Here is a 144179-nt window from a genome sequence, read left to right as displayed (position 1 = left end):
TTCAAATACGCTAACCGCATGCTCTGTATCATAAGTCGTAATTTTTCCAGTGCGACTGTTCATGTTTAGTCACAACTTCATAAAACATTGGTACATCCTAAGCTTGAATATGCCTGCTCCATTTAGGATACTAGTCCAGCTAATGTAACGAATCTTCTTGAATCACTTCAGAACAAAGGCCACCGGTTTCATTTTATCAAGTTATGCACGTCACGCAAGCGTATTATGAATAAAACTTACGCTCGGCTTGCCAGACCTCGCAGTACGTCGCATGTTCACGCGCTCATGCCTCGTTCAGATGATTTAATATACTAATCCCTTTCTTAAAGATGAGTTGTTCCGTCACCCATCTTACATTTCACGTCGCATCGATCATCAGATGAAGGTAGCGGTGCCGCCATGCAACTCCAACGCTTACTTTCAATCATTGATACCACGCACTGCCAACGACTGGAACCGCCTTCCCGCCTCCGTCTCTGCCATCTGTGACACAACTAATTTCAAGAAGAATGCCAACGACGACATATATACTCGCGGCTCCTCTCTGCAATTCCCTCGGATATTAGGAGTATGTAAATAAATAAATAAATAAATAAATAAATAAACCCGTATGGGTTTCCTTTGTAGCAATTGCTACGATTCGGCGGATGTCTGAGTTTACCTTTATTAATTACTTTTCTCTATCGTGCGGGTTTCCGCAGAACTATTACGTCATGTATGACATAGTGCCAGTTACATATTGCAAAAGGCAGCAATGGTCAAAAGAAAGCATATATACAACTGCCCGAATGTTTCCTTTGTTTTTTACTCACACCTTCGAGGATGGGCAAGTACTCTGCTGGAAATGGTGGCGTATATCTAATGTTTCAAACTTAATTTATTTCTTAAATTTCATGACTGACTAGAAAATGCTACCAACCAACTCAATGAACGAGCTTCCTTTAGGCAGCACGAATGACACCTTTCTATAATGTTGTACAGCACGTAATTTGCTGCGCAAATGCCTACAAGGCGCCCGCAATGAAAATGGCAACCGCTATCGCATGGAGAGTTTGTTACATTCCAGAAGAATTGCGCAGTAACATACCTTAAACGCCAAAAGTGTCAATAATAGTGCGCAAAGTTCTATACATGCTTCATCTGAAACACGGGAATGTAGGCTCTGAATAAGTTATATTCGCTTTTGCTCAAAGCAACACTTAAATGCAATGTTACAAGCTGTATTTGTTACCTAAGTTGCGCACTGGCTACATTCATGTCTCCCCTAAATATGAGTACGGCACAGCAAAATCACGTATGTTTGCCACAATAACAGGTGAACAAATGTTTACGTCGACGCAGACCGGGGATTCGAAAACAGCTTTACATTTCTGTAATGAGTTTGTAGAGGAAATTTTTCTACTGGGTAAAGTCTGACATAGGATTAACAGGCCGGTAGATAAACTACAGTCTAAAGAAACATTTCGATAATTTGAATAATAATCATGGCATGTGGCTCACGTTGCACTTCAAAGTTCGTTCGTGAGAGCACGGTTTCCTTCAGCCGATTTAAAACACTGCGCAGGACTGGGAACCTGACAGTCCGTAGCTTTCTATATCAAACAGAAAAGGCAAGCAAGTGCAAGCGAAACTTTACTTGCTCTTTCTTTCCGTGCAATTGCTTTTCTTTTGGAGAGGATTTGTCCAGAAACGTTAATAATTCCACGCAATTCTTAATCCCCATGCACTATGCGTTGTAGTTGTCCGATCACGATTTCACACACATTGAAGACCTGGTTATTGTTATTGTATTTCCCTCCTGCTGGCACGTCACTTTCTCGCGCCTTAAAAACAGTGTATAGCTGGCAGTCTGTCTTTTTTAAGGTCTTTTTTATTCGGCTGCACTTTCTGCATTAGTTCAGGGACTGCAGCGCTTTTGTACTCGTTTTTCTAGTGCAGCACGCGCTATCTGCACTTTCCTATTTTTGTGTAGAGTGTAGACTCAGAGTTCTCGGTAGGATGTACTTTCTCGGTAGGAGATGTAGCCAAAGCTCAGCAACATGCCGGCATACAAGCCGAGCTTTGAGGGAGACGACAGCCGCCAGTTTGCGTATTTGTTGCAACGGCATTCGGCGAAATGTTTTTGCTATCCGCAACGCCGACAGGTCGTTTACAACGCCAAAAAAGAAAGAAGAAAAAACATCCATACGTTTACCAAGTGGCAGGTAAATGAAACTATTTAGGTGCTTAAATAATCATCTGACGAACTTTTCTCAGACGCCTTTCATCTTACTCGCCCAAGCGCCGCGCGACCGACCAGTTCTGTACTGACCGACCAGAAAACCAAGAAGGGTCTGCAAGAACCTAGTAACCCGCAGTGGTGGCTGTACAACGTGACAAACGTACCACATTCGGCCGCAAAATGCAGACTGTGCTAAGTACGTCCTTTGTAATAAGGGTAAGTCATATCCTTGAACATCCTGAATGTTTCGCCTTACAGCTCCAAGAATTGAGAGCCACACAGAGTTTGATATGCCATCACAGGTGTAATCAAGGCCTAAAATACGAAGACAATCGGTCTTTTGAAGACAGACAAGGGGACTTGGGGTGTGCCTGTGGTGAAGCAATGAACAAATAATGACATTTTGAAAAATTAGCGCAGCACTTGAAATATTTCCGTACTTAGTGAAAATTCGAAGGCTACGGGATAAGCTATCTTCCTCCATGAGATACAATGCGATGTCATCGACGGAAGCTGTCACCTTCACAGCACCGCTACCAGGCAATGGGAAAGTGCACATGTAAGGGTCTCTCAGGCCCGAGCGCAGACATAACTCAAGGCTGAGCACGAAGAGTACTGGATATAGAGGGCTCCCTTGACGAACACCACGAGTAACGGGAAATGGCGCACTTTCGCGGCCATCAAGAAATAATGTACTTCGGATAGTTGAATAGGCATTCCTATATAAGTTGAACAAAATTTTACGAAAAGCGGAGCGAGGTTAGTACATTAATATGCAGCTACGGTCAAGGCGATCGAATGACTTTGCTTCATCTAGTGAAACTAAGAGACCACGTGCTTACGTCGACAGCCATATGTCATTAGGTCGCACGTAATGAACGAGAGACCCTCTACCAGGGACCGAGCATGCCTGATGGTGTCCTACGAAGAAAGGCATCACGCTTCCCAAACATCGAGTGACAATAGCTGAGAATGTTTTGTAGTCAACGTTGAGAAGCGTCATTGGCCTCCATTCCTCTGAACGAAGTGATGTGCAACTGGCCTTTGCGCCACCACGAACGAGAGACTAACGCCCGTGTTCAGAGATTTGTCAACTTGAAGCTCATGCTTGACTTCACATAAATGACGCCAGGAGCGAACCCGCCCATCATGTTCATTGCGTTTCTTTGGTAAGTTCCCGACATGTGTCTCTTAAATCAAGTCAAGCATGGCTTTCAAGTTAAGGTGCATTTCTGAATACGGGGTAAGTAGACTGAGCATGCTTGATGGTGTCGTATTAAGGAAGGCATCAGGCTTCCCTAACGTCGATGGACAAGAGTAAAGAAGGTTAGGAAGTCAATGGGGACAAGCGCGATTGGCCTCTATTCCTCTCGATGAACTTCTCTACGTGGGACCGCTGATGGAGGCAAGACATACAAGCGCTGTTGCTACATGCTATCTTAAAAAGCCTACGCCCTCGCTATGGTTAGTCTGCAAGCGCCATCTGCAGGTTTAACTCCCATTAATGGCAGCTTTAACAATAATATATGTTTGCGAAACTCATTGTAGTTAGTTCGTGTCTTTTAAGCTAACATATCCCCATTCAGGGGAACTCTCCTGAAAGGCACACTAAAGGGAAATATTAAGTCGACGTGGACTGTTTAAATACCATACCAGAAATCTCGCAACACGTTTCGTGCAAAGAAAATACTTAATTTACGGGAATACTGCATCTCAAAGGTCCAGGAAAATACCATTTTTTCGTAATTCAAGTTTTCTGCCACCCAACTGGAGGACAGGTGACGTTGTATACACCACCACCGGTATACGCCATGCGGTTGTCGGCGAGCAACACGGCGCCCGGCAGACGGTGATAGCGAGCTAAAGTGATTCTCGAGCACTAATCTATCACTTTAGCTTTACTTTATATTAGTCTTTAGTGTCCCTTTAATCAATGCTCTTGAAATACTTGATGCTAATAAATGCTGAAAGAACGTGCGACTCATTCTCTGTAGAATAGGATTTATGAAGAGCCACCCCTGGTTACTATCCAAGACTCAGCTTAGCATGCTTTGGAAAGTTTCTATATTTTTTTATTTTTTCTTTTAGAGTCAAGGAAAGGGAAATACGCACTGTTCCCTAATATACCCTAAAGGTAGCACGATCTTTTGTTCAAGTAGCCAGCATGCAGACGCGGCCGCGTTTGAACAAATGCGGGTTCCCGCAAAGCCGGACTTTGTTTAGGTGCACTTAGAAGCAAATAAAATGGCAGGCTGGCACGCTGACTTTTTATCAGTAATCGTTTCCTATGCGACGCGCTCAGCACGCCAAGCGTATTAAACTCTGGCTCACCTAGCGTTATTTCACCTTTTCGTACATGCTGTCGCTGCCATGGTCTATTCGTTAGAGCGTCGGGTTTCTGTGGTGGGGGCCATAGTTCTGAAACCCATAATTTGCCGTTTTTATTTGTATGTATAATTCATTTTTATGGAAACTATTGGCACCTGTCGTGTTGTACTAAATGGGCCGCTGCACACCACGATACAGCTTGTGCTGAGCCTTTTTTGGCTTCTGTGGCGATAGTGCTTCCTGCTCCCCGCCAAAGCGTTTCTTGCTGTGGTCTACGCTTGCACGATTAGGCAAGCAGCAAGATGATCGCCTTCGCACAACATCGGTACATTGGCTCACCGGTTCACCGCAACGTGCATCGACAGACATGGGTTGTGCAGGAAAAAAATGGGTTCCTGCTGCATTCTAGCGACATTTGTACACAATAGCGGCGGTGGACGCTACAGTACTGCTCGACTGACCCTTATTTTGCTGCTTTTATGGTTACTTTATAGCTTCCTACTCATCGCAAGCGGAACCAGGTCATCCGCTGCTGGCTGCTATACTGTGCCGTTATGTCATGTCGAGTGCGTCGAAAAATGAGCATTCTTCATGTCATGAGTAACTGACGCAAGACGCGGTTTCTTCTTACATGTATTGGTTTTAAAAACGCCTTTCATACTGGCAAGTGCTCTGGTGTGTGGGCTTCCCTTTTTCACAGTAAGGGCGAGTCTCTCAGGACCACTTGGAGATGTGCCGAATGTGACTCCGCAAAAGAAGAAAGAAAAACGGGGAGCGGGTGGTATGCCACTATAGACCAATCATAAATCGACTGAAGATTGAATGATTTTAATGAAACAGTCACAGCACTGCTTCCTCTCGTTCGAAAAGGTTGATGCGCTCCCCAGGCTCATGAAGATTGTGGCAGCAATTGACAGTTCAATCCAATACCTCTTAAACCAAATCGATTTAGCGTAAGTTGCCTGGACAGGCAGAATTATGATCTGGAAGCCTTAAATACGCGTGTTGAAAGCATACAGTCAATCGCATCACCTAGTTCAACATGATTTAAACTCGACCTTAGTGAAATTGAGCACATTGAGGTGCACGACCTGGACCACGAAACAAATGAAGACCTGTTCGTAAAGATGAACGGCATGCGGTGAAACTCAGGCTCCCGGTCCTTTCTGAATGGGACCTTGACCGCAGCTATGCCAGCTGGTATACCCCCTCCCCCCCACCCCGCGCAAATGGATGGATGTATGTGTGTTTATATCGTCCCCTTTGGAACGGGGTGGTGGGTTCCGCCACCAAGCTCGAGATCTTGCTATTATACTGCTTAATGTCCTACCTACATTAGAAAAAAATGAAAAGAAAAAGAACGCTATGATTTCTCATTACGAAATTTTCTGACCCCCTATTGTGAACTTTGTTTTTGTAGGCCTCCGTTTACTGTCGTTTTCCTACTTTTCTTCCTGCAATATTCTAATCGCCACTTACTAATCTCTATTGCGGACATGTTTACTTTGCCACTGTCCTCGCTGAACCCAAGGGCTTCAAGGAGACCATTGGTGCCTAAATCCACTTCTGGGAGAATAGTTACAATTCTAATAAAACGTGCTCTATCTTTTCCCAAGCTTTAGCGCAGCAAGCACGTGCTTCTTCTTCCTTGTTATATCTCGCTTTATAGGTGCGTGTTCTAAGGCGTCCTGCCCTCGCTTCAAAGAACAACGTGATTCCCTTTGACTTATCAAAAATTGTTTCTTTCCTAATTCTGTTTTTTCCTCTTAAGTAGTTAATCATGGCAGGCTTCTTTTCCATTGCCGCCACCCATGAGATAATTTCAGCCTCTCTGACATTCCGGGCGAACGAATGTTTGAAATGCTAGCCTGCTATAGGTGACTATCTGTCATCCTTCCCGTTTTAAATGGGATGCAAAAAAACATCATCATCATCAACAGCAGCAACGTACCGTGCGATGGGACTAAGTATGTGACATGTGTGCCACGTGGTCTGGATACCTGCGTTCACTCTTCGGTACACGTTATGGTGCGTCCTCGCAAGGTACGAACCACTGCTGAAGAAGCGAATCCTAGAGCTACGCGCGCGGCGGCAACCAGGCGACATCGGGCTCAGCAAAGCACTGTGCAGACAGCAGCACAAGCCGCAGCTCGCAGTCGACACCGGGCGGACAGTTCAGATCGTTCTCGTGAAAACGACGCGAAGGTACTTCGCCGCGTAGACCTTGTAGTGCGTGGTGCTGCATATGGACCTCCTTGGAGCTGCTCCTTCAGCTTATGCTGTGGCTGTGCTGCGTGCGCCGCGCAGGCCGGTGACCTTCTTTTTTTTTTCATTGTTCATTCGCGCCTAGAGTATTGTTTCTTAGTATGGAGCGTTACTTACGAGACCAATATGAATGGCCTTCATATATTGCAAAAGAAAGCCATTAATTGCCTTTATCCACAACATATCTATGTACGACCACACATCAGTGTACTTTAGGCTGGACAACATCCTGGGTGTGCAGTCCATCTCTGAACAAAGGTTGTCTGAAATTATATTAGTAACCTGCAAAGTTGATGATGAAATATTTCTATTATTACACAGTAACGCTGAAGGAAGGAAGGAAAAAGTGGAGAAGGAAGGCAGGGAGGTTAACCAGTTTTGCCTAACCGGTTTGCTACCCTGCACATGGGAGCGCGATGGGGGGGATGAAAGATGGGGAGAAGAGATAGAGGGCACATAACACGACACACACATCGTTGGTTACAGTCTGTCACTCTTGTGCGGTACGTGACATCACTGTCACAGCCGCTTGTCCAAGCCCGTATCCTTCATAAACCGAAGTAGTCCCTTCGTCGCCTTCAGCTGCGATGTCTTCAGTCGGCGATATGTGAAAATGGTTGCAACTGACGATGGTCTATTGTCAAGGTGCGCTAGAACGGACGCCATGGACTGTCTCTGAACATTATATTCAGGACAGTCGCACAGAATGTGTTCCAGCGTCTCCTCGCAAAGACAGGCATTGCAGAGAGCGTTGTCGGCCATTCCAATGCGAAACGAGTAAGATTTCGTGAAGGCCACCCCTAGCCATAAGCGATAAAGCAGGGTGGCCTCACTTCGGCGGAGTCCTGTTGGCATACAGAGATGCATCAAGGAGGGCAGGTCGTGTTGATGATTGCTGCGGTTGGTCTGGCTGCTTGGTGTGCACCATAGAGAGAGCGTGATCTCCCGTGCAAGCACTTGAAGTCTGCTGGCTGCGTCGGACCGTGAAAGTGGTATGGCCTCTTCCTGTGTGTCTTCAAGAGCTGTCCGAGCGGCTTTATCGGCGTCTTCATTTCCGATGACGCCGCAGTGACTTGGCAGCCACTGAAACGTCACGTGATGTCCTTTCTCATGTGATGTATGGAGTAGGCATCTAATATCGAATACGAGCTGTTCGAATGGCCCGCGACGCAGAGCTGATAGTACAGATTGTAAGGCTGCCTTTGAGTCGCTGAAAATTGACCATCGTCGAGGTGGTTCCCGATTGACAAAACAAAGTGCAGCTCGAAGAGCAGCTAGTTCCGCAGATGTAGATGTCGTTGGGTGGTCAGTCCTAAAACTGATGGCAATACCTCTTTCTGGGACGACTACAGCACAGGACGAACACTGGATGTTTGTGGAACCGTCAGTATAGATATGTGCACTGTCTGCGTACCTCTCGTGCAGAAGAAGCAGAGACAGTTGTTTCAGCACAGGCGACGACAGCTCAGACTTTTTCCCGATTCCTGGCACGTTGAGTTGGACTGTGGCGCTGACAAGGCACCAAGGGGGCATCGATGGTTTAGATGCAGCGGTGAAGCCCGAGGGAAGTTTGTCGTTGTACTTGACAATAGTTTTTGAGAATGATGCTTGGTGCCTGTCTGAAGGTAGTGTTGCAAGGTGGTGATAGGGGGCCCGTGCCAAATGTCTGATATGCGTTCTCAGGGTTTCCACCGTGATGTGAGTCTGCATTGGATGGTCCCGAGCAATCGCGATAGTTGCCTCAGTTGACGTGCATCTCGGCAAACCAAGACAAACTCTGAGTGCTTGAGCTTGCGCTGCTTGCAGAACACGAATATTTGTCTTGCAGGTGTTGTTCAGTACAGGTAGACTGTATCTTAAAAAACCGAGAACGAGAGCTTTGTAGAGTCTCAGCATTGCATCTACTGACATCCGCCACGTCTTTCCTGTCAGGTATTTAAACAACTGGGAGGTTGCTGTTAGGCGTCGTTTCATGTAAGCCACGTGCGGGCTCCAACAGAGGTCTCGGTCGATAATTACGCCAAGAAATCTGTAGGTTCTGACATAAGAAATGGTCCTCCCATTGATTGAGATGACATAAGGCGTCATTGGTTTGCGAGTAAACGCCACTAGGGCGCATTTTTCTGGCGATATGCTGAGACCTTGTTCACACAAGTAGCTCGCTGTCAAAGTAGCCGCTCTCTGAAGCCGTGCACGTATCTGAGGACGTGTGACTGCCGAAGTCCAGAGACAGATGTCGTCTGCGTATACTGAAATTTTGGTGGTAGTTGGCAAGTGTTCAGCAAGCCCAATAAGGGCGAGGTTGAATAGCGTCGGGCCGAGAGCACCGCCTTGAGGAACGCCCTTGCTGGTATAGCGTCGCGTAGTTGGGCCATCGTCAGTTAATACATAGAATGATCTTCCAGATAGGTAACTTGCAATCCATAAAAATACTCGGCCACCTAGGCCAACCGTCACAAGAGCGTCGAGAATAGCCTCATGTAATACGTTATCGTATGCCCCTTTCACATCTAAGAATAAAGCTGCTGATAAACGTTTACGGGACCTTTCGTGCTGGACATATCAAACGAGATCAACTACATTGCCGATGGAAGAGCGGTCACGTCGGAAACTAGCCATGGAACTCGGATAAATCTTGTAGTGTTCAAGGTACCATTCCAGGCGGCCAAGGATCATCCGTTCCATTATCTTTCCTACACAGCTGGCCAACGCTATCGGGCGGTAAGAGGTGAGCTCTAGCGGGGATTTGCCCTGCTTCAAGATTGGCACCAGGCGGCTCACTTTCCATTCGTCAGGAACATTTCCCTCCTGCCATGAGGTGTTGTAGAGACTCAATAGTGCTATCCGTGCGGATTCTCCGAGATAGCACAAGGCTTGGTATGATATACCATCTGGACCCGGAGATGATGAGCGCCTGCAGAGAGCTAGTGCCGCCTCGAGCTCCTCCATTGTAAAAGGAAGGTCCATGCGGCAATCTCGGGAATGGGGGACATCATCTCGGGCTGGAGGATCTGGACGTGTCGCTTGGTCTGCCATTCGCGCACAAAAGTCTTCTGCGACATCGATGTCTTGCCGCCCTTGGAAAAGCGCGAGTGCCTTGAATGGAAAACGCTGTTCCGGAAGGCAACGCAGACCTTGCACCGTTTTCCAAATGTGAGACAGCGGCTTGCGGGGGTCGAGTGTTTGGCAAAACGTTGCCCAACGTTCCGACGCTAATCTATCCATTCGACGCTGAATCTTCTTTTGTATCCTCCTGGCTGCCCTAAGGTCATGGATTGATCTTGTACGCCGATATCGACGTTCCGCCCGGCGAGGAAGTGCGCGAAGTCGCTCTAATTCTATGTCGAAGTCGTTTCGCGTGTGAGAGATCGTCAGTATGCGAGTGGCGTTCCGCATCGTATTTTTAACTGTTTGTTCTAACCCAGAGGGTAGGCCCTTGCTGCAGGCATCTTCCATATCAGATTTGAAGTTGGCCCATTGAATCGTCCGAATGGTATTCCGTGGGCCAGATCTAGACGACAAGCCTTTGATGTTCAGATAGGTGGGAATGTGATCACTCCCATGTGTCTCAATATCTGGAAACCACTTCACATATCTGGCGAGAGAGTTGGAGACAAAAGCAAGGTCGAGGCAGCTGCCGTATGTCACGCCTCGAAGAAAGGTGGGGCTACCATCGTTCAAGAGAGTAAGGCCATAGTTGTAGGCGATGCTTGATAATCTTCGTCCTCTTGCATTTGTCTTTGTACTTCCCTATGCTGGATGGTGTGCATTGAAATCTCCTATGATGACCCATGGGGCGGGGCAAACACTCAAGATATCCGCTAATCTTTTAGTGTCGAAATTGTTGGAAGGCGATATATACACGCCTATGAGAGTAAACAAGAGTTTGTTCTTTTTAACTGTGACGCATATATACTGATTGTCGTCGTGGGGCGCAATCGGTTGCAAAACATAGGTGAGTTCCCGACGAACAAAAATGATAATTTTGCTGCATGCACTATTTGTTGATGACATGAAACATTCGTACCCTAACAGCCTGATTGGTTTCAACAAGTTGGGCTCACAAATGACGATGAGTGGAAACACATTGGTGTACACATACTGACGGAAATCTGAAAGTCGTGATTTTAGCCCTCTGGCGTTCCACTGCATGACGGACGCTGCCTTGACTTCTTTTCGGAAGGATGGGGTATGGGTAGCCATCTTTCTAGTTGAGGGATTCAAGCACTGGGCTTAAGGCGTCCAGCACTTTAAGTGCGCTTCGAGCAGACGGTGTCCCCATCTCAACTAAAATCGTTCGGATGGCCTCCATGAGGGAACGTAGCACCGAGATGACTTGATCTGTTTTAGGTGAATCATCAATGGCCGGAGAAGGCTCCGGTGGCGCCGTGACCTTCTGAGGTTCCTTAGCAAGGGAGCGGCTCGGTAGCGTAGGCCATTCCTCTAAAGAAAGAGTCTTATCTGATGCCCTCGTGGAAGTGGTGGGCCCTTTCGCGTCGCGACTAGGTGGTACCGTAGTGGAGCGGGTACTATCGCTTCGCTCATGCGCCTTCTTTGCAGACGTACGACGGTGCCGACGTCGACGCCGACGCCGGACTACTTCGGCTGCCTCCCTGTGGGCCGAATTGTCTCTGGCCATTTGCTTCAGAACCGCGCGCTCCCTCTTGATGCGGGGACAGTCTTTCGACGAGGCTGCGTGAGGGCCGCTACAGTTGGCGCACTTCAGAACTGTGGCACCGCAGGTCACTTCTGCATGAGGTTCAGCGCAACGGGGACACAGAAGCGAGTTGGGACACACGCCCCAGTAACGCTGAAAGATGTTACAACGCAAGGCACGTTAACTTCAGACCAGTTATAGCCAGAACTAACCATGGAATGCATTTGATGGGCTGGCAAATCCCACACTTACTAAATCTCCAACCTATGTTGCTCACCATAATGGAATTGTGATCTTGTTTTTAGGAAGCACTCGAGACACCTTTTTCATGACCTCCTCTCATAATATTCCTTTTGATATTTTTGAGTAATTTTGTACCGTTAGAGTTGTGCGTCCTAAAAGTTAACATTCGTCTTGTATATGCATCAATAAATATATTACACAACCCTCACCATGATTGCATGTATCGTTTATACCATCTCTTTTGGTACCAATTTGTATCATGTCCTTGTTGTCATAAACTGAAACTGCATTTTGTTATGGCGCTAGCAATTATATAGATATTTCGGGCACATATCAGCCGTTACCGTCGCCGCGCGCTTCCATGTACAGTCCAAGCGCGGTAATATCTTCGCCGCAAGCCGTGTGCTGTTCGTGCGAGTGAAAGCTTGCGAGGCTGAGCCGGTGATTGCGGCTCAACTCGCGCACGCAAGCCAGGTAAGCTGAGGGGAATTGCGCCATCTTCTGTCATGCGCAAGGATCCGGGGGGAGGTTAGGCATGGGGTGGAGGGGTATTGCGTTATACGGCAATACCGCCTGTTATACTCCCGCCCTTGCAGCTATATCTAAGTCCGGCCGCGCGCTGTCTTCGCGGCTTAGTTCGCGTTGATGCGAGACGTAGCACGAAAGACAATTCGCTCGCTGCTGCTGCCGCGCATGCTCTGTCAAGAGTTTTCACAGCGTGCTTCCACGGTCAATTTAGTTAGTGTACCTATGCTTACAAGTTTATACGGCCGACATAAATAATATCCCTAGTTCGTACAACTAGTTATCCACTAATTTGCTATCGCAATGGTTACTTCGCCTTTGAGGCGAAACTGCGACTTTTTTGCACTTTGAATCACCTCAAATTTCGCTGATACCCTTGTGAAACTCATTGTTTAACACACTAACTCTACGCCCGTCCTATAAATGTATTTATGTTATTACAAATCCAATTTATGTGTGCTGTAGTCGGTGTTCTACAATGGTGTTATTGTACAAGTTCAAATCTCCTCTGCATTTGTAAACGTGCCACATGGTGCTAGGGGCCTAGTCAAGGGAATCATGCCGTCACAATTCGCCTCAGCACCACAACAATCATGTATACATGTATTGACAACTAAACCCATTGTCATTGTCAAGTTGGCCATAAACGATAGGAAACTGACAAAATGCAATGAAATGAAGAAAAAAAAATATCGCGATTTTTTTCGATGGAACTATATCCTTGCTATGGTACTTTTAAATGTCGGTCTTAAATGAATAAAAGAAATTGTATTTTTATAATTTGATGCTGTACGTTTTTGCAGACTTACGAATATAACAAAAAACTAAGGAACAAAAATGCAACGAGGATATCTACTCCGACGTCAATGCACGGTCGATATGTACTTCCCATTCTGCTATGTTGCGTTTGCCTTCCTGCGGACAGGAAGCGCCATGTGTCGCAATACTCGACACTGGCGCTTATTTCGCAATACTTCTTGCCGCTCTTAAGGCGTTCTTACTGCAACGAAGTAAAATGTGACAAGATTGCAGCGTTAAAGCAAATGCTTGTGGGAAATGTGGCTGTCTAGATGTCAAGAATGCGGTGACATGAAAAGGAATTTCGGGTTCAGTGGCTTTCGTGTCAAATTCGTGGACCTTCTTTTTTGATTCTCTATCTTTTGTGCGACCTTCGCCGGAAATCAACGTATGTGTTCGTATTGAATAAGGGGCGAAGACTTGTTGTTGCATTCGCCAGGTTCGGAAACATATAGCGTTGGCGTCGCCTAATGAAAATTGATTGTAGTGGCCATGAAAATTGGGCTGATAACGTGCGTGCTGACTTACCGAAGAAGCGATTCGCCACTTTACTGTTGAAGTCGACGCACCTTCAAGTCATGCTGCGTTTTGTTGCGAAACTCCCTCAATGTATTGAGAACCGTTCAATTGTCAACACAAGCCATCGCAGCTTATATTTCAGTACCGGTAAGACGCCAGGACAGGATACAAGAACTCCAACCTAAAGCGCTGGCAGTGTGTTGGGAATCGGAGCGAAATATTTTAATCAGAAGTAGTACCAAGAAGCGTCAAGTAGCATAGAAGAACTTTTGGCTTAAGGACGCACGTCCTAACCGAAATTTATTATCCATTTTCACTTCTGCTACTCCATTCCTCAGTGGAGAGAAAATACTTGCCTTGAAGCCAACTATGTCCCCAGCATTACTGCGGTGGTTATTTTGCATGCCACGTAGATCAATTTGCCGTCAAGTACTGTTTTTATGGAACTAACGCTGGGACTGGCGGCTAAGTACATATAAAAGTGCTAGATGGGCTAACCTTTAGTGAGCAACGTTGTGTGTGATGTTTACGGATAGGCGCAATAAGATTTGTGCCACCGCTCTCGTTGCTCTCCTGCAAGTCTTGTAATGTGATGTCGTTAGGTCATTGAGGACTAAAAGCTGTTTTTGTCCAGTCTTTCAAAAGAGAGCGCCATGCTCACAGACGTAAGTACTCCCGAAAGAAGAATACAGTTTTTAGTATTGTTTACGTGTTGGCCTTCATGAAGGTTTGCAAAGCAAATTCACGCAGGAACTCCTCTAGCAGTTTATTTATTTATTTATTTATTTATTTATTTATTTATTTATTTATTTATTTACATACTTACTTACTAAACATCTCAATGTCATTGCGTAGTTTCAGAGAGGGGTGTTACAAGTTCAAAATGGCAGTTTTTAATGATGCACGCTCAGGGTTGCTGGCGATGGAAGCGGGGAAGTGATTCCATTCGTATGATGTCTTCGGCACGTAGGAGTGGAAGTATACATTGGTCTGGCAGAGCGGCGCGGCACTCGAACTTTGAAGTTATGGTCGACGCAGGATGAAAAGTAACAAGGTGGTGAGAACAATGTGCGTTTCAGTTCAGGGGCACTATAACGTAAAACTATTCCAATATGTTTTTATTCCAGTCTCCTGACGTCAAATTTGCGTAACCACCGACGCAAGCACCGGGCGGTCACCCGCAGGGTTGTCTGAACAGACCAATCAAACTCTCTCTTCGTTCATAGGAGGTCACTTTTGTTTGCTTGAAAAACGAATAACACTGCCCACACTGAGCCACTTGTCGTATCTAATTGGCTGACAAGAGGCGAGGAGAACCCTCAACTGGAGAGAGATTCGATGGGGCAGAGCCAGTGCACTGAAAATCGATAACCGAATGAAGAGGGTTGTGCGGGCGTCTGCGACTGGTCCGCTTCTCCTTACTTAGCTTACGGTGGCTGGTCGAAAATCGCGGCGGCATGCAACGGAAGCTTAAGAATGACGCTAAAACGGATCCTCAGCAAAGAAGAGTTGGCCGAATGAGGGCGTAAACGTGCCGAAAGTACTCGAAAACGTTACACGGCCACGCAAGAAGTTTTGTTATACGCAAAAAAATCCATGTTCTCCGGCAGGTACCTGTAGCCAGCGCTTGAGCGATCGGCGGCAGCCATCTTTTATTCCTTTCGGAACGGGGCAGCCTGCGGCTACTCAGAAGAAAATTCAGTTTTGTTCGGCATGTTAATGCATCTTTAATGCGTACACGTCACTTTGACGCGGTGAGTTTTCGCGGTTTTGTGACGTCGCGTGACAGGCAGGTGAAGTGGGTGCATTCCGAAAGCTTTTTGAAAAGGCGGCAAATCAGAAATAGCTGTTTTTATTTTTTCAGTCAAATCATGCATAGTCAGTGTGTACGCATCATATCAGATGGGCAGGTATCGCGGTTTTCTGATAGGTCTGATAGCAGAAATGGAATAGAAATTTTTGGAGTAGTTTTACGTTATAGCGCCCCAGGACTCGTAAAGGAAGATTTTAAGAAATAGACGGAATCGGGCATGCTGACTTCTGCTAGAAAGGTTAGAAAGTTGTACAGAATTGTTTAAGCATGAAATGATTTAGGCTGCTGTTCTCAGCGACCTGCAAGTGACCTAATAGCCAGAGCCGTCATCCGGGCACTGAAACGATAACATGCGTGCAAGTTCCAAAAACGAAATGAGATGCCCCCGCCCCCCCCTCGTTGTACAGGACCGCATTGCATGCTCTAGCTACTCTTGAACAACTTACCAAAAATATTTCTTCCGAGTTCTTCCCAATATTTGTTCACAATATGACTCAAGCTGTTGCATTTATAGTACGCTCAATTTTTGTGTGTTATTTCCAATACCAACGTTTCAAAAGGCAGGTACGGGGCAGGGCACAGTAAACTTTATTTTGATCCTTCGGCACGGAGACAGAATTGATTGTACTCTTTTCAAAGCCAGTGGTCCGTGAGGCAGGCGGCGCTCCCGGCGCGCCGGCAGCGCCGGTAGCGCCGGGTAGCGTACGGCGCACCGAAGACGGTTGTTTGACCGAGACGAGACTTGCAATCAGATTGTGTCAGTGACAGAAAAGTATTGCGCCCATATGCGGGGCGGTGTTATGTGGTGGGACGTGCCATTGGGAACGTGCACTACACCCATTTTAAAATTTTGGCTAGTATATTCTCCAACAAATCTGCTTTGCCGTTTGCCATTTCATGCTTACATCTACACTCGATTACGGGAGAGCCAGTAATTGTATTAAAGTAATACGGGCGGTGCGGCAATAATTGACAACATGAACCGAGTTGAACGAGTTTGGATGGTTTAAAAGTGTAGAAGAGTGAGGATCCCCGGTTGAAGAAGAATGCTCGGGTTTAGACCTGCCTAAAATTTCATAAAGAAGTTTCAAGGAAACAGGAGCCAAAGCAGAGTTACGAAGTAAAAAACAAGACTGCCATTCGCATTGTTAATCAGGCAGTTCATATTAGTATTACAAGATAAATTCTTATCTATGTGGACACCTAGGTATTGGCAAGTATTGACAGGTGACAATTGAAGATCAGTAAGTGCAGTATGTGTAAGCATTGTGCCACTTGCTCATCTCCACGCAGCTCGGTGTCATTATCAATATTACGAAATTTGATCCGCCCAGTGTAAACCTTTTTGAACCCTTATCAGTTGTTATCACACTTATCGTCCTAGATCCGACGCTTATAAACCCATATCAATGGTTATAAACCTTATTAGACTCGATCCGACCCTTATCAACTCCAACTGGTACTTATTAACCTTATCAGAATTGCTTCAACCTTTATAAATTCTGATAAGCTCTTTAGCACCTTCTCCATGCGGACCGAACCATTATGAACCGTGATAACTCCTTATCAACCTCATCAACTCAGCGACTGCTTGTCATCATGTGTCGCGTGACGTGACGCGCATGACCCCTGAGTGATCGGTGACGTTTAGGTAGGTGAAGGAATGCCACCAACAGAAGGTGCATCCCGCGACAACCGAAACGCTTCCGAGATGTGGCGTGTTTGGCATTAAAGTTCCGTAAAATCATTATTTCCCTGATGTATACAATGCTCCAAGTGGCTCTACATTCGGTCATAAATATGGATTTTATTCCACCTTCACCAAATCTTTCAGGAAAGCTTTCAAAGAAAGTGTTCTTCGTTGACATTTGTTTTGTACCACCGGCACAACATATTCACGTGGTTCAGATATATTCACCTACTGCAAGCGCGGGTGTTTAGCCTAGCGGGTGTGGGATTCTCAACCGTGCTCTTGGGACAAACGAACGACAGCACAGTTGTGCAAACAATCAAAAGGGCATTTATTGCACTTTTCATAGACTAGTGCCTATTAGCCGAGTTGCTATCGACAAAACATGCCGATGGGCACGCGACGAATCGCGGAACGACCGGATAACGAGCGAATATGCTTGCCCCATGCTGGATCCCAACGCCTGGTTGTTCGCGCGCACGCTTACGCGAACTTGCCGAACCCGAACCAAAGAGGAAGCGCCTTCTCCTTTCTGCGACCAAGTAAACCCGCCGTGAGGCGGCGTTATCAGTGCATCACTCGCGCCATCTCTCGTACTGCGGTTCAACCAGACCGACCGCCGCGGGCCCCAGGTCACGCGGCTAAGCCGGATTCCAGGAGACGGGAGTTATGCGGGAAAACAACCTATCAAGGGACGCGTGAGAGTCGCGCATCCCCACATCCCCCCAACCTTAAATCACTACATATTCTGGCGAAACATGTCACACGGTCTAACATCAACGTGTGCTTCGCGAACAAAGTAGTACATGCAACAGTAGCCGCGCCGAGGAAATGTCCACACGCTGTCCATAACATGCGAGCCTACATTGCCCGTGGGTACACCGCTAGTCGACTGGTCACCGCAGCAGCTCTGCAGACTCGATGGCACGTTTCCAGGCCAGGATTCCGGAAACGGCTACACAGTTGTCGGCACGAGGAAGCGTCGCTCATGCCCTGCTGGCGAGAGCCGCAGTAGCTGCCGGTGACCGCCGGTTCTTTTCTCCGCCGCCGAGGGTTGCGAGCGGGATACAGGCGGCCGCTGAAGTCGCTGCGCCGAACTGGCCACAGCATCACCATCGCCCGGGGTGGCTCGATCGTAGTCCGGGGCAGCAGCGCAGACGATGTGCAGTTGACAGCAAACCAGGGGTGACTCCAATCACGCTGCGTACACTCAACACACTCGGCAAACACTAAAGTAGTGCAAGGGAGAGGAATTCTGCATGCGCGTCGCCCACGTGGTACGATGTTCAGCTCGGCTAGCAAAAGGTCGGGCAGCTACTCAGATGCTAAGTTCACGTGAATGAAGCTCGCTTCCTTGAGTCGAACGAGTAATTTCAATTTGTGCGAGCCTAACTAGAATGAGGGAAGCAAAGTGCAACCCCTCAACGCCATGATACACCAGGTTGTGTCCCTCCACGTGCGCCAGGCAGCTTCGTAAAGCCTTAGGCCTAAAGCGTCGCTACCCTGGCAACAACCGGCATCCAAAAAGCAACACCCAAAATGGGCGCAAAACAGGCAGCCGCGAGAAGACGTCAGCTGTTAGGTGGTCCTACCCCGCTTGGTGCACAGCATCCGAGTTGACGGCGCCCACCGTCTCAGACGGTGTCGGAACGCCCGGTGCCAGGCCGCAATACCAGTCAGCCCGTAGTAGCACCCGAACCAAAGAGGAAGCGCCTTTTCTTTCCGCGCCCAAGTAACCCCGCCGTGAGGCGGTGTTAGCAGAGCAACATTCGCGCCATCTCTCGTACTGCGCTTAGAAGTAAGATGACAGCGCAGAAGTAAGAAGACAGCGCTAACTGTCTATACCACTTCTAAGTATCAATCGATCAATCAATAAGTTAGATATGACACCTTATTAACAAGATGTGCGTAAATAATCCTTGGCCCGATAGCTAGCCCACAACTAAGCGGGGCAAGACAATGCCCATGTAGTGGTAAATCTTAGGGAGAAGGGAATTGAAAGAAATACAAACCCCTCGTCTTACTTTACCTTTCTTGTTCTTCCTGCAGCTCTTCGTTCAGCTTTTCTATCTTGTTGCCCGGTTCTTTATGCAGCGATGCACGCGAAAGAACTATAGTAAGCAGATCCGAGCACGCGGAGGCAAACGCATGCCAGAGTGCGAGCTTCCCGCGGAAGCGTTTTGAATGGGCACGCAAGGGCGTTGGCACCATTCCAGCTTGTCCTCGACCCGCATAGATAGACCCTTCCGTAGCGCCAAACGCATACCCGGATGATCTGATGTACGCAGATCACGCTTCCTTTTGTTTCAGAATTCCATCCTCCACTTTGCACCACGCCTTATGTTGCTTCTACATGCACTTTGACTGTCGGCCTTGGACGAGATGTGCCATTTAAAGATTAGGGGGACAATGTCACGGGCCACTTTCTTTTCGCTCGTCATCAGGGTTGACAAGGCCTCAAAGGACAGCTTTAGGAATAAAACAAACTGACAAAAGATACTCTAGCCTTCAAAGACTCCGCCTGCTCTTTGTTATTCAGTCCGGCAGCAACATCTGGCCCATCTCCAGCCAGGTCTTTGTGCAAAATTCCTACATTCCTTCGTATTTACCTAACCCCAACGCAATAGAACCGCAAAATTACGATGAAAACGATGGCACAGGAGGCGCATCGCTGACGATAGCACAAAGACGATGACAGCATAATTATTCATAATGACCATGACTGCAGTGACATGGCAATGACCACAAGATGCCGACAGTCACTTGGTCAATTCTCTCTTCACAGTAGTGCACGCGTATGTTTGTATTCTCTGTATGTCAAGTCCCGTTCACACTTTTGCTGTTCTTGTACTCTTGCAACCTTGTCTTTATTTTACTCGCGTTGTCTTATTTCATTCTAAAATTATTCACACTGCTTTGTAATGCGTCCTTTTGTAAAGCCATTGCTCTTTTTCTTCCTTTGTTGGTTTTGTTGGCTAATATTCTAATATTTTGGACTAATCATATATGATGGTACCGCGACAGCGGATTAATGGCAAAGTAAAATGTTCAATGTGATAACGCTATTAAACATTGACAAACAGCGCATGCATCAAGTCTCTACTACAAATGCCGCATCGTATTGGGACCGGACCAACGGAGTTTCACAGGAAAGCCTGTTTTGATCTCGTAACTGCAGTTAAAGAAAACTGTTTTGCAGTGCTCAATAAAAGGCGCCGTTTCACCCGGAAGGCGAAGCATCGAGGGCGACAGCATAGCAATATACAGCTATACAAAATAAGGATAGTAGCTTTATCAGCCGTATTTCCATGTAAACATTCACTTACTAACTCAATTAACAAGCATGATGTCAGGGCGCACAGGCAAACACGAACACAAAACACACGTTGAGCGTGGACACTCGCTTTCAAAACGCTCGCATGAGGAAACACAGCATCAGCAGCAGGCGAAGGGACCTTCGTGCTGTCTATCGCTTCAACGCAAACTGAGCGGCGAGAACGCAGCACGCTCGAAGGTATGAGCGATCGAAGCGCCTAGACTCTGCCCTAACGCAAATCGCTTTCAAGATATTGTCACGTGTAACGTGACAGCGCTTGTACAGCAACAGCAGTCAAGAGCCTTTGGAACAAGCTTTATTAGGGCGAACTTGTGCCGGGTCAGGAAACTAGCGTGGTGGTGTAGCCGATAGTCACCGCAAACGATTGGCGCGGGAAAGACACCCGTGCTGATACTGAGGCGAATATTTACACCTGTACACGCCCACTCAAAAGCATTCGACATCAGCGCACTAATGCCATGTGGCGAACAGCAAACTGATACAGGAGAGCAACACGCTGGTCAAGCATGGAAACGAAACGCGATAACAACTTGGGGGGGGGGGGGGGCAACAACGACAAGTAACAATGCACGACAAAATAGCGCACACTGCCGGCGCCCCCCTCTGGCCCCTCCCCCGGAACTTAGCGCGGGACAGAAGGCGCGCTTCCTTCCCGCTTTTCCCCATTACGCGCGCGAGATTGAGTCACGATTGTCGGTTCCCCTCGCACGCCTTTACTCGCACATACAGAATCCGGCGCGCGGTGACGGTGTTATCGCCCTTAGACTTTAAAGAGAACACCATGACGACGGCGACGCCGATAATGCGCTAGCAGTGTCCATATAATTGCTATCGCAACAATACAACTCTTTTAAAGTCGTATTATATGTGACTCTTTCTGCTCAGAGTTGCACCAAAACTCATAAGGTAATTCCTCACCACGAATATACTAGTCAACGTCTTGGATAGCGCCGTTCGTAGACATGGGCCCCACAAGGCTAACGGAGACACCTTCAATCTCCAGGCGCAGGGTAAACTTTATTCAACGGAGAAACGTTTTTTTTTCCAGTGCAACAATTTTTGTCGTTCTCGGGTTAACTAGTTGCCGTTAGATGGAAATCTTTTCATTAATTGGTTTATGTTTAAAGCGCTGTCCAATGGAGGTGATTGGTCACCACAGTCTTTATGCGTGCCGATATGTGGCAGATCTGTAATTATAAATTGTCTTCACACATCGATTACGCAAATCTTTATATTTTCTGTATTAGCCTCTTACATTACCTCACCGAATCAGAAGATGGCATAACCATTCTTAGGTGTTCTCCTGAGAAATTCTCGAACTTTGTCAACCAATAATGTCCCCCTGAGGGCCAGTGCACATGGACACTCCAAGCGACGCGGGATAAGTAGGATCGATTTGCATGTAATGTGGGGTGTAGCGTTATGTGTTGCACACATGAGAAATTCTCACTATTCCTTGATGGCCCCATCCATCAAAGGTTATAAGAGTGGGGAAAATAACGGTATATTTACGCAAATCGGACTTCGAGGAAAGAAATGCATAAGAAACGACCAACCCAAAGAAGATCTGCAGTGAATGCCTGAATGCAGAACCGCAGAGACGTGTCATGAGATTCTTGTAACTGTTGCACGCAGACACAAAAGCTTTGTTTTCGTGTAACGCATTGAATCGATGGTGCCGTGACCTGAGTACACGAAATGATCGATGAAGGAACTACGGGCTATGTTTAGACGTATAAAACAGACTGTTGGCTCCTTGGAACAGCAACCGAAAGTAGAGATGCCCGCATATATCTTTTCGTCTTGTTTGACCCTCATTTCTTCAGTACTCCTTTATTTTCTACACAAATTGCACATCTGTTTTATAATGCTGCTGATCACACGTGTCCTTCTCAAAACTGTAGGATGGAAAAAGATTATCTGCTTCAACAGGGAGAAGTGTTGATTCTGCAAATGATTAGTAAGGGTCCTTTTATTTCTACTTTGAAGCTTTCAGGAATTCAGTTGTCTTCTACAGTTTATACAATGCCATATCGACAGTAACAATTGTTAAGTATATTGCTGTTTATATTTCGAGCACACTCAGTTGGGAATATGCTAATGCCAAAACTGTACGAAAGAAAAGAGCGTATTGTGCCTTTACCTCGAAACTTTAACCCATGCCTTCAATCCACTCAAAGTTATTGTGTACACATACGTAAGGCCAATACATTAGTAGGCTTGCGTAACATGAGGTGCTTAGCAGTAAAACCTTATAGACACTATAGAGCATGTCCAGAATAGAGAGTGAATTTTATCACTGCGAACTATCGCAGGAGTACAAGCGTCACAAAAACTAAAAAAAAGAAGACAATAACAAGGAATAAAACAATCAAATTCTTGCCGCGCTTGGCGTCATCCTGGACGGCTGCCTTGCTTAAAAAAATTTGCGAGATTCATGTATTGCATACGAATTTTGTCCGCTTTAGATGTGCTATTAGATGCAATTTACGCAATTATATTACCATTTTTCGTTTCTGAGTTAGAGTTGTAAACTTCATAGTTTCCTTTTTTGAAAATTTCCGATTTTTGCCAATCTTTAACGAAACATTATGGACCTAAATCAAAAAAATTCCAAACCAACAGTTGCTAGCTTTTAAGTTTTTCTTTTAAAGGCAACAAACTTCCTCAAATTTGGCGCAGTGGTTGCCGAGAAAAACGAATTCTCCTTTTACATGTATTTAGATAGGAGCACCCGAGCTAAAACTTCCTCTTAAGCTTGGCCTTTAAGAGTGGAACGCGATAGCATTCAGATATCCCTGACTGCTTCTCACGCTACTCGGAAACTGGAGCGTATGTAACCGTAATGTTTATAGGGAAACGCTGCCCGCGAACGCTATACACGAAGGCGGGCTTAGTGGTAGAAACGCGGCCTCTTGCGTGGGCCACGATGCGACGAATGCGAGTGCCAGCTGGAGGTATTGCAAGGAACACCCGTGCGGCAGCGCGCTCAAATGGTGGACGCCGCAGCTGGTCTGCGAATGGTAGAAACACTGGAAAAGGAGTTTCTTTGAGTGTTCGCGTAACAGAATTATGTTTTCTCGTATAGTCAAATTACAATCCGAGAGCTATCATAGCCGTAGATATTGTGTAAGGCCCAGTTTACGATTTTTCCACGTATTTTAGCTTAAAAAATTCATTTATTTCAGTGAATTCCTTGTGTCACATGGAGGGCCTGGGTATGGGTGGTTCGAAAATCTTTTTTCCACAACGACGCTTTCTGCGTCCCTGCGATTTTCTGTGCCACGGGCTCCTTAACGATCTCGCGGTAGAACAAATTCACGCAGGAACTCCTCTGGTAGTTGTCCACGTGTGCGTAAGAATTGTGCCCCTTGCTCATCTCCACGCAGTCCAGTCTCATTATCAATGCTACGGAACATGGTTCGACCAGTGCAAACCCTTATCAACCCTCATCGGTGGTTCGCTGTGTTCGATAGCGAACATGATCAGGATAGTTTAATTAAGCTAAAGTTCATCATGGCACTCGAACCCATGGCCATTGATGTTATATTAAGGTGAATTTAATTAGCGAAAATTAAGAAAGTGGTAATTAAGATAGGCGAACCCTCGACCTTTGGTGGGAGTCGAACCCACTATCTTTGGTGTTAATTAAGTTGAATTAGGGTTAATTTAGCTAAGCTGTTATAAAACAGCCACATTTGCTAAGTCAGTTATGCAACGATTTATTGATGGTTCTGGTGCTCGTTTGCTGCTTCTTTATTGAAACGTACGCTGTTCTGCGTGTCTTATGGGTGATTTCAGTAAATGTATGCACTGTTCGTTTCACTTTTTCACTTTGATGAGTGTGTAGACCCTGCCTTAAGTGGGTATAAGCCATTACATTTTTGGCTGCTTACGGGGGGTGTGACCAATTGTATAAGGGGGTACGATATCAGCCATTCATTCTCTTACCTGACGGGAAATTTCTCATTGGGTAGGCAAAGAAATACTTACGCTCACTCACAAATTACTCAGGACGACTGTCCACAATAATGCAATTAGTATTCAAGCAATCTAATGATGGACCGTGTTGTAGAAGTGACGTTTGTTTAAAATCTGTGTGGAATGGATTGCCTCAGGACACCGTTCCGCGAAATGCCAGAATGTCCATGTCCTGAGAACTGGGTTTACGTGAAGGTAGAGGTATTCAATGCGTCACCAGACACCGTGTTGTTAGTGAGGTTGAGCGCCTTGGGAGCATCAGCTGCAGGAAGTAGCGTCTGTCTTACGACAGTATCAGTATTTCTATTAGAAGAGGATCGTCTACAGTGACGGCTGACACGACGCCGTCGCACTTTGGCGGCGACGTCGCTGTGAGTTGAGTTGTCTCTCACCATTTGTTTTAGGACTTTCAGCTCTGCCTTGTGTCTCGGGCAGTCTTTTGACGATGCATCGCGCGGACCAGAGCAATTGGCACACTTGAAGTGAGTCGTACGGCAAGCATCAGCGCTGTGCTGCTCAGAACGTCTTGGGCACAGGGTCGAATTATTGCGTATGCCGCTGACACGCCCGATCTTCAACTAATTACGGCACTGAAGTGGTCTTGCAATGAACGGTCACACTGCATGACGAAAAAATCAAACTTTCACGTGGGACGGCAAGCTACCTCCCTTGAAAGTTATCCTCACAAGCGTGATTCTCTTAGGCGACGGATGTTAATAATAGTTGCATCTGCTGTGGGGGGCTTGACCAAAATAGGCAGATAGTTGTCATTGATTGTCACCCTGCGTCAACTGGTCAAAAAAACTTGTAATTAGCGTGTTCGTATTTGTTTCTTTCAACATATTTTTTTCACATTCTTACAACTCACGACTCACAGTTATATGAGCGTAAATAGACTAGTACGCCTCCTTTTGACTTGTCAATTATGAATTCATTATTTCTTACCTTGTTACAATATGTAATCGGGAGACCACTCATGGCAATTACAGAAAACCTTCTGCTTTCACGGATAGTGATTTATACTCGTATCGAACAAGCTTGATTAAGTGATCCTTATTTTGCTTGTTAGCTCATCGGACTTGTTTACAAAATGTGAACATGCGTTTATTGGCTCTTGGATGCGTCCTGGAGCACTTGTCTTTAACGTGGAATAAGAGTCGAGGATTTCTCTAAGTTCGCGCTCTAGCTGGCCGTGATGCCATGGCGCTGTGGGATGGGGCGCCGTTAAGTCGGCCATTATCGCAATGCAATCCGACTGCGTAATTTGAGGAGTACAGGCAAGACAAAAAAGCACTGTGTAGCAGCAGTAGCGCTCCCAAAGTTATCTTCAGGTCGAGCTTAAGCTTGAGCGCACTATTTACGCAAGCGCCCCAAGCTTTGTGAGCCAAGGACGTGCGTGCTGTTTTGTGAGCAAAGGACAAGGCAATGCACAAAAGATACGTAAAGAACCCTTATAATAGTGATATATTTTTCTTTAAAGTTGCAGTAACAGAGTCCTCATTGTTGACTTTTGGGAGAAAAGCCGGAAGCGGGGCCTGCAGTGTCGGTGGAAAGGAAATGGTTAAATGATCTCCTAAGTAAACAATCTTTTTCGGTGCTGTTTTGTCTTCATTCCATAAAAAAAATCACTGACGTCTTTTTCTAATGTGCTGTTTTCCCAGCGAGGGAAAGCTTTTGGAGAGATTTGAAAATGTTGGAGTGAGAACTTTAGTATAACGCGCAACACTTCCTTCAAGATAAGCAAATGCAGCACTTCAGCAAACAACAAGAGAAGATGCATAATTGTTTTTGTGGGCGAAATATTTGAGTGGAAGAATTCAATCGTGTATCTATCTATCTGACTGCATAGATATATGAATAAAACTGCGGGTACATAACTTTAGTGCTAATGTACATTAGGCCGGTGGAACTTGTAGTTCCCGGGGGACATAAAGTAAGCTGATCAACAATGGTGATTGGCAAAATGACGAGGTGGACGTATCGACAGAAAACTGAACAAAATTGAGGCAATAAATCCTTACATGTAATAGCATGCCTTGCTTTCTTTATTAAAGTGTGATTATTTTAATGGTCTTGGGTGTTTTCAGTTTAAGAATGTGGAGGCTGCTTCACTGTGGAAGTTCACGAGTGATTCATACTGAATGTAAGCATTGTCATTTCACACTGTTTACATTTTCATTGTAGAAAACAAGACGATTCACAAGACGATGCTGCTTTTTTCTCGGTTTCATGCTAAGCAATTAAGTACAGGCACTTTAATGCGCAAAGCTGCACGAAAAGGTAGCTCAGCACTGGGGATGCTTATAGTTTTTTCAAGTGTGCTTGTTTTCATTTCTATTGTCCAACTTCTCCTGCTGCGTTGATTGCTGAGAGTTGATTACCGGAGTCACTAAGCAAGAGATAACCGAATGGGATTGCATAGAAGTAACAAGCCCATAGGTAGTGAACGCGGTCGAGCATAATTGGTTTTTAAGTAAGCTTTAAGAAAACTCTCATGTTAGCTAAAGCATTTTGACGTAAAAACATGGGGGTGCGTTCCACAGTATATAATTGCGAGACCATGTGTCGAGATTCTTCACTGCGGATAGCGAGAATCATACGCACAATATAAGGAACCGCACTGTAGACACCAGAACATCCCAACACTCGAATAATCTCCATAGACATGTAGTAAAGCCAAGCTGAGGGTAGGGGAAATCAACTGCTTTTTAAAGAAAAGCTGCCTCTGCCTCTTCTCCTGACTTTCTGGGTGCTGCTGGTGCTATTTTGTTCTAGCTCGCACGCACCGCTGAGTTTCTTGCAACAACCCCACATGGCGCTCACCCACGCGCATCCCGGCCATCGCCGTCGCGGTGGCGTTTCGCAGTTTGTGCGTATGGCATGTGCTGTGCTTGCTTTCCTATGGGATCAAAATGCAAGTTCTGAGCTGTGGAGGTTGCATGATGAGCTGTGATAGTGTAAACTTTACCATCGTCCATGAAGTGAGCGCTTGGAGCTCGCATCTCTGCCGGTAGCCGTGGTGGTGAAGCACGCTGCGCTACCACGTCGGTATGCCAAACGCCCGAACGCTCCCTTTAGCAGCCGAACGCACACGAGCAGTCTCCTTGCTGACTAACCGTTGTTCAGGAAATCTTCTTCTGTGCACTTCCGCCACTCTGCGATGTGCCATGCGACGCATTGATTATGTTCACCCCTGTCAGAGATTAGGAACCATGACGCACAACAACGCCTCAAGCAAACACGTCTACCTGTGTGTTGTGTGTACTACCCAGAGAAGCATCCGTAATGCAGGCAAGGTAACTCTCGTGCTTGACTTAACGCAGAAAAAATTATGGATTCGCCGCCAACATTACCGCCAATATTCGTCAACCATAAGAGACAGCACACAAAGATTCGCTTACATCGATTCCCACTGTGCGTTTGATCCGCATATCTTTCTTTAAAATTAAAATCGCGAAATAACAAACACAGAAGAAATTAAAGTGGAAGAAAATACAACTTTTCCCCGGTACGAGTTGAACTCCCGCATGACATGTACCATGCCCATAAAATTAAGCTACTTTCATGGGTAAGCGGTCTACATGTGTCCACGTATTCTGCGTACAGTGAAAATTGCCTGGGGAAGGTCAGCTCGTGCCATTCCGGCCATGGCGAAGGGTGCCGAAGAATCTGCGGCACATCGCCTCTGTTCTCGTGATTATTCCGTCTTTTGTTATAAGAAGACCTGATATATGTGCTTTCAAATGCATGGAATTACTTTTTAGCAAACTTGTGGCACAGTTTCCGGCTTCATTTACACAATTGGAGGCATTAGGTAAGTTCTAATTTTAACTAAAGCAGGGAAACCATGGAACTAATTCTCAAACCACAGTTATGGCGAAAATAATCTTCATGCTAACTCGCATCGCGTGGGGCCTGTACCGTGTCATTAGAGATCAGCAATTAAGTTTCATGTGATTAGAACCAAAGTGTAAACACCTGCCACGCCTTGATATCGGATTTCCAGTGTGATTATCACGCTCCTAAAATAACACGGCATTAATAAATTGACTCTACATATCCCATGCATTAGGCCGCAATTTGAAATTGATGCCTTTTGTCGACTCGTCACGTACGGCCGTTGTTCCGCCGGCAGCTTCTGGTTTAAGTTACACGATGGACGTGTCGGTTCAGGCGAACCAATTTTCTCTCACGTGGGAGCCGGGCTAACGGCGTTCTGTTACTCGGCGTACGTTCTCCTTCTTATATCGCGCTGTCGTTAATGCAAGTGCGCCAGAAGCGCTATGAAAGGGCCTGCAGTCCACGAACGAGCGAGCTTGTGCTGCTGTCCCCTACGCTGATGTGGTAACGAGCGAAAGCGTATATTTCAAAGGTTACATGATGGGCCTCGCACGCACGTGCACCTGCCGTTGAACAGTCGCAGCAAATGCAACACGGAATGATTAGCGACTTTTTCACAGGCATGGCAAGGTTACATGGGTAACACACAATAGTCGAACGCCCCTTACGATCTGATTTCATGTGTCCTAAGTATAGGGCCACTAACATACGAATGAAGCAATATTTGCGCAAGTATCCGCAATGCAGACATTTACAATAATTAAATGCACTGTGAGAACCCCAGTTGATAAAATTTATTTTACAGCCCCGCACTAGAACGTCTATCTTGGTATAAATCCAGGGAAAACACTGGGAATGCGGGAGATGGAAATTCAAGACGATGACAAAACGAAAACAAGGTGAAAGCCGGAGCCAAACTTTCGACAAGTGGACTTGTCTTTTTCAAGGCTTGAAGAAAACAAGTCCACTTGTCGAAACGTTGGCTCTTGCTTTCACCTTGTTCTCGTTTTGCTCATCTCTTGGTATAAGTGTTGCTTTGGGAAGTGGAACACCATGGACCAATCAGTCATCAATACCGCGCATTCGTTTCTCAAGAGCTAAAAATAAATTAGAACATAAAACCAGACAAGACGATTATTTTTTCATTTCTGTACTTTCGGCGTCACAGAACAAGATACACTATTGGCAATGTACAGTGGCCTGCATTTTATTTGCATCAAGTTTACACAGAGCTCTTACAGCATTTTTTGTTTGTATTAAGTTTCAAACAAAGTTGATTTCTCTCTTTTTGCATCAGATAAGGAATCACTTAATATGGTTGTTTGCCTGGTTCTCTCGCACATTTAATTGAACCCAGGCAGTGAAACTATTTCAGGGGCCCTATAACGTAAAACTATTCCAATGTGTTTTTGTTCCAATCTCCTGACGTCAAATTTGCGTAACCGCTGACGCAAGCATCGGGCGGTGACCCGCGGAGTTGTCTAAACAGACCAATAAAACGCTCTCCTCTTTATAGGAGGTCACTTTTGTTTGCTTCAAAAACGAATAACTGCCTACACTGAGCGGCTTGACTTATCTATTGGCGGCCAAAGGGCGAGAAGTGCGCACAAGGGGGAGGGATTCGATGGGGCCGAGCCAATGCACTGAAAACCGATAACCGGATGAAGACTTTGGTGACGGTGTCTGGGATTGGCCCGCTTTCTCTTAGCTTGCAGTGGGTCGTCGACAATCACGGCGGCCTGCAACGGAAGGTTAAACATGCCGCTAAAATAGATCCTCAGCAAAGATGAGTTGGCAGAACGAGGTCGTAAACGTGCCGAAAGTGCTCGAAAACTCTAGACGTCCCTGCAAAAAGTGTTCTTAAACCCATGCTCTCCATAGAGATAGAGAAAGAAAGGACTGGAAAGGCAGGGAGGTCAACCAGAAGAGTATCCGGTTTGCTACCCTACACTGGGGGTGGGGGAAAGGGGAATAGAAAAAGGAGAAAGGGAAAGAGTGAGCACTGAGTACGTGTGGGCGGGACACTATGCACAGGGACACTACAAACCGTCTCTTAAACCGGTGTTCCTCAAGTATTGCAGTAATGCACGATTCGCTTTTCGTGCCAGTGACGGGTGGGGCCACGGTCCGAGTATCTTTGACTCGGTGAAAGGTCGTAAGTCTAGTCGGTGCAAAGTTTCCCGCAGAGGGAGGCGTTGTACATCGTAGCGGGGACAGGTACACAATAGGTGCTCGATGGTCTCCTCGCACCCACAGGAATCGCACATCGGGCTCTCGGCCATTCCCAAACGAAATTAATATGAGTTTGTGAACGCTACTCCCAGCCACAAGCGGTACAGCAAGGTTGCTTCACCACGGGAAAGGCTAGATGGCACTTGTAGCCGTAGCGTAGGGTCCAGTTTATATAATCGGCAGTTGAAGGCACCTGAACTCCAGAGATCTTGCGACTTTTTGCGTGCATGTAGGCGAAGTTCCCTGGCAGCGTCCGACCTCGCCAAAGGTATTGAACGCGTCTGGGTATCTTCGTGGGCAGACCGGGCAGCCTTGTCTGCTAGGTTGTTGCCGACAATGCCACAGTGAGCAGGAATCCATTGAAATGTAATGGTGTGCCCTCTTTCCAGAGCATGGTGGTGCACTTCCCTGATGTTAGATATCATCTGCTCGTATATTCTGTGACGTAATGCAGACTTGATGCTGTGAAGGGCTGCCTTAGAGTCACAAAATACGACCCATTTCTCTGTTGGCTCTTCGATGACGTACATCATAGCGGCATGGAGAGCTGCAAGTTCTGCCGATGTCGATGTAGTCGTGAGCGACAATTTGAATTTAACTGTAACGTTCTTGGCTGGAACGACGAATGCGGCAGTTGAGCTGGCACGTGAGGTCGAACCATCGGTATATATATGTATGTGGTCATGATACGTCTGGTGTAGTAATAGGAGCGTAAGTTGCTTCAGAGCCGGCGATGGATGATTGGACTTTTTTGTAATTCCAGGAATATCAAAATTCACTTGAGGCTGTCGTAGGCACCACAGGGGAGATGAAGGCTTTGTCGCCGGTGTAAAAGATGACGGTATGCACTCTTGATGAGCGCTAATCACTCGTGAAAAGGTCGCTTGAGGTCTTTCGGCTGGTAGGGAGGTTAAATGATGGTCGGGGATCCTTGACAGATGGCGAATGTGCGCTCTGAGAGAGTCGAACACTACGTGTGTCTGTATCATATGGTCCCCAGCGATGGCAATTGTTGCTGCTGTTGACGTGCACCGAGGTAGCCCTAAACACGTGCGTAGGGCTTGACCTTGTATGCTCTCCAAGGCGCGAAAGCTCGTCTTGCATGCATTTGACAACACTGGTAGGCTGTAACGTAGGAGTCCGAGAAACAGTACTCTCTAAAGCTGCATCATAGAACGGACTGGTGTACCCCAGTTTTTGCGGCAGAGAAATTTAAAGACCTGAGCTATGGCAACCAATTTCTTCTTTAGATAGATGCAGTGAGGGCTCCACGAGAGGTTGCGGTCAATGATTACACCCAGAAAGCGATGTGTCTTAGAATAGGATACCGCTTGACCATTGATTGAAACAGGATACGATGACATTTGTTTGCGCGTAAAGCCAACCAATGCGCACTTTTCAGTAGACACGCTGAGGCCTTGTTCTCGTAGATAAGACGCCGTCATGGTTGCCGCCCGCTGAAGCCTGGCTCGTACCTGAGGTCGAGTCACCGCAGAAGCCCAGATGCAAATGTCGTCGGCGTATATTGAGACGTGAACTGACCGCGGTAGGTACTCCGCTAGTCCTACCAAGACGAGGTTGAACAGAATGGGGCTCAACACTCCACCTTGCGGCACACCACGCCTGATGTAATGTTCCGAAGTTGGGCCGTCTTCAGTCTGTAAGAAAAAGCACCTCTCAGTTAAATAGTCCCGAATCCATTGATACATCCGGCCACCAACTCCAACAGCCTCAAGCGAGTTCAGTATGGCCTCATGGGCGACGTTGTCGTATGCTCCTTTAATATCTAGAAAAAGTGCCACTGATAGGAGCTTGAGGCTTTTTTGATTTTGGACCCAGGTTACGATGTCAATGACGTTGTCGATGGACGAGCGACTTCGACGAAAGCCCGTCATGGCGTCCGGATAAATGTTGAATCGCTCTAGGTACCATTCCAAGCGAGCAAGAATCATTCTTTCCATCACTTTACCGACGCAGCTCGAAAGTGCAATCGGACGGTATGATGAGAGCTCAAGCGGAGACTTTCCAGGTTTCAGAATGGGGATCAAGCGGCTTGATTTCCATTGTCTAGGAACGGCGCCGTTCTGCCAAGACTCATTGTAGTAGCTGAGCAGCTCATCACGTGCGTCATGTCCAAGGTGGCATAGGGCAGCATACGTGATGCCATCAGGTCCTGGTGACGACGAACGCCTGCAGGTCGCCAACGCAGCATCGAGCTCTTCGAGTGAAAAGAGCACGTTCATTTCTGGTACACGTGCCTCAGGGATGTCATTCAATGCTGCGTCAGTAATGGTGGCCGCGCACCCAGCAACCCGTGCACAGAACTCTTCAGCCACTTGAAGTTCCGAGCGGAGTTGGTATAGGGCCAGAGCAGCAAAGGGCTTCCTTTGATGCGGAGATGAGCGAAGTCCCCTAACAGTTCTCCATATGTGCGAGAGCGATTTTCGGGGATCAAGCGACTGACAGAAAGTTTTCCATCGCTTGTCATCCAGTTTATCTATTCGACGCTGTACTTTCTTCTGTATGCGTCGTGAAGCCCTCAGATCCAAGACGGACTTCGTGCGCCGATACCTCCTCTTCGCCCGTCGGCGTTCCGCACGAAGCCTCTCCAGTTCCATATCCAAGTCTGTTCGCCTTGCTGACCTTGTGAGCGAGCAGATGGATGTTTTCAATGTCTCAGCGATTGCATCTTGGATAGTGTGTGAAAGGCCTTCTCGACATGCGTCATCCATATCCTTCTTCAACTTTGTCCAATCAACTGTACGCAAGACAGTAGAAGTGCGTTGCTCAACTCCTCTGATCTTTATGTATGTTGGAATATGGTCACTTCCATGTGTTTCAATGTCCGTAAACCAGTGGACGCTCGAGGCAAAGCGCCGTGACACCAAAGTTAAGTCCAAGCAGCTACTATAGGTGGTGCCCCGCAAAAACGTAGGGCTGCCGTCATTCACACAGCACAAATCGTGGTCGGCAGCAAAGGAGGCGAGACTCCTGCCTTTGGAATCAATTTTAGTGCTTCCCCATAGCTGGTGATGCGCGTTGAAGTCACCTGTGATAACCCAGGGGCCATTGTTCATGAGTAATATTTTCTTGAGTCATTCGCCGTCAAAGTGACACGCTGGGGATATGTAGGCTCCAATTAGTGTGAATGACACATCTTTCTTTTGGATATTCAGGCAGACATATTGGTTGTCGTCGTGAGGCTCTATCGCGTTAGCGACATATGTAAAGTCCGTGCGGATGTAGATCATTACTTTCGTGCTCGCACCGCATGTGGGCGAGACGAAAGATTCGTAACCGGACAGTCTGAGTGGAGTTGATGTATTTGGTTCGCAAATGACCAGTATGGGAAAGCGATTTGTAAAAATGAATTGGCGAAAGTCTGCAATGCGGGTCCTTAGACCCCTAGCATTCCACTGAAAGATCGACGCACTTTTAACTTCAGTGCGGAAAGAGACTATTGGTCGAGCCATGATGCTTAAACGATGCTAGCAAGCACTGGATTTAGTGCATCCAGTATTTGCAGAGCACTTCGAGCTGCTGGGGTTTGCAGCTTGTTCAGTATGATGCGCATTGTATTAATTAGCGATTGCAGCATACCAGCCACCTGCTTGTCTTGGTCGCACAAATCACTGACAGTAGACTTCGGGGGTTGTCCAGCAAAATTTTGCTGTGATTCTGTCGGTGGATGCTGTCGTTTCGGTAGAGCCGGCCAAGATTCTGCAGGTGTGGTCTTCTCAGTTGCGTTGTTCTTCGCGGTCCTTTCGACAGTGTCTGGCCCGGGCGGCAGAGGAAGAGGAGGTGTTGTAGGAAGTGGCATGCGCGTCGCAGAGACAACAGCCTTCCTTGAGGGGCGCCGGCGACGGGAACGTCGCTTCCTGACTTTTTCGGCGGCTTCGCGATGAGATGAATGATCTCTTGCCATCTCTTTCAAGATAGCCATTTCCTGCTTAATATGCGGGCATTTCCTCGAGGAAGCTTCGTGTGACCCTCCGCAGTTTGAACATTTCATTACAGTCGCGCCACATTTATCTGCAGCGCGGGGCTCGGCGCAACGGGGGCATGCTGCCTGATTTTCGCAGACGCTGCTCACGTGTCCCAGTCTCATGCATTTGCGGCACTGAAGAGGTTTCGCAATGAAAGGCCGCACTGCATGTCTGAAGTGTCCCACGTTAACATGCGAGGGTATATATTTACCCTTGAATGCAATCTTCACGCAGCGTGAACTGCCTAGCCGCTTGACATCAACAATGACCTCATCATTGGCTGGCTTGATAAGAATCGGCAAGTCGTTATTAATGATGGTGACGTCTACGTCGTAGATAACGCCACAGACTACGTCAGATCCCAGAGGGATGTAAGAGCGCACCTGAATGCCATCGATGTCCGTTACGCTGCGTAGAGTGTTCAGAGCAGCCGCATGTTGGACATCAACCGCCAGTAGATTTTTCCGAGTGTTGACTCGAATGTCCGATATTTCATTTGGCACCAGGGCTTCCAGTGACATCGACACAGATTGCCTGTTGAGTAGCTTCATGTTGACGGTGGGAAGCAAGGGCACGAATATGATGGTATTGGCGTCCGGCCTCTGCGTGTGTCTTACTGTTTGCGTGCTTGATGATGAGGACGTCCTGGTGTTTCTTCTCTTCGCTCTGCGGCTCTGCACCAGCTGGAAGTCGTCATCGGAAGTGTCCTCACTGCTGAGAGAGTAGACATGGGTGTCCTCGCTGTCGCTGTCGCTCTGCTGACCGTTCCGCTTCCTGGAGGCAGCCGCCGCTGACGCCGCCGTCGCCGGCAGACGTGCGGGGTCGTCCACTTCCATCACGACCGAGCAGGGAGCGAGGATCAGCGGATGAACTTAGATTTTCACAGAAATATACTGGAGTAAGGAAGAACAGCTCTGTGTCAAAAACACTTCGTCGTCGTCCCATGCTCTCCATGCTCTCAAATAAACCCGTACTCTCCAGCAGATGTAAGTAGCCAGTGCTTGAGCGATCAGCCGCAGCCATCTTTTATTCCTTTCGGAACGGGACAGCCTGCGGCTATTCAGAAGAAAACTCAGTTTTGTTCGGCATATTAATGCATCTTTAACGCGTACACGTCACTTTTATGCGACGTGTTTTTGCGGGTTTGTGATGTCGCGTGACAGGCAGGTGAAGTGGGTGCAGCACGAAAACTTTTCACCAATAGCCGAGGGCTCATGGCGAAAAAGCGTCGAATGACAAATAACTAATTTTCTTTTTTTTGGTCAAATCCTACATAATCAGTGTATACACGTCATATCAGATGGGGAGCTATCGCCGTTTTCGTGACTTCACGTGACAGACAGGTGAAGTGGGGATGGTCCAAAAGGTTTTTGACCAATCGCGAAGGGCTGATTGCAAAATTGGAATGGAAATTTTTGGAATAGTTTTACGCTATAGTGCCCCAGGTACCTGCAGCAACTTCCATCTTCGATGGTGATGTGCGAATACGGCTGTGGGTTTTCATTGCTTCTCATGTAAAGCAGGTAAAAATATGCGACCTTGTAGACAAATGAACAGAGCAGTAGTGGCTGCAAAGACTTGTTGTAAAGGTGCTAGAGTGCATGAATGAATGAATGAGTGAATGAATGAATGAATGAATGAATGAATGAATGAATGAATGAATGAATGAATGAATGAATGAATGAAGCATGCATTTAGTTAGGATGGTTTTTTCGCGTAAGTGGGGAAGACACCGGAACTTGCCATAAAACGCTTCTCACTGAATTGAATGTCCCTCACTGATGAAACGATTCCTACTGGACACGAGGCTGTATACAATAAAACGACATTATTCCTCATAATGCGGATCACCCAGGGATGTCTTAACCACAGGCAACCTTATCGAAAGCGTTGCGAAAAAAGATGCTGAGAAAAAACAAACAACAATTGACTCGTCAATATATTCTTTCCAGTTCGAACCTCAGTCAATGCTGCCTCGTGAGTAAGTGCCATATTTAAAAGGCAACAAGAGCGACGCAGCTAGCCAACGTTCTCAGGCGTGTTTCAGGATGTGTGCAAGTATTCAATGCATTTGCTGCCTGTTTTGGTGAAGAACCGGTATTCCGATTAGAACTTTTAATAAAGCAACAGTGGTTAGGACAAGTACTAGATGACAGCTGCATTTACAAATATTTAGTATTGATGCTTCTCAACACCGTTTTTCTGGAATAGAACTAAAACGGAGCAATGGTGTTTGCCTGTCCCCTTCACTAATGACACTGGCGTACTGCGGACAGAGAAAAAAGAGCTATTGATTGTCCGGCATGGGGCAAGCCAAATATGGCTTATTTGACGCGCATTTTAATGGTCCTGGTTAGTGACGCTGAAGAGGAATACAACATCACTAACTAAATTGGTGGGACGCAAACAATGCGTTCTCATGCAAAAGCAAAGGCAGGTGCCGACTATACGAGCTACAGCCGCGACAATCTACAAACTTGGGTGTTTCGTAGAATACTCGTTTATTTCTCCAACTATATCTTAACAACATCATTGAAAGTAGCTGGCCGTGAACAGGAATGTCGTGAATGAGGCACAGTGGTGTTAAGCATGAAAGTGCGTTGGGAGTGGGGGGGGGGGGGGGGGGCAGTGGCTATGAGGCACGTATTTATGAGTCATTTATGGCGCGACCCTCATTCGACGGCGGAGTCTTCATTACCACCGCACGAGGTCCACGCAGAAATGACAGAGAACACGCACTATCCTTGCTCCACCCTCGACGGTAACCCGACGATGACGCGCTCTTGCCTTCACGGTCTGTTAACTGTGCCGTGCAAAGCGAATGTGCCACTGCGGAGCGAAGCACACGCGGAAATTACGCCCGTAACACGTTTCCCGTGCTTGTCAGCTACCATGCTATAAGAAACGAAGCAACTAAGCTAGCCGTTAGAGGCACTCGCTCAGAGTACGTAGCGCGAAGAAGATGGTGTAGATAATTTATATGATTCAGTGGCGCCGACTTCGCCAAGATGCGCCGAAGACGTCCTGTCATCGCGAAGACTGTCATCGCGCGTTGCACACGGTGCGCACTTAGCGGCTTCTCTGGGACTCAAGGGCACTTTGAGCGGCAATATATTTGTGTAATGAGGTGTGTAGAGTCAGTATTACTTTAGTGATAAAAATGTGATGCCAATTTTCAATATTTTTTATGCTCAGAAAGCTGGCGTTGTCTCTTGGCTGACCCGTGTTGAACGTTTATGCCACGTGCGATTAAAATAGCCAGAAAGATACTTTGGACTCCATTGCGCGTGCTTCACAAGTTGAAACGTTCGCATTTTCGCGGGTCTCCGTGGCCAAGTATCGCACGAAATCGCTGACGCAATTGCCTAGCACTTGATGGTCAATATGGTTTAGCGCGAAGCAGTGAGTAACTGGTTTTGTCTGCGGATTGGCCGTGACGTGGGGATCGGAATATCCGGGTTGTATTGTGCATAAGAGGTCTACAAATGTTTTTCTCAAGAGGAGATCTTGTTCACTGAGCCGCGTGGCAATTGGTTTCAGGGCTGGACCTATGGTCCTGAAATGACAAGCGTTGGGCTGTTTAAAAAAAAATGATTACCTGCTGTTTACATTCGCGATGACAAATCTTGCGCTAGAATAAAGTGGATTTTGCCGAGTAAAGAAGGAGGCTAGATGAGACGACCTCAAAATGCTGCCTTAAAATTAGCATATGGCTCCAGAAGGAAGGAGCACAGGAACACAATTAGCACACAAGTGACTTCTTAAGTCTCGTCTTGGCTGCTTTGCGTCTATAGACTTTAGGTGCTAGTCAAAAAGATATAACAGTGATCACTCCGTTTACTCCGAGCTCACTTCTACCCCACAGCTGCGTAGCATGGAATCACAACTTCCCACGGCGCAACGGCGGCGTAGCCGACGCTGCATCTTGTCTGAGCCATGAGCAAGAAACACCATGCGTCCAGAAGTTGCACACTGCAGATATTTCTTAAGTGTTTCTGGAGGCACTAGCTTACATCATGTCACCACTCTGTGACGGTTGACCGTGTCACACGAAATACCACAGCTGCATACAGAGCATGGAAAGTGGTCAACCCAGCGAGCACAGCTCGCTCTTAACCGACCGAGTGTCGACCATTACACTGTCACGGGAGCAAAGGTGCACGCAAAAACACACAATGAAAATTACAGGGTTTATCGTTTTGAATATTCACGGGTTATGCAAACAACTTTGTGGGAGACCACAGATAATTTTTTACGACTTGGACTTTGTTAACGTGACCCAAATTGTGATAGACGAGCGCTTTTACATTCACTGCCCACGGGAATGGATCCGCCGTGGTCGCGAACAGAATCCGCAACGTCGTGATCAGCAGCGCACCTCATCCACTGAGCCAATATGAGAAATTTAGACAAGCATGAACCGCCGTTCAGGTTTGACGAACAGTTCTCAAAGGCACCCGAGCTAGGATTTTTTGAAGCCAGCGGTCATATAGCATGTTCGCCTATAGGACATCGGTAGCTTTGATAAGAGAACCTAAGCCATATGCTTAGGGCCAGGGCTTATAAGTGCACGGCATCTAGGACAAATGTTATTGTCCTTTGTACTCATGCCGAGAAAAGTTTACAAGTAGTAGTCCACCGATACCGCTAAATTGGAAGGGCCGCACAAGTAACCTCTGAATGTGCTTGCTTTCGCTAAAAACAGTAGGCCGTCGCATTCTGATGCTTTTTGTCTGCAAATATAAGGACAGGTTAACAAAAACTGTAAAACAGCGCCGTTCTCTGCGGCTACCTATTTATGTAAACCTACGACAAGAATACCAAAGAGTACGACTCTGTGTAGACTCCAGAACAATAAACAAATATATTTCCGCCAAACTGAGAAAGACAAAGGTAAAGAAACTATTGAGAGCTCCTGAATTTGGAAGTGAGGAACGTCTTATTTACTTTATGTTACAAGTTCGCAAGTTCTGTCAATAGAAAGGTTCTCTCAGAACAGGTGATCACCTCGGGAAGGGACTGGTCCACGTAACCCCCTGGCTCTTCAAGCAGCACCGCGCGTCGCTGGTATTTAGAAGATGTCTCGCATTAGCACCACATGTCACACATTATATACATGCCGCTGCTGGGCGGCAGATGTATGTCGTCGTGTGTCGTTCACGGTGCTTCGGGGCCTTTTTGCACTGGGAGCAACTTCAAAGACCAACCTCAGTAGGTGGGCGTGCCCATGGTCATGAGAGGCCCCGTTCGAATCATATAGATTCAGTAACAACCAAACACCTCGCCTATAGCGCAATTCCAGCGATGCAATAAGTACTTTGGGGCAGTCCTTGCCGGCCTCCCACAATAACGGCATATGCTCTTCTACAAGCAGCCGATCTGAGTACAGGGGCCCTCTCTAGTCATCGGAAAAAGGGTGATGGGCTGCCGGCATCACCTAGATTTCTGTGCAGTGTCTCCCGTACATGGGGCAAATGATGTGTAATTCAATGCGCAATAATCATTTTCTTACGCGGCGCAATTAAACCCCGTGTTTATTTGCGGAGCCAGAATCTGCTACTGGAGGATCCATGCTGATTTGTCACATGCTCTTCACGCTTTTTACGGCAATGTAAGCCATTTGCAGATTTGGCCAGCACCTGTGCTGTAGAAAATAAATGCTAGAGAACGGCCACATTCGGACGTATACAAGCTGTGGAGAGACCTGGCCTGACGGGAATATTGCACGCTAACGAGAAGAAAGACGCAATATTAGGCTTTAGCTCTGTTTGCTGCGCAAGTCACACTTGCCACGCTATAAACGGACACCCGTAAAGAGTGCCAATCAGCCAGCCCTTCAAACAAATATCGTTTCTTCTCTCTTGAATGATGCATCTGCATAGACCCGTAATAAGAGCTAATGAGGGCGCTATCTGCCGGCCTTTATAACCATTTGGGCTGGAATGAAGGGGACATGCCTGCATGCGCAGGGCTGGTAATGAAAGGAACATAGGTAATTGTCACTCTCTTTCTCTTTCTCCTTTCATCTGATTATTTGATCTTCTTGATTATTTTGTGTTAGCCAAGAGGACTTAGTTAACGAAGCCATTATGTTGGACTCCACACGAACCTTTGATTAGGATTAAATACGAATTGGAGGGTCTTTGTAACAGCGTTGTTGTCGAGTTTCTGGCATTGAATTTAGCGGAAAAGAAATGACGCTCAAGGAGAGGCCATTACTTCAGAAGGGTTGTGGTGATGCTTAAAAGAAAACTTCAAAGCTAAAAACATAGAAAAATATTTCGTGTTCTGCTACAAGCGCGCATTTATTACATCAAGTACAATACTCATTATAAACACTGGCTTCACGGAATCCCTCATTTATAGTCCAAAACCAACCGCCGATCACAAACTTCTATGATAGCAGCAGTAGAAACAGTGAAGTCGCACTTATGTAATCAAACATGTTAAAATGTGCGATGCTGGTGTCTGTCCTTGGAATGGACACCGCTTAATCGCAGCCGTACAGTGGGGCCGAGATGCAATTCCTCTCGTACCATCCGGTCAATACAGACGCCCCCTGAAGTTCCACTGAAACGAGGGACCCATTCGATTAGTATATGAGACTTGCCCAGCTAGCTACCGTACTTTAGTATATGTGAACCAAAACTATCGATCTTGCGGACTGCTCTATGTATGTCTTCTACGGCGCCACTAGTGGCAGAGATGTCGTAGCAGGTTCGTACCACTTCATAACTGTCAGAGTATGTGTGGTAGGTTTGTCCAGAAGACATGTCGGTAGGTGCAATATAAGCGATGTCTACGCCAGCGAGATGAATAGGACATAGCTCAGCCGTATTATAACTGCACTTTCTAGCCCACGCTGGCACTCGGGATGCATTTGTGCAAGGTATATTATAGCCATAGTCGGCTTCCGTCGAGTAAATGGCTGTGTCACAGTAAATCATAGTATGGTCAGTAGCATTAGTGCTCGCAGTGCGATTCAGGTATAGCTCGGCTTGCGTTTTTCAGCACTCCGGTTTATTTTCACGGCAGTTACATGGAACTGGCGCATAGGGAATGACACTGGGGCAGTTTCGCGGTGGCGTGCGCACCGGCAAGGGAGCAATATCCTCGCTAGGGTAGCCCAGAAGGCGATGAATGACGCGCCCCACAGTGGTGCCCTCGTGCCGCAAGCGCTCAGCTATAAAGCCTGCTCTTCTTCGCTGTCAAAGTGACGGGAGGCGAGCAAATTGTCGAAGTTATTACAGCCGTGTGTGCACCGTAAGCCCAGTAATGAGCCACATGGATTCGTTCTGGTGGCATTCGACGAGGACGCGGTCGCGTTTGGGAAGTGAGCAGAACTGATAGTCTTGCAACACTGCCAACTAGAAGTGCATTGACAAGTGTGCGAACAGTCCGCTTTTCGCAGGCCGAGCTCTTATGGGCAATGCGGTGGATTAGACGAGGAGTTTGCTGCCATTGCCGGTGGATTCGGCTTAGCCATAATTATGGGCTCCCGGAATTATCAATTTTGAGTCCAAGAAATTTGATCATGTATTCTCTAGCGATGGACTGCTCTCCAAATCTAATGGTTAGGATTGCTTCCTCTCACGCAGATGATGAACCTACGATCATATAATGTGTCTCATTCGGCGCCGGCATGAGGCAAGTGCGGGTGATGTAAGAGTAAGTGGCGTCGTGTCCTTGTTATATTGATATTCTTAATATTCGGCAGAGCCACCGCTAGTCCATATGGTGATATCATCAGCATAGATAGTATACTGAATACCTTCAATGTTGCTCATATTGACAGAGAGGTCCGCTTTGACTAAGTTAAATCAGAAGGGAGACAGTGCAGGGCTTTGGGGAACCCCAAGCTTGTTATTTCTAGCCTGTGTGGTATGTACGCCTAGATTAATGGTGTAGGAGTGGTTGGAGAGGAAGACCTTGATATAGTTTATTAGGTTCGGCCAGTGGAGTTTCAGGCGTTCCAGCTCGATGACGCAAGACATAAGACAGACGCGAAACCAGCAGCGTTAGTCAGCGCCCAGTGATATATTAGATAACGTTAGCGCGCCGTTTATTGCCCGTTCCGCTCCGGCCAGTGCGAACACACAGCAGCTCAGCCGGAACGATGGTGCGCTGATAGCTTGCAGGCGTACAAAACATTCATGCCGCAACCAGGGAAGTACAACGTCCTCGCTCCGCCACCGCGGCAATTGAGCGTTGCGTTGAAGGTGCATCCACTTTCTCGTTTCTGCAGCAAAATCCACCACGTGCCTTTGGAGACTCTCTGAACACGGTGAAAGAATATGAGAGGAGAATGAACACTGTGTCGTCACCGTAGAGAGAGTACATCGACAACTAGATTACAGAAATTAATGAGTTCTAATGGCACAAGGTCCACTTCTGGCCAAAGAGCGTCAAATGCATGGTGTAATGAGGTGTTAAATTAACAAAGAATGTAACATGACTGTAAAGTTGCCTAAAATAAGTATTTGTAAGCTGGTTAAAGTATACGTGTAATAACTCAATGGCAATGACTAGTGATGTCTGCTATGATTATAAAATATTTGCAATTGAAAGATGATTAAGCCAGGCGCGTAGGAGACAGTAGCACTGGTACCCCAACCGAGCCCTTGGACGCAAAGGCATGGAGCCACGTACGTGATCTTCAAGTATGCTTTCATTGCAGCTACTACCTTCAAGGTAAAGGTAGTGCTACAAATAAGCTGGCCAAACAATTTCTATGGCGTTGGTTTTTGTCCCTTGGTATTTCCTGAACCATCTCTGTAATTTCTTGCTAACTAGGCTAAAATATAATTTAAATTCTCTACCGTCTATTTGTACAAAAACAAGCCATGAGATTGTGTAACTTAGGAGATAATATTCAAGGTAAGTATACCTGGTAGCGAAGTTTCCATAGAAGCCCATACATTCGAAATTTTGCGGTTCATCGGCGGCCGTGCCTCATGATCAGGTCGTGGTATTGGCACGTAAAGCTCCATGATCTTTTTTTTTTTTTTCATCGGCGGCTCATGGGGCTAAGCGCTATCTGTAAGACGAGGGAACACTTCCGCCAGAAAAAGATAATGTAACGCTGTGTCGTCACCGTAGAGAGAGTGACAACTGGATTACAGAAATTAATGAGTTCTAATGGCACAAGGTCCACTTCTGGCCAAAGAGCGTCAAATGCATGGTGTAATGAGGTGTTAAATTAACAAAGAATGTAACATGACTGTAAAGTTGCCTAAAAAAAAGTATTTGTAAGCTGGTGAAAGTATATGTGTAATAACTCAATGGCAATGACTAGTGATGTCTGCTATGATTATAAAATATTTGCAATTGAAAGATGATTAAGCCAGGCGCGTAGGAGACAGTAGCACTGGTACCCCAACCGAGCCCTTGGACGCAAAGGCATGGAGCCACGTACGTGGCTCCATGCCTTTGCACGTACGGTGCTTCGTCAAGAAGCGATCGTTCTATTTTTTGAGCGTGTTCACGAACACTTTTCTTGCAATAGTGTAACGGGAACCATCAAAGATGAGGTGCTCGATCGTCTCAGAGCCACAGTTATAGCAAGCAGGGCTGTTGACCATTCCAACGAAGAAGGAATGGTCGTGCCTGAACACCACGCCGTGCCAAAGGCGGTACATGAATGTTGCTTCCACTCGTGGTATATCTGGTGGAAGATAGACTTGCATACGTGCGTCTAATCAGCAAAGACATGCGTTGGTAAATTCCCTAGTGTCCTACAGCGTCAGTGTAAGCTTGCGCGGGAGGGAACGGAGCGTTGTGCGTACATATGTACTCGACAGTCTTATCATACATCGTGGACACCATCGTAGGCAAATCGGACAGCGTCCCCCGTACTGTCGTTTCCAGTAATTCCGCAGTAAACCGGTTCCCACTTGCAGCTGATGTCGTGCCGGGGAAATTACCTGTGATTATTAATGAAATAAAGAAACGATAAATTAATGATAATGAAAGTAGATGAAAAGCAACTTGTCGCAGGTGGGGAACGATCCCACAACCTTCGCATTACGCGAAGAGGATGGGGAAACGGCCCAGCGGTAGCTCAATTGGTAGAGCATCGCGCGCGTAATGCGAAGGTTGTGGGATCGTTCCCCATTTGCGGCAAAGTGTTTTTTCATCTGTGTGTCTCACACAGCATGATTATATTTCGTTTTCGCCCGCCTGCGGACGTTAACAGCTTCGTCTCCGCAATAAAGATTATTCACTCACTCACCCGTAGTGGTGGCTTAGTGGCTTTGGTGTCGCGCTGCTGAACCTGCGGTTACGGAAACAAATACGGGCCGCCGCGGCTGCAGATCGGTGGGGGCGACATGTAAAAAAGCTACCCGTGTACCATGCATTGGCCGCACCTCAAAGGACCCCAGGTGGTCAAAATTAACTAGCAGTCAACCATTACGGCGCGCCTCATAATCGTGTCGTAGTTTTGGCACGTAACAACGCAGAATTCTTTTTTTCCCCTTACGTTTTGTGTACATTTGCCCCGGGCCAATTCGGCACATTACGCGTTTCTTAAAGCCTCTTCGTCATAGCTTGCGTTACTCATAGCTCGTTACAAGGGCGCATGCGTTGTTTTCCAGTGATTTTAATGATTTTTTTCGCCTCTCTCTTGCTTGTTCCTATAGTCACCGTACTGCCAACGACGGACACGCCCTGGCCTATAAGTATACACCTATTACTGACGAGTGCTTATGCTCTGGGTGCTACAGGCACGTCGAGCAATGCGAAAGATCACATATAGTTGCCTACGCGAGCATTTTGTTACAGCATCAGTGGAAGCATACTCTTGTTGCTGGCGGAAACAGTACGTGCATTACCTAAGCGAACGCCCCCAGGATGTTTCCGCGGCGCTGACGGGAGATAAATGATATTGTTTCATTAACAAACTCTGCGTTCCGCTTTCGTCTTTCAACTGTTTTTTCTGCGGCCGCCAGTCAAGGCAAAGAAAATTATTATGTTTATAGAGTGTCAAGGCTGCAACTTGCGACAACTGTGCGTTACACATGCCGTTGTAATGCTGCTTCGGCAATGCCGCGTTGCAAATTGATGTCCTGTACGTATGTGTAAGACTTTGTAAACAATAACTGTTGCGAACATAAAAAAAATCAATCATAATGCTGTGATGATTGAGAAATTTTTAAATTTCGAGCGAGCTTAGCTGGCAGTGTTCGAACATTTTTCAAATATTTTTGTTACTTCTAATCAATTTAGTTAATAGGATTTGAAATACAGAAGTCTCTTTAGCAAACACGTTACACTTTATTGTAGATGCGCCAGGAGCTTTTTGAAGACTAATTTCTAAAGCTTAATCACTGACTTCGATATTTTTAGAGAGCTAGTAATCACCACATGTTCACAGCTCAAGCAGAACATCAGACAAGCGTTTCGTTTTTCTTTCGTACCCATGAATGTTAATAAACTATGACGTCTTATAAAGATGTCTTGCTAAGACGCATTTCTAGTGCCGACCAAAGTTTCATTCAATGAATGCGAAGACTGCGGGCAACTGCACTTCAGACTTCAGACGCGGTGTTTACGCTTTCCTTCTGTCCTTGTCTGCTGGCGCTAAATGCTATCCAGCTTCCGACTTCACGCGCTAAGTGAATTGAATATGCGTCGAGCGCCAGCAGCGTAAGAGTGAGGCTCTTTTTTTGTGTGTGGGATGATAATTCTTACCGAAGGGGAGCAGCTGAACTGGTAGGCGTTTTATTGGAGTCCTTCACGAAGCCGCTATAAATCTCAGCCAGATGGAATCTGTAGGCATGTCTCTCTCACGCTAATTCGGAACTCGACGGTTTCATTTCCGCATCTACGCGCCGGGCGGGCAGGCCTGGAAGCGCAAAAAAAAAAAAAGAAAATGTCACTCGGAGTGAACACGACAGTCGCCTTGTTGTTCACATTCCGCAGTCAATTCACTTTATTGCCCAACAGTGAGCTGGCCTCGGCTTACGAAAGTGCGGAGGGAGGCCGCAAATGAGGAACTGCCATTTTCGCGTGTAAAGAGCGCCGTAGGGCTCGCAACTCCGCATAGCATCGAGCAGCGTGCGCAGCAATTTCCCTGATGCGAGTATCTGTGTCGCCCTTCGCGGTGGGTGTTTACGCGCTCACTGAACGCCATGCGCACCGCTAGATAAAGTGTCCCGTCGATGCGATGGAAGCCTTGTAGCCACAGGAAATAACGCAACAAGCAATGGTTGTTACATATCGCCGAAGTGATAGAAGAGTTAGAACCGAAGTAGGTCATGTCCCCAGGCCCCGCTATCCGCATGGCTTTTTGATCCTCGTATCATGCCTGCGAACGCGCGAAATCACAGCTGTAAAACGGGCGCAGTTGATGGAGTCTAGTGGATGAATGCTTGAGTTGCAGTACATCAGACGTTGCCTGTGACAAAAGCAGTCCGCGACATTGTACTTCGGCGTGTGAAGGTAAGAAGTGAGCAACGCGAAGCAATGGAACGCCGGCTCGTGGATTATACTGTTCATTAGTCACTGTTGCATATCGGCATGAGGCGGGCCACCATGCTTGTATGTAGTATTATATTCTGTTAATTCTTTAAATGATTCAGTAATTTCATGCACCGGTACATTTACAAAGAAGGCTACTCACCTGAAACTCTCTGATAGCGACGCACACAAAGGCACCCCGCATTTATTCAACAATGCATATAACGCCAGCAAAGGTGGCAGTCACTTGGTTAGAAGACAGGATAATGCTAGAATTAACTGTATTTTTATTAAGGAGCCTTTTCCATCTCTCTCGCTAGACATTCACTCTTTCATTTTTTGCAAAAGATTTTACATACATATGCAATAGCTTTTTTCGGGTTCCGTAAAACATGTTGCACCCAGTGTGCGAAGCGGGAGCTCTTACCGCCCAATCTTTCGGCAACACTTACTGACGATTGCAATTTTCCGGGATCACTGAATAGTAGCTCAAAGCATTCTCCTAACCTAAACCGATGTACCATGAGAGGGCATTCATGCTCATCGCTGGTGTTTGTGAGATGATGTGGCTATGCTAAAAAAAAAAAAAAGGCAAGACAAGGAATCGTAAGGAGACGTTCACATTTTGCTGATGAGTCCTGGGAGTGCCACGAAAGCGGTGGTAGGGGCATTCTTTACTTTGTGCTTTAATCGTTGTCACGCACGTGAATAATGGCCGGAGCTGGTACGTTGCAGCATGGAACAAGAAAAAAAAACAGCCACCCATTTCTGCCAAAGCATATTCGATGTGAACAATTGTTGTCAATTGTGGTGGAGCGAAACAATTATTGCATGAGAACGCTTATATGCATTTGTGCTAGCCATGGTGGGTGCTACGATTCGTCGCAATGCACGCCCGCTGGAGAGCAGGCACGGCCCACTTTCCCAGGCCATCGCGCACAGCGAAGGTACGTGCTTGCTTGGCGAAACAAGCACCAGAGTGCATGGGTGAGGCGGTTGCCTTAGTGTGTGAACATCACGCCCTGGAGACCGCTGAATAACAGCAACACAGTTCACAACTCACGGCTCAATCAGGCTAAGCGCAGTGTTGCATCACTGCGGTTCTCTGACAGCCGCTTGGATAATGTACCTGCGGATCAGTGACGTAGCCGGAAATATTGTTCGAACGGGGGGGGGGAGGGGAGGGGGGAGGTTCAGACGGTCTCACGTTGCAGCTCGGACTCCTCCTTACAGAATTTGTCGTCGAGGGTTCAAATGCATGAATATTAACTGCATTGCCATTGCCGAAGATGCTGTAAACGAATTATTCAACGCTGCGCACTGTCACGATAGGTAAATATGTATCTTTTCACAAAAGAATATATTCGTATGTCGCAAAAATTGTATCAGAATTACCAGATATAAGTGCTTCCATGGATTTTGTCTTTTTAATAAAGGAAATATCACACGAGTTGTAGAACTTTATCACTTGGAGAGCAGAGAAGTAATGCATGCCGCTGATAAAAAAAAACAAAAAGAAAAACGTTAAGGCCATGAAATGAACAAGTTGAGGACAAATATTTCAATAAAGCTTTGTCATTCAAGAACCTTGTTTACATTTTTGTACATATGCAGCGGCCAGGCAAAAATCTAATTGACGCTGTCCTTCGTTCCAGTGTGTTACGCAGGAACCGCTGTCACCGCAGTCGTGTATTGGGAGTAACTGGACCGAAATTAAAGTCGCATAAGAGAGCACATATAGAAAGCAGGAGTTCTGCAAAGTATACATTAGAAATGCGAAGATACAAGGAAATATACACATGTGAAGATAAAGCTTGATAAAGGGCAAAAATGTGTCACTGGAAACAAAGTTCACTGCATGTAAACACAAGATCTTTACATATGCGTATAAGTCTCCAATAAATCCACGTACCTAAGTAAAGGTCACCGTATAAGAATAAGAATTATCTCTCTGTAGATAGCAGTTGAATGCTGAGCATAATTTTAAATGCTCTATTCCTGGTTGTTGCGCTACCGGGTGCATTGCTTTTATGGCACGTAACCTTGAGGTACAATTTATATATGCCTACAGTAATTGGTTCATTTCACAGTGCTTGCCTCAAAGTTCGTCAGTCTTAGCTTTCCATGAACGCTGATTAAGAAGAATTCGTTCTAGTTTCAGGACCTTAAAATCCTGTTTCTGTTGCAATTAAATAGGTTTGGGTTTCTTCCACAGTGGGTCAAAAATGTTCCGCAGCATGTTACACTCCTGTAACACGTGAAGGCAAAAGCCTGCTGCACACTTGCCAAAGCTGTAAGTTGTACGTTTGAAGGGATCAGACTTCTTGCAAGACATAGCGAGCAGCAGTGTGAACTACACTTGTCACTTGTAGCGCTGTAGGTCTACCTCCTCAACGACACGTTCGAACACTTAATGCGCTCCATAAAGGTGCAGCACGCTTGTCGCCGATAAGTTTTAGAAATGTTTTACACAAGCCGAGCACAATTACGTTGCATCCTCTTAGCAGGGGAAAGCAACACTCGCGGTCTAATGCGTTGCTGCCGCCGCTTCGCGCGTCACACCTCGTTTCTCGCTTGGTGAGCGTCCTCGGCCGTAGCGCACTTTGGCCTACCGCGAAATCCAGTAGGCCCCGGGCGAGCGCCCTCCATCGCCGGCTCTCTCGCTTCCCAGTCGACTGTTCTACAACCGCCGCCGCCGCCGCGAAAGGGTGTGGTGGCTGGCGGAGAGAGAAACGAGCGCGGCACACATTCTCCGCTCCACCCACCTCTCGCTGGGAGAAGGTAACGCGCCGTTCGTTCCCCTCTGCACCCGCCGCTACCAGACCTGTGCACCACTCGGCAAGAAGCGTCGTCTCCCGTAAAGAGACTTGTCCTTTTTGATATGACACTTAGTTCATATCCTACCAGGGTTCTTACCACTAGCAGTAACCACGCAGAATGCCTAAACAAAAAAATAGTGGGGTTTTATACAGATGTAATATCATGCGAGGCATCAGTGAAATCTCTCAGGTATTAAGAAAAACTTGAACATAATGTGCGCGCGATGAATTTCCGCTAAAGTGGTACATTTATTAGAGTTTTAAATGCAGTAGTATGCGACGCTGCGTTTAACGGAACAGTTCGCAACTAAGAAAAAATTTTTGTTGTTTACTTTGTGAGTAAATCTAAAGTCGTCGTCATGCCGTCGTCGTTAGTGCCACCTTTCTTTGCTAAAGTTTGGAAAATTTTAGACAGGACTGCAGTATGATATCGCACAGAGCTTCACAAAGCTTTTCCAGCATTGAAGAACTTGAGCGCTGCCGGAATCACTGAAATCAGCTGACGTTTCGCTTCACTTTGTATTGATTCCCTCGCATCAACTGCGTAAGTAATTGTCGACGCTACATCTCTTAGCTGTAGTTAGTAGCGTGCTTACATCATACGCAAGGCACGGTCATGTCACGTACTTGCAAGTAGACTTAATGCAAGATGTTCTGAATAGTTTAACAAAGTATCCTTTGAATCTTGTTCTTTAAGACGGTCTGAACCTGAGCTAGGTGTTGTGCCTTCACGGCGAAATGCGTGCGCGAAAACCGGCAAAAGACCAGAAAAAAACGCGTGCTCGTCCTGTCTTGTCTTTCTGGCGCCGTTTTTCTCGAGCTGTTTTGTAGCCATTATTCTTGTTCCTCGTTTACCACAGCTACAAACGGGAAGCAGCACACCATACTTCTCCCTACCTTGATTACCGAGATTATCGCTTCGTTACCGGGCGAATGCTTGCCCATGCAGCAGTTCTATATCATCATTTTCAACTTTGGTTGCGTTCATGCGTGTTGACCTCCGCAAATTACGACAATGTAGTTCTCTCGAAGGCTACTTTAGTGGTCTCGATTATGCGGTTAACCAGTCACCGATCACAGTGGCGCTGTCTCAGAGCCCTCGAAGCGTGCGTGTCGCAGTGTTGCCAGTTGCTATTTTTAACGAGACCCTCAACGGCGCCCCCCGCCCCCCGAAAAATAAAAGTAAAGCGCCTAAGTGACGTTACGTGGAGCTGGCCTTGGCCCTGCCTTTCGCGCCACGCAGTAATTTCTCGTTTAAATTTACTCCATGATTTAAAACAACAGGATCATCCCTAATAGACAGTTTTAGTACTGCGTACGTTGCGTACGCGACGACGTTGCGTACGTAAGATCGCTACGTTCTGCAAAGTGCGCATGTGCAGAATGCAACACGAATGGTTCGAGATGCGTGCGCGGGCGCTGCGTACGCATCTCGATTTTTTCTCGATATAAGTCGTGTATTGCATCCGTAATAAATGTAGCGTCTTTTAAAAGCCTAAATATAGCCCGACGTAGCGTGAACGTGCGAACACGTTAGACCACGTTGGCGAGAACAACGGCTTGTATAGTTGAACCGATGGCTCAAGGCATTGGCGGACGGGGCCAACGCGCTATGACGCCTCCTGAGACTAAGGACGCTCACACCGCTTACGCACGTAGGCATTTCCCAGTACTAAAAGCCCGTACGTGGCACGCGCTGCTACGTTCCGCAAAGCGCTTGCGTGCCGCTTACGCATCGTCATGGTGCAGTACTAAAACTGTCTAATATAAACCAGGGTTTTGTAAAGGTTGGCTGGAACTATTCAAAGTATAAAGGCAGTTTTTATAATATACAAAGTTTTTTGCGACCTGGGTCTCATATACATTTACCAAGCAGAGTTTTGTGGCTAAAGTTCGGGCACTAATTTCAAAACCACTGTCGGGGTCTGCTTCCGCCAACAAGCAAACATGAGTTTAAAAAGCTGGAAGATTTTAGGTTTTTATTCAAAAATTGTACTGCCAGAAATCTAGACGATTACTTTTTATTACGGTAACAAAGCCCAAAGGAAAATAAAATATTAGATAACTATTTGTAAAAGTCGTGTTGTATTACATGGCATAACGGACACACCACCAAAGCGGAATAACCTGCTCCCTCGTTCCCATAACTCATGGAAATGTTCATATTTCCTTTTGATAGAGTTAAATAGATTATTCCTTAGTATTTGATCGACATTAATATTGTCATGGTTCTAGCCAGCCGTCATGAAACCTCATTTAATAGAACGGTGTGCCAGTTTTCATCTTAAATTTATGCCATCCTTTTATGCTTTGACATCAGTCGTGTTTAACACAGTTCTTTCAGTTACAGCAGTGCTTACCTTTTCCACTGTAGCGTCTCGCCATAACAGGGCTAATCATATTTTCTCCATCGCCTGCTGTTTTCAATCTTTTTCTTTTTTTGGCAGCAATTTTTCAAAATTTCTAGTGCATTTTTTAGATTTTCATTGTAGTTCGTTTATTTTTGTCCCGACTATTTGTATGTAGTTGCAGTATATAAGTATGTATTTGGTCAATATCGCTTTTTCTCTTTCAACATTCGAGAAGACATGTGATTTTCGCTTTCAGTACTTTCATTTTCCATTTGCACATTTCGCACTGAAGCGCTTGATACCAATAAATTGGTTAAAATCTATACCCTTCAAGTTTCCAATTTCTTTCTTTTCGTCATGTGATTTCCTTCGATTAGTGTCGATCTTCCCGTGCATAGTGTACTGCAAGAACTAATAACATCGAGTACTCTTTGTCAGAACCAGCAGCGCAATTTCTAGCCAGCCCCTCATTATTGCAACACGCCCCCGTAATTTATTATTACTTAATATTTCGAATTCCCTCAAATCAAGATGGGCCACCTCAGAGTTCCCCAGGCCCTCACTATCGCCGCTAGGCTTACGGAAGCGGATACGGCGGAGAATATCATACGTCCGAACATGGTGCAAAACATACTGATGGCGGGCACACCATCAAAGCGCAACTCTATGGCCTACGCCGATGCCAAAGCGATACTCATTGGACAAGCAAGTTACGAAGTTAGTGCATATATTGCAGTCCCCGAAAATTCATGCAAAGGAGTTATTCGCGACATTGATCCAACCATCGAGCGAGAGGAGCTCAAACGCCTGATCATTCAACTCAAGAATCCAAGCGCCCTCGAGGTGAGAAGAATCAAGAACACAAGCACGGTAATCATCCTGTCTGATGGACCCAAAGCCCAGGACTACGTAAAATTCGACACCAGTTTGGTCAAATGCTCACTCTATCGCAAACAAACTAGCGTTTGCTATGCATGTGGAAGGCTTGGTCACAGAACTGACGTTTGCCCAACCCCTGAAAATGCAATCTGCCGCGGTTGCGGTGCGAGCAACCTGGACGATAAGCACGAATGTACAACGAAGTGCACCCTCTGCGGAGGGCCTCATCCCACGTCCGACAGAACACGCAAGGAAAGGCTTCAAAGTCCATTTGTAGTTAGACAACGGAGAAGTGAACGGCGCAACTGCGAACAATCCAACCAACCAAGTTGGTCGCCAACCCTTCTCAAGCCGGCCCTCAGCAGCTCACACAGATCCAGGAGCCGATCCCGAGACCCGGTGGCGAGGATGGCGGCTACCGGGACCGTGCCCCTTCTATGGCTCGCTCGACGGAACGCAAGGCCCCCAGGACCCGCTCCCGCTACCGCTCCAGGGGCCACTCTCGTTCCAGGGGACCAGGAGTTAAAATCACGGAGCCTGCTGATCGTGGTACCATATGGGCTCACCGGGTCAAGGAATCACCGAAAAAGGTCACGGGGGGACAATCGCCAGAGCCCAATAGGATAGCACCGTTGGAAAAAGAAAACGCTTCGTTAAAATACGCAGTGGAGCAGCTCACAGCAGAAATTGCAGAACTCAAGAAGAACAGCAAGCGAGAGACAGTTCAACCCATTCAGGCCCCTGTGGTAGAAACGCCCATGGAGATCCCAGTAGCCGAACCGACTGCCAATGGTCTACGCAAAAAGAGGGCTTTGGCAGTTCATGCCTCAGACAAGAGCGCCAGTGTTCGTAAATGGGAAAAAATGATAGATAAAGTTGACGAATCCCCCGAAAAAGTTCATATTGAAATCGACAAACTCGCAGAGGCGGTCAGAGCACTAAGGGTCAGATGCGATAATCTGGAGCGCTACGTTTCTACAACGGCTAAAATTACGTCATTGGACAGACTGAACAATACCGACACTGAAAGGTCGGCAGCGGCTGAACTCCACAGCATTCTATAATACAAGCTAACTATTACGTCCCACCATGGCACCACATCATAGGGTAATTAATGTCTGGCAGTGAAACTGTAGGGGACTCCATCGTAAATGGAATGTCCTCCAACAGTTTATTCTCACCCTCCCGGAAAAGCCATGTGTCATCCTAATACAAGAAACGCTCACAGATGCGGTCACCCTACCGGGCTATAAATCGCATACCCAATACGGGGATAGGAAGTGGGGCTTTAGCGCATTAGTCACCAACAAAACACGTTCATAGCCCACGATCTCTATATTGAATCCAATAAGGTTGAACACTCGCGCATTGAAACCATCTCTAGCGGACAGTTCAAGACCAGTATATCTATAATTATCATATACAGTACACCCAAAGACCTCAGGCAAATATTCGCGGCAATTTTCAGCAGGGATACTAGCAAAGCCAAGCATTCCGACTCCTGGTGGCCGGAGACTTCAACGCTCCGCATCAAGCATGGAGGTTGTCAGGATTGGGGGCTCAATCCCATCGCTCGTGATCCGTTGTCAAGATTGGAGTCCGGCATGAATTAGAAGGTAGCTGGTCCATGCCGTCGTCCAACTTATCCACGCTGAAGACGTTGATGAAGGGAAGGACTGCTTCTCATCGAGAACGAGAAATAAGGGTTTATTTATAGTATTTACATGCAGTTCATCAGTCTAGCATGAATTCGAGAGAAAGTACGTCAGTCTAACACGACTGCTTGAGAGAGTGTCTCAGTCTAACATGACGCCTTAAGAAAGCGTCGAGCATCCGCACAACAGCGGTTTATAAGCACTCGGTCCCCCCTTGATTCCAAGGGGACGGAAACGTTCGCTCAGTCATTGTAAACAATAAACAAGCCGCCTCTCTCCGGGACGGCTTACACACACACCCCCGCACAGGTTCACGGTCCGGAGACAACGTCAGGCGGATTTCGTAGAACTCGGAGCTGACCCTCGCAGCGCGACCGGGTAGCCATTGTACTGCGTCTTGGTCGGCGCGGGGGAAGGGGTCCCCGACGACGTTCCCGCGGCAACTCCCCCGCTCGCGGCCGACCCGAATGGAGGTGTCGCGTTGCGGCACAAAGCTTGCTTCGTCGAACTCATTCAGTCACAACGGCGACGAGGCTAGAGTGTAACGGTGGTGTTCCTCGAAAGTTGACGCCGCCGTCGTCGCAACTGGTTGGCAACACTTGCACCTCAGCTGGGCCGTTCTTAACAGCGTTCGAACAAGCTAACCGCAAGGCCGCTGACCTATGGCAAATTACAATCAATAATAACCTCACGCTTAAACAGATCCGGCTTTTCCGACCAGGATCGGAAACTCCTGCTCTGTGGATACCATGCCTGACCTCGTTTTGATACGGAATGCCGAGTCGGCCTATTGGTCTAACCTGCAAGGGGACCTTGGCAGCGATCACGATATCGTGGCCACTTCCGGCAACGTGAGAAGCGAAGACTTCAAAGAGTTCATTATTACAGATTGGGATTACTTTCGCAAGATTAGGTAAGAGCGAGCACAAGCACATGACTCAGCACTTAGCCTAGAGCAGTGGGCTGAACAATTTAAAGAGGATATCAGTGCGGCGAGAAAGAAAGTCGACTGAAGTGGAGGTGGACAGGAGGGATAGCCACCTCACTCATCTTCTAGAAGCTAAAACGTCCCTGTTGAACTAATGGAAAGGGCAGAAACTCAACCGAAGGCTCCGAAAAAAGACCGCGGAGCTCAACAAAACTATAGAAGATCACTTCCAAACCCTGAGCAGACAGCAGTGGGATGAAGTCTGCGATTCCGTGGGTGGCCAGATGAAAGTTGGAGCTAAATGGAACCTACTCAAGCATCTGCTCGATGATACCAAGTCAAACCAAATACAAGTGATAGCGAAAGTTCTACGCGAGGCATCACAATCAGACACAGTAAAGACCGTACTCGAAAGACTCGCTCGCAAGTATTTGCCACTGGGCAAATCGAGTGACGAAGACTATCCGCCCTACAAAGGCTCATCTTGCGATGAGCTAGATAACCACTTCAAGGCATGCGAAGTAAGGGAAGACCTCCAGAATTTAAATGGCAGGTCAGACCCTGATCCTTATGGCATCCCCAAACGGGCCCTAAGAAACCTGGACGACGGCTCCATAGAATGGTAGACAGAGGATATCAATGGCTTATGGGAACGAGTGATTGTCCCGGAGTCTCGGAAAATGGCCTCGGTCATCCTCATTTCAAAGCCTGGATGACCCCCGAGTCTCTGAAACTTCAGACCCATTTCCATCATGTCCTGCGCGGGGAAAGTAGCGGAACCTGTCATACACAATCTCATTTCCAAGCACATCGAGAAACAAGGATTGTTTTCGTACAACATGATCGGCTTTCGTCCGGCCCGGTCAATGCAGGACGTGATGAAGCTCGTGAAGCGTCAAATCATTGACACCACCGCAAGAGGTATAAGAGGCATCTTAGGCCTAGATCAGAAGAAGGCCTTTTAAGATGTATCCCATGCTCACACATTCTGAACTCCATCTCGGAGCTCAATTTGGTAGACACCTTCAGGAATCGCAAGGCCACGCTCAAAACCGATGACCTCAAGTCCGACAATTTCAATTTGGGCAGAAGGAGCGGTAGTCGCGCCACTGCTTTTTAATATTGCCATGAAGAAAGTATCGCAAAGGCTCTCCAACACAGAAGGAATCAATCACACGCTCCACGCAGATGACATCATGATCTGGTGCACCGGAAGAAGCGAAGGAGCTGTCGAACTAGGCTTACAGGAGGCTGTAGATCAAACAGAGATTTACCTGGAAAATACGGGGCTTAGATTCTCCCCGAGCAAGTCTGACCTCCTCCTTTACAGGCCTCTCAGGAGAAGTCGCAAACCTAGAGGATGGAAACTGTTGTCTGAAATAAACGTCAAACTCTACACTAAAAGCGGCTGTACCATCACCAGAGTTGACAACATTCGGGTCCTCGGCATGTTCATCGAGTCCAATGGTAGTAACAATACGACGCTCCACAAGGTCACAGCCAAGACTGAGAACATGATCAAACTTATCAACAGAGTCTCAAATAGGCGTGGAAGCCTTCAGGAAGACAACCCCCTGAGGTTGTTCCACGCCTTGCTCATGAGGAATATAGTTCATGTGGCAGCCATGCACAATTGGTATAACCGCGAGAAGAAACGATTAAACCCGCTATTCAGAAAAAAATTATCAAAAAAGTACTAGGTATTCCGTCACGGGCGAGCACGGACCCCCTCATGCAACTAAGAGTGCACAACACATTGGACGAGATAACCGAGGCCCGGCAGTCAGCCCGATTGGCCCGTCGGTCCTGTACCCCGGCTAGAAAGAAGATCCTGGAGGTTCTTGGGATCAGCCCTATACTCATGGAAGAGCGGAAATATGAAATCTCAGAAGACCAAAGGAAAAACATACGAGTCGCACCGTTTCCTCGTAATGTTCATCCTCAACACAACGTAGGCAGAGACAGGGCAAGAGCCATCGCCCTCCACAAGCGTACCAAAGACGATCCCTACTCGGCATGTTTTGTCGACGCAGCCCAATATGGACAGTCGTCTAACTTCGCCATTGCCCTCGTTGATCACAACGGACAGATAGTGAATGCGGCTTCCCTGCAGTGCTTAAAGTATGAACCCCATGCAAGCGATCTTGCACGCGACAGCGACAAGCGACGCGATGGAGAGATGGCTGTCGCGTTCGCTCGTCGCCTACAAGTTGCACCCCATGCGAGCGATGACTTCGAGCGACGTTTCCCCAGTGTTGCCGGTATGAGGGCAGCAATATAGGCGCCGAAACTAGCGTGACGCGTGCTTTATTAACTTAAGTTGATGTATTGTACTGTAAAAAGCAGGATAAAATATTTATGAAAGTCTTGCAGTAGGTTCTTATCCTTGCACGTATAAAAATTCAATCGTTTGCTCGTTCCGGGCAACAACCGGAAGTACTGGAGTTATGTACATCCAGTTCCGGCTTTGCGCTATTGGCTAGTCGCTCATAGCACTTCCGGGCGACGAGCGACGAATTCTAGATTTGCAGAACCGAGCGATCGCGCGACAAGACCAAGCATTCTGTTCACGCTACGGCCCGATCCGTCGCTCGAAGCCGTCGCTCGTCACTGTCGCGCACAAAATCGCGCTCATGGGGTTTAGCCTTAACACCAATCAGAGCGGAGCAGGTCACAGTTGCCATAGCACTCCTAGATAACAACAGATCACAAATCTTCGCTGATTCGAGATCGGTAGTCAGGGCTTTCGCTTCAAGTTCCATCGCTTAGGAGGCTCACAAGGTTCTCAAGAGCAAGATAATCTCTCCGAATACCATCGCGCGGTTTCCGGCGCATTTCGACCCCCAGCTTGACTCCTTTCCCAATCTCAATGGCATCGCCCACTCCCAAGCGCGCGCACTAACCCATCGCGCGTGAGCAGGATCGAGCTCAGAATTCGGGGTTCTCAAGCTTCGGGACACTCTCACTACTTTCAGCGAAATCACTACGCACTATCACCTGGGTAGGAGCACTTATCTTCCTCTTCATAGCAAACTGGCTAGACCTTTGGCGTCCACTTTACGCATGCTTCGGGCCAAATCCTATCCAAACCTGGCTCTTTTCCATACGATCACTACAGAGGCTTTTATCTCAACTTTCAGCGACTGTGGAGCTGTTAGCGATCTTACACACATGCTCTGGCAGTGCCCATCGTTACAGGGACCCAATCGCATCACGGAAGAAGAGTGCAGCTCTGCCATCCAGAGCTCAGAACTTTCACGACGAACTCGGGCTGTCCAGAGAGCCCACGATGCGGCGGTTAGGCTCGGCCTATCAGTCCCCACGTGGGAGCAGCCTGCAGCTCTGCCCTAGGGCAAAGCTTCTCAGAACCTTGTAAATAAAGTTCTCTGTCTGTCTGTCTGTCTGTCCATCCGCCTGTCCGCCTGTCTGTCTGTCTGTCTGTCTGTCTGTCTGTCTGTCTGTCTGTCTGTCTGTCTGTCTGTCTGTCTGTCTGTCTGTCTGTCTGTCTGTCTGTCTGTCTGTCTGTCTGTCTGTCTGTCTGTCTGTCTGTCTGTCTGTCTGTCTGTCTGTCTGTCTGTCTGTCTGTCTGTCTGTCTGTCTGTCTGTCTGTCTGTCTGTCTGTCTGTCTGTCTGTCTGTCTGTCTGTCTGTCTGTCTGTCTGTCTGTCTGTCTGTCTGTCTGTCTGTCTGTCTGTCTGTCTGTCTGTCTGTCTGTCTGTCTGTCTGTCTGTCTGTCTGTCTGTCTGTCTGTCTGTCTGTCTGTCTGTCTGTCTGTCTGTCTGTCTGTCTGTCTGTCTGTCTGTCTGTCTGTCTGTCTGTCTGTCTGTCTGTCTGTCTGTCTGTCTGTCTGTCTGTCTGTCTGTCTGTCTGTCTGTCTGTCTGTCTGTCTGTCTGTCTGTCTGTCTGTCTGTCTGTCTGTCTGTCTGTCTGTCTGTCTGTCTGTCTGTCTGTCTGTCTGTCTGTCTGTCTGTCTGTCTGTCTGTCTGTCTGTCTGTCTGTCTGTCTGTCTGTCTGTCTGTCTGTCTGTCTGTCTGTCTGTCTGTCTGTCTGTCTGTCTGTCTGTCTGTCTGTCTGTCTGTCTGTCTGTCTGTCTGTCTGTCTGTCTGTCTGTCTGTCTGTCTGTCTGTCTGTCTGTCTGTCTGTCTGTCTGTCTGTCTGTCTGTCTGTCTGTCTGTCTGTCTGTCTGTCTGTCTGTCTGTCTGTCTGTCTGTCTGTCTGTCTGTCTGTCTGTCTGTCTGTCTGTCTGTCTGTCTGTCTGTCTGTCTGTCTGTCTGTCTGTCTGTCTGTCTGTCTGTCTGTCTGTCTGTCTGTCTGTCTGTCTGTCTGTCTGTCTGTCTGTCTGTCTGTCTGTCTGTCTGTCTGTCTGTCTGTCTGTCTGTCTGTCTGTCTGTCTGTCTGTCTGTCTGTCTGTCTGTCTGTCTGTCTGTCTGTCTGTCTGTCTGTCTGTCTGTCTGTCTGTCTGTCTGTCTGTCTGTCTGTCTGTCTGTCTGTCTGTCTGTCTGTCTGTCTGTCTGTCTGTCTGTCTGTCTGTCTGTCTGTCTGTCTGTCTGTCTGTCTGTCTGTCTGTCTGTCTGTCTGTCTGTCTGTCTGTCTGTCTGTCTGTCTGTCTGTCTGTCTGTCTGTCTGTCTGTCTGTCTGTCTGTCTGTCTGTCTGTCTGTCTGTCTGTCTGTCTGTCTGTCTGTCTGTCACACGGCACGAGGGTGAGGAAATTTTCTGCCTTTTTCTGCTTCCCCATTGAGTTAGGAGATGAAGAGTGAGCTACGTAAACGTTGTAAAGGAAAGCACTTTCTCCTTTTCTGAAAACAACTCGCCTTGTCGCAGATTTCACTCCAGACACATCGTTAGCTGCAACCATTTTCATCACATTAAGTGAAAACTTCCTTTCTATTACGTCGGTCATGCTGAAAGTGCTGGAGCTTGTGCGCAAAAGTTTTTTCTTGCCATTAATTACATTATTCATTAAGATATTATGCTGCTTTCGCGTGGCGCTAAATACATGAATCATTAAATTAATAAACACGTACAAATGTTTAACCCATGTTCGTCGAAGAGTGCCTAACCCGCCGTGGTTGCTTATTGGCTATGGTGTTGGGCTGCTAAGCACGAGTTCGCGGGATCGAATCCCGGCCAAGGCGGCCGAATTTCGATGGGGGCGAAATGCGAAAACACCCGTGTACTTAAATTTAGGTGCACGTTAAAGAACCCCAGGTGCTCGAAATTTCCGGAGTCCCCCACTACGGCGCGCCTCATAATGAGAAAGTGGTTTTGGCACGTAAACCCCCCAATTTAATTTGCTAAGAGTGCCTACTTCTCAATCACTCGAATGCTCCTGAAACGAAAAAGCGTGGCCTATTCTCCTGCCTTCATAGCCATGGCCACTCTTGGTGCCTGAATGGTTAGTTGTTCATATCCACAGCTCTTAAAGAATCGTTCCGTCGAAACAGGTAAAACGGAGAGACGGGAAAAAAAATTCGGTAGAAGGTATCTCAGGATGGCTGTCAACTTTCAAGTGATTTGTATTGAATTAATATAGTGAGACACCGTATTGCCACAGCGGAAAAACGTCACAAATGAAGCTTGTACCGCTGTCGGGCTGCTCTTTCCCGCTTCGTTCAGGAAACCCTGCGCAGTCTAGCGGCGTCACCTCGTAAGCGCCTGGCCCGTGTCTGAAGATATACGACATGGGTTCGACTCCACCCATTAGCAGAGAAGTTAATGATTTTCGTCATTGAAGAGGCGAAAAATATCCAACTGCGTATAAGCAATGACCCATGCTGACGTCACAGAGGCCTAATGAAAAGCCGCGCATATGCAATGTGGCATGCCCAGTGAGCCAAGTTGCTCAGACGGTTGGTTTTGAAACTGCCTGCAGCAGCAGAGCATCCCGATGCTTTAACATTTAGTGCATGTACTACTAACTGTCCTAGTTTGCGCGAAGGGATACCGATTAGTTAAGGGCAGGTACCATAAAGCGTATGAAATATCTTAAGGATGCTAATCAAATTAAAAGAGGACATTTAACCACAATAGCTCGTGAAATATAGGAATATTAAGCGAGCTTTCTAACAAAATGGCGTATTAAGCAAATCATTCGTGTGAAATTGTAAAATATTAGGCATGACTGGCTCGACGTAACAGCTATCTTTAACACACAGCTTTTATGCCACAAGTATGACAGGTGAGTTTGAAACATTGCAGTGTATATTGTAAAGACCGCTATGACTAACAAGGAGTAGCTAAAGTGGTTTTGGTAGACTACTGTAGTAATTTGCTAGATATTGTGAAATATCGCACATAATGTGTGACGCGGCTATGAAAATGCCTTTACGTTTTCACAAACTTTTAATTTAGCGTTTATAAATAATTTTGCTAGACCATTTTCATGCCTCAGAAACTTGAAATATCTCAACTACTTACGCGCATAGGCTCCATCCAGTGAACATCCAGTGCCACTGAGGAGCAGCGGTGCCGCGCTGCTCAGCGCCACCTGTGGCGAGCGGCGCGACACTGGGAAGGTGGAAAGACCGCGAAACTTATGTTGAATTCCAATGGTAGATCGCGAGCGCTCGGCCGGATCACGAACGGAGCGCTTCGCTCCGACTGAGATCGCTCTCATCTGCGCACACCATATCTGCGAAGGGAATGCGTGCGCTCCCGCGGGGGCACTTAGTACAGGAAAATCAAGTGAGAGGGCGCTAGAATAGAGAGAGGAACAAGCGCTTGGAAGCGCAACCCACCACCTCATTTCACTGTCCGTGTCAGAAGAATCATCACTCGACTTGGAAATTGTATACTGTCTGAGTCGGAGCTGTCTAGGAGCGCGAACAAAATCGCATGGCGCGAAGCAGAGTCCACGTTTCCCATGTCGTCCATAGCTGCCCGCGACCGGAAACAGGCGACCGTGACAGGAAGCAGAAGCGGGTGAAGGAAATACGTCACGAGGACTTCCGGTCAAATCTGCCGATTTCGTCGGAGCAAATATTTTTGCTCCACGGAGCAATCCGGGATCAGCGGCTGGTCCCAATCTGCCATTGGAACGCACAGCTCACGCTCCCATTCTGCCATTGGAATAGGATTGCTCCATACAGAGCAGAAAAACTTGATCTGGATCTGCCATTGGAATTCAACATTAATCTACGTACACATCTCGCCGAAAGCCGTGCGTTTATTCGTCATTCGCCGTTATTGGTGCACATGAGGTTCCAAGCGTGGTCTTTGCTGATATCACAGAAACTTTTTGCGGGTTTCGGCCTATTAAAAGAACAGGAGAGTAATTTCATGCTGCTGAGACAAGCTGTACACTACTCCACATTTTTCTATCCATGAAAGAAAGCCGGTAGAGCCGCAGAGTAACCTTCCAAGTGCTGTCGCATCGCTGCGGCATATGCAGCCAGTGTAAGAGCAAGCTCGACTGTAGGGAGCCTATAGACACTGTTTGGCTTCCTAAATATTGTGAGCATTATATTATCCCCTCATCTTCTTCATCTGTATATATTCATCATCATGGCCAGCGTCATCGTCTTCAGCGCGCGACCTGCGCAATAAACCGTTGAGGCCTAACAGCTCTCTCGCAAGTGGCGGAGGTGCGGGGTAATATAATGCCCACACAATATTTATTTAGTAGAAAAAGTACGCCGATTTTGCAACGAATTGTAATGAAGACAGTCATCCTGTGATAGGGGTTGGTATGTTTTATTATGTAATTCCTTTTGTTAAATAACTAAGTGTCGTTTATGCTCCTACAGGTTTTTTGCAAACATGCTTAAAACAACTTATTATGGAGAACTCTTCTTCAAAAACCAAAAGCATACTTATTTTCCTTGACCCGCATGTAAAAAGGATTACCATCCTTCATGTCATTAGACTGAAGACGCACGCACAACTTGTTTCCGTAAGGACGAGCATCCATAGAACAAATCAAGATTTTATAAGTAAGAAGCGCGACGTTTTATTGTTCGTGAAATTAAGACTTTACAAGTTTTACTTTGCCAAAGAGGAGATTCGTGATGTTTTCAAAGTTCTGGTTCCATGTTCTGAGTTTTGGGTGGCTGAAGTACAGTGGGCGGGGGTATTCTTGCTTTAGGTATTTTACCTTTCTATCGCGCTGCAATCTTCTATGCATAAAGAGGCAATTTGCGCAACCTTTTTAAGCATTTCTGGCAGCAAGCTGAAGTAAAAGAGTCTCATTCCTTGCGTCTGGACAAATAAATAAATATAAAGAAAGAAATGCCGCAGCAGAGCATTCTCCACTGTTAAGGTGCGTACCTGGCGCGGACAATCTGCCTCGTGCTGCACATTGCAAATGGGGCGAAATTTGGTCCGACTGCCTCGTAAAAAGAGATCACGAGAGGCAGCGCGCGTGTGACGCTTGGGCGCGATTCGCAGCAACCACTGCAGATAGACATCCACCCATGCAGCGCTTTGTTTCCATACAGATGAAGCGCGCTACGCGCTATATCGTAGCCGTCTTCGTCGCAGAGCCTGTCTTACGTGGCACTAGGCTTTTGTTTTCATGATTTTGTTCCACCAACGACGAGAGCGGCCCTTCGTCGCGGGGAAATCGTGCCACCAGTTCCAGCGGCGACAACACCCAAGGGAGAATCAGATCGAGCCTTACTAGTAGCCTGTCGCCATTGCCTCTTGCAGGAGCAGTAATCCCCGTCGTACAAACTGGTACCTCGGACTGACCTCGGCAACTGGCGCCGCGGACAAGCATAGCCCTTCACGCCTCCCTGTCCCCCGTCCCCGTCGGAAGCGCAGTTGAGATCGGCCATGCGGTTGAGGTTGCCGTGGCCGCCGGCCACTCAACGCATGCGCACGTCGTTTCACCTCCGCTCCTCCTCAACTTTCTTGCTTATGCCTTCGCTGTAGCCTCCTCCTCCACCTTACTCCTCGCGTTCTCTTCTTTCATCTCCCGCTACGCTCCGCGTTCGATTTCATCTTTCGATTTGCTCGTAGGCTTGGTCACGAGGTACGACGCCGATACACGCTGACGCTCAAAGTAGGAGTGGGCGCGTAAGAGCTGCGCTCTAAAAAGTGACAAGTCATTCTACGACTGTCACATGTTGCAAGCACGTGGTAGGCTCTAGGTGGCATTTTAAATGTAGCAGTGCGGAACCGTAATCTCTGAGCACTTCATCGAGTCGGCACATGCAATGACAGACGGAATCATTAATCTGCGGCAGTAGGCGGCCCGTATACGGTGAGGAGCGTTTCTGATGCACTGGATTTGGTGATTTATTTCAGCTTTTCTTTTGTTCAGCATGTGTTAAACTTTTGTTCAGCCTTACTTGCACTATACATATTGCACAAACCAGAATCCTAGACATTCTGAAATGTTAGTATGAACTTATGTTTGAATATCCTGCTGGATAGGTTTTCTCAGCGTGAGCACGACCCATTCATGAGGTTATTCACCATTTTTGTCCTGACCCGCAAGCAATGCTTTGTATTGTCCAGAAAGGAATTGAATGGATAAATAAAAAAAACTTATCAAACAAGTTGAAATCCATTTCGTCGTAAGGTTGCATGTGTGCGATCGAATGATTACGTTCTGTCGCAGATACACTGCCCAAATATAAACTTACCACTCCAGCAAAAGCGACCTGACAACACTCGCTCATGAAGGTGACTCGTCCGAGCATGAAGTTTCCTTAGAATATGATAGATTTACTAAATTTTTCCAACAAAAATTTTTCAACAACCATGTTTAACGTGGCAGGGAAGTGCAGTGTGAACTAAGGTACAAAGAAGTTATAACTGCTGTGCTCGAGCAACAGAGATTGACGTCCTTGTGACTGCCATGCACGGATGGAATTGATAGTCGCTCGCAGGCTAGTGACAAAGCGTCATTGTCTCAGTTGCTTTTCTTAGACTCAGAAAGGCACGACTCCTCGCTCCAGAAGACGCAACAACACGCACATCACATTCTTGTCGTGGCAGCAGTAGTCACGGTTCGGCGCTAGTAAAGCATGCTCGTTTTTGGCACCGGAAACTTGCATAGATAACTGTGTCTCCCAACACGGAACACCCAGCACTGAAGAGAGGTATTGGGGTGTGTTGTCATCCTTCAGTGATGTTTGGCCGGACGTGACGTGAATTTCTGTTCACGCATGGACATTGCTGGAGGTTACTGTGGTGGTCAATGGGCCTAGGGACTCAGATACAGGCACCAAAGTCAGGCTACCCATAACAAACCATGCTCAATGACAGACGGCAACAATTACTCTTACGATGACCAAACAAGACACTGAGCTATTTCTATAACCGTCCATGCAGCCCCTGGCTCACGCGAGCCTTTATCGTTACACCGCGTGTCCTCACTGAGGGTACTATGAGTCTTTATTAATATCTTCGTAACTTAGTGAAGATGTCGGAGGTGTCGGTGCTTTATAGACTTGCAGCGCAGTTTGTACGACGAAATCGTACAGGCGGCCAGCGCGCGAGCAGTCAATGAACTGCTCGCGCTACAGCATGGCAGGCCCCACGCTGTCAGCAACGTAACACCCTGGCCACGACCCCATTAGGCGTGTCCCTTTACGGGGCTCGCCCGAATTTCGCACTCTCTATCAGGGTCATCTGCTACCGCTGGGCTCGAGCGTTCGTTCACCGCAGGAACAGCAACTACCAGTTCTGTCTTGTCTGCATCACAGCTCTGGCCTGGAACACTACTGGTTCACCGCTGGACACGCAGGCCTCGTCCCGGCTGGTCTGCTAACACTGGGTCGGTCTGTGTTGTGCCTCAGGTCGAAGACGTTCGTGGCGTGGCTAGGCTAGCACAGCTAGCTCAGCCGTTTTTCGTTCCAAAAGCCCGACGATTCTACGCACGTTCGTCTCCAGCACTCGCGTTCCCTTCTTCGTATTTTCCGTTGGCTTCTTTCAGGTTGCCATAGAAGCTTCTTACTGCAGCGACATTGCGGTTAAACGTTCCATGTTCCGGTTAAATGTTCCTTTAAATGTTTCATGTAGTCGTCAGCGTTGTGGTCATCGTTGTTGTTGCGTGGAATGGGCAGCCTCTGTCAGAGAATGTTCCTTTTCTTTCCTCTCTTCCTAGATTTGGAATAAATGAACCAGAATCATCTTCGTAGTATAAATACGTCGGCAAATTATTTACGATTTCCTTTGCGAAATGTTTCAGGAATAATCTTTTGATGTTTCAGTTGGAGGGTAACATTATAACAGCGGGAACAATATGTGCTGACATGTTTTCTGACGGTAATGAAAATGAATGAAAGAATAGCACAAATTGACTAAACTTGCATAAATCTCTTAGTGCTTTAGGTGCTTCTTCAAAGCTTGCGTTGCAACAGCAAGCACTACTTTGGCTGTAAGTGTTAGTTTTGAGCCTTCGAAACATTCCGAATGCAATGCCTTTGGTTTGAATTATCTGATGTACCAGATTACTTCCTTTTTATGCCATCGATTATGGCCTTTCTTTTCCTGCACCAGATTCGTTTGCCGTTATTTTTTGTGCTCCATGATCATAACGCCCCAAACATCTCTGTAATTGCGTTTCAGAAAGCAAAGGCAGTCTTTTTAAATAGGTGCCGTAGATTTCCGGATTGTTCGGCCCTGCTAAGCAGTGTGTCGGAACGGCACGGAAACAAAAATGAAAAATAAAAAAAGAGGATATTCTCGACGGGAACGCAAACGTAAACGAAACTTTATTTATGATTTTGTTTCGTAGTGAAACCGAAGTATGTTTTCAGTTTTGCGTTCAAGAGGAAAGTCGGCAACCCGAAACAACCGACGTTAAGTAACATCAGCTTTAGCGCGTATCTCACCGGCCTGCGTAAGCCCGTATCTCAAGCAGGGATAGTGCGTGACTAATCTTGCCTGCCGCTCGGTGAACTAGCAGATCGGCATCGTAGCAAACCCTAGGGCTTGCGCGCTGAAGAGCTTATTGTTTCGTTTTCAACGATAACAACGTTTTGTTACCAAAGTTTCATCGTTCGTTTACATTCATTTACGTTCGTTTTATCGGATGAGCGGTCTCTGATTTCGACGTGTGCACTCGATGAAGTGCTGCTTCTGAGATCACGCTCAGTGCCTTGAATCGAGGCACTGAGGATAATCTCAGAATTCATAATTAATTTACAGTGAAAAATAAATACTTTGTTTATATCGCTACTTTGCTTTCAAAAACCCGTGGGACAGGTACGTTTTTGCATCTCGCCCCCATCGAAACGCGGCCGCCGCGGCTGGGATGTGATCCCGCAACCTCCTGTTTGGAAGACGCTTAAGCTTCGCCTTTAAGAGTGGAATGCAATAGGATTCAAAGATCACCGACTGCATCTCACGCTTCCCGGCAACTGCAGCGTATGTAACCTTAATGTTTACCGGTAAGAGCTCGCGGCGAACGCCATACACGAAGGCGGGCTTTCTGGTCGAAACTCGGCCTCTTGCAGGGACCGCCATGCGGCGGAGGCCATCGCCATCTGGAAGTCTTTCAAGGAAGCGGGCGCGCTGCTCCATGGACTCTGAGATACTTACGCGCCGGCGTGTGCAAATGACGGACGCCGTCTCCGGTCTATGCATTGTAGAAACGCTGGAAGAGGGGTCTGACTTCTCGCGTAACAAAATTATGTTTTTTCGTATATTCAAATTAAAAATCCGAGAGCTATTGTGTCTGAAGGTTGTGTGTAAGTCGTAGTTTACAATTTTTGCACGTATTATAGCTTGAGAAATTCAATTATTTCAGGGAATTCCTTGCGTCACATGGACGGCCAGGGTATGTGTAGGTCGAAAATCTTTTTTTTTTTTTTCGTCAAGCGTTCAGCGTCAAAATCTTTTTTTCGTAAGCGTCCCGCGTCCGGACGCTGACGCAGTACGCCAACGCCGGATTTTCTATGACACAGACTCCTTAACGCTCTCTCTTGAAAACATTTCGTTCCGACTCCTTGCTACTAAGTGCTATGCAGACAACGCCGCGTTGTGTAAAAATATTTCGACCTTGTGGTCGCCGGAATTCAGGACAGCACTTCTCTGCTCAAAAAGAATAATGGAAAAATTTTTCCGAGGCGTTGCGGACGCCATCAAGCCTGCGCGCCTGGTCAAATCTATCAGCTGTAAATTTTCACGCCAGGCGATGCAAATCACCAAATATGACCGGCAGTATGCAGCCACTCAAAAGCGATGTGCGCTATGTATATAGTCGGCAAAAAATCGTCAGCGAAGTTTCGCGTTAAGGCTGACGCGCCACGTTATACTGACGCGCCACGTTATATCTTTTTCGCATACTAAACAACCAAAGCACGATCCACTTTTTTAATGGGGATTGCTGGCCAATTATCTCCATGTGTGTTATGAACGGTAACCTTGACGTGTATCCTCAACAATGAATTTTTCTGTTTCTAGCATTTTACCAATAAAATATTTTCGTTACAAGTCAATTATTGTAATTATTAAAGTTCGCTAAATTTCTACAACAGGCTTTCTACTTAAAACCACGAACAAGAAGAGACTAGAGGACTAAAAGCTGAACACATTGGTAAGTATTTGTGGTAAGTCATCCAGGATTAAGTATTCCCGGTAAGTGCTTTAGGATGAATGATTCGTGGCAAATCCTTCGTGCCTCATACATTCTAGGGAATTATGGCAAAAGTGATGTTATTTCTGGCCGCTCTTATGTAATACGGAGAGGGTGTTGCATAAATAAGATAAAGAATCGTTTGCCGGTGAAACAATGTCATTACATTGTCGTAAATTTTGTTACATTGTCTCGATTGACAGTTTAGTAAACACTTTTCGAAAGTAAAGTTGTGTTCAGACATAGCAACAAAGAAATGTTCCTTATCGTTGAGGTGTGGCATATCATTATTACCACTAGCGCGTGTGTAAACAAGCCCTCAACTTGTGCACAAATATGAAGCGGCCGCACATGTCCTTTATTGAGGGATTGGCGTAGCCTTCCCTTCATCATGCACAGATCTATTTTGTGTCTTGTTTCTCTTACACTAGTGCGCCATTTGTTAGTTGATAGTTTGCGTTTGTGTTGTCCCTTTCATTCACTTGGTGTTAGTGTTTGCACACCTTCCTCTCTGTATCATGAAGACAAGTTATATTATATTCCTTGGGTGCGCTCTTAAGGGCCAACCTTAAGTAGCCTAATTATATGACAGTCATATGTAGTTTTGTTTTTCATGTTTAGACTGTCGCCACGTCAGCGGCTTCGAATTCGTTCGCACTCGGGTCCTTCTATTAGAAGCGAGACGATTCTCTCATAGCTCGCGGGCACGAAATTAGAGCAAGACGTTTCCCTGTCACACGAATTTTATCTTTTGAGCTAGCACCTAAATAATATTATTGTGAAAAGCGGGTCTTAAATTGTATAGTGTGACTCTACTCAAAGTGAAGGATGCAGGAACGTACGTTAGCTTGACCGTTCTTTAGAGCGCAACTTTTTTGGCTCCCGTTCCCGCGTTTCACGTCGCTGTCGTGCCTCGTCGTAACCAAGGTCATCATCCACGCGCTTCTCTAGCTGCGCGCGCTCCTTCTCCCATCCCTCGCGCGCGGCGCGAGCCTTGCTCTCTCCTTGTCCTCGAAAGCCGGATCGCGTCTTCTCGCCTATCTGCTCGCCTCCTTCCTCCACGCAGCGCCGTCGCGGTGCCTCTCGCCGCTACCATCCACTCCGCCCTCGCCGCTCCTTCTGCTGTCGCGGCACTGCCGCGATGCCGGCGGTGGGCGCTCCTTGCCGCCTCGCGTGTGATCCACGGCTCTGCGCTCCACTGTCTCCGCGTCACATGACTGTACGGCTCTCAGCCGTGTCTCTTGCTTCCCCGTTTGCCTATGTGGCATTATTTCGCCTCTGGTAGTGCTTGCGCCTGGCCGTCTTTCTCCCGCCTCCACTGTTGCCCTATACCTCCCCTTGCCTGAAGCAGTGTCGTTGTGGTAACTTGAAAGACAGTTATAGCGTTTCGTCCCCTTCTATTTTCTATCCCAACCTTGTGCGGCCACTTTGATGCCTGTCTGTGAGTGAATGAATGTGTGACCTCCACTCAATGCCCCTGTTCTCCACCCGCTTCCACATCCGACGTCAAAAGAAACATTAAATAATTGCTAATCACCCCCTCCCGCCCGCACTCCGCGGCGTTGACCCCATATAATGTGGCGCGTTGCCGGAACGCCGGCTCCATGCCGTCGGATCGCAGTGTGTGCTGCCCAATCCGAAACGCAGAACCATCTCCGTTCGGCACTGCGTGTTCTGTATGCGGTTTTCTCTTGTTGAAATGAGGCAGCAGCTGCGCTCAAGGATCGCATTACGAAGAAGCTTAATCGCCGGCCAATTTTTTTTTACCCATTAAGAAGGTAAGTGACACTGGCTTTGTCTTTAATATATTGATGTTGACGTTCCTGGCCTCTAGATAAAAAGTAAGATGGGGATTACTAAGACATAAATCACCCATAGATGCCACTAAGTGCTAGATCTGGATATGAAATATTCGTTGAACTTTGAAGTATAACATATGCACATGCGGTTGGAGACGCATTCTCAAAGTTTGCAGCTGGACATGGGGTTTCAAATAACTATCTGCAGACTCTGTGAGATAGAAAGTAATGATAGTCGAGAAGTCGTTTCAGAGTGCTCTGGTACCACTAAAATGGATGGAATAGAGCGTTAGGGTCGTCTTGCTCTTTTGAACGACCAGCAGAATGTGCCATAGGTGGGAAAACGGGCCCTATTTTCATCGATCGTGCCGACCAGATCTTTTTTCACGGGGTACGTCTCTTGTGGGCTTTTAAGCTGCTCCACTTCAGCAGGCCTTTATTTGTTCTGAATGTCTTGCAATGGCATAGAGAGCTCGAGAAAGAGTTCACGCAGGAACTTCTCTGAGAGTTGTATAAATATGCGTAAGCATTGTGCCACTTCCTCATGTCAACGCAGCCGGGTGTCGTTATCAATGTTATGAAACTTGATCCGACCAGTAAAAATCTTTGTGGACCTTATCGCTTGTTATTAACCTTACGGGATTCGATCCCAGCCTTATCAACTTTGTCTCAATCAATCCGATCTTTTTCAACCCTTATCTCTCCTTATCAACTATATTATATATATATATATATATATATATATATATATATTATGCGACCATTATAAACTCTTGTCGGCCATTAACAACCTTATCGGACTTAATTGGACCCTTATAAACACTTATCGGTGCTTATTCCCCTTATCAGAGTTGCTCTGACCTTAACGAGCCCTTATTGCTCTTAGCACCTTATCCATTCGCGTCGAACCATTACCAACCGTGATGAGACCCATATAACCCCTAATTACTCCTTATCAACTCATTGACTCCTTATCTGTCTGCGTTGCGTGACGCGAAGCGCGTGAGCCCTTAGAGATTGTGGAATATCCGTCGGTAAAGGGAAGCCCCAACAGAAGGTGCATCCCACGGCCACCGAAACGCATCAGGGCGTTCCAGTGGTGATGTTTTGTTTGGCGATAACTTTTGTCAAGACTGGAAGTTCTTGACGTCTGCAAGGCTCCAGGTCGGCTCTGCATTTAGTCATAGAGATGGCTTTTATTCTACCATAACCAAATCTTTTAATAAAGCCCTAATAGAAGCAGTTTTCCTTTGACATTTGTTTTGTACCGCCGGTACACCATATTCATATGATTCACATATATTTCCCTGTTGTAAGCGTCGGTGTTTAGCCGGCGTGCTCTAAATGGTCTGCAAATATTGTGACGCCTCATTGGCTTATAAACCGATGACCCAATCTTGTCTCGTTTCTTCTTTTTGCGAGATTGTTCTCACCGAATATTTCGGGTATTCATGCAAGTTAATCTAGCCAGCGTACTGCAAAATTTGGTAATTTTGACACATTTTACTGCACGTCTCTGTTTGTAGGGATTCATGCGTGAAGGGCACCACTCAGTGTAATTTTTGGCAGTGAGGTTCTCAAATGAATACGTATTATCTGTATCATGGAGCAATCCGTATAAATATCTAAATGAGATGTTTTTCTAATCCTACCTTATACAGATCATTGTATATCGGCTTAGCTGGATACGACGTGCTTGCACAAGTCTGTAGAATACCTCTTTCTCCACACTCTAAAACATTCATCTACAAAGTGCATACTCTAACGCTTCCACTTATAAAGCCTGCTTAAGTGGAAAACGCATTTTTGTATCTTCGATGAACTGTGATCTCTGGAATGAACTGAAAACTATAGAACATTGCTTTATAGACTGCAAGGCCGCCATCTTATTTAGGGACGTCCTCCAAATTGAAAGACATTAAAAAAGAATCTTGATGTAAATCCTCATAAGATACAATATTTTATGCCACCTAAATGTGACGATCGGCCTATTGTCATGCTGCTACTTCAGGCGCTGCCCCGTTTATGGCCATCTCTCATGTTACACCGGAATGAAGAACCAATTGTATCTTCGCAATCACATTTCATTCAGATGACTTCCCTACTGAAAGACTTTCATGATAAAACACATTTCCCATCAGACTGGTATCCATTGTTGATGCTCTTTATCCTTCTGCCTCTCTTTTAGAGAACTGTTTTGTGTAATAATTGCACTCTGACTAGTTTGTTTAGTGCTTGTAGAGGTGGCTACGGCTTTTTTGGCCGTCATGTAAATATCTTAGGCAAGTGCATTTTGTGCTCGTAATACCATGGAAGAAAAAAGGAAGCGGTTGTTCAGCGCACGCTTGGAGCCGTATAGGTTAGAAATTCACCATCGACATCTTTCCTTTCGATTTTATTTTCGTTTGCACATCAACTACTTTACAGAGATTCGTCTCGCGTGACGGACGGATGGACAGTTTTTCTCGTTGCGTAGGCATACAAATATTTACGCGTTTAAAATTTCATTTCGAAGTCACTGTTAGTTCTGCCCCCAGTGCTTCGCTTTCGCACTTCAAGTTTACTGGTAGCGTTGGCCGAAAACAGGAAGCCTCGTGTCTGGAGGCTGATGGTGGCGAACACTGGCAGCCCAAAACCTTGCTGTGGTGCATAATGGCGGGATGGTGTTCTTTTGGCGCTATATTTTCATCGAGATTCTACTTTGGTCCTAGAAGAAAAATGTAACATGATATTGCTTAAACTTTCCAGATCTCATCGCGAACCACCGTAACGAGCGCGATAGATATTTTTACCTAGAACCACAGTGGTAAATTCGCAAGTCCTGCAAAAACAACCATTCAATGTAAGGAAATGTTCAATCGACAAATCTGCTTGCTACGTACAAACAAATCCGATTTTAATCTACATTCCCGAATATATGTTCCGTAAGCACTACTTGGTTGTTCCCTTATATTATTAATTGCAGTATATGTTTTGCAAGGCACTACGAGTTACGCTCTTGAAAAATTATGCTGTAAAATTATGTTCATGTTGCTTTACATGAAAGTATTCAAGGCAAAGCAATGTAGAAACTGCGTGGTCGGTAGCGCATACATGAGAGTATAATACCAAATGGTGTCATACTCTGGTAGTTTACGCTCTGTGTCATATTTCATTTCTCTAGGAAACGATAAGACTTGCGTAAGCCGCTTGTAGAATGCCGTAACCAAGCTAAACACAATACGATTTTGTATGCACATTATCCACAACGTGCCCCCCATTCTCAACACATATGAATGTAGTGTAAGTTTCATTGCTGCGAATACAGGGGACAAACACTCCGCATTCTTGCTGTGTATTCTGTAATTATCTGCAAATCGAATATTTATTGCAAAACATTAAGCATATAGCACATATTACCTCTAATTTGCCCCCATAATCTACACAGTGTGAATTTGATATCACGTATAGTTCTCTAAAAAGACCCGTAAACATTGCACATAACGAACAGAGAACGCTTTCAAGCACTTGTATAGCAATATTATTTACTACCAATGGCGTAAATCCCCTTCAGTATTCTAACTTGGCTTGCGCATAAGCAGTATTGTTACCGTATTTTTACCGAATTTGTAAGTGGTGGCCAATATAGTTCTCCCCGGACTCTGGGCTAAATTCAACGAAAATTGTATTATTCGCAATGGCTCTAATTATTCATGAGAATACAAACTTTGCCTACAAATATAAAGACTGATTACGTCACACTGTTCAAACCACGCAGCTACCAGGCATCTCGTATTGCGCCATAGAAATGTATCTTTGAGTAATCCTCGGCAAACATCGTGATTATTCTAGAAAAGGTACACTTTCTTCACAGAGTGGGCGTAATTTTCTCTGCTTTTACAAACAGTGTAAACTCGGTGTCACGGGAATTTCTTTCACGGCATTGAAATACATTACGATTAACGCCCGTACATAACGCTTTCGAGAACATGCGTCAAAGCATTTTCTTTTTTTTCAATATCCTTATACAACTGACGCTCTTGAAACTTTGCGGCCCACTCATCACCCGTACGATGCCCGCTATTCCCTCGAAATAAAGGTCGGTATTGTAGTCATATCTTGACATCGGAAAATTTCATACGCTGTTTGTAAAGTGCGCTTCTGACGCTTTAGAAAGCTTGAATAAGTATTTTTGTACGAATGCTATAATTAACCTAGCAAGTTTGAATTTTGATTTTGCGTCAGCAACGCGCCCCCATCCTTTTACAGCTTTATTTTGGTGCCACGTTAGGATCATTCATGACAGCGATGCAATAAAAATATGCATGCCTGTGTAGAACAAACGTCAAGGCCATATGTCGGCAGTATACGTGACTACTCGTTCACACTGTCTCATCGTTATTTTTTTCAGGTCTCGAACTCACTCACGTTAATACTTACGCCTACTCACTCACCGGCACTCACCCACGTTAATATTCACCTCCGCTCACACTCACAGGTACTCACACACGAATCATGCTCACGCCCACTCGCACCAACCGGCACTCATTAGCGTTCACACTAAAACCCTTTCACAATCACAGGTACTCAATCATGTTCATACGCACGTGCACTCACGCCAACCGGCACTCATTCGCGTCCACACTAACACACTCTCGCTCTCACAGGTTCTCACGTCCACTTGCACCAACCGGCACTCCTTCGCGTTCACACCAACACCCTCTCACACTCAAAGGTTCTCACTCACGTTGATATTCACGCCCACTCGCACCAACCGGCACTCATTAGCGTTCACCCTAACACCCTCTCACAATCACAGATACTGAATCACGTTCATACTCATGTCCACTCGCAAAAACCGGCACTCATTCGCGTTCACACTAACACCCTCTCACAATCACAGATACTCAATCACGCTCATACTCATGTCCACTCGCAAAAACTGGCACTCATTCGCGTTCACACTAACACCCTCTCACACTGAAAGGTCCTCACTCACGTTGATATTCACGCCAACTCGCACCAACCGGCACTCATTAGCGTTCACACTAATACCCTCTCACAGCCACAGGCACTCAATCACGTTCGTACGCACGTGCACTCGCGCCAACCGGCACTCATTCGCGTCCACACTAACACACTCTCGCACTCACAGGCACTCACGTCCACTTGCAGCGACCGGCACTCCTTCGCGTTCGCACCGACACCCTCTCACACTCAAAGGTTCTCACTCACGTTGATATTCACACCAACTCGCACCAACCGGCACTCATTAGCGTTCACACTAACACCCTCTCACAATCACAGATACTCAATCACGTTCATACTCATGTCCACTCGCAAAAACCGGCACTCATTCGCGTTCACACTAACGCCCTCTCACACTCAAAGGTTCTCACTCACGTTGATATTCACGCCCGCTCGCACCAACCGGCACTCATTAGCGTTCACACTAACACCTTCTCACGATCACAGATACTCAATCACGTTCATACTCATGTCCACTAGCAAAAACCGGCACTCATTCGCGTTCACACTAACACCCTCTCACACTGAAAGGTCCTCACTCACGTTGATATTCACGCCCACTCGCACCAACCGGCACTCATTAGCGTTCACACTAACACCTTCTCACGATCACAGATACTCAATCACGTTCATACTCATGTCCACTCGCAAAAACCGGCACTCATTCGCGTTCACACTAACGCCCTCTCACACTCAAAGGTTCTCACTCACGTTGATATTCACGCCCACTCGCACCAACCGGCACTCATTAGCGTTCGCATTAACACCCTCTCACAATCACAGATGCTGAATCACGTTCATACTCATGTCCACTCGCACCAACCGGCACTCATTAGCGTTCACACTAACACCCTCTCACAATCACAGATCATCAATCACGTTCATACTCATATCCACTCGCAAAAACCGGCACTCATTCGCGTTCACACTAACACCCTCTCACACTCAAAGTTACCCACGTCCACTTACACCAACCGGCACTCACTCGCGTTGACAATAACACCCTATCACACTCGCAGCTACTCACTGCCAATCTGAGCACAACTGATAAATGAAAGAGCGAAGCTGTATAAGCGAATTTTCACAGCCCTCGGTAGTACTAAGCCTCTGTTAGCTGGTTGTTCTTAGTGATCATTCGTAACCGACGCCCTCGTCAAACGGCCATTTAGGTAGCGTTGCTGAATGAACTTCGATTAGCCTTTGACAGTGACCAAGCTGTCACCTTTGATAGCCGCAGCCCGTAGGAACTGCAAGATTACATATAATGAGGAGCCGCCAAAACGGGACATGAGAAAAAGAAATTGCAGGTGACTGGCTAAAGAAAGTAAAATAAGAAAATGCGCAATGTTATCTATTCGATTTCATTATACAGAAGCATACTTTTATTTCATAATTATTGATAATTACGTTTCAAAGCAATAACGCGGATTTTTGGCACACAGGTTGCGTTGTGGACTAATACTAAGTATGCTGTCACTCTAAAATAGCTCCGAAGGTCCTGTCAAGCCCTGCCAACAGCTTAGCTATAAAAGAAGAGCATGCTTGTTAGCGACTAAGGCATACCTAATTGATTTCAGGTTACATCGCATTTGCGGCTACATTATTACTATGATTACCCGCTTTGTGTAAACTCATGTAATTGTTTCGCCACGGTCTATGCCGTTTATAAATGTAATCGTTCCTTGCTACGTAATTTCAAGCACACGTATATATATATATACATTTGTTTGGCGTCTCCTACACTTACCTCGATCGCGTTGGCACTGGTGTACCTATGTAAGAGAAGGGGCAATATCAAGGGGACCAACCATCTGAACTACGTTTAGGTGTCAGCTACGCTAAACACACACGCTAGACATAAATCTGTCAAATTGCAGTGAATTTTGAGCATGAGAGCTTCTTTCTATATATTATCATGTTAAACTCGAACCTACAAATAACCAGGAAACGTTCCATAAAACAAATTCAGTGTTCTTTGTCATATTGCTCCCCACTGTGCATGCCTCCACTAACAAAGACACAGGGCCCTTTGGTCTTTACCATTGCAACATCCCCTACATTCCCTCCCTTGAACCTCTCAAGATATAAAGTTTATGATTAATACAGTTCTCCCGAGACACCGCGAAAGCATATAATATTTTCAAGCCCGTGTACTCACACTGCAAGAACGTCTCTGTAAAAACAAGGCAGCAGAATGACGCCGATGAGGGTGAAGCATGATGAAGACGAACAAGAAGAGTAACAGTGTTATTAATCATCATCAAACAGAATACAATGCATGACTGTGCAGGTGGGACCCCAGAACTCAATGTGAATTGTGGAATGAGTCCCTATATCACACACTGCTGTGTAGATCCGTGTAACAAGATCTGATAAGTGGGTGTGTACAAAGCAATATTGAAATAACTTGCAATAGGTAGAAAAATACGTCTACATAATTCTTATTGAAAAAGGAAAAAGAATGGGCTGTACAAAACTTCTGCAACTCTTATTCTTTAAATAATTAAAAAAAAACCACGATGACTACTGAGGGACGCAGGAGCAGCGCTAAGCCAGGCAAAAAAAAGTTCAACAATAGAGAGATCTTATGGATTCAGTAGTAAAATTAAAAAAGAAAACGAAAAGACGACTTTCAGGCGCAGTCATCTATATCAATCGCGAAAAAAAATACATACAGTTGTGTACCCTCATCCTGAGCCATCTTTACTTTCATTTTTGTTTTTTTATCCTTCGTGCGTGCTCGGAACCCTATGCCAACTCAGCCAGTTCGCGCTGCGCGTCACAGTAAATAAAATGCGCAACGATGAAGAACATCAGAATCCAAGATAGCGCAAAGCCACGTGGGTGGATAACATTGGGCTCCGCTTCGAAAAGCACCTAATGGGGCACAACCGCTACCTGCGCTATACAGGCAGTCGGTGCGCGGGATGCTGAACGCTCACGATTGTTTTACGAGAACGAAGGTGCATTCAAGGATGCGTACTCGTAGTAACACTAAAACACCATAGGCGAATACACTCCGAGCTTTATTTACATTGTCACATTCCAGTTGCAGGTTACGTGGATAGACACAAGTATTGGTTTAAAATATTCCTACGGAAGCTATGCAGAATGCGCCAGCGCAGTTCTCTTCCAGCACAACTTCCTTTACTTATCACAGCCCCCCCTACTGTCTCCACAAATGCCACAATAAATATCTTTGTTAAGTTTAGCATGTCGGAAGCATAAAGCCAGCCACCCATTATATTTATACTACTCTCCCTATAGTTCCGTATCCTTTTGGTGCTACTATTATCGGTTAGGCTGCTCACAACTGAACGTTTCAAGTCACCCGCGTACTGACCATAATTATAGTCTCATTCTATGTTACCTAAATTTGAATAGGTAACCTTAGCTCATGATTACTTTTTTCAATAGGCCAGGAGGTCTCGCTCTAATGACCCGCACAAGTATATAGTAAAGGCATTGTAAGTGCTTTTCGCTATTCGACATTAGCTACACGGCGATAACTTTACTGAACCCGGTCTTAATCAACAGCTGAAAACACAAGCAACGAAAGTAAGGACTACAATAATTTTTAAGCGTAATGGTCTCCAAACGCAACTTTTGCTAAAATACAGTGCTTGTGAAGTAGATGACCCTTCACAGTACTAAAGAATAAGTTGGTCGAGGAAAAAATCATATGGTAGTAGGTAGTCAGTTAGCTGAATTCCACATGCATTTAAGCTGTTCACGTATATTTCGTGTATCTAATAAAGGAAAAATCCGACATCCACCCGTTTCTAGCAATTGCTACGAACGGCTGGATGTCTCATTATCCCTTTATTAATTACTTCTCTCCACCTTGCGGCTTTCTGCAGAACTATTATGTCATATTTCATGTAAGATACGTTAAAGTTATATCATTACAAAAAAATAGCACATAAACTAATAGTTCCCGCAATACATCACACATATGTGCGTTGTAACAAAGTTCTGCAACGAGCGCGGCATACATAACGTGCATTTTCTGATGCACGTTACACAAACTAGGTTTCACTTGATCAATAGACACGTGTGATAGTTGAAGTTCGAGCTTGAATATTAAATACAATGTTAAACAAATGGTGATGAGCTATTGCACTCAATTGCGCACCCAATATTGTGTTACTTTGCAGAGTTGTTGTCAGCTAGGAAATTGCAGAAATAAGTTAGCTTAAACTTTCGTTGGTGACGCTTTCATTCATGTATATCACAAGGCTACGTAAAAAAAATACGACCTTGCGAGAAATCCACAACATACGTGTGTATATGCATCACGGGGTTCAGTTGTGTGAGTAGTTAATTCAAAAGAATAATCGAGTCATCGGTGTCTGAGGCAGTTCTACACTTAAGAGAGGAGGGGGATATAAGTAAGGCCGGGATGTTAACCAGTCAAAAGTCCGGTTGGCTACCCTACGCTTGGAGAAGGGTAAGAGAGGAAAGGGAGAGAGAGAGGGTATAGAGACTTGCACGCACAGTACTTGAGTCAAAGCCGCTCATGCAAACCAGACGTTCCCAGAAAGCACAAAAGTGCCTTCACTGCCTTCTGAGCCGGTGATAAGTGGGGACGGTGCTCTAGTATTGTCTGTTCACTCAGGGCACGATCATCTAGTTTCCTTAATGTGCTGGAGAAAGTTTGTCTTTGTGCTTGAAATTTAAGAAAGTGACATAATCCGTGGTCAATGTTCTCCTCGCATCCACAAACATCACATGCAGGACTATCAGCCAATCGAATTAGTGCCGCATAAGGTTTCGTGAATGCAAATGAAGTCTGGGGGCCAGGCCACGAAGCTGGTTGGAAGGGAGTGGCTTGGTTTTTCAAGGGACGTTAAGCTGATTGGTTCGGCCTAGGTGCGGTCACGGCGGTATGTAGAAGTGGCAGGCGCCGATGTGGTGGAAGCGCAGAACGAGATATGCTGATGTTTGTAACTTTGGAACATGTCGATGGCGGTCTCAAAAATAAAGGAAGATAATATAAAGGTAACGGCAGAAGAAGTGGGAGGGGCAGGCGCACACGGGAAAGGGGCTCATATGGTTGATGAATGCGTAGAAGCGTGGAAGGAATAATAAATTGAATGGTAAAGGAGACGCAGGGGGAGAGCTGGAAACGCGTGAATAGGTGAGCTTAAGAATCGAGACTAACTGACGGCATAACGTGTTTTTGAGCCTTTGTTTAGTACATGATAATTTCCGCCTTGAGTTACAGATTTTAACGATTCTAAGTTGCCGCGTTCAAAACTGATTCCCGTCAGGTGTAGGCATTTAAACTTGTGTATGAAGTATGATTCCGAATACTTCTAACGCAGTGAACGGGAATTTGTAGTACCTAGAGCCTCTCTTCAAGGTATAAATGATCATGTTCTTTGAAGGTGCTGGCTGCCGATTTCGGTAAATTGTGTTCTGTATCTGCGCGACGTCTATTGACGCTCGAATGAACTTGTCGTCCAGCGTCACCTATGTATTGTTTGTTACAAGTGACACACTTTAGACAGTACACTACGTTGCTTGACGTGCAGGTAGAACTTGAAGTTGCCTTTTGGGGGTACTCCTACGCTGTACTTTTTACTGTGATAGTAGATTGCATGCGTTTGCGTGCAGAGCTCCTGGGGCGGCCACAGGGACCGGATGATGGCTTCGTCTTTGTTGTTATTAGTGTTGCGTCTGTAGGCTGCTCTGTGCGGGTTGTGACAGTTCTAATTAAGCTGATAGTTGTTGGCGAGAATCGGGTAGTATTTACTGAGGATGTTGTTTATGTTTGAGAGCGCGTTTGAGAATTTAGTAGTAAGTAGAAGTGTTGACGTTCTTGTGACTATAAAGCGGGGTTTCTGGAGCTCGGCTCGCTCAAGTTTGGTTCCATCGGTGCCGGCATTTCGAAGGGCGGTGTTCAGGTGGCTCCTGGTCAATAAAGTCTATCTATGTAATCTTGGTTGTCAAATCAAATGCTACGCAGTTTTGTGACTTGACTTTTAAGGATACCTTTTTGCCATGACCGGGGTGGTGGCTTGTATATTCAAGGTACTCTTGTTTGTCTAAAGGTGTCCTATATTGCGTTGTCTGTAGTGTCCCATTAGCAATATATCTTGTTGTGTCCAGAAAGTTTGTGCGCTGATTTGAAGGTTCCTATGTCAATTTTATTACTGAGTGAAAATAATTTAGGAATCCCTTTATTTAAAGTTTATACCACAGTGGGGGGGGGGGGGGGGGAGGGGGTGCTACTCCATCTGTCAGGCCCCTTCCTGATTTTGCATAAAAGTTTATATGTATTTTCATTTTCGTTTAGCGCTAGAAGTGTGTCCATAAGGGCCCATAAAAGTTTGGGCCAATTTTCTTGCCTCACTCTCGAAGTGAACTATTTTGCTATTTGATTCTGTCTCCATAAATAATAGGTTCTCTTTGCATTTAATAATATTTTACGAATAGATTTACAATACGCGCAGGCATGCGGATCATTCCTGAGCAAATTTTGCACAAATCAATGTCAGGACCCTCCGTATCGAACAAGAATATTAAGGAGATTTACGATTATCAAATGTAACTATAAAACTATGTGAAAGGATTTCCTCGTATATTGAAACTATGAGAAAACCGAAAAGTGTTTGATGCGTATTCACTCCTCTGGCGCAGGTATTCAATTCGTATCAACTGCTATTAGCTAGGGGCGGCCAAATATTCGAGGTTTCGAGTACAAATCGAATATTATGCAGTAACTATTCGCATTGGTGTTCAAAAATGAACCATTGTATCTCTGAATATCAAAACTAACCAAATATTTCGCCATATTTTATTGTCACTGTCTGATTACTGTTCTCAGTCGGCTAACATTGTCAGAAATCATCAGAAGTGAAACAGTGATAACAATTTTGAAGCAATAAAGAAACAAAATGGTTAACGAAAACTTTGTTTCAGATCTCGCTGCAAAAGTTCACACACCATGCTGCCTTTCTTGCTTTTATTCTGCATTTAGTGTTTCTTGCAGTATAGTCATTCATCATCTTTATTTATTACGCTACAGTTTTCCTCACAATTGACCCTTTTACATATTGGCCCTTATCGCGTCGATTCCGTGGGTTCCGCCGTGTTTGATCACGTGGTGACGCGTCCATTGCTCGCCTCAGCTGCCTCCATTTCTTGAAGAAAATATATTAAAACGCCCAGTCGCTCGAGAGGCACACGGAGGGAGGATAAGGTGCTAACGGAAGAGCGCACAATCCACCGACCCGCTTTCAAGGCTAGGGAGAGACGCACAAAAGTGCCGCACGTGTTTTGATAACTGCGTAAAGAGAGGAAGAAAATAATGTCCCCGAATTGGGCTAGCCATATGCGGGCTTATTTAGAAAAGAGGGGATCCCGTGTGCCAAGATCGATCTCCTGCTGCTCGGCACGCATGGCACAACAACGCGGGAGCAAGAGGAGCAGCACGGGCCAGCGCTCCCGTGTCAGGGCGTGTCGAGTGACCGTCGAACACACAGCACGCTCTCGAGACGGCGGCTGCGGCTGCCACTCGAGACGCATGCGCATTTCGGGGTAGGGGGATGGGAGTGGGGGGGGGGGGGGGAGTACGTCACTACGTCGAGCAGCAGCGCTGCTAGAAGCATTACAGGATGCGTGCGTGTCATCTGAGCTTCTTTTCCGACGAATCGACCCCGACGAGTTTTGCGGCTACCACTTTAGCATAGAACACATCTTCGAACTCTTGAGCCAGCGGGGATTCCGAGAGGTGGTAGCACGCGCTATATTAGCGGACAAATGTCCGTGGTAATGACGCGAGAGCTACAGGGACATTGCTCCTGCAGGTATGCTACTGCGTCAAGTAGTCAGGCACCGTGCCACAATACATTGTGGTTCTTGGAACAGGTGCTAAACCAGCGTAGCTTCCACGTGCGAAAGCTTTCTAAAGTGTGGAAGAGAATAAGTCACCCTTAAGAATTAATTGGAGGACGCTGTCTTATTTTGCAACTGCAAATATAGCACGTTTAGAATTTTACTTCGCCATCTAAAATTGGCACGGATGAGAATGTCGAAGCTTTTTCAAGGGGCGATGTTATCTTTTTCCACACTGAATTCGTACCCTTGGATCCATGGTACCAGAAAATTGTGCACCGGTACAGCGTATCTACAGAAGCATGTATATGTTTTACGAGGAATATTGTGTACTTCGACGTTTTATGCTCTTTGACAAATATATCTGCGTTTATTTCACTTCCATTCCAATATGCTCTGCATTTGCATTGTGTAGTGCACCATTCAGTTGTTCACAAGACACTGTATTGGTAAAAGTGGGTGAAAAAGTTTATCATTTAGAAACGTCTTTCAAACACTTCAAAGCCGCCATCTTTCATACACTTGTTATGAGACAAAGGCGCTGTCAGTGGCTTTGCCAGTGGTCGACGGCTTTGCAATTGATATGTGATTTTTTTTTCTTGAGTTATAAGCCGCGCCTGTGAGTATACTGTTAACTTTAGAGCGATCTTTCTTGACTTGTAGTGCATGCTAGCAACGCTGACCGAAGAAACTTTCTGACAGCGCAAGCTGCTGTGGGCTCATTCCAATAGGTATTTCGGTTGGCGATGGTGTCCGCCGCCTCCACCTCCACCGCCGGTGTCCGATGTCCGTAGCAGCTATCGTCGGGAATGTGAAAAAGAAAAAAAGAAACAGTGCCCGCCGGCATCGAATACGGGCCCAATGCGTGAAGTTTAGCTACTGTACCACTCAGCCATGCCAGCGGTTCATACCGTACAGCGGAACAATACCTCATAAACGCGTCCTCGCGCGCGAGGAGATGCAATGTAACACGCGCGCCGCGCAGCGTCGATATGTGCACATTTTGCATTGCAGTTGCATATTATTACACTCTGTAAAACGACATATAGCAGATGCACAGGTAGCGGTACAAAGCAGTTAAAGTTTGGCGAAGAAGAAGTTTAATAAGATGTATACTTTAGTATACATCTTATTGACTATTGGCAATATCTTATTGGCAGAAAAAACACATATCGAGTACCTGATTAAATCAAGCTGTTTAGGTGACGATGTAACCATCGCGTTTCAAAGGCAGGGGATGCTAATAAATCGTCAGCATCATCATTAGCATCCTATCGTGCCACTTGTCGCGCGATGCGAGGTGCGCGCCGTGAAGCGTCTATACGTGCGCCCTTTGCACTGCAGTTGCATATTATTACACGCCATGTAGCAGTTGCATAAGTAGCAGTACAAGGTAGACAGTGAAGTCCTGAGGAATAAAAAGAAGATTATGGAGGTGTATAAATATTGATGTAATGAAAACATGTATTACACACCTGATTAATTCAAGCAGGCTAGGTGACTGTTTCTCACCGTCTTGTTTCAAAGGGAACTCATTAAATCATCATTATCATCAGTATCGTGTCGTGTCGTATCATGTTGCTGGTGTGCGACAGGGAAGCATTCTAGGGCCACTCTTATTTTTTATTTACATAAATGATATAGTACACTGCACAGACAACGCAACATTCGTCTCGTATGCTGATGACGCGACAGTTTTTATTACAGGGAACCTTGAAACAGATAGAAGCGATGGCTAACAAAACGCTGTCTAACCTAGACGCCTGGGCCACCGTGAATTTTTTAAAAATGAACCCTTCGAAAACACAAGTTATTTTGTACACGCCTAAAGAAAATCCGCTGACAGAGAAGTTGAATTTATTTTTGGGCTCTCAGCAGTTAGATTGGTGGATTCTGCTAAAACGCGTGGAATACATTTTTCAAAGCAACTTGCATGGAATGTACATGTTGAAAACCTCCATTCAAAGATGTCGTCTGCCATTGGTGTCCTTGCATGTACGCGATGTCTTCTTCCTACAAAGGTGAAGATTATGATGTACAATGCGTTAGTGCCCTCTATGTTGCAGCACTGCAGCATAGTGTGGTGTACTACTGGCGTAATAAATTTGCGCAAGCTGTATTTGCTGCAGAAAAAAGTCATACGACATATTGCTGCTGTACATTATGCTTCTTCTACAAAACTTCTTTGTACAAAGTACGAAATTCTTCCACTGTTCTGTTTATGTAATTATAGCCTGATGCTGTGTTATAAAGCTTTTGTTAAGTATGGTACTAATACCATAATTAATCTTGCTAAGTTAATAGCAAACGCAAGTGTTCGTTCAACCAGGCACAAAGAAATGTGGGCTGTACCCACCTCTAGAACTTCTTATGGTAAACAATCTTTGTCCTATAAGCTACCTTCTCTTCTGAACCTATTAAACCATGGAGATTTTCATCCTTCATGTAACCAAAATTCTCTCATTAAACGTTTCGCCCGGTCCATTTATTTCCAGGAATAGTACATCCTTTCGAATTTTTTTCCCTCTACTTGTCGGTCGCTGTTTTTCATGTTCATGCCATTTCAAGCCTATGTAATTGGATTGGATTGTTCTTGCGCTTTGTTACAAAACTTTTTTTGTTGCTCAATGTTATTTAATATTCGTTGATGTATTTGAACTCTTCGTGCATAACTGACCGTCATCCTGCTGTTTTGCCAACTGTAAAGCGGTCGGGACCTCGTCAAGCTGCTCAAGCTTTTAGTCCCGTACTCCTCCTATTCCAAGAGAAATAAAGTTGATTGATTGATTTCACACGCACTGTGACAAGCGCGCTGTGTAACGTCGTTATGAACAAATTTTGCATTGCAGACCAGTTATATTCTACCAGGTGTCCCGACATGTATCAGCTGCATATAGCAATCACATGCTGCATGTAGCTGTACCTGGTTAACTAAGCTAGGTGGCTATTTGTCACTCCCCTCGTTTCGAAGGGCATGCCAATAAACCATCATTATCCTCATTAACAGCAACTTACCGTGCCACAGGTCATGGGTTGACATGTGCGCCACCTAATCTGAATACCTGTGTTTACTCTTCGGTACACGTTATGGCAATTCCTCGCAAGGTACCAGCCGGAACTGAAGAAGTGAATCGTAAAGCTAGGAGCCTGTCTGCAACCAGGCAACATCGGGTTCAGTAGACCGCTGTGCAGAGAGCAGGACAAGCCGCAGCTCGCTCCCGATGCCGGATTGACAGTTCAGATCGTTCTCGTGGAAACGACGCGAAGAGACTTCGCCGCTAAGACCTCGTACCACCTGGTGCCGAAAATTCAGCTCCTATATAGGCGCCTCTCCAGCTTGCGCTGTGAGTGTGATGCTTATGCCGCGCAGGCCTGCGACCTTTCGGTTTGCTGTTTTGTGTTACGAAAATTTGTGAGGCCGCAGTATCCCACGATGATAGTTAACGAAGAAAGAACGAAAGCATTTTTTCACAAATCGCAGAGACGATTTTGTGGTAACAATCTTGCGCGAACGAGTGCATCATTATAATTGCCGATACGACTTGTGTAACTGAGGAAAACTTTTCGCTTTCCAAATATGTTTCATGTCACAGCTCATTATACCTGTTTTCTGAGGCAGTAAATGCAAGGGGTAGGATAGTATTATGTTGCTATAACATTTCCAGCGCATTGCATGCGTCCAAGATATGCTCTTGCTTGTTATAGGCGTTTAGATTTACAACAATACACCCTTGTTTGTTATACAGAAAATTCTAAATTGGTTACTGAAATAATGTTTCAAATAAGGCTGAAAAAGCATAGTATCTATATATTGTAATTCTCTGAAGAATGTCGACTGCAAGGCGCAGTATTGACTATCGAAACGTTGTTAGCTTTAGGCTACGTTGTGGGGCTTGCCCACGTTTGCAGTAAAGCCATCGAACACCTACCTACCATGAGGCTGCACGTCGTCAACACATTTAAGCGAGCAACAGATCCAAATAAAATAAATGTATAGAAACAAAGGGTTTTTAGCCCTCGCTAGGTTGCAGCATGTCATAATTTTTCTTCAAAACCATGGAAGTTCTCGCAAAGGCAGGCCATGGCATAGATAGTAAATACTCAAGAGACCACTCCTTCTATACGATGACAGCGTACGGGAAGAATGTTCAGTTGAGCGCCAGAAACATCAGAAACATTGCGAACCAACCTCTTCTTCCGCGCCTTCTATGCCGATCCGCTCGTAAAACTTGAGCTCCACTTGGGCAAATGAAAACCACACGAGGCAATGGCCCGTGCCGTGCTTAACGTCAGGAAGGGTGGCATCACTGAAACGCGCCACCACTTTTTTTTTATTATTTTTTATTTTGTTCCATGATTTTAGGTTCGCACGTAAGCAGCAGAATTTACGTGCGGAAATGACAGCGCCAGGAGGCAAAAGCCGTCGTCGTTTAAAAGTATGGGGAGAGGGGGGTTACGTACAGCTCCTTTCGTTAAATTTGTCCAACGACTTGAAGCCCACTTTCAAATAACACTCGGATGTGGAAAGGTCGCCGTATTTTTGTGCTCGGGTTCATTGGCAGGCGCTTTTCTGCAATTTCACAGCAAGTGTATGCGAAATTACCGCTATGAAAAAGGTTGCACTTCGCCAGGGGACTCATGACGCGGTTCACTGGTCCCTGGGGTAGAATAAGCAGGCGAACATCGTAGCTCCTATGTTTTGTTACTCTGTTCCGATGTAAAAGAAGGCAGCATCATATGTAATCATCACTGTATCATTGGCTCCATCAGGGAGGACCATAATACGTGCGCGGGATCGATGGCACGTGCTCTATTGCGTTAACACGATATGCGCAAAATACACAAATCAATGTTTTATCTCTACATGTTACGCTTATTCTTTTATGGCTCTCTGTAAATTATGTAAACTCAGTGTACCTTGTTTACACGTTATTCTGCTTTTCGAAGGTAGAATGATTGAAAGACAATATACTGAAAGCATTTCCTTAAGCGGCAACTTTCACAGGTGGTGCTCATTCAACATGTCTCGCACACACGTGTAAACGTAAGTAATCATCATCAGTGCGATTCATCATCATGCGGTAAATCATCATCATGTGATTAGTGTTCTTAGGGTACTTCACGCACATTCCAGGGGCTATCTATTTATGCCTGTATCTATTCATGTTTGTTCGCTTCTGTGTATACATGTTTGTACCTGACCGTTGTCCCACCTACCTGGGTCACTGGGTAGTTTGTGATCCAATGGGTAGCGAATGGAGCTGCTGTGCTCTGGCAACGGGGTTGGGAACCAACCATCGGACCAAATTGGGCCACTAGGAATGTTACAATGTGTATATAAGTGCCGTTCTTCAACAAACCTCTTACCAGTCACTTTGGGCGCGGGACTGGCTTGCTATCGCTGTTCTGATAACGCTCCCTGACGCTGACTTGTAGCTTAGGCTATGTGGCAGTCGATCTGTGCTGGTCCCCGATTAACTTAATACCAATTATCGTCAATGAGTATTTTCGAGTAGGTTTGTCAGGCATTTCAATCAACGTCTTTTACACCAGCTCGGGTAACTATATATGTGCCACTTGGAATATGCCACTCAACAAGGACGAAAAAGATACCTTAAATTTCTCTGTTGCTGAGCTGAATCGAAACCACAACAGAACGGTTCTTGAATGACAGCAATCTGACACTTCAGCAGGCTCCGCCACAAATGCAGTAGGTATATGCCGCTTTTCAATGAGCGAATTTCACGCTAACGCTTTGTCGAGCTGCGCCGTATATGCACTGGTCATGTGCCGCTCTTCGTTGAACGTCTCGACAACTTGGCTCTCTGGCCATGCGCCAATGACTCTACGCGATGGAACAGTTCTCAGCGTTCCGGGTCACCGGTGCGCCACGCTTCCCGTCTAGGAGACCACGCACGGACATTTGGGCAAGTACCACTAGATGGTGCAGCGTGTCCAGAAAGAAGCGCAAAGGGGATCCCGGTTGCCGCGTGACGTGTTTGTCAATGTTGCATGCACCGGCACGTGATGCATTTCGGAAGCCACTCGCCGGCTTCGCGGCGGCAGCGCTAGATGCCACCGAGTATTCTTAGAGACGCGCGAAAAAGAAATCCCGCTACAGCACACGCCTTATAGATAACTCGTTCCAACGGAATCCATAAGTTCTCACGATATAGTACTTCAAAGCTAAACGCATTACCGTCGACAGACATCGTTAGGTGGGATCTGCCGCACATGTTTCGTGTTCGGCACATGACAACACCTCTTCCAGTGATGTCCAATTATCCCGGTCTTGCGGTAGTTGATTCGAACTTGCGCCTTCAAATTTCACTATTTCATCACACAACGTAATTGTCTGCCGTCTTCTGCTGTGCTATCCTTACACTTGCACCCATATTGTTACTCTAATGGTCCACCGGTTCCCTTCCCTATGCATTAGATGGCCTGCCCAGCTGTATTTTCTCCTAATGTCGGCTAGAATAATGGCCATATTTGTTTGCTCTCTGATACACATCACTCTCTTCCTATCTCTTAAAGTTACGCTTAACACTTTTTGTTGTGCTGCTCCTTGCACAGTTCTTAGCCTGTTCCCGAGCATCTTTGTTAGCCTCGAAGTTACTGTCTAACATATAGGCACCTGTAAAATGCAATAATTGTACGATGTTCTTTTCAACGCCGTATGCACTCCAACCCATTTTCATCCTTTTGTTAGATTCCTCCTCATCACCAGGCTCCCCTGAGTAATTGGCCTAGAGACTCTAGAGGCTGACTGGCGATCATAAGTTCTTGTTCCCTTTCCAGGCTATGGAACATTAGCTTTCTCTTGAGCATATTATTCTTTAACCCTACTATTGCAGTTCCTCTGTTAAGGTCCTCAGTCAATTGCTGCGATTCCACCCTAGTGATAGTGAACAGGACAATCGCATTCGCAAACCTAACCTTGTTGATATATTGCCCGCTGATCCGCCCTCCTAAGCTTTTCAGTCTAATAGCTTGAATAATTCTGCTAAGCATGCAGTGAACAGCATTGGACAGATTATGTCTCCTTGCCTGAAACCTTTATTGATACGTTATTTTCTACTTTCCTTGGGGAGACGCAAGGTAGCTGTTCAATGTTTGAAGATTTTTGACATTATGGTTCTGTGGAAATTCGCAAGGTGGAGAGAATAATTAACAAAATAAATGAGACATCCACCCAATCGTAGCAGCTGCTATAAAAGAAACCCATATGGTTCCTCTAAAGCAAGGAAGACAGAATTAATCAATAACGGGAAAATGAGACACCCAATGAGGAATCCGTATGAGTTTCCTTCGTACGAATTGCTACGATTGGGTGGATGTCTCATTTTACCTTTATTAACATTCGAAGATCTTTCACAAGATAAGTATTCAAATAAGCATTCTCAAGCTAAGCGTTTCCCAGGGAAACCAACTCAACAGCGATAAAATGAAAATGGGCCCGGTATCAGTGAATGCGTGCAATTAAGTACATTGTGGAGCTGCTACTTCCTGCCATCTGATTATTTACATGCCATTTCTCGATGATTCCTGCCATCGACCAGGCTTTCTAAGTAGAAAGCTGATTATTAGATAAAAGTCTTAAAGCTAACATAGGCGGAAGCACCCCACGGAGTCCCACGACCGGCCTGACTCGCGAAGCAAACCTTTCCTCAAAGACATACGATCGGTGCGTTCTGGGACAGCATCTAATCCCGTAGTGTCGGATGACCATCCAGTGGCGTGTAGACGGACCCAAGAAACGAACTCTGACCAGAAAGAAACCCACCATGCACTTCAGGGTCAGTTTTCACAGCACGTTGAATGGCCTGCATCTTTGTAGAAGAGACTTGATTTGAATAGAACAAAGCGTGCTTGTCAACTCCTTTGTTTGGTACTAGATCTCACCGAGTGTTGTTTTTCGTCAAAGACAGCTTCCTTAGGGAGCTACACTTAGCCTGATCTCTCATTCCGTTACTAACATCCTATTCCAGTCTGCATGTATTTTGTAACCATAAATATCTCTCAGGGGTGTTGTTATTCTCACACTTTTTACCGTTCGTTTGCTCTTGTTCTTTTTATTAGGTGCCTTTTAGCGAAAATAACCGTTGAAGTTAAGTAAATGCCAATAGAAAGAAAGTATACTTCTACGCACCATACTGCATGTTTGTTTTTAGACGTGACTATCAGCCAGACAAATCTCGGTATATTCAGCAATATTTAACACATAAAGATTTTCACGACTTCCTCATAGCCTTAATGAGGTACGTTTCAAAGGTGACGTTGTGATTGTCACAGAAGTCGCCGCTTCGCTCGTAAGGTGAAGCATCGACTGCGAGAGCAGGTTAGTGTACAGGTATACGAAGTGAGGACAGTAGTTTTATCGGCCGTATAAACTTTCAAACATAGGCATACTAACTAAATTAAAAATCATGGTATCACGCGTGCACAAGCCAAGATGGACGCATCTTAGTGGATGACCGCGGAAACTCGCTTACTAATCTCTGCAGTGAGGAAAAGCGGCAGCAGCGGCGAGCCAATTGACCTTCGCACAGCCGCCCGAATTAACGCGAACTACGCCGCAAAAACACAGCGCAGCGTGTACCCTGTAACTGTCGCAGGTGGACTGAAGCCTTGCGTGCTACGGAAGATGGCGCGCTTCCTCCCCGCTTTCTGCCCCGGCGTGCACGAGGCGGAGCTGCGATCGCCGGCAATTCTATCGCCCTTGGACTTTATGCGGAACCTGGCGTCTACGGCGATGGCGATGGCAGAAACGCGCCGCGAGTGGCCATGCAACTGGTATCGCAATGAAAAATATTATGTACACAACCTTACATTGCACAATCAAAGCTCGCTCTACGCATATACTGCACGGTAAAGCTCAGTGCCTATGCAGCTAGGCTAGTTGGACATGCGCTGAAGAGACATCTTTGGCTGGTATTGATGCGAAAGCACCAAATGACCCATTTTGCGGAAATGCCAGCGACGTCTGTAGCAGCAGCGAAATGGCATCAAAATTCACTTTGGTTACGAGGGCGCCTGTTACGAGGGCGCCTCAACGGAGCAGAGCGGTCGAAAGGGAACAGTGATCCACCAAATCCCTTGCGGCTTTCGAGGACGCTGCTTCTTCCTCGGGCTCTCGTCGCGCAAAACGTCGGTAGCATGCGGCGCTGGCACCGCAGGCTGTTGCTGCTGCTTGCTGCCTCGGCAAGCGCGTACCGCTATGGTGCAATACTCGCAGAAAAAACTCGAAGCACGGCTCAGCAGCGTTTGATTGGATATTAATGCATTCGCATTCACAGCTAATAAGAAGTGTTTAAATGTCGTCGGGTTTTTCTAATTTATAAGCTGCTCATAAGAATACTTCTACACGAGACATATATAAATGTTTAAAAAATTATTGGAGAAAGCCTGTCTCTTCACCAGGGATGATGGGGGGACAGGCTAAGTCTTGACCAGTGGTTTTCGTTCCACCGTCTGTATAATTACCGAGTCAGTCATTAGACAAACAATGTTATGTCAGCCAGCTGCGCATCTGCTTCTACTACTCTGTAAGGCGACTGCACCCAAAATAAAAACCCAGAAAGCAATGATTATAAATTTTCTTCACACTAACTATAAAGGCACCTGTCACAGCCTTGTGAACTGTATTATGTGAGGCACCATCATGAGCTTTCGACCACAATTTATAAAAGGACACTGCAATGACTTGCAAGCTGATTGCGCACCTGCCTGCCGCATCCATCTCCGCAGGCACCATTCAAGAAGAACGTAGAGTTTATTGCTTGGTTATGATGCACGTTCAGCGGGTACCGCGTATTAGCATTTGTCCTGACAAAATGTTGCCGTGGAGGGTTTGGGTTATTAGAGGCATCAAACGGCGGTAAGCGTTCACACAAACGCACATGAAAACACGTGTGGTAGTCGCAAGCATGGCCGTCCTGAAGCATAACAAGGCCATAGCTACACTAAGAAACAAACCAATCTGACGGTACCCGTTCTATGAAGTCCTAGCATGTCACTACCAGCTTCCTTCAACCTCTAGCAGACAGTGATGCTTTCACGTCCTCGTATTGAAAATTGCCTTACTGTGCTAAAAGCAATTTTTACGACCTCGAGGGGAAGTCGCATAAGAGCAAATGTGTCTGCTGGATCCAGAACTACGTCGATGCTCAGCTTGAGCTATGTCACATTCTTTCATCTACTGGAATAAGAAATCACGGTATTTTGTTCAAGAGCAACGCATTATTTTCGCCAATCACTTTGCAATTTTGTGCAACAGGAATGAAAGACCACGTAATTAAAGTGGTCAGCCTATGCTTGCAAATTTATGCCATGAAAGCGTTGCCCCATACCTTCTTGGTATTAAATTATGGGGTTTTACGTGCCAAAACCACTTTCTGATTATGAGGCACGCCGTAGTGGAGGACTTCGGCAATTTCGACCACCTGGGGATCTTTAACGTGCGCCTAAATCTAAGTACACGGGACCTTCTTGGTATGTTTTCGGGATTTTTTCACTGAAGTAGGTCGTCGGTGACGCTGAACGTTTCTGTACAGTGGGAAGCTACAGAAATGCAAGAACGTCTCTGGTATGCGGATTTTGGTGAGCCATTTTGCACGACACAGTAGTCAGCCGGTCGACAAGACTCACCCTGGCCACCCGCTTAATTGTTTCATTAACATCTAATGAGTCCCAGCCAACAGGGGGTTTTGGCTGAAGGACGTACGCTACGTGTCTTTTTAGTTCACTGCAGCGATTTACGACTTATGCGAACAGTAGCAATTGATTTGCACTATCGAATGCACCTTTTCGGCCGTAGCACGAACAGGTGAATTTAGTAATAAATCGTCGGTATTATACGCCGCAATATCTACACAACATTCGAAGGTGTTTTCAATCACACGTTCACCTAAACAATTGTCAATATCTAGGCAGTTAAATGCCTGTTTTACTTTACGGTGAAAGTACCAACATTAGGCGCACTCACCCAAGGGAACAACCCCCCGGACACGTCTCGATCGCTAATTAAACGTGTACATTGCACGTACCATTTATTCTGCTTCAATGCACCGTTACACAACAAGTTTTTAAAGCGAGGCGTCGTTAGCATCTTCCTGCTACTTGTAGGCGTAATCTAGCCGCTATCGACGGCGCAGCTGCACACGGACGTCAAAACGCTGCACTCCCACACGTCATGCAAATCATGAAACAGTTTACATGTAGCGCCCTTCCTTTTCAGATTGTGTAATTTTTGTAATTCCTGGAGAAAAATCAGCTGTTGTTCTTATTCGAAAAATCGGAATTTTGTGGCATGGGAAGTGTAACTTTTACTAAGAATTAAGAGAAACAACAGTCTCTATCTTGACACTTTAACTACTACTTAAACAAGGGAAATGACTCACCGAAACATTTAATGAAAAATAAGTACTCCTAAATCATGTGACGAACTGGATCATTGAAATTTTTGGCGTATTTTGGAAGTATTATTGTTACATTTAAAAGAAATCACATCATCAAAAAAGAGCAAAGAGAGATGTGTTTGGTGACCACATTTGCACTTCGTTGCCTGATCCTGCACTTCATTATGTGCCCTTTTTAACAATGGAACGAATTGATTGAATAAATGTTTCACTTATCATGTAGCTCGTTGGCTTTATACGAGTAATGAGGTAGGGGAAAGAAATTAAGTAGTTTCATGCGCCAAAAGCCCGATCTGATTATGCGACACGTCGTAATTCGGGACTCCGGAAATTTGGACTACCTGGGGCTCTTTAATGTGCACCTAAATATAAGTACACAGGTATTTTCGCACTCCTTTCCGCGTTATACAGAGTACAGCACATAAGGTAATGTTCTATGTCACCACACACTCCACACGTTGAACATAATGGAGACAACGCCAGGCCAGTCTTATACATCCAAGCAGGGGTACGAGCAGAGCCCGTGCGAATGCGGAGCAGTAAAGTGGCTTGGTTTCTTTTGAGACCTTTGGTCACACATGGCTTGTGAGGTGAGCTCTACAAAGAACTGAAGTGGCACGACACCGCTTCTCTGAAGAGTCTCTTGTCCTCTTGAGGTACTTTTCTCAATGCCTTCCCAGACAGCCCTCTATGGGCGAGGCTGTCCGCCATCTCGTTGCCTATGATACCTATGTGCGAGGACACCCATTGGAATCGTATGGAGAAGCCTTTGACAAGGAGATTGTGCACCGAGCGTTGGGAGCTTAGACATAAGGCATCAGTAGGGAACCCGTGCTCTAGCCTTTCAAGGGCGGATTTCGAATCTGTAAGAATGACAACAGGTTGAGGCGTACAAAAGCGTACCTTCTTTAGAGCTGCCTCAATGGCAACGCTTTCGGCCGTTGTGGAGAACACGACTGCAGTGAAGCGAACCGACCAATCATACTTCAAAGAGGGAATGTGAAAAGCAGATGCACTAGATCCTCTGATCTTGTCCACAGAGCCATCAGTAAAAATTTGAAGATGACGTGCATATTCAGTCTCAAGATGTTTCAGTACGAGTGAACGCGTTGCCGCCAAAGGAGAACTCCGCTTAGCACGAACGTGAGGACTTGTGAACGAACAATCGAGGCTCGCAAAAGACCAAGGTGGTTTCAACCTCTTAGTTCGACCTCTAGCGTCAAGACCCAGGTAACCAAGAGTATTAAGGGCCAAGTACGCTCGGGACTCAGATCTCTTTTGAAGGCCCTGTAGAAGGGCTCGCCCAGCTATCGTCTGTTAGAGGCGGCCAATTTGCATCAATAACCTCTGTGAAGCGACTAGGCGAAGAGCTATCGATAGGAACTCATAAAGTACTGCATTGTTAGGAGCAGTCTGCGGAACGCCAAGAGCCCTCCTTAGGCCCTTTCTGAGCAAAACCTCAAGCCCTTCCAGCTGTGATAGCGAGGGGGAAATTAAAGGAAGCTGGTACATTATTGGACTCGTCACTATAGTGCATCGTGCAGCCTGGTCATTGAAGAAGGGTGATTTTCCCATTGCTCACTTGCAACTCTACGGATCACATTGAGACGCGGAGATAGTGATGCCACAATAGAGTCTACAGCTCGTCGCCACTGTAGACGGTAGTCAATAATGACGCCCAAAAAGCGGTTTTGCTTCAATTGACGAAGGCAAGATTGATCAAGGTCCATCTTCAGCCGCGCATACCGTCTTCCTCTACCTGGAAACATGATGAAGCCAGATTTTTCCACCGAGAGAGTCAACCCAACACCTTGAAGGTAATTTTGAACAAAGTAATGCCTGTCGAGCTATCAGAGCTAAGCGCTTGTGTTGATATCCGCTTAAGCAAATACAAATGTCGTCCGCATATATCGACATACGGATATGCCTGCAATGTTTTTCCACTTCAGCGGGAAGACCAGCCATTACAACATTAAACAGCGTCGGGGAAAGAACACTTCCCTGAGGGAAAGAACACTTCCTCGCGATACCACCCTTTCGGTGCTTATGGCACTTCCTAACCCAACTTGAATTTTACGATCACTGATAAGTGAGTGAATGGATCGCAGAAGATAGCCCTGTACGCCTATGGCCTGCAAGCTATTTGGTATTGAGCTCTGAAGGACGCTATCATAAGCCTTTCATACGTCTAGGAAAATAGCTAGTGTTGAGAGGCCGAAAGCTCTATGATGTTCAATCTGGCTTATCAAGTCCAACACGCTACCTTGCGCGCTTAAACCTGTGCGGAATCCAGTCATGCATGTTGGCAAAGCCCTTCTATCTTCGAGCCACCATAATAAACGCTTACTTCCCAGCTTCTCCATGAGCTTAGCCACACACGACGTCAGTGATACAGGACGATACGACGCCAAATCTGTCATTTCTTTGCCGGGCTTCAGCAGTGGGACAACACAAGCCATCTTCTGTGTAGGAGGAACGTCGCCAGTCTCCCATACTCGATTGAGATAGCTTAGGAGCACCTTCCGGTGTTCTAGAGGTAGGTTCTGCATCATCTGGTTGGTAATGCCGTCAGGACCGGGTGCACATCGACGCCGCAGGCTGCTGAGTGCTGTCTGTAGCTCTCGAAGGGTGAACGGGGCGTCCATAACAGACGTAGAGGTTGCAGGAAGAGGACATGGATGAATTCCTGAACTTGCACATACAAATGCATCTGCAAATTCCTCTGCCAAGCACGCGAGAGGTTTCTGTTGCGCAGTGCAAGCGCTTCGAAAGGCTTACTAGGACGAGAATCACCAGCAAGGCTACCAATCACTCGCCAAATTCTCGTCATCGGTGAAAAAACAGTCAAGCTAGCGCAGAAGGACGCCCACTGTGACCTACAGAGCTTGTCGAATGGCAGAGTTAAGCCTATTGAAGGTCGTCTTCAAGAATCTGTCGTCCTTCTTCCGCATCAGTTGTCGCTCCGCCCTTCTGCGCACTGCGCAAAGGTTCCTGAGTTTTAAATCCGGAGTCGGGAAATGATTAGGCAACTTGACCGCCGTGGTAGCAGCCATCTTACCATAAATCATTTTGTCTATCACATCACCAGAAACACTTGCAAGTTGCTCGCTTTATTTGTCCCAATTAATAACATGGCTCATTTTAGCGCCGCGCATATGGAGGAAGTCGGCAGTAAACACTAACATTGGATAGTGATCACTTCCCATGGGGTCAGGTGCAGTTGAACACTTAACATGGACGTCAGGTGAATGCAAGGTTAGGTCTATAGTTGTGGCTGAGGCTGGAGGCCGGAAGAAAGTGGGACTTCCTTCATTGGCCACGCACAGGTCCAAACTGTCGATAACTTCTACAAGTTTGCGTCCGCGGGAGTCTGTGTTCCTGTTACCCCAGACAGAGTGATGGGCGTTGACGTCACCGCAGATAATTCGCGGCGCTGGGCAACGGTCACAAAGCTGCTGGAGAAACAAATCCATTGCTACCTTCTTCCGCCGAGACACGTATACGGATGCAACAGAAAGAGTTCGGAAGCCGAGCCGTATCCTCACAGCCGCTACCTCAATACTATCGGTGCAAAGATCGGTGACGTTCAAAGCCACATGAGGAATCTCTCTTCGTATGTAAAGGGCGGCACTTCCTGCGGGAAATGACTTTATGCTGCAATTCCTGTGTGCGACATATCCAGTCAAAGATCTCCCCGTTGGTACGCCAGCCTCCGAAAGGGCCAATACAGGAAAACAAGTTTCTTTCAAAAATAATTTCAGTTCTGCTCATCGACTGCCAATCTATATTTTTTACAATTATAGACTTTTAATGATCTATAAACGCTCTTCACAAAGGGATGAACATTTTATTTGTTATCTGGCAAAACTTAAGAAAAACACGCATATGCTGCGGACTAGACATAAAGAAATTTGGTTAGGGCCGACGCCTAGGGCATAGTATATCGAGCGGTCACTTTCATATACTCTTCCAGTATTAGTAAATAAATTAAACAAAGAATTGTTTGACCCCTTTCAGCATTCAAGTGATGTTATTAAGCAATTTTTTCTTAGCAAGATTACGTAATATTGCACTCAGTTTAAACCTATACCTGTTATTATTTTTTTTTTCGTTTCCCCATGACCCGTTATTTGTTTTTCTAATACCTATGTTTGTGCTGCAATGCATAGCGCTGCTTTTTACAAAGTGTTTTGTTAATTTGTTTCAGCGTTTATTTGGAAAATTGAAAAGCTCTGCCTATGTACTGTACTGCCAAGTTGATAAAGGGGGCAGGACCTCTGTCAAGCTTACGAGCTTTTAGTCCTGTCTCCTTCTCTGTCCAAGAGAAAAATAAAGACTGAATTGAATTGAATTGACTTATAATCCCAGCGCAGTCCCATTGCATAATAAACGGCACTTTTCGGTTATGTTTAGTTGCACAAGGTTGAAGAAAACTAGCCATATAATGAGGTAAAGTTCGCTGCGAAGGCGGTAATCATGGACTCAAAGGAAAGAACGAGCTGCAGAAAGCTCTTCAGGGTGCCAGTCTGCATCGCTTGAACATATGAACGGAGGACTTCAAACAAAACTCGCAGGAGGTCGGACAGATCCCGATTTTTGAGCTCCTTATTTTGCTGGACGCACTGCCTCACAACTTCAACAAAAGATGCGGACTGGGACCCACTCTTGGCCGCTGCAGCTGGTTTCTTCGTTGCTTTCTCAAGGTCACTTGAAGGTCGCCGACAACGGGAGCTAAAAGCATTTCATGCTTAAAAGAAGCACTTGTACGGTGCGTGATAAATCAGGAGGCACTATATGGTAGTTCGGAGGCCCAGCGTCTGCCACGCACACCAATTACGAATCTCAAAAGTCGGATACGCTCCTCGTAGCTCAGTATGTCTTTCAATTGAAGGTGCTTTCTCCTCACAACCTTGCGTGCCAGCCATTCCCGCATCACGTGTTTGGCGGGGGGTCGTATTGGCTGCTTGTACATGTGGCGGCTGTTGCGGGCACCATGTGTGTCATTGTCAACGTAAACATCTTGCTGATCTGTCTCTGGTCGAAGTGTTGCATAAGTCGGTCACTTCTGTAGCATGTCTGGCGTGACGACAAAGACAGACTCTGGATCGAAAAATTGCCGGCTCTCCCGTAATCCAGAGTAGATGTAAGCATGACACAGCTACCGACAAAACAGATTTGTTGGAGATGATACTAGCCATAATCTTCAAAATAAAAAATGGTTGTAGTGCATGTTCGCAACGGCACACCCCACCACACCACACCTTACCACGCCATACTGTGCACTGTTCCTTATGTACGAAATAGTTTCCTCTCACAGACAGAACAGCATTGCAAGTATAGCCTCTATCAAATGGGCATTCGCGGCGCGCCGGATGCGCCGCGGAACTCGTGGACCGGCGTACCACTGGCGTTGAAAAGAGCAGTCAGCGCCAAAGGATGACAATCAAGTGTATAGTTCCCTGTATCTGCCTATCGAACGTGGTTATTGGGAATGACAAATAACACTTCAACGTTCTAGAAGTCACAGCTTTAGTGATATTGTGAACAAACGTTAGGAAGAGCTCAGACGCAATATTTTTTAGAACTTGTTTGGTAAGTAACTAGCGTATGTAATACGGTCTTGACTGCTTGTCCGGACGTTCTGGTTTGTGGTTTGAGTGCCCGCACACGACTCTGGCTTTTCACTCAAGGTCACTTGAAGGTCGCCAACAACGGGAGCTAAAAGCATTTCATGCTTAAAAGAAGCGCTTGTACGGTGCGTGAGAAACCAGGAGGTACTGCATGGTAGTTCGGAGGCCCAACGTCTGCCACGCACACCAATTACAAAGCTTATTAAGCACAGGCATGCTTCGCAGGAAGTGTGTCACTTTTCATTATCTTACAAGGCCTTGATTACTTGCGTTATCATATTTCTCCATTCCACACCTGTTAAGCTTTTGCTCCTATTCTGTTACCGTCCTATTTTACTTATCTCGTTGAAGAAAATAATAGAATACCGACTGGGGTGCATCATGCAGCCTTCTTAGAGCGTAGCATAACTGGGTAAACGTCCCGTAAACGTCACAGCTACCGTTCGCAATGCAAAGCAATGTCAGCGCTGCGCTTCCTTTCTAGCGCATTACAGCCGTTTAGGTGTTTGCGACGAGCTGGAAATGCAATGCAATGCGCCATTGTCGTGTTCATGTGAGTGCGGATACTGAGAAAGCAACACACAAGAAGCTTTTGCTCATTCCAGGCTAGGAGGCACTGCATATAATATAGTTGTGATATATGTCGTTTTTTGTTGAGTGTAGTAATGATATTATACATCTGTACTACGTGAACATCTTCATTTATTATCATACCGTACGAAAGAGCAAACTTGGGGAGACAATTGACTTCAACCCGCCATTCGTGAATGTTCGAGGTGGAAAAAATGGGGCATTCTCGCGTTTTGCCCCAAAACAAAGAAAGCTCCCTGATAAAAACTTATGCTCGCCTGTATTGTGCCTCATTCGGACCACACATCGTGCAACCTTATCGCATCCTTACCTCTAATGAACAAACCCCGATCGAGTTGGGCGTTAGATTAAAGATTATACGCTACATGTGCTCTCAGTTCACTCATGTGATTGATGATTTAAAGACGCAAAAATTGCCTGCATGAAATTGTTAGGAAGAGCAGTTTCATTTCGCAATAACTGGTAAAATATACACTGAACTACTAACCAATGAAAAAGAGGCATTTGAGGTCGCCAAACACCTACATACACGACAGCAGAAGACCCTTCCTCTCATTTGGAAATGGCGCCCCCTCGCAATATTCAGACCGCTGCAGAACAAGAAGAGACATGACCTGAAACCATGGGCACGTCATAGTCTACAAATAAAAGCACCAGCATGTACATACCATGTGTTCTGTTTCCGTGCACCATTCACAAGATCTGAGAAAGCTTCGCTTACATGGACAGAGATCACGGATGTGTTGTGCCCAATTTTGCTGATTTCCTCCGGCCCATGGCGTTTCCGCGCGGGACACTTGAAAGCAGGAACCTAATCAGTAAAATGAAAAGAACCATCTCACAAAAAGAGAAAAAGAGAGAGAAAGTTGCGTTTCTGTAAGTGCGACGTCATGCATTACTTGGAATACCACTGTACACACTAGATATCACTGCGTTCGTTCGGCACATAGCATAGCAGCGCCGTTAATGTGAGGTGCCGCATTGATCTGCCTACGAAATACTATAGGACACCTGACATACGAAGGGTAGCGGTTCCTGCAAGACAGGGGTTTGATCAATTCTAGGCGAGCTCATGTTTCGAGCGCATTAAGGACGGACACCTTATACGCAAGGAAAATGGAACTGTACTCGCATTCCATTTTGCTCGCACAGTGATTGCCTCGATTGGGAGCAGGTGCGCCTGCTTCGCATGTCCAGCTGCGGTGATTACGTTGTCGGTACAACGCGTAAGTCGGAGCGCCTGATTGTACTTCCGATAGAACCACCCAACTTGCTGCATACTGAGGCATCGACTCAGGGGCAGGATCGCTTTCGGTTTATCATTATTACGATTACTTTACGTCGGCCCCGCTTTTACACGGCGAACAAGATATTCCCCAAGAGAACGCCAAAGTGAGCCTGCGGAAGCGCTAAACATCGTGCCGCAGGAATTTTGGCCTAAAAGGGAATAAATTGCGCTTTAAGTACACCGTGCCTTTCCCACTGCCAAGGCAATCGTGGCCTACGAATAATCGACTACTCATGTGTAACATTCTGAATATAACAGCATTAAAATTTTCCTGAAGTTGACTAGGAACATGACGTTCCTTAAATGTTAAGCAAATACGCGTGCGTAAGGGCCCCGACCCATACCACACCTTCGTCATCACACAGCCGTTGGCATACCATTTTCTTCACGCCATTCCCATTCCGCGGTCGTTTTACCATCGTCAGCACTTCGAAAACGTCATTTCACTGTCGTCATGCAGCCGTCATCATACACCACCTTCATCGTTTCATTTACGTGATTCCGTCTTCCTCATTTTATTGCAGTCTTGTCTTTATGCAATCGTGATTATGCCTCTATTCTGTCCTTGTTAGACAGTCGCTGTCATGCATCTGTTGTCATGCCGTTGTCGCCATGTCATCGTGATCGTGCCAACGTCGCGATCTCAGCATCGTAATTCGGCTGTCGTCATACACTCGCGGACGTAGTATCGCCCTGATGCCATTGTCACCACGGTGCTTTCGTAATACCATCGTCACAATTTCAGAATCGTCATCAAATTGTCGCCAAGCCGTCGTCGTCATACCACCTTTGTTGTTCCATCGAATGTCATCCATTTTTTTTTTGTCATTCCATCGTCGTCACTGCGTCGTCGTCATACGCTCGCCCATGAGCGTGATGCCATGGGCGATCTTGGCAAGTGATTGCCACAGCAAAGTCGGCCGATACCGTAAACAGTATGTAGGTCAATTGTGGTGGAAGCAGCGGAAGTCTCAAAATGACAACTACACATATTAAGAACCACGACTTCAACGATAAATTGCTTCGCTAGATTGCTTGAATGCCAATCGCAGTGCCGTCGACAGTCATTGTGAGATGGGTGCTTTGTATTTTTTTTTCATTAACGCATGGATAACTAACGTGTACTCACGTACGGGGCAGAAACCTGGAGGCTTACGAAAAGGGTTCTATTTAAATTGAGGACGCGACGCAACGAGCTATGGGAAGAAGAATGATAGGTGTAACGTTAAGGGATAAGAAAAGAGCAGATTGGGTGAGGGAACAAACGCGAGTTAATGAAATCTTAGTTGAAATCAAGAAAAAGAAATGGGAATGGGCAGGACATGAAATGAGGAGGGTAGATAACCGATGGTCATTAAGGGTTACTGACTGGATTCCAAGGGAAGGGAAGCGTAGCAGGGGGAGGCAGAAAGTTAGGTGGGTGGATGAGATTAAGAAGTTTGCAGGGACAAGATGGCCACAATTAGTACATCACCGGGGTAGTTTGAGAAGTATGGGAGAGGCCTTTGCCCTGCAGTAGGCGTAACCAGGCTGATGATAATGATGAACTAACGTGTAACAAAGAACATGCAGGTACGCACGCACGCACGCGCACAAACACACAAGTTATACAATGCATGGAAAGACATTAGGAAGAAATGTTCTTGGAAAGCTCCGGAAAAGTGAACCTTCATTCGCCGTGGCGCCTGAAATATTTCGGTCGCAGTGCACAACTGGCATAACCGACACCAGAAATGCCACTACGGAGTTGGCCGAAGTTAATTAACGGCACCTATCGTTTCTACCCATTGTGACATATTTCATTTCATTTCATTTCTTTTACCCTCAAGGTACATAGCTTATTATAGAGGGGAGGGGCTAGGAGAGTACAAAGTAAACATCGGTAAAAGTAACTCAAACAAAATAAATAACAGCAGTAATAATTCCAAATTTTTAGTTGACATTCGATGATAAGAAACAGAGGTGCAAAAGATACAGATACAAATGTGATGTACACAATGGTAAAGAGGTTCGAAAAACATATTATGTACTGTAGATTTACACAATGCATTGTTAACTTTTTGATCATGATGCTGATGAAAACGCTGCAATAGAGAAAGGTACATACATATAGGCAAGACAAACAGTAAATATATTACAAAAGTCCGTTTTCAAGTGCGTTTCTAAACATAAGTGGATTAATTATACCTGTTAATTACGGGGATAAGTTGTTCCAGTCTTTGCTAGTCATTGGTAAGAATGAATTTGCGCCCATGATAGTATTGAAATGTGGCATGCTAACTTTCTGATTATGATCATGGCGAGAAGAAATGAAAGGTGCAGGCCTGATCTAAAGAGTGTGTAAAAAGTTGTTATGATAATAGATTTTGTGAAAAAGGGAAATGCGTGAGTGGTTTCGGCGATCGGATAAGAGAGGCAGGTTTAATAAACATCTCATGTGTGTTACGCTTGCTGTCCGATTGAAGTTATTTAAAATTAAATGTTCTGAGCGGTTTTGTATAGCTTCCAGCGTATGTATTAGTTTTGAGTGCCAGGGATACCATATTGGTGAAGCATACTCAAGTTGCGAGCGAACGTAACTGGTATACAGTAATTGTTTTAATGATGATGGTGCATGAGAAAAATTTCGGCGCAGGTACCCTAAAGTGCGGTTAGCTTTGGACACTATAATATCTATATGCGATTTCCAAGACAAATTTTTAGTTATGATCATTCTTAAATAGCGATACGAGGTCACACATTCGAGTGATATATTAGTCAGAGTAATTAGGAGAACTAGAGCTAGTACGAGAAACCCTAATAGTTTTGCACTTCTTAATGTTAAGTTACATTTTCCACGTGCTGCACCAATCAGTTACGTTATTTAAGTCAGTTTGCAGAGCTGTTACAACACAGTCATTGGAAATTTTGCTGTATATCACACAATCGTCTGCAAATAAACACATTTTTGATGAAATATTAGTAGGTAAGTCATAAATGTATGCTCCTATTTGTGAGTCATAAACATGTCCCAGTAAGGTACGCCGATTAAAATATTTATTTCAAAGAATCGCGAATCGGTTAAGCAACTATTTCGCCCGCATATCCTTGAACCTACAGGTGGCAAACCAGTTACCCTTATTACATTTATTGTGGTTCTAGTTCTGTTCGGGTTCCGAAATATTGGTTTGAATTCGGGTTCAGTTCCGGCTAAAATTTTGTTTCGGGCACTGATTTTGGTTCTTATTCAGTTCGACATCCCGCTAATCATGCCGCAAACTGCAGCAGATTAATCAACTAGCTTGGTTAGCAAATGAACATATCAAACGAAAACCAGTAGCGTGCTGCCCTATCGCTAGCACTGACCTTAATTTGTGAGTGCTTATTCCAAAATTAGTTTTCTGCAATGTCAATGGCTTACTTGATTGCCCCAGAAATCTTCTAAAAGACCAAGACGCAGGTAGTTTCCAGTATGTTTAGCATTAAATCGAAACTAATTTTGATTAGTAGAGCGCGGGAGTAAAAAAAATTGAATTAGAAGTTTTAACAAAATATTGTTAAGAATTTTCAGATAAAATAATTTAAGATAAATAAATTAAATATTAAAACTAATTCATTATTTTAGAAATTCAGCAAGGTACTCTTTCTGTCCCTCTGATAAAATTGTAAATTGCGAGAAAAGCATCCCTGTGGCTGGATGGTTGGCGAGGTTAGCGATAGCCTAAGTTTTCGAAAAGAGTTTTCTAAGAGCTTCATTTGTCTCGAAAATTGGCGGCACTAGAGAAAGTAATGTTCCAAGATTCAGGCGAATAGCAAAAAGAACATGAGTTGATGCCGGAAAAACAGATATGATAGGGCCATTGAGGTACGCTCGTGTAAGTGAATCGGCCATTTTGTTCAAGCGCAACTCACGATGTCCCGGTACCGAAAGCAAGCATACTTGTCGCAAGTACGGAGGTACCATCGAACAAAATGTTCGTTGAATTCTAGAATTTAAAGATGCAGTAAGTGCTGTGCATACAGACAGCAAGTAAGTCACAATAACAGCTAATGGGTCATTTTGGGGAAGCTTTCATAATGGTAATACAATAGCTAATAATTATACCTGAAATATGGGTGTGAAGTCGGGAAGACGAAGAGAGTAAGAACATTGAAAAGATTCGGAGAAGATCCCCCCTCCTGCCTTCTCAATGCACTTAGAAGCACTAGTAGCCGTTATAGAGACAGCTGCTAGCTGGTGTAGGTGGTTTCGTAAGATAATAATTAAATGTCTCCTTGGTAATAGTTTAACACGATTTGGAAATATGTCCTCGAACTCGAGTTTGAGGTCTGGTAAGGCATCATTCGAATGGCAGACTTGACGTAGGCACACATCCCTTTGTTGTAACTGTGCTTCCACAAATATTATCTGAGGTCTGTGCAACCTCGACCACGATACTTCAATAAACTCAGACGGTTCAGTGATAAATACATATTGCCTACGCCTTTTTATAACGTAGTAACTTTTTAAAAATGTCTGGTCCCTAAGCATGCTGATTCTACAATCTAGGGTGGGTATATGAACTCCCTGATATAAAACAGTGTTGGCAACGATTATAAGTAGCCCGAGGCTTAATCGCAGAGCTTCCCTTTCTAAAAGTATGACAGTTTTAACTTCGTAGGCGGAGCAATCGGAAAATATTACGCAGCCGAATTCTAACATGGGCCGAACATACATCTGATATATCAACAGTAAAGTATCCCTGCGTAGTCCAGACCAACGGCGGCTGAGCCGGCGGATCATTGCTACGGTATGTTCTGCCTTTGTTTTAATGTGTTCATTGTGACTGCGCCAGGTGAGCTTGCCGTAGTAATTAACACCAAAGTACTTGAACGAAAAGAGAGAGGGTTAATCGAGGGGCCCGAATTTCATTAATCATATCATAACAAGCCCACAAATAAAACACCAAAGACAACATAGTGGAAATAACCTGTACGTATTAATTGAATTGCAGAAATGATAAATAAAAGGACCTGGAAGGGGATGAAAAAGCCACTTGCGCAGGTGGGATACGAACCCACGTCTTCGCATTGTGCGTGCGAGGCTTTTACCAATTGAGCTACCGTGGCGCCATTTTCCCCTTCACTTTCTGGGATACTTATGTTTTACTTCTAGAACTGACCCTGGGAGTTTAGCCAGCACCACCACTCACAAGCCTTGGCGGCGGATGTGAAACATCCTTTTCGGCCGCAGGTGTCACGAGCACGTGGTCTTTTTGGGTGAAGGCAAGTGGTCAACAAACCCAGACATGCTACCTGAAGGTACCAATGTTGCCGGATTCTAGAGCCTCGTTAAGTAATAAACGAGAAGAAGGAAGGTTAACCGAGGGGCGCGATTTTTATTAATCATGTCGTAAGAAGCCAACAAACAAAGACACCAAGGACAACATAGGCGAAATAGTATGTGTTCACGTAATGCGAAGATGTGGGATCGTTCTCCACCTGCGGAAAGTTGTTTCTTCATCCACTTTCAGTGCCATTTTTTTATCATTTCTTTAATTCAATTAATAAGTACAAGTAATTTCCCCTATGTTGTCCCTGGTATCTGTTTGTTGGCTTCTTACGATATGACCGAGGTACTTGACTGAGACAACTTGATGAATGACTTCCTGGTGGTATTATAGAGATATATGCACCTCTGCGGTTAACGGAGAAAATTGTACCGCACTTTCGCTGACATTTATCGACATGCATAACCGCTCTAGCATACCTAAGTAATTCTTCAATGACTGGTGCAGTGAGTGCATAACCATTGCGGTTGTAAAAAATGCGACATCATCCGCATTTAATTCTGGAGATAAAGCAATCACCTAGCTTTCCTATGGGCACTTTGAGTGTCTTCTTCGGTTTCCAAGCGGCCCGCATAATCGGTAAGCAGAACGATAGAACCCAATAAATATTTTTATATTTGGTTTGAAAATGTGAGAAAAAACGCTACTTTCGGCATGCAAACTTTGTTGGTGCACTGACTCTGCTTTGTGTTCCGTTCCGTTCGGAGCTAAGAAGGCTCCATTACGCAAAAAGTACTGGACTATAAAGGGAATAAAATCCTTTATAAGCTTCCTTGCGCTCTTTCAAAAAATAATGCGTCCGTTTACCTGTCTTCTGATCGCACATAAAGTTTTAGTTTTCATAGAATAGAGGTGGTTTTTCGGCCAAAGTAATTTTTGTTTCTCAGATATTCCCTCCAATTACATGTTTCTTATGATAACGTTTACAAATAAGAAAGCGTACTCACCATTAGGAGGATTTTAACCAGGTCTGCTTTTGTCCATCTCCTCGCTTCTTGAAGTCTTCAAATTAGCAAAATGATCAACACACATGCAATATGGGTGTGTCGCATGCTATGCTGGCAACATTTTCCGCAGAATATCTATGCGGAAACAGGCAAAAGAACTAACTCAATCGACCTGAGTGTTATTCTTAGAAATACAGCCCAACTTCTCGTCTGAAAAATCCAGCTTGAGCGCATGGATCACTTCATGTAACCTAGGGCTCTTTCTTTGACAATCTACTGGACAGCCGCAGTGATGGCTGGATGCGACACTTCCTGCTCCGACACGCTGGAGAGAAGGTAACGAAAGATGAATGTGATGAGCACATCTTACATGTCAGAGGAGTGGACGGCGCCACATTTAAGCTACAACCTTTTCCTAAATTCAATTATAGTAACATAAAGAAGAACATGGCTAGAGAATTCCAAAAGCATGGTTCAAGTTTACAGTCATACTGCCTGGTTTTCCACACACGATCTTGAAATGTTAGGCTGGCGTCACAAACAACCTGGGTGATCTTCTTTCATCAAGACGCTTAGAATAAAAGGTACCTATAACGTAAAACTATTCCAATATATTTTTATTCCAACGTCCTGACGGCAAATTTGCGTAACCGCCAACGCAATAAAAGGCCCTCTTAGTTTATAGCAGGTTACTTTCCTTTGCTTTCAAAGCGAACAACATTGCCTACATTGAGCGGTCTTTCGATTGTAAATGGCCACCAGGAGGAGAGGAGCAGGCTCAAGTGGACATGGTTTCAATGGGGCCGAGCCAGTGCACTGAAAATAGATAACTGGAAGAAGAGGGTGGTGCCGGCGTCTGCGATTGGTCCGCTTCACTTAGCTTGCGGTGGCTGGTCGAAAATCGGGGTGGCGTCCAAGGGAAGGTTAAGAATGCCGCTAAAACCGATCCTCAGCAAGGAACAGTACGCAGAGCGAGGTCGTAAACGTGCCAAAAGTGCTCAAAAATATTACATTGCCAAGCAGAAAGCCTTATTATAGGCAACTAGTACCATGCCCTCCGGCAGGTGCAAGAAGCCAGTACCTGAGCGATCGGCGGCAGCCATCTTTCATTCCTTTTAAAATGGTGCTGCCTGCGGCTATTCAGAAAAATAAATCAGTTTTGTTCGGCATATTAATGCATCTTTAAGGCGTACACATCAATTTGACGCAGTGAATTTTCGCGGTTTTGTGACGTTGCGTGAGAGGGAGGTCAAGTGGGTGGAACGCGACAACTTTCGACCAATAGCCGAGGGCTAATGACGAAAAGCGTCGAATGAGAAATAATTTTTTTTCTTTTGTTCGGTCCAATAATCCATAATCAGTGTGTACACGTCATATCAGATGGGGAGTTACCGCGCTTTTTGGGAAGTCGCGTGATAGACAGGCAAGGGGGATGGTCCAAAAATGTTTTTGACCAATTGCGAAAGACTGATCGCAGAATTGGAATAACAACCTTTGGAATAGCTTTAAGTTATAGGCGCCCCAAGAAAGTAAAACAAGAGTGCGAACCTTTTCTTTGATTATATTTTTTTGCGTACGCTTCCTTTGGTTCATTGTGGTTACAATTTTGGCTCAAAGCAGCCAAGTAGAATGTACGTTGGAGAAGGCAGCAAATGAGCGAAACTACGCAGTTGAGGTTCTACCATAAAAGTCTTTTGCGTATTGCGCTTCATGTAGAAAAAGCATTTAAAAAAAGATGTATGGATCAGCGATCCTCGGTTTGCGTATGGTTAATTGCATTGCAAGAACTTGCGCCCTGCTGAATTTGAAATATCATCAAATTCAAATTCAAATTCTTTTTTTATCCATGAAAACACAATAAAAGTGTGTCCAGTACTCTTTGAACCCGTAGCTGTAGGCTAGTTATGGGTCCAAGAAATGAAATTCTATAATGCAGACACTTCGTCACATGCACAATAAAAACTTGAAAAAGGGGAGAGGGGGATATATACATAATACAAATGGCAAAAAGAAAGCATAACAAGAAACAGTTACTTTAATTCAACAACATCGTGCATGTTATATTACAATATTAAATGAGATGCAAACAGCAGATAGATGTCTTTTAACACGTATAATGCATGCGCTGAAAGAATTATTTAGCTGTAAGTGGAAATTTTGAGCGTATTTTATTTCTTGTGAAAGAGTGTTCCATATCTGAACACCAATGAAAGAGAGCCGTCGTTCTCCATAAACGTTGTGCATGGGAGGTAGATTAAAGTTGCCTAATACTACATTTCTGGTAGTACGCGATGATGTATGGAAGAGGGACATATGGAAGGGGTGTTTGTTTCTTACGATACTGTTTACGACAGTTGTTGAAAACCAGGAAGCGGAGCCGAAGTAGAGAACGTCTTCTTTATTCGACGCTTGCAAAAACAACTAAAAAAATGCAGGCGCGCTCGGCTCCACGCTCGTTTCTCACTTCGTCTTCTTCTCTTCTTTTTCGGAGCATAATATTCAACAGCACCCTGCCGAACAATTAGCGTGTGCGTGTTTCTTTTCAAGACGGAGCTTGTAAAGCAGATTCTAGGTGGTACCGCATCTGTGCCGGTCTCCAGAACGTGTTGCCACTAGAAGTGCGCACTTTGCATGAGCGAACTTTGCCGTCGGCAAAGCCGTCGGCACCATGAGCACTTCTCTGTGCTCGTGGTAGAACCCTTGCTGGCAGGTGTCTTCCTAATGGGCGTAGGTGCCGCAGTGGAAGCCATCGCAGCCACCATTGCTGACGTACTGCTGGTGCATGCGTCGGGTGCATGTGATTGGCCTGCCCTGGCCCCGGCCCAGACAGCAGTCCTAGCCCTCCAGGGGTGTAAGGTGGTGGCTGCTGGGGTGAAGGTAATTCCTTTTGATGGCCTGGCGAGCTGTTGCGGGCGGCCATGGCTTCAGGCTGTCGTGGAAGTGGCATTCGCTGCACCCGGACAGCGAGGGTCAGCGTGTGGTCGTTGGGTTTTAGCCTTTCCACAGTACTGCTGTGCCTCCCTGACAGTGATGACCCAGATGGAGCCTTTTCTGTTGACGACGGGCGGCCGGCAGGCCCGCTCGAGTGTCGCGGAGCGGAAGACGATGACGTAGAAGACGACGATGATGACGACAATGACAAGGAGCTGTGCCCCGACGACTTCCCTCCACCCGCCGGGTGGAGCACGGACGTGTCAGCAGTGTGGTCACCCCGACCAAAGGTGTCAGCGCTCCCATGCCGCTGCTCCAAGTGATTTCGTAGAGCCCGTGGTTTTGTGACTTGGTTACATATTTCACACACAACTAAATACAAATCATATCACGCTAGACAACATCTGAAAAGTTCCGTATCCTCTTTTCTTAATTTCATGGCATCGCTTTCTCTTTTCGCTGTCTCTGTCTCTGTATCGGCTTCTTTGTTTTCTGGACTCCTGAACAGGATAGTTTCGGTCCAAGAATTCCATGACTGTCCTTGAGTAGCCGACACACTATTGGTGGCCGCCAGTCTGTAAAGATCTTTCAATAGTTTGGCAGTAGAAGGGTATTTGTCTTCTACTAGTTGGAAGCGGTGTCGCAGAGTTGCAGCAAGGAGAAAGGGACTGCTGCAGGCACAAAAAGGAACCCTTGTGATGCGCGGTTCTTCAATATTGGAAGATCCTTCTTCAAACCAGAAGTAACGAAACACGTCTCGGTCTTGTTCAGCCAGCGATATTTGAAGAAACGCTTTTTCGATATCAGCGGAAATTCCAATCTTGAAGCTGCGAAACTTCAACAGTAAGTCGAGGATGTTGGGGTTCAAATTTGGCCCTGTCCACAAGACGTCGTTGAGGGAAGGTGACTCCGGAGCATGAGAAGAGGCGTGGGATACCACCCGTACTTCAGTCGTAGTTCTGTCGCGTCGCACTATTGCTCGGTGTGGCATATAGTACGTGATATGTTCACTCGTACTGTCCATTGTGACCTTCTCAGCGTAGTCTTTGTTATAGTAGCTCCTAATGGCAGTGTCATATTCCTTCTGAAACTCTGGTTCTCGATGTAGCGTTCTCTGCAAGGACTCCAGCCTCTTTAACGTCATATCCCGGTTATTTTTAGGCTGGGAACAATTGCTGCGCCACGGCAGTTCAACTTGATCGCGACCATCGTTTGTAATAGTTGTTTCCACGAAGTTCTTCGGGACGTGTTTGTCATCTTTCGAAAGTCTGTGTTCGTTAGTCAGTCCCAGATGTTCTATTTCCAAGGAATACCTCAGTTGCTGGGAAACATTGGCTTCCGTTAGGCATATGTTGAAGTTCCTTACGGTTTCCGGCTTGTAGAACTTAGGTGGACTTCTGGTAACTCCATGAAGTGTCCATCCTATGATAGTTTCGATGGCGGTCAAGGAGTCGTCCAGTCGATGAATTCTTCCGCTGACAAGCTGCCAGTAATAGTCGGCACCTATAAGGATGCTTATTCCAGGCTCAGGCGTGACCTGAACTGCGTTGACGTCAGCCAAACGTAAGTTCTTGCTTTTCAACTTTGCAAGTACATTTGTATCTGTCAATGCTGACAAGTCATTGCACATTTCGGGAACTTCTATCGCCTCTACTTCTAGTGAGTTTGAGTCGTACTGGCTATGCAGCGTGACTCGTACTTTTCGATAATATTTCCGCGGTGCTGAAACGTTTCCAAATGCCGAGATTGTGAGCTGCTCTTCGGCTAACACAGTGGCTTTCAGCTTCCTAGACAATTCTTCCGTAATGAAGCTGCGTTGACTGGCACCATCAATCAACATTCTTACAAAGCATTTGCTTCCAGTGCCCAGAGCCCAAACTTGTGCGGTCTGCAGAAGAACTGTGCACTTTGGTGAATCTGTTGACGAGCTGGAAACAGTTGTCTGCGTTTCCGTATTCTTCTGCTTCCATTTTGGGTCGCACATTGTGGTGATATGTCGCCCCCTGAATTTTTCACAGCTTAATCTCTTCCAGTTTCGGCATTCCTTAGCTTTGTGAAATTGTCGAGCGCAGCGGAAACAACACCCTAGTTTGCGTAGTTTGTCTTTCTTTTCGTCTAATGTTAGTTCCGTCGTGCAAACATCCACCGAGTGATTTTTGTCTCCGCATAATATACAACTCTCTGGAGTCAGTTTCACAGTTAGCATAGATGCAGAACGTTGGAAATGCTCATTAGATTGTCGTTTTGCTATTGAGGCTTGTTCTCTCATGTCAGAAGTCATCATTATAGTCTGTTCCCGGCTTCTTACTTCAAGACTCAAGAAGTCTAGAAGAACAGACATTTCATTTAGCCTGTCACTAGTAACGCCTGTATTTGTCGAAGACAAGATGCGCTGATTATAGCGGAGTACCATTTCTTGCGGAAGATATTGTATTATAGCAGTTTTCAGAAGAACTCCATATTCTTTTTCTTCGACGCGAAGGTTATGGAGAGATCTCACGTGCGTCTGCACTTCTTCGTGCAACCTTTGAAGCCCTTCGAAATCTTCGCAAGAACGAACTTTACGTAGGTTTAGAAGGCGACGCATGTGGTCGTTAACAATCAGTGACTTCTGACCGAATCTTTCTTTGAGAAGTTCTATAGCTGTGCTATAGCTCTCGTTAGTTGTCGACAGGCCGCTGATGACACCTTCCGCTTTACCCATCAAGTAGCTCCGAAGATATTTCAATTTGTCTACGTCGGTAATATATCGGTTCTGGTGAATAGTAGACTCAAATTGATCCCAAAATTCTGGCCATTTAATGGGGTAACCATGAAACTTCGGCACATCGAGCTTCGGTAGCTTAACGTGTGCGCGTGCTTGATGAAAGTCATCGTGAGATGCGTGCGCAGCCGTTGTTTGCTGAGCGGATAAAATGCGTTCAGCGCGGGATTTCGCGAGGACGATAGATTCTTGATACTGTCCGACGCTTTGAAGCTCATCCTCAAGGTTATCATCCGTAACATGCTCTTCTACTTGGTTATCAAGGTCCGTAAGCATAGTTTCCTTTATCTTCAATAGGTTAAGATGGTCGGTCAGCTCACCATATGGCGTTGGTTCCGTCTGCATAAGAGTTGTCATATCGTCGATGATCCTGGTGACCGCCGCTCGCACGGTAGCACGCTTCCGCCGTAGTCTTTCCATGTCGTCACGTCGGGAATGGTAGGCCTCGTGATGACGTGGATCGTTCTTCGATTCCGTCGCAGCGTCGTCGCGTTGATCGCGTCAGTCGGTCGTCCTCTTCAGGTAGCTCGCTTCATCGTCAGGGGTCTTCAACTGTAGATCTGATATCCTGGTCACGGCACCATATGTTGAAAACCAGGAAGCGGAGCCGAAGTAGAGAACTTCTTTATTCGACGCTTGCAAAAACAACTCAAAAAATGCAGGCGCGCTCGGCTCCACGCTCGTTTCTCACTTCCTCTTCTTCTCTTCTTTTTCGGAGCATAATATTCAACAACAGTTGCTGTTTTTAGGAGGCGTAGTGAATCGAAGGGTAATATCCGTAGATCGTGGAATAATGGGTTGCTGGCGTGATCCTGCATAGATTGCGTTATGATTCGTAATCATCGTTTCTGCAATTTTCTGATTGGCTGGAGATAACTATTGTAGGTCCATCTCCATGAATCCAGACAGTATGAGATATGACTGTGGATAAAGGAGAAATATAATATACGTAATGTAAATGTGTCAAAAAAGTCACCTGCTTGAAGCAGTTTATAGCACCCCGATGCCACCTTCGCCCCAACTGCTAATAAATGGTTTTGCCAATGCAGGTTTCTATCAAAGATTACGCCAAGGTATTTAAAACACGGAGTATATTCTAGTAGAGAGTTGTCAATACTAATGCTTACAGAGTTGGCATCTACTTGTTTTCTGCGGGACTGAAATATAGTATGTTTTGTTTTCTTGACATTTAAAGTAAGCTTGTTGGCTGAAAACCATTTAGAAACGTTTGCCAAATCTACGTTTGCTTTGGACTGTGTTTCCTCGATGCTATTGCCTGTTATTGTTATAGCAGTGTCGTCTGCATACATCAGCATTTCTCCGAATTTTAAGACACATGGAAGGTCGGAAACGCATACAGAAAAAAGTATGGGTTCCAAAACAGACCCTTGGGGCACGCCTGCATGAATACGTTGTGGTGACGATGAGACATTATTTATGACAATTATCTGATGACGTTCATTGAAGTAACTAGAAAACAAATCGAAAATCCGTTCCCGAAAACCGCAGTGCTTTAGGTTGTACAAAAGGATGGAATGATCGACCGTATCGACAGCCTTTCTTAAATCGAGAAAGACTACAGCTACAAGTTTGTTGTCATTTAAAGCACAGTTTATATTGTGGGCTAAAGACTGCACCGCTGATGAGGTTGAATGGTTTGGCCGAAAATCATGTTGCTGTGGGCCAATTATGTTGTATTTGCGTGTAAAGCTAACGATTCGATTCGCAAGGACTTTCTCGAAAAGTACATAATGGCGCTGAGCACTGATATTGGTCGGTAACTAGAAGGGCTTGAGCGGTCACCTTTCTTCTATATTGGGACAACTCGGGCTGTTTTTAGTGATGTTGGGTACGTGGCGGTTTTAAGTGAGTGATGTGAAGACGTGGCATAATATTGGACCAAGAATATCAATATTTTCTTTTAACATACGTACTGTAATTTCATCTATACCTGCAGCTTTATTACTATCCATAGTTGCTAATGTAGAGTGTATCTCGTTGAGTTCAATGTCATCCATACGAAAGGAGTTTGGGAGTTGGCTTGATAACAAGGAGTTCATATCCGTATTATTTACATTGGTACCTGAAGAGATTCCAACAGTAGTAAAATATGAATTAAAGCTGTTTACAACATTCTGATCAACCACGTCCGGAAACGTTAGTTTGTGTGCCTTGCCTATAACACTATTCACGATTTCCCAGAGTTTCTTAGAGCTACCGAAGCTCTGTCCGAATAAACGTGTATAGTATTTTTTTTTTCGTGTACGCATGACTGCCGCAGATTTATTGCGTACCTTTTTGTACTGAACGAAGCAATAGCTGTTATTCTTACCCTGTTTCCATTTATGATACCAAAAGTCCTTCTACTGCAATACTGCTAAGAACAGCTCCTTCATCCAGGGTGAGACGGGCAACTTATTGAGCGAACAGATGTTTTAATACTGCTGCTATTTTTAACGCAAGTCAGGATGTCGATTAGATTGGAGAATTCTATGTCGACGTCATCGTGGTATAAGGTACTATTGTCGATTAACTGGATATTCGATCTCAGCAAAGCGTAGTCAATCCTCGTACTTACTTTGGCGTGCGTTAATTTCGGTTTTATGACGTTTTTTACAATTACATAGGTGGGGAGATGGTCTGAGATGGGTTGGTTGCACACCTCGGCATTAATATTCGAGGTTACATTAGTTAGAATAGGATCAATGACAGTTGCGGATGTACTTGTTATTCTAGTGGAGACAGTGATCAGATTTTGAAAATTAAAGAACTCTAGTAGATACGTATAGTCACTATGGTTTGTATGACTGGTGTCTATGTTAACGTCACTACTAATTATAACCGGACCTTTGTGTCATGACACTAGAGTGAAAAATGTAGATTCAAATTTTTGAAGAAATAAAGATACAGGTGAATTAGGTGGTCGATACACGACACCTATGATAACAGAGTTGTCCAGTCTGATAAATAAGGCTTCGATATCAGACGTGCTGCAGGAGACATTGGGAAATGCTGAGTAGGTGCGACAGTTATGAACAGAAAGGGGGCTACAACACCAGCGCGCGAAAGTAAATCACGTGGATGAGAAATTGTGAGATAATCAGGAAGAACAACATCTTCACCTTTTTTGAGCCAAGTTTCAGATATTGCAATGACATCAAAATGTTTTTGGTACAGAAAAAGATAAGCAAGAAGCAAGTTCAAGTTCCTTCTTAAACTGCGTATATTGCTGTGGAATATGTGCAATCTACTATTGTCCATCTTCGTGAACGCCATGTCTCTGCCATGAGGTAGCTGCGGCTGGAAATCAGTTAGTAGACAATTTTTTGAAAGATCGTCTTCACATGTCACATGGACTACTTTCGAATTGTCTGCTTTCCTCGCCATGATTTTACCATCTGAAACCCAGTCAAATTTCCAGCCTTTTTCTTTTTTCAGTTGGATGGTCTTGCCTAGCAAGATTTTGTTTCCAGAGCAGAGGTGGTCATTCACAAAAATTGGGTCGTTATCCTCAAAGCCAAGCATCTTTGTGTTCAATCGGTTTTTCTTGGCTGCTTTAAATAATTTGTCTCGCGCACACCTTCAGTTGAACTTCACAATTCTATTTGGAAGCCCTGATCCTTTAACCGGAATCTATGCGGGACATCTATATCGCAAGCAGAGAGATCCAATTTCACGCACTTCGCCACCTTCTGGACTGTGTCGTTTAAGTTCTCGTTCTCTGTCTCTGGCACTCCTTTTAGTTCAATGTTGTTGCGCCTACTGTATTGCTTCAATTCAACAAGATCTTCTTTTAAGTCCCCTAGGCTTTTCCTTAGCCCCTGGCAGTCTCCTTCACTGTCTTCACTCCGCTTCTTCACCTCTGTGAGCTCCTGGCGTAAATTTCGGATTTCGATTTTGAACTCATCGAAGCTCTCACTGTTGAAATCAACGGATTGTTTCACGGTCATTACGTCAGTCCTAAGTTCGGCTATGGCCTCGATAAACTTCGCTGTCAGTTCAATGAACAGCTTTGCTAGTTCCTTAATAAAATTTAGGGCTTTTCAGACATGGATCTGGCAAAATCCTTCAACACATCCATAGTCTGCAGAATCTCGGAATCCGGCTCGAAAAGCGACAAGAAAGATGCAAACAAGTAACGAATGGCATAAATTTCAAACCACGTTCAGAGCAGGCTGGCAGTTACGCGAACAGATATAGCATAACAAGGTGTCTGAAAGGCCCACCTGCGATGCGTAAGAGCGATGGGTTGGCAGTCGTTGCAGAACGGCCACCAGCCTACTCTGAAGTGGGTTCCGTCAGTGTCGCTGCAGTTTTATAGGCGTCGGAAACGCCCCCCGTTGCGTATATATCCCGTGGTGAATTCCGTGGTAGATATGCTGTAGTCGATGATGGCACGTCCTGGGAAGCAAGCGGTAGTGCGCGTGCGTGCAGTCGCTGAGCCTTTTACTCCGCCACTTGTTTTGGGCTGTTGCCGGTAGCTATGTCTCGTCAGGAAGGCCTGCGATGCGTAAGAGCGGTGGGTTAGCATTCGTTGCAGAACGGCCACCAGCCTGCTCGCGGACGCCTTGCGGTTTATTTTCTTTCATTTCATTCATTAATAGTTTCAGTCATATTGTAGGGCTGACAGTATTATAAATGCACGGTTTATAAATGTAAGGCTGTGTCATTACCTAGCGCTGGTATTACTGAAAGATGTCGGTGCAGAAAACAAAAACACTTTTTTGGGAAATGTGCACAAAGGTAAAAAACAAAGGGTAGGACGTCCGCATACAAAATTAGAGGAAGACAATAAAAATAACGAAGTAAGGTCAAGAGTTGTCCATGGAAAGTCAGTTTATTACATGATCTGGCAGCATGTTCAATTCTTTATTGTTTCTAGAAAAAAACTACACTTAAAGCAATTATTACGGGCAAGTGGGGTGCCATGAATACATTGTAGTGATGTCGGGCATTTTCGTTAACCGTAACATCAAAAAATTGGGTGTGATCAATTTTTATTTGATGTACAATTTGAAAAAAAAAAGAACTTCCATCGTTCTTAAGAGCATCTGGACTAATGCGAAGGAAGAGATGTGAAATTGAGATGTGAAACAGCTCTCAGATAGCTCAAATAGAGTGATCAGCCGCGTGCTGACCGGTAAGCAAAGATATTCAACCTTGCAGAGTGCATTGTGTTTAAAGCATTATTTGATTTATCTTCGCCGTATATATACTATTACCATACTGCCAAGCTGCAATGATAAACGATATTTAAAGATAGGTAGGTGTGCGTGTCTTATTTCTTCCTCGACACAGTTAATGGTGTCACGGAAGCGCATTTTTGCTTCCAATGGATTGGCAACGTGTCTCATATAATTACGTGGCATACGTAGCGGGGGCTCAAATGGGGCTCTTTGGTCTACTCCTATTGCATGGTACACGAGTGTTTTCGCAAATTGCTCCCATCGAAATGCGACTCGTCAGCGTGTACTCGAAGCCGGGACCACGCGCTTAGCAGCGCTAGGACAAAGTCGCTAAGCCGCCGTGGGTAGGGGGGGAGTCTCTCGTGTAGACTCTGTTTCAGTTGTGCAAAACGCGCAAAAGATTTTTTTTGTTTTGTGTCGAACTCCATAATGGCCTGGCACGTATATGCCGAAAACCAATAAGTCAATGCCAGTGTCGGCGAGTTATAATTGGAAAGTTCTCATCGCGCAAAACAAAAACAACAAAAAAGAACAACCAGCCCTTCCCCTACCGGGAAATGGGGGTAAGCGAAGCATGTCATGAAATGCCTCCCATCTTCGCCACGCTTAAGTAACCCATAATTAACGGTGCCAGATTGCTTCGGCCTCCCGCTCCCTCACCTCGGGATCTTCTTCGCGCCCGGTCGGCTCTAATGCCGCGTTTATAGCACGATATTATCGGTCGCGGGCGAGCGTCGCTGGATGCCGGGCGTGTCGGAGTGTGTGGCCGCGTCCGGTAACGCTGGTGGTGCCAGCGCATCAAACCATCGGTCGAGCTATAGACGCTGTTGTTCTTGCCAACTTGACGTAACGTGTATGCGCGCTCACGCTACGTCGGACTATATTCAGTCCTCAACGGCTGGATCGGCGCGCTGACGGCGAGCCCTTCCACGGGCGAGTTCTCGTCGCTGCTCGTCGAATGCTGCCCGTTCCACAGGAGAACGAATAACGCGTGGCCGTCCTAGAGCTGAACTGAAAAGAAGCTGGCCAAGCACGCGCCAAACCCTTTCCTGGCCTTTCCCTCTCCGGTGGAAGCGAAACGGCTCTTATTGGCTGCGTGCATAGCGTGAGCGGGCGCCTATGCAGCTGAAATCCTTGCTAGGGACTCATGCTCCGGTGCCGGTGCAGCTGTGAACTCATAAACCGCCCTTTCATGCAGCTACTCAGCTCTAGGAGCAACTGGTTCTTTTTTTTTTTTGCGTGACCGCAACAACGCCACTTATGAGCCAGTAGAAGGTTCGCTTGATAAATACAAAAATAAAAGATGAGATCAACTTGCGTAGGTAGCGCGTTTCTCTGGGTGCTCAACTATTTATAATATCAGTGTCCTGCACCCGAATACTCTATTTTTTTTTGTTTATGCACCATCATTGTTTGTTTTCTTGGAGTGAATAAAAATAAAATTCTACGTAAGCTGTAATGCTTCGTGAGCTGAAGACACTTCAGGTCAGCTTTCAAAGTGTCGGATGGCATTTACCGTGTGAGTTGCCTATTTTGATGGAAGAAGTAAATATTTCATTAGATAAATGCTGGTTTGAATCACCGCTGTAAAAAATGCAGCAATAGAGGTATTATTGTGCCGAACTTCTCGTGTGAGAAAGAGAGAGAAAGGCAAGGAGGTTAACCAGAGGAAGTATCTGGTTGGCTACCCTGCGCAGGGGGAAGGGTTAAGGGGGATAAAAAGAGAAACAGAGTGGAAGGAGGAGATATAAAGAAATAGAGACAAGCTCGAACAAAGCGCGTACACTACAGAGCGGTAGGGGGCGGCATTCTTAGGGTACGTCGTGAAGCCCCGCAGACCGCAGGAACTTTAATAACGCGAGTAAGGCCTTCAACGCGGATGTTCTTTCGAAGCATTGGCCTAAAGCTTTTAGTTCTGATAGTGGACGATTGTCCAGCTGGTCCAGTATTGTGCACATCACTTGTCTCTGAGCACTATATCGCGTGCAGACACAGCTAATATGTGCGAGCGTCTCGTCGATGTTGCATGTGTCGCACGTGGGGCTGTTGGCCATTCCAATGAGGAAAGCATATGAGTTCATAAAGGCAACGCCTAGCCACAGACGGCAGAGCATGGTCTGTTCACGTCGTGGTAACCCAGGCGGGAGGTGCATCCGTATGTCCGGAGACAACGAACGCAACCGACACATGGTGAAAACATTTGAATCCCACAGGGGCAGACTACAATCACGGGACATCAATCGCAGTCCAGCCGCAGCGTCTGTTCGCGAAAGCGGAATGAAGACTCGTTGACGACTTTCATGTGCAGAGCGGGCGGGTCCGTCGGCGTGGTCATTCCCGCTGACGTTAAAATGTCCTGGAAACCACTGAAAGATTATGTTGTGTTCCCTCTTATAGCACGTGTGAATTATTAGCGTATGAACAGTGCTAAATCAAATCAGAAACGGAATGAAGGCTACGCATATGTGACCATCATCATCATCATCATCATCAGCCTAGTTACGCCCTCTGCAAGGCAAAGGCCTCTCCCATACTTCTCCAACTACCCCGGTCATGTACTAATTGTGGCCATGTTGTCCCTGCAAACGTCTTAATGTCATCCGCCCACCTAACTTTCTGCCGCCCCCTACTACGCTTCCCTTCCCTTGGAATCCAGTCCGTAATCCTTAATGACCATCGGTTATCTTCCCTCCTCATTACATGTCCGGCCCATGCCCATTTCTTTTTCTTTATTTCAACTAAGATGTCATTTTCCCGCGTTTGTTCCCTCACCCAATCTGCTCTTTTCTTATCCCTTAACGTTACACCTATCATTCTTTTTTCCATAGCTCGCTGCGTCGTCCTCAATTTCAGCAGAACCCTTTTCGTAAGCCTCCAGGTTTCTGCCCCGTAGGTGACTACTGGTAAGACACAGCTGTTATACACTTTCCTCTCGAGGGATAATGGCAACCTGCTGTTCATGATTTGAGAATGCCTGCCAAACGCACCCCAGCCCATTCTTATTCTTCTGGTTAATTCAGTCTCATGATCCGGATCCGTGGTCACTACCTGCCCTAAGTAGATGTATTCCCTTACCACTTCCAGTGCCTCGCTACCTATCGTAAACTGCTGTTCTCTCCCGAGACTGTTAAACATTAGTTTAGTTTTCTGTAGATTAATTTTCAGACCCGCCCTTCTGCTTTGCCTCTCCAGGTCAGTGAGCATGCATTGCAATTGGTCTCCTGAGTTACTAAGCAAGGCAATATCATCAGCGAATCGCAACTTGCTAAGGTATTCTCCATCAACTTTTATCCCCAATTCTTCCCACTCCAGGTCTCTGAATACCTCCTGTAAACATGCTGTGAATAGCATTGGAGATATCGTATCTCCCTGTCTGACGCCTTTCTTTATTGGGATTTTGTTGCTTTCTTTGTGGAGGATTACGGTGGAGGATCTACAGCCTGATTCCGTAGTGCCTTCATGATTGCTGAGGTTTCGACTGAATCAAATGCTTTTTCGTAATCAATGAAGGCAATATATAAGGGTTGTTTATATTCCGCGCATTTCTCTATCACCTGATTGATAGTGTGAATATGGTCTATTGTTGAGTAGCCTTTACGGAATCCTGCCTGGTCCTTTGGTTGACAGAAATCTAAGGTATTCCTGATTCTATTTGCGATTACCTTAGTAAATACTTTGTAGGCAACGGACAGTAAGCTGATCGGTCTATAATTTTTCAAGTATTTGGCGTCCCCTTTCTTATGGATTAGGATTATGTTAGCGTTCTTCCAAGATACCGGTACGTTCGAGGTCATGAGGCATTGTGTATATAGGGCGGCCAATCTTTCTAGGACAGTGTTCCCACCATCCTTCAACAAATCTGCTGTTACCTGATCCTCCCCAGCTGCCTTCCCCCTTTGCATAGCTCCCAAGGCGTTCTTTACCTCTTCCGGTGTTACTTGTGGGATTTCAAGCTCCTCTAGCCTATTCTATCTCACCTTATCGTCGTGGGTGTTACTGGTACTGTATAAATCTCTATAAAACTCTTCAGCCACTTGAACTATCTCATCCATATTAGTAACGATATTGCCGGATTTGTCTCTTAACGCACACATCTGATTCTTGCCTATTCCTAGTTTCTTCTTCACTGCTTTTAGGCTTCCTCCGTTCCTGAGAGCCTGTTCAATTCTATCCATATTATAGTTCCTTATGTCCGCTGTCTTACGCTTGTTGATTAACTTAGAAAGTTCTGCCAGTTCTATTCTAGCTGTAGGGTTAGAGGCTTTCATACATTGCCGTTTCTTGATCAGATCTTTCGTCTCCTGCGATAGCTTACTGGTTTCCTGTTTAACGGCGTTACCACCGACTTCTATTGCGCACTCCTTAATGATGCCCATAAGATGGTCGTTCATTGCTTCAACACTATGGTCCTCTTCCTGGGTTAAAGCCGAATACCTGTTCTGTAGCTTGATCCGGAATTCCTCTAGTTTCCCTCTTACCGCTAACTCATTGATTGGCTTCTTATGTACCAGTTTCTTCCGTTCCCTCCTCAAGTCAAGGCTAATTCGAGTTCTTACCATCCTATGGTCACTGCAGCGCACCTTGCCGAGCACGTCCACATCTTGTATGATGCCAGGGTTCGCGCAGAGTATGAAGCCGATTTCATTTCTAGTCTCACCATTCGGGCTCCTCCACGTCCACTTTCGGCTAACCCGCTTGCGGAAAAAGGTATTCATTATCCGCATATTATTATGTTCTGCAAACTCTACTAATAACTCTCCTCTGCTATTCCTAGAGCCTATGCCATATTCCCCCACTGACTTGTCTCCGGCCTGCTTCTTGCCTACCCTGGCGTTGAAATCGCCCATCAGTATACTGTATTTTGTTTTGACTTTACCCATCGCCGATTCCACGTCTTCATAGAAGCTTTCGACTTCCTGGTCATCATGACTAGATGTAGGGGCGTAGACCTTTACAACCTTCATTTTGTACCGCTTATTAAGTTTCACAACAAGACATGCCACCCTCTCGTTAAAGCTCTAGAATTCCTGTATGTTACCAGCTATGTTCTTATTAATCAGGAATCCGACTCCTAGTTCTCGTCTCTCTGCTAAGCCCCGGTAGCACAGGTTCCGGCCGTAGAGCCCTCCACGTCTCAGTAAGGTATGTGACCATGGTGCACATTAAATACCTTCTATTTCTTTTTGCTGTCCCCGATGAACTAAATGGTGGTGTCGCAAGGCCAGCTGCTTCTATTTCTTTTCTCTGGGTGTGCTTTTCTTGATAAGCTTAACAATTTATGGTGGATCTTATTGAAAGCAAACATAAAGCGAAAAAACGTGCTATGCAATTTGTACGTAATAACAGCAAGGCCCTTCGTAATGCCGTCATCGCGAAACTTTTGATGCACACACGAAATCTGCTTCCTTAACATTGTTACCAGCTTCTGCACGCTAATCTTTTTAATAACACATGCTCGCTGCCTTATGAAAAATAGAGTCATCCTATTTAGGACGGTTATGAACGTTCCTGAAATCCAGGAAAACCTGGTATGTGTCGACGCAGTTCTCAGGGACCCGCCATGCATGCAACGACATCGAATTCGATAAACTGTGTAATATCTCAAATATACGATTTGTGCTGAACTTTTGTGCTTGAGGAGAGACAATGAAGGGGCTTGATTATGCTGCGAGTTAAATATGACCCGTTGCTCCACTCACCGCTATCGGTGGGTGTAGGAAAGGAGAGATGGAAGACGCCAAGAGGGTTGTCTAGCTGGTCGACGTTCTTCGTAAAGCTGAGGCACACCAAGCAACGAAAGAAGACGGCGGGAATGTCACTCGCATTTTCCGAAAACAAGGAACCTCTTTGGTTTGCTTGTTTTCTTCCCGATCCTCAATAACGCTTAGCATGCCAAGCGGATGCATTCCGTGCGGAGCGTATTCTACCAGCGACGCTTTCACTGAGATCTTGCGAAGGGGCAACTTGGCAGAGCGCAACATAAACATAAAGGACGGAACTAATCCCACTTTGCCAGCACTCTAATGGAGGCGAGAGAAAAAGAAAGCCACTTGCTGAATCATTCGCACAGCGTGCCGCTTGGTACTCGAGGTGGCTGTGTACTGCGAAGGTATATGGCAACGTTCTTTTTCTTTATCTTGCCGCCATCCTCCCCATTTAAGGTTGCTGCTCTTATTCAACTACCTTCCTTTTCCTTTACAAAGACCTGCACCTTCGCCTCTCTTCTTTGTCACGATGTGATGGTTGGATGAAAGGGTTCGAAACACCAATTGACGCAATTCGGGACCTTATTCTTGATTCGAATTATCTTAGCCACGTAGGGTGGTGTGGGCGTTGGAAACGGAAAGGAAAATAACAGAATGTAAAGTCACAGTTCTCAGGCGTATTAGAAACTTGGACGGTTTCCTCTAAATCGAAGTTTGTAGCGCTGGCTCGTCCACAGTGTTTAACATAAGCGCCATATCCGATGAAGCGACGGGTTCACGCATGTTCTTATTTTGTATGGAATGGTGTTGCCTTTCTTTTTCGACTATTTTCCCTCACATTGCAGGGGCAAAAATTAGGAAAATGCCCGCATGAGCGAATACATGAAGCAGATTAGAGGGGGGTTGGTTCCCCGTCGACTAAAGGGGCCCTGAACCACCAATCGGGCTTGTTGAAAGAAACAGTCCGCGAATAGCATACGCTGCTGTGAACATTTCAGCCAAATTTTTCAGTCCAGCGCGGCGCGTGGATCTTACAAGGGGAGCGGAAAGTGACCTTTCTCTCAAACGCTCTCTTCATCAGAAGCCTGCTCCTCATTCCTTTCAGGACGCTGAATTTCGCAATAAAGCACATTCCCACCCGCGGCTGCTATTGCCCAATAGCTGACATCAATCAAGAACGGCGTTCGGATCAGTGCGCTTCTTCCTACCGCTACTGCGCATATTTATTGGCGCAGTTTAATAAACAGGCTGAACTAAGCGAAAGTCTGCATTCGAGTTTCGATAATAATTAGGTACTTGCGAAAGAAGCCGACCGCCGTCTGCTCACATTCGGCCGTGGCAGCGCGCGCAGGAATTAAACTTGGGCCACCCTGCTTATCGGTGTCGTAGCCGTCGGCACTCGCTAATTTCGACTAGACTGCAACACTCAACTGTCCTCGAACCATGCGAAATTTATGGTCAGACCACACGCACGCTTACCAGCGTGCGCTCACTCCAGGCCGCTCCTGGTTATACATCATGGCAGAATTCGCTCCGTAATGAGCTTCAAGAGGGGGAGTTGGATGTGGCTACCATCCATCGGTCAAGCTGGTGCAGGACAAAGCCGGTCCGCACCATGTAACACCGCTAGACAGCAGCATATGAGTGCGAACGTACACTATAGCCCTGTTGTGCACATAGGAAAGGCTGCAATTGTATGCAGCTGCGGTCTGCTACGTAGCGTAGAAATGGTGGCCACTGCGGGGTGCCGCGATGGTTCCACGGGACGAGCACACTGCGGCTCGTTGAGGTCAATTGCCTTTGGCTAACGTATGGCCCGTCGTAGGTCCCAAAATCTAAAATAGTGGCGTCTACGTGAAAACCCGAAATAAAGTTTCAAGTGCACGCCACGTCGATGTTCAGTAGGCGGAGCGTTACGGGCACACCCCGCTCCGCCGTCGCCTTCGCAGTGCAAACCAATAAAGAAGGAACGGAATCACCGCGAACTGTATGTTTGATTGCCAATAACTCCGCTTCTCCTGGACACATCGAAGAACTTTTTGCGGCACAGTATTTGTGCAATAGTCGAATTCAGCTTCGAAGACATTTCCCGACTTCGATAAAAGGTGGTTCAGGGGCCCATTAAAACGAAGCTTTCTTTGCCTACGGTTCCAAAGGTTTTGCCTAGGTTGGTTGTTCGGTCACTGGTCGGGTTCAGGCCGAGTAGATTCGAATTTACTTCAAATGAGATTGAAGCGAATCCGCAAGTGGGATAAGAAGCTCATCCCTCCCGCGCGGCAGCTCGGTGCTCTCATATTATAGGCCACAACCGCATGTACTCGTCTCTCGTGCCAAGATCAACTAACACCAACTAGCGACGGGTTGATTATGGGGATCATGGTTTACATACTATGGTATATACTAGCAAAAGTAGCAAGGACAAGAAGAGGGCGGTACGCAGATGTAGATGTAGATGTAAATGTAGATGTAGATGTAGATGTAGATGTAGATGTAGATGTAGATGTAGATTTATAGCCTAGACGGTCGTGGCAATACCCACTCTGGGGATTGGCCACGAACCGGGTAGCTCCCTATAACAACAAGATAAAAATGAATGATCGTTGATATGCCGACTAGCTGTTTTTTGAATGATCACTGCGTGTTGATAACGAATATGATTTCATACTAAGGCACACGCCCACATTGGGGGACGGGCCAAGATACGACCGACACACATGAATTAAATAAGAAGAAATTAAGAAATACGAGACTGTATAAGATGTGTCACATTTTGCATCACTGGTGCTGGAGAGAACATGCAAGCGCCAGTTTTCTTTGCGCCGAAGACTCACGAATGAAATGGGCAAGTTTATATCATTTCATTACTTCTTCACAAAGGGTTCGCTTTACATCTATTCTAACATGTACGTTGGATCCGCATAATATTCTTGCGTATTTCTTTTTGTGACTGATCTTACCTAATTGGGCGTTGAAAATATGATTGCATTTTGGGATTAACTTCAGGGCGGAAGAAGAGACAGTCATATACGTATACGCACGCACTTACGCGCAATAACACCCCAAAATTGATCCCCTGCTTCGCAGAAGCACCCGCTGCCGACTGTTTATTAGCGATCTCGGTACCCACATATATACACACTCAGCACGCATGCCTAATCATGCATAATCAGCTACTCCAGCGTGATATTCAATAGCACACTGATTACATTCGCGTCTCTGAAGAACTGATCTAGGACGGAAACAGGGAAAGTGAAGGCTTTCCAGCGCACTGGTTCTTATCCTTATTTATAATGAAGGCTTCCAAAGTAAACCGTGTCTTTTTTTTTGCTTTTAGCAAAAATACACGTCTCACGGACTCGTGCTTGACATCAACATGAGTCAATGAAACAAGAGCATGTGCAACATTATTCGCAGATTGATGTACAGTTGTCTTTACTTTAGTAGCATGCTCCATCAAACAGTTGTTCGAACAACGCTCAATCTGGCCCAAGTAGAAATTTTCCACGCGATAATTAAATCGAATACACGACCTCTGTTGCGCATCTTATAAAAGCACGCTCCTGTTTCTTTTCGAATCTGTGCTTCTGAGAGTGAGAGTGACGGTGACGTGGCCTCACGGCGGATGAAAGCTACAGCTACGCGCGTAGCTATGGTGTCGAGCAAATTTTTGCTGTATCCATGGCTTATACAAGATTGTAGATGACTTTTTTGTGCCAGTGGATAGATGGTGCTTGACATTTTCACAAGATGCGGAGGCAGCTCAGAAAATCGTAATGGAATGCGAACATATATACCCAGTGAAACCCATGGGAAACATCCACTTTGCAGGAACGCTGCGATTTAAAGCGGATAGAAACATTAACCGGCCAGCAGTGGTTAACCAGCGGGCGTTCAGTATCTCGGTTAAAAAGAAAGCGGCGCACACATTGATAAGACAGACTCAGATACAGGCATAGGTAAATATACAAGATTGATATAGAAGGTTTGCGGAACAGAGAGAAAATTAATGAGGCATAGAAGATTTACTACTCTGACAAATATCGACAGAATATTTGACTAGCTCAATCAGGCTAGGTCACTATATTTCACAACCCTGTTTCCAGGGGTATGCCAGTAAACCATCATCGTCATCGTCATCATCACCAGCTATTGTCTATGTAGCCTGCCCCTACAACATATGTATGTATAGTTGTATGTATAGTATAAATGCGAATTTCAATCCTCGCCCTATAGCGATCACACAGTGCCTAACGAACAAAGCTTCGTCCATGTTTTCGCTACGATTGGTATCATTATGTGCATTTAATTCTTATATGCCATAGTATTGTGTTTTTTATATATTTCTTAGTATAGTTGAACGCACGTAATCTACCTGGTTGAATTGTAGCACGTGCTTAATGAATCGTGAGAAGAATTTGTAAGTACAGCAAGGATTCCTTTGGTAGTGATGCCTCGAAGGCAGGTTAGTTAAGTTGTCCGTTGGTGGTGGTGCCATGTAAAGTTTTCAAAGAAACGAGAAACAAACGTTACTGAAATATCTAGGTTGTCTGAAAGAACGCAATAGGCCTATGTCATGAAAACAGGCAAAATACATATATGTTAGCAGCCCGAGGAACGACAGCAAGTTTGTATTTGGTACTTGAAAAGAATGTTTCTCCCGTGCGGCTATATCTTTGCGGAAACATTGTGAGGTTCTACCTGACGTCACATACAGATCTCATAACAAAGTTGATGACTTTTTGCGGCTCCCTTCGTCAGATGTCTAGACAATTATTTCCACAGAGGACCGTAGACTTGGCCTGCCCGGTCAAAAAAAAATATTTTGAGCTATCAGCACAATATCATCTCGGCGTTGACTGCTCAATACGACGTCACTTTGTTCTGGCTGTGAAAGACGTGATAAAATGTTGTCAAGAACAGTTGCCATGTGGTGGCTTCGGCGGTGTAAGTAGTAGCACTACTTGACTGCGTTTCTGTTTTGCTTTGAAGCCTGAGAGAGGCTACAGTGGCGTTTTGTAGGGGACTTCGAATCTTACTGGTCTGAAGGCTAAATCTTGTCAGACGCTCAGCAAATCTAGAAACAGCATTTCGCAGAAGTTTCGCAAGCTTTTTGCGAGTTTCAGGTTGGATTAGTTTTGGGTCTAGGTTGCAATGCGTGAAAAGAGAAAAATGAGCAACACAGCGTATATTTTACCTGCCCGTCCACTAAGACTACCGAAGAAGACCAAATTCCTTACGCACGAAATATTGCCGAAATTCAAGCGTCTTCTCCAGTTTCAGTTAGCTTACTAGGCACAAGAACAATCCCGCGCTATTACAAATAAGAGGCAGTTATGTATCAGGAACCAGTAGATGCGATGCTTCCGTAGCGCAGAGGCCAACGGGCTAAGAATTTGTGGATGAACGCGCCCATCATAACAGCCAATATTGCAAATGTACTGACAAGGTGAGTAGCTGTAATCTATCGTGCCTGTGATTAGTTGCTTATTTTTTAAAATTTCATTTGCTCATTTCTTACTAAAAAAATGAGCTGCGCCTATTCCGACGCTGTTGACTTGTGTGACGGCACGACGTGTCGGGGCTGAAAGTTTTGGACGGTATCACCACCCATTCTCCATTTTGGCCGCCTTTATCATTTCATATAAAGCGGCCGTCAGTGGTCCTCTCGCGCACCTTCTATTGGAAACATTATTGAGCATATTGTCGCCGTTACTCTTATGGCCGTCAAATATGATGTCAAAGTTTAGTTTCTTTTTTAGCAGTAGATGAATAAACTCGAACGAACACAGGACTGACTTCTAGTCCCCCTCGAGAATTATTATCAAGCGGAATAGTACCTCAGGTGTCTAGGTTGCGTGAAATGTTCTAGCGGGAAAAGTCGAAGGCTCACGGTTTACAGACGTACGCCCTACGCAAAAGCGAATCCTATACCAGCGTCATTTAGGTGCGATTGCTTGGAACACAGAATATCACACGTGTATCACCGGCCCTGACGCCATGCATATTCGTTTCTCAACAAGGACGGACCCCCAGCCGAAAGCTCAATAAATCGCTTTGCGAGAATTCCTCAGACCGATGGTTTATCTCCACTACCGTTTTCATTCTGCGTAAAGTTGTCAACGAGGGTAAAATATGCACACTTTTTTTCTTATGACAATGGAACATACAGACCAATCCACAGCGCGCACAAAAATATTACGCCACAATAGGGCATTAGAACTACCCCCGCATAATGGAGCAAGTGGCACAAATCGCAAAATTCTAACCAGTGTCGCTTGCGTAACAAGAAGAACGATGTGCTTCTACTTCGACTCTAATTATATACCATCGAAACCATGTCCTCTAGTTCGATGAGAAATCCTCATTTAAGGACCTTGGACTGCAATACCTTCGCTTTCTCGTTAACACAAACGGAATCCATTTGTGATGTCGCTTTACGACTCACCCTAAAGTATTCATCAGCGATAAATATCAGCCATTCCAGAATGACTGTCGGTGATAATGCTTATAGGTTTGACCGTAAGTTGAGTAGGCATCATTCGCATGCTCCTCTTCTCGAGCATATCCCGCTGCGTACCAACAAGCGCTATAAAGGTGGCTTCCTCACTTTACATTTTCCTATTACCGAAGAAAATTCAGCGCCACTAACTTAAAACAGACACAATTTTTTACAAGACTACAGCGTCTCGCTGCGTTATTGAGCGTCCTTTTCAGTTTATACTTACTGCCGCATTCAAGACATGCACTATTACAGACGTCATTTCTTATTAACCATAGTTACGGCATAGAAAGTATGAGCGTATCGCGCCCTTGGTATCAATTTTTCGGTCGTTTATAATGCAGTACAACGATGGCAAGCTTTTGCAGGGGATATAATTTCATTCTTTATAACGCAAAGTAGCTCTAGAGCAACCATCTCACAACAAAAACAATAACTATTTTACTCTCAATCACCCTATACTGCCCACATGTGGTTGACAAGTTACATGAGTAAGCGTGTGTAGAATATTATGCGCGAATTTACAATAAACCTGCTGACTACCGCCATATATAGCAGTGATGGGGAAGAACACAGGGTATCTATAGCTCAGTAAAGGAGCGCAAAACTTGACAAGTTCAATCTTTTTAACCTCTATAATACAGTGTCGTCCATTTTCGCTGTCAAACCATTTGTTAGGCCCCAGCGGACGCCGTCAAAATCTCTGACGTCAGAAGAGGTGGTGCAGACACTACAAGGCGGCTTCGCTATCGCACGTTTGTTTTTGCGGCTTTTCTAGCTTATGAAGCCTCTTCTTATGGTAAGAGTAATTTTCCAGTAATGTAGAAGGGTAGTTAACTAGCACAGTTGAGATAAATTTTTATTTTCAGTGTCCTCCTAACTTCATGCTTGAGTACAGAGCCTGCCCGCGTGGCAATCACTTTTGCAAACACATTCACTTTAGTGACATCGACGATGGCTGGCACCAGACGCGTCCGCGGGCTACAGCTTCTCGACAGAGGCAGCCATCGAGGATGGCGGTTAAACAGGGTAAAGGAATTTACAGGAACAGGGTAAATTAAACAGGGCAAATTATACAGGAACAGCACTGCCTCATTGACGGATGAAACGTTAATATGGACCATAATGAGCGTTTCTGTGAATATACGTTCGTCACCACCACACATTGTCTGTTTGCACAAACAAATAGGAAATCGACCGGTAAAAGCTGCCACATGGAAGCCTAATTATCCCGTAGTCACCATTTCTGTGGGCGATAATGGTTAAAAAAGAAAACAATGAGATGCACTTGCAGCTTCTCGCCTTGAACTTTCCGTAACGGGCCTTTCTGTACGTTTTATAGTGCATCTATTTTCTGCAAGATGATTGTAAGAGTAAAGCTGGATACATGTGCGCAGGAAAATGAATGAAAAATGGTTTCCACGGAAATCCTTCGCACCACAAAATGGATGGGAGCTGAAAGCCCTGCGACCGCTTTTGGAACGTTCACTTAAGAGGCGTCCAGTAGGAAATGGCCGAACGACGTTGAGCCACAGCTTGGCGTTCATGTGTGTCGCTCTTGAAGCACTTCGTGAGAGCACCAGGAGCTGCCAACAATCTGTCACTTTTATCCGTATACTACCGCTCTGGCAGCCCAAGGGTAGTGTTTATGGATACCTTCATGTTCTTAGGTTATACGATTATGGCTACTGTCATAAAATAGAACTACGACAGAACTATACAGTAATGTGAGCGTAACTTTGTTAATATAAATGCAAGAGCTGTAGTCTAATCATATCATGAATAACAGTTTCGTTTTTTCGCTGCGACTTCGTCATTACATTTGCAATAGAACATGTTGTGGGGCGAGTTGGTTCATATCTTACAAAATATGCGCAAGCGGCTTTGATAACGCAAGCGAAGAGGCACGCAACAGGCAGGTAGTGTCGTAAGCGACCGGTATTTACTGCAGGTTACTCTACGGCCTGTTCGAGGCTATGTTCTCAGACATAAACACATTGTTTTATGTCACTTATACCGTTTTATCACAAGTGATCATGATCACTTTCGAAATAAGGACTAACTTATTCGCCGCAAATAAGAAAAATGCTGCTGATTTGCTGTTGCTAAATGGTTACTTCTATGAAAACCATGAGGCACAATTAAATTGCATTGCCATTTTAAAGTAAGAGTTTAGAGCTTACACTTCATTCAGTGAGTATGCGAGGGCACACCGTACTTCACTTAGCACCCAGTAGGTCCCTATAGTGCAAACTTTCTAGGACAAAATTCGGTGACTTGGTATTGTACTTCCCCAAGCATACGTACGCGTATATTTAGGTAGAGGACTTGTTTTCTTCAAACGTTGTGTTTCGTATTGACATAACTATTTGAAGATTCTATGCTTCTATGATAAAACCAATATGGCAAACATTTCAGTAAGCGTATTTTTCTACGATTAGGCATGGTTTTTCGCCGTAGAAGCACATTGCAGCGTATATTTAATATTATCTTTCTTTATTTCTGGTACTGGCAAATATATCAAGGCATATAAATGACTATTCCTCATAGTATTGTGTAAGGAATAGATGTATTTATATAAAGGACGCATTCGCAAAATGAAATTACAGGAGTTAGACCTTTAGCTAACCATGTTATTTCAGTTAGTTTTTAGCTAGAGAGTTCACAAATTAAATTTGCTTCAATTCTACTCTTCGCTTTAACATGTCACCAGCTATAAGAGACTTGGTTCTTCAATAAGCAATTCTCATGCAATCCAACTTATCTACCACCGTAAATTGCATCAATAATTTTGTTGAACAACTTTCTCTCCAGCAAGTGACTCAGCGACCAGAAGATTAAATGCTGACAGTCATTGTTTAAGATCAAATAAAAGGTTATGGCAATCGCCGTAATTTTTCGTATCCTGGGATGGGGTTCGAACCCGATCCCAGAATGACTGTCGGTGATAATGCGAGCAGCAAACAAGCAGTGTAGCTGTACAGCGTATTGTTGAAGTCCCGCTTATTTAGAATCTGTAGTGGTCATTTTGAGACTTCCCTTGATTCTGCCATTCGTGACATACACTGTCCCCCATGAACACGCTTTACTATGGCACTCGCTTGCCAAGACCACCCATGGGCATGGCTGCATGACGATGACAGGTGCAATGAGGAAGAAAGGATGACACCGATGGAATGAGAAAGTCGGCCTGACGACAGTGAGATGACGATTCGGAAATGATGACGACGGTAAAGCGACGACGGCATGGCGATGACTCTATGACGACATCCGGATAACAATATTAGAGTGACGGCGATGGCATGATCATGAAGGCATGATGATGATGACCCTACAATGGCGCCATAATCCCGATTTATTGACTACAGTATGATTACGAAAGCCTAACGAAGAACGAATGATGTCGGTGAAACTAATAAGGCCATATGAAGACCATGGGGTGAGGTTTCTGAAGTGAGGAAGATTGCAAACCACAGCTAGGCAAAGACACGACGACAGGGGTACGATGACAATTGTTAGACAACGATGGCGTAACAACGACGGCGTGACAAGAGTGGGATGACAAAGTCAGAATGATAGGATGGAAGGATCAATAGAAGGACAACGACATCATCACTACGACAGTATGACAACAAATGCATGGCGGCGACTGTATGACGATGATGAAATGACGACGATGGCATAACGATGGTATAATGAAATAGCATGAGGACGACTGTATGACGACGACATAAGGAGAGTCGACAGACAAAGCAGTAGGGACGTCGCTGGAACGACCACGATGGCATCACGCGGAGGTATGGCAACGAATGCACGACGACTGCATGACAATGATGGTGTTATGACGATTTTGTTACGACGACGAAATGACGAGAGTCGCACTAAAATATTATGCAGAACTCATCTCACGATGTCTGTCCACGGTGATGCTATTAACAATCGAGTTATGTAGTGACGCCCAATATATATGAAGTACCGTTTATTAAGCATGTGTAGTTGTCATTCTGAGACTTCCATTGCTTCCTCCATGTCCGGCATATTTCTTTATCGTTCCACTTTGCTATGGTACTCGTTTTCCAGGCTCGCCCATGAGCATGACGGGATGACAACTTTGTGACGCTGATGCAGTGACGAAGGTGGAATAACGAAGAAGAATTGACATTCATGGAACAACAAAGGTGGTATGACGAAGAGGCATGACGACAATGAGATGACTATTCCTAAATGATGGCTATGGCGCAACGACGGGAGCGTGACGCCGAGCGTGACGCTGTTTTGTGCCGTCGCGTGACAGGCACGTGAAGTGGGTGCAGCCGGAAAGCTTTTGACCAACAGCCGAGGGTTAATGGCTAAAAGGCGTCGTATCAGAAATAACCTTTTTTTTTTTGTTCCAAAGTTGCATAATTAGTGCGTGCGCGTTATATCAGATGGGGAGCTATCGCGGTTTTCTTGACGTTGCGTGATAGGCCGGCGAAGTGGGGGTGTTTCAAAAACGTTTTTGACCAATCGCGGAGGGCTGATTGCAGAATTGGAATAGAAAAGTTCGGAATAGCTTTACGTTGCAGCGCCCGTGATCCCATTGCCTTAATGCTGTCGTCGTCATACCGATTTCCCCAACCCATTGATATCAATACATCCTAGTCATGCTATAGTAATCATGCTGTTGTGATTCAGTCGTCATTAGGCTGCCGCTGTCATGCCATCATCGTCATTGCGTCGTCGTTAAGCAGTCGCTGTCGTGTATTCATTGTCGTGTCGTGTATTCATTCACTCGCCATGAAGTGCCGGCCGTACAATCGTCGTCAGTCCAAATTCGTATTCCGGTTGTCGTCATACCGTCGTCGTAATATGCCATTGTGGCTATGCACTAGTCGTCAGTTGCATTGTCCTCATACCATCGTCGTCGCGTTTTTGGCGTTATGCCGTCGTCGTAATTTCAGCATCGTCTTCTCATTATCGCCATGTCGTTGTCACCCTACCACTTCGTCGTTCCGTCAAAGTCGCCGTCATGCCGCCATACTCATAGGGGACAGTGGAGAGCGAGTGCCATCGCCAAGTGAGGCAATCCGGAGACCGTGTATGTGGCATGTAGTCGAAGGAAGGGTTGTGTCACAATTATCACTACTGATTTTAAATTGGCGTGAAATCAACAATAGATTGTGTAGCTACATTGCTTGAATGGTGATCTTATTGCCGCCGACAGTCGTCATGAGATGGGTTCTGCCGTAATTTTTTCAACGAATACACAGCACGCAAAACGAAAATAGTGCCATTCTTTAGTTGAACAGAGCGACGAAAGATAGCAAAGACAAATAAGCACTATTATAATACGAAGTAGTTCTCAATAGAGATCAATATATTGTACTTTTTCAGGTGCCTAGCGCTTCAAGTAGGCAGTTTAGCCCACCTGTTAGTTCCGGATGTGTTTTTCGCGTTCAATAATCGTCATATTGACGTCAAAGGGGCCCTCAACTGATTTTGACAGTTGTGCGTAGACACATGTCATTGGATCTTCAGTTAACAATTAAGGGTTAACATTGAAATGCTTTGAAGGTTAGCAGTAGTGTGGTGGGAACGGGTGCTGGTAGGTCATGGAGCGGCATATCTCGTGGGGCTTTCGAAATCCACTCTCAATAAAACAACTAGTTGCAAGCATGTCTTAAACCGGTGCGAGAAATAAACGTGCGCAATTCTTGCGTTGGCCAGCTGCAGCGACTGCATGCTGTAGAAGGTGAGAGTGGTGCACGCGAAGGTAATTCAGAGTATACAATGAGCACAGTAATGTGAATGAAGGCCTCGCGAAATATGATTCGGGAAACACTTGAGCGAAATCAGCCAGAAATAGGCAACAATGGCTGCTACCAGACGACGTCGTACTCCGGGAGGTTCAGAATATTCATGGCTACAAGTAATTAATTAGATAGGATTCGGTCGCCTTCAGACGGGAATAATTTTAAAGAATTGTAGCTTTTTAAATTTCGTGCTCTCAATCATATGCGATAAAGTATTGCACGCGAGATGTTGTGTCTGAAAAATTCTTATACGACTAAACTCATATTAGGGACCCCTTGAAGCTCCGCGTATGTTGTTCTGTGCTGAGAACGACAGAGAACAACGCAAACCACGGTTTGCGTTGCACTGGCTAGTGTTTTGACGATGACAATATTTATCACCGGTAGCGCATGTTCGGCGTCGCAAGTACAGGTTAAAATAATGCTACGTTGCCTGAGCAGAACGCCCACTGCAGCAAAGTTTCAATCGTTCCGTTTCATTCTTTACAGGTAACCGGAAGAATTTATCCTTAATGCAGTAGGGTTACCTGGTCGTTGCATACAAAAATAGCCTGGGAGAGACCAGTCTTTTATTTTTCATTTCAACACTTCGTCATCATTTCCCACGCCATCTGACTTACGTGTCGCCGCAGTAAGTTGAACACCATGAACGACGCCAAACGTGCCGAAAAGATACCAGGCGTACAGACTTTGTCAACAATGATCCTTGGGCGGGCTGATAGTTAATCTACACTGGCTGAAAATTGAACACCCTGCGCTAAAAAGCTGACATGCACGGTAGTTGATTTTGTTCTCTTTCACCCAGGATGAGCTGGATGCCCTGTCCGACGCTGAAATATTGGTGATTCCGCTGACTGTATTCTGATTTTGGTAAATGCGTACGATATCATACCGATAAAAAATAAATAAACAAATGTGACAATAACCACTTAAAAGAAATCCACCAAGAACCCGGTTTAGAAGTAGTGTATCAAAAACAGGAAAAGCAACGTTATGCTCTGCGGCATACTCGGTTCCCGACAATCGTAATGAGCAACCTTCTATTTCCTGTCCTCATCATACTGTCATTGATTTCAATTTCTAAATGGGAATAAGCGATCGGTGTATATCTCGAGATCCCATTGAATTCAGTGTAATACTTCCACCCAGTTTAATTCTGAAGCAGACGTAAACCCCAAAGTGCTCCGAATAAGTTTTGAAGAAATCTCATAGAATGTTTTTCTCTCTGAGTCCGGGTGTTCACACTTATTGCACTGGACGTGTTGTTCAAATGGATATAAACATTTTGCCCTAAATAGGCAAGCTTAAATGTGTATTGCACCTTATAACTCGTGTTTGCCGAAAAGAGCTGTATGACAGTTCGTTCGCGATGCTTTTGTTCATGCGAATTATTAACTGGTCTCAGCTTTCTGGAGAAAAGCCACTTGGGCCTTCCGCGGCAACCATCTACTCTCTTAGGTGTCCTTCCTTCTTTTTATGTTGGACCGCACAGTTAATGTAATGCGGCGAAAAAATGGAATAGCTGCGGCTGAAAGCTGGAAGTAGAACTTCAATTTGAGTTCGCTCTCTCACGTCAGGAGACAATTCCCTCGGCTCGAAATACAAAACCAAGCACCCGCCACCCACCCCGAGCAGCGCACCAAAAAAGCAAAGGAAAAAACTGTGTAAGCGAATACGGTAGAAGTCTTGCCCATATATATATATCCTAAAACGCATATTTCTCGAATTTCAAGCTCACGGAAGCATACTGTTTGAGATGATGACCTGCCCTACGAAAAAAAATTCAACTTTCCTATACCAACTAGATCAAGAAAACGGTCACCAAAGTCACTCTGTTTTCTCAAATCTACCGGAAGGAACAGTGTTCCGACATCCTGTGGGTTATAACTCTTCCACGAATGGTTTGCGCAAAAAAAATATGGAGCACCGCCTGCACTTTACTTTCCTTCCGTGCAAAACAGCCCGACTTGACGGTTTGCTCACAGATTATCTTGGGAAAGCGGTAATATTCCCGCAATTTCGTATATATTTTCAGTTAAGCGAAAGTAATACACACACGCACACATACACAGTGACTGAGCCGGAAATAATGGTGAGAGGTGCTCCGAAACATAAAAAAAAAAAAAGATTTATTTTCTTTTTCTTCGTTACAAGCACAAAGTTTGCAAAGAGGAACGTATTGCTACAAAGTGGAATATTACTCCACTCAGTTTGGTTGAAAAGAAATTATTGGCATCAAGACAATGAGGAGACAACCTACAGCCATCGCGCGCGGTGTTTTAAAGTACTCAAACGTATATTTAACCGTGACCGAGTCATCACAGCATTTGCTTCACATTCACTTTTGCGAGATTCTACACACATTCTTTCCGCAATGCTTTATCCCGCGAGCACCTATTTTCTTCGTTACCTGAACTGTGTTCTGTGAAAAGTTTAGCCACCACAACCCGAGTTTGTACTAAGAAAAATCTCTTGTATATAAATTCCATCCACGATTCGACATCCTACATGGCCTCATTAATAAACCAATCGCTATAATGTATTATGTACGGCCGAGAAATGGGCAAGGCGCAGATTTTCTTACACTAGAGTTGTTCTCTGAATGCGGATCCTAAAGTGAAAGAAATCATGTGACCTACGACAAGTCATGCGAATAAAAGCCAGGATGTGCACGTGCACATAGATGCCTTGTGCGCTTCTTTCAGCGACCTCATGCCGCCCGTAACATAGACGTTTTCCTAGCTTTTTTAACTTGTTGCTAAGCTGTTCTTTCTAATTTTAGCCCCTGGTCGAAAATGTTCTCACGAATAGGCAGTGGATTTCCGACTAATAGTTTTATTGTTTGGGCAAACGCGCTCACGTGGACACAATCAGAAAAAAAGAGGAAACACCAGACGAAACATACAATAAAACCTGACGGTTCCTGGAAGCGCATTTTTCTTTACTTTCTGTACGTCCTTATTGTTATTTTTTTGTTAGAATTGTGTGTTTGCGGGAAGGGGGGGGGGCGCAGGAGAAATGATACCAAGGCTGATACGTGCCAACTAGCTCGTTCGCACGCCTCGGCGCTACCACGCCAACGCAATCGTGTCAGTGCTTCCGTGTTCGTCGTCGGCGTCATTAAAATTATAATTAATTAAGAAACACAAAGACGTAACCAATTTCTCAGCACAGCTGTTTAGGGCAAGTTCCCCCAGGATCGTATCCATGGTTTAGACACAAAACTCTCCATAATTGGGCTGATCCCGAAGATAGTGCAATGCCGGGCAGACCCGCGGCGGAGGAGAAGCAGGCGTTAAGAGGAAGCTTTCGCTCGGGTGCTCCTATATAAATACCTGCAAAAGGAGAATTGGTTCTTCTCTGCAACCAGTGCCCCAAAATTTACAACGTTTGTTGCATTTAAAAGAAAAGCATAAAATTCAGTGACTGTCGGTTCCGAATTTTCGATTCAGGTCGGCAATTTCTTATTAAAGATGGGCAGAAATCGCAAATTTCATAGAACGAAAGTATGCGTTTACAACTCCATAACTCAGCAAGGAAAAATGACATCGCAATTCTGTGAAATGTGTCTGATAGTACAGCTAAAGCGGACAAACTCGATATGTTACACACGAATAAAAAAAAATTCTACTAATATGGAAATATAGCTTTTGCAGAACCCTTCTACACATCATAACAAATTCACATAAGATATAAATCGACATATTAAACTTGTCCGCTTTGAATGATCTAATGCATGCCGTTTACAGAACTGCGATATCTGTTCTTGATGCAGAGCTATTAGATTAAAAACTTCGTGCTCCTATTTCTTTGAAACTTCTAAATTTTTGAGAACCTTTTTAACAAAATTCAGGCCCTGACTCAAGATTACGATTGCAACAGTCACTAGAAGTAGGCTTTCTCTCTCGAATGCAACAAATTTGATTAAAATCAGTCCAGTGGTTATCTCAGAAAAAGGTTTTTTGCGGTTTACGTGATTTTGAATAGGCCACGACGGAGTTTGGCCCGAGCTAAAGCTTCCTCTTAAGCACTCCCCACACGTGGGCCGATCCTGAAGATAGTGTAGTGCCGGGCCGCGAAATTCTTAACATAGGAGCTTTATGAAGGCAAGGAACAGAACAATAATGAATTCATTACCCTTCCGCAAGTGTTGCAAAAAATCCTGTGTTAAGTTGTAACGGAAACGGAAAGGCGTCTTTCGTGCAACTGTTTTCTTTTCAAGGCGGGGCAGGAAAGTTGTGCCCTAGAACCGACCCTTCAATGAAAGACTAACGTCTACACAGGAATGCCCTATGATGCCATGATGACATCTAGCCAATGCTAGCGGCAAATGTTTATAGAAACAGGAGGACTTCGGTGGCTCATCGCACGTCACATGCTGTCGAGTGCGGTACAGGGTTTGAAGAGCATGCTACACAAAAACATTCTGTTATTGCAACTTCCACTCAAGCGCAAAGCGGTTATAGAGAAAAGTAAAACAAATTAATCCTCAATATATAGGGCAACATATTCTTAAGCTGGCGTGAAAGCGACACGAATGTGACTAACAGACAAGATTCTATCAATTAAGTAGTAAACTTTCAACTCTGCTAACGCGGAAGGAGCCGGCGAGAACGCAAAACTTGGCATTGTTCTCAATTTTCAAACTACGTCATCAATGTCGAACACCGCGGCGCTCAGAAATAATTGAGTCAGTGCCTCGAGGATACATTGCAAACACCACAAGCTTCTGACAGAAGCAAGTGTTTGCCAGTTTATCTTAGTTGCACTCTGTGAAGCTCCCATGTAGCATAATACATGTGCGTTACCTAGAAGAGCCTCACAGGCACAGCTGGATGACAGAAACAAGCAGCCGTGCCTGCGGCTTGAAAGGATACGCTTGTTTCGGTGACATCGGTAGCGCCACACCAGTGGTTCCATCTGATGGATGTGAGAAGAGCAAAGTTCAGCTGCCAGTCACAAACCAAGCGAATATACAGGTATGTTCTTTATTTTTTAATTGTTAGCATTAAATAGAACTTCAGTGCTTGTTATTAAATGATTTTGGCAGAGAGTCACATTTTAGTGGCGCTATAACGTAAAGCTATTACAAACTTTCCTATTACAATGATACAATCAGCTCTTCACGATTGGTCAAAAAATATTCGGGACACTCCCACCTAGCCTGTATGTCACACGACGTCACGGAAAGCGCCATAGCTACCCATCTAATATGACGTGTATGCACTAATTATGTGTGATGGCACCGAACAAAGGAAAATATCTATTTCTGATTTCACGCCTTTTCACCGTTAGCCCTCTGTTATTGGTCAAAAGTCAGGACTGAGGTCATAGGCTTGATGGACTCTGTAGGGTTTGAAATGTCTTTAATGGGACCCTATCGTTTTAACCAACCTCCAAGGCATGTATGTGCATAACAGTAGGGTGCTTCATTTGTGAAGCTGTTGTAGGTTAGTATGTGTATGCTTTTGCATGCACCCTTCTTCGTGTTGAAACTACTCCAAACTGTTTCTTAAAATATAGGTTCACGAATATTACAGCTTCCTCCATTTGGCTGCTTCTGCCGTGATTCACGTTGCTGATTCACGTCTGTTCTTTCTTCTATCTAACTGACATCGTAATGATAAACGACTCAATAATATGTCTGTTGTTTTTAAACGTCCAATTGACCTAAACAGATTCTCCTCGAAAGAAACTAGGACAATGGAGTACATATCACGAGACATAGGCTCTCTGAACCAGTATAAACGAAGAGAACATTGGAAATGTATACAGTGCTGATGAAAATTGCAGCGATAGTTGAATGGTTCACATACCGTGAATAAATCACAGAACTTATCACATTTTTACGGTTGTGGTCATTTATGTTCGTGTATCCGGTGCCATTTAAGGTCAACCACAACAAAGCTCTTTTTTGGCCAAATTGTTTATAACTGAATGGCATCTACTATTTAAACAGTCTTTTCAAAGCTACCGGGCTGGGGCAATTTCATTTAAGCAGACGAACTTGCACCTGAGCCTTTGGTCAGAAAAGCACCTGATGCTAAAAGTGTTCGTAAGAGAAAATTTCAGCGTGTGTTGATGCTGGAAAGATCATTAGCGAAAGGGGCCAGTCAATTAGAGAGAACACTTAGAACTAAAAGCTTTGTGCATATGGCCCCAGGTAACCAATATGACGCAACTCCCTGCCCATCGCTTCCGGGTCTATCAGCTTGCCACGTTCGCCAACAAGTCTCGGACCAGGCCGAGGAACCACGCTGGTTCTCAACGTTCAAGGCCCGAATTCTCGAACATTTTCGTCGGCAAGCCCTGTTTGCCATTGGCTGCCCATCTTCGCTAATATACATCCATCATTAAGATTGGCCAACAGCTATCTTTACGAACAGTTCTTGCGTAGGAATACTTTTTTTGTAAG

Source organism: Dermacentor andersoni, chromosome 2 (assembly GCF_023375885.2).
Source record: "Dermacentor andersoni chromosome 2, qqDerAnde1_hic_scaffold, whole genome shotgun sequence".
Classification (NCBI taxonomy): Eukaryota; Metazoa; Arthropoda; class Arachnida; order Ixodida; family Ixodidae; genus Dermacentor; species Dermacentor andersoni.
This window is presented reverse-complemented; position numbering follows the sequence as displayed.